This window comes from Mirounga leonina, unplaced genomic scaffold (assembly GCF_011800145.1).
Source record: "Mirounga leonina isolate KUSES-001 unplaced genomic scaffold, KU_Mleo_1.0 Mir_53, whole genome shotgun sequence".
In the NCBI taxonomy this organism is placed as follows: Eukaryota; Metazoa; Chordata; class Mammalia; order Carnivora; family Phocidae; genus Mirounga; species Mirounga leonina.
In genome coordinates, this window is record NW_023270807.1 from 35,170,994 (window position 1) to 35,315,172 (window position 144,179).

The window sequence follows — 144,179 nt, forward strand, 5'->3', positions numbered from 1 at the left end:
AGCTGGGTCAGTGACAAGGAACTGAACCTGTCTTCAGTCTCCTGATACAAAGGTTCTTTATTAAGAAGCATCAGAAACGCAAGTGAATCAGAAAATTAATCAGAATAAATTCATAGAACTGTAAGGGTTGAAAGCTCCTGCCCGGAGAGTACGTATTCCCAGGAGGGGAGAGGGGGGAGTACTTCGTAATAAAACTGGGTTAAGAACCACAAGACCTAGAGTCTTAGTCTTGTTCTGATACTAATTAGCTGAGTTTGTTTCCTTCTCCATAAAGCAAAAAATTGAACTGGGATGGTCTCAGTGGTCTCTTCTAACTTTAAAAATGTAAGTTACAGAAGGGAGGGGGGTGTGGGGTAACTGGGTGATGGGTATTAAGGAGAGCATGTGTGGTGATGAGCACTGGGTGTTATACGCAACTAATGAATCGTTGAACACTACATCAAAAACTAATGATGTACTATATGCTGGCTAATTGAACATAATAACAAAAAAAATTTTTTTAATGTAGGTACTGGGGAATTACAGGTGAATGCTATGACTTTAGCACTATCTGCTGGAAACCTCCTGAACACAATGCATTCATTTATTGTCGTTTCCTTTTGATCTTGATCTCCGGGAAGTATTTAACTCAGATGTTTTGCTCTGAAGCAAATTTTTTATCACTACCTCTCTCCTTCGACTGATGTTGTTTCTTTCAAACCAGCATTTACATTGTTTTCTTTGCTATTTAGAATGAAGTTACTGAATTCACCAAAGTGCAAAAGGAAATTTTTACATTTAGAAAATTTTTAAACTAAATGTAAAATTTCCATTAAGGAATTTTCCTTTTTGCATTAAACATGTTATTGGGTAAAATATGGTATAGGAAGGTGATTAAATCAAAATCATGTGGGTTGTTAAAGATTAGTTGGTTGTTTGTGGTCTCCTAGGATACCTCGTTGTTTTTCCACCAACCCACACATCCTCTAGATTCCCAATAAAGCCTTTGGAATCTGCTGAGCTTTTTAAGGCTCTCAACATTCTCTATGACTTCACTGTATCATTAAAAATCTAAAGTTATTTAGCATAATTTAATAGTATTAGCAAGATTTGTAACCATATCCAAGGATATAAACTTGTTTGTTGTGACAACTGCCTGAACACTCCAAAAGGCCATTCAAAGAAAAAACATACCATGTCAAATTTTCAGTAGTTTTATTGAAAAATGCCTCTTTTGTTTCAGAAATAAATAATATAAGGCAGTGAAATTCACAATCTGCAGTTAAAATATAAAAGCAGCAATTCTATATTCATAGTCTTGCAAACATTTTCCAACTGCTTTTGATAACTAAGAAACATTATGTTCTGAAAAAAAAAAAGTTCATACTAAATATACAACACAAACATGCAATTCCATCTTTGCAGAATAATCTGCAATTTGGCATAAATGTTAGTGTGTCTAAAACAAGGAGGTTTAAGGCAATATGGAACTGTATCCAGTTGATACAATAATTTCAGCTACATGGCTTAAAGTTTGTGGTTGTTAAAGGAGATGTATAAGAGCATTCTATGCCCTAACATATAACAGAAGATAGAAGAGGAAGATAAATAATTGCAATGGAGTTGGGTTTTTTTCCTCCTTTTCCGTTTGAGGAGGGGAATTACTTGAATCGTGGTGTAACTGAATTGCAAACAAGTACTGGAAAAGATGAACTGCCCTCTCGAAATATACAGTCGTCCTGGGTTCCAGGACTCACTGCTTAACCTAAGAGTTTCACTGAGGCTGCCTTTTGTGCTAACTAAAGGCACAAGGCACGTTCTCTCCTTGCAGCTTTTGCGAGCAAAGTATTTTGCAAGCATTTCAAGGGCAAAGGCAAAAATGTCTACAAGACTGCGTGCAGCGAGCTAGGTTTCCTGCAGAAACAAGGTTCTCTACAGTCAGAAAGCATACTCTTGGATGAAGCAACGCCGGAAGAAACATCGCAGATAAGACGTACACGGCTGTCTGACCTGTCAATGAAAATCCCAACACCTCCCCCCAGCGTGGCAGCGCTGCGCGCGCGGTCTCAGGTTCACTGCCCCGGACTGCGGGGCAGGGCGCGCCGCCAGCGCCCGTGGGGAGGCTGCTCGTCGCCAGGCTCATCGGCGCCGTAATCCTCGTACTCATCGGCTGTCCGCTCGGGCTCCACCGGCACGATGAAGGGCTCGCGCTCGGGCAGGTAGGCCCCGCCCTCGGGCACGTACGGCTCTGTCCGATTCAACATTACAGTTATGGCATGATTTGGAAGGCACACACACAGCAAAAGCTAAATCATCACCCGAGGTGATGGCACTCCAGTCTTAATCTCATCACTATAAATAGATAAGTTACAATGTTCTGATTACGTCCATTTGCAGAGAGAATTTGGTGATGATCAAATAATAAAAATGGCACTTTTTTTTTTTAACCTTCAAGGATCCAGCAGCACATACAATCATTGCACAAGCACCTGGGAACGGTCAGAGGCTGCGCCAAAGAACTGTAAACGCAGAAACCTAGGTAGGATTTTCGCGAATCCCCAAGCCACTGTTCATGAGTTCAAACTCCTCAATTCAGAGAACAATTTGGAAAGATGAGGAGATAAAGGGAAGGGTTATTGGCTCCTAGAAACTGAACTGTGGAGGTGAAATTCAACTATCACCAGGTAATATACAGTACAGGACATTTTCTGTGGCTGTCTCTCCCACAGACTGAGTTACAGTTCGGTGGGTAAAGGAACCCCAGTGACTACAGCGAAACAGGAAGCAAAAAAAAAAAAGTGATTGTAAAACTTTGGTTTGAAACTTGCAATTACAAAACCCAAATGAGAGTACATGTACAAAAAATAAGAATAATAAGACACATGCCCTGAATCAGACACATCGCTAACAAGCAAGAGATGAGGAGATTCCATTCGGTGTTATTCCGGCACAGAGCAAGCAGCAGGCTTTGATGCAGAAGCTTACTGTAGAATTGTTAAGTGATTTTAGTGGACAGGATCACATACAAATCATTTACAAGCCACAATTAGTTTATTATTTACATAAGACATTTCTCTTTAACCAGGTTAATTGTTTTTCTCAAAATGGCATGACCTCCGCTGGTTAGTAGTTTTATTATGCGCCTCTTTCACGACTGAGGCTCCTCATGGTTGTGGGTTTGCACTTTTTTTTTTAATAATATTTTTCTACATTATTACTGAAATGCATCAGGCTTATAAACTAACACCACTGCTTTTGTCTCATTCAAGTTAGTATAAAGAGTCTCCACCCTCCTTTATGATGTCCACCCGCTTCTTTAACCATATCTGTGGTGAAATTTCCATACAGACTCATTTCCTAATAAGCACGTGCGCAAACATCTCAGAAACAGGATTTTCATGTATTCAAACTGTAAGCAGCACTGGCGACTTAGAAAATTTGTTAGCCGGAACCTGAAACAGGTCAAAGATGATAGTTTTTAAAAGTTGAATTACTATGCAAAAAATATATATACACATCCATCTAAGTATGTAATGGTTAAAAAATATATATATATATCCATATATTTCCAGTTATTCATACATACCATAAGTAGAGGTAATTAAAATTTATCTTATAAAGAAGTAAATTATAATTTTGTGAACGAGTTGCATGAGAAATTGGCATTAAAATTCATTATTACTTTTGGTCATATATAAGTATGCACATAAATATATAGATATATAGATATTTAGATATTCAACTACTCATGCACTATTTGCTAGTAGCCAACCATATCAAACAGCAGTATCATTTTTAAAACTTGCAAGATGCTTGAGGGTGCGCTGATGAAAAGGTCACCACTGACCACAGCATGAGTTTCTTATTCCCAGATCAACGTATCTCCCCTGTCCCCACATCCCCAAAAGCAGGTATAAGAGACCTGGCCTCAATAATGGTCAAACACTAGATTTGCCCTACAATTCTTTGAAAAAATCAAGTCCCAGATTTTATGACCGTTAATACTATGGACAGTGTGAGACAGTGAATCATTTTCAGTTGTCTGCACCATGTTATCAAGTAGTTTGCCTAAATATTAGATTCTCAAAACAATTTTTTGTATGTACTCTTGACATTCTACAATTATATTCAACAAATCCCTGTTCCCAATCTTTAGGTTTAAAAAAAAAAAAAAGTCATTTGATTGCATTCTCTGAACTTCCAAAAGAAATTAAGGAGAGGTTTACAATGTGATTTGGCAAATGTAGAAATACAGGAAGGAAAAGCAAATAATTATTTAACTCCTAACAATGAAGTAATGTTTTACGCTTTGAGAGAAAACAATGTTACTACATAATCAAAACACGTAACTGAAAGAGTTGATATCTTCAAGAAATCCCCAAATCAACCTTCCTTCAATCCTAGGGAACTTGATTGCCATAAACGTTCTTAATTCAGGTGAATTTGGGTTCCTACACGGGCAACAACATACCTGGATAGCCTTGCCCATTGTATGGGATGCTGGCACACTGGGACGAGTCACAGTATCCAGGAGGACCTGGGGGGCCTTGGATACCTGAGTTTCCAGGACGACCCGGGGGGCCAGGGGGACCTCTTGATCCTGTGGACCCTGGTGGACCCGTTCTGGATTCCCCTTGTGGACCTAATATGGGGTTAAAACAAAGATTTCTCCTTTTGTTAAATACATCTCCTGAGGCAATCAACAATTTTCAAGACTAGATGATGCACTAGGGTACAGAAAAAAAATATTTCCTTAAGAGATCACCAGTATGAACTAAAGTGTGGAACTTTCTTACCAGTGATCCATCGAGAGTTAATGACAGAGATAGAACTACTTTAACGATTTTATCCAAAGAAAACTGACTACCAAGAATTAAGCCAAACTAAAGGTATCAATGAGTTCCCCAAATGGCTCCCACTCTTACAGAGATAAAACTCTCTGAAGAAAATGGCTATATTAGCCACATCAGACTACCAGGAAAACATGGGAGCGCCTGCTTCACACTTCCAGACTATGCAAAGGGATGTTATTTCTGGATCAAGTTATACTTATTTATGGTTAACATAAATGTAAAGATTTAACCACTAGGGCTGACCTTGGTTACAAGGGTCTCGTGGACCTTACAATGAAGAAAAACAAAAATCCATTTTCAGTTTAGGAAATGAAATGCATAAAACAACGAGATGACTATTATTTCTTTCCAAAACATCAATAAAGAAACTGTGAATGAAATCTTGCAATGTGTCAGGCTTTTTAGTGAGAATATTATTTTCTTGGTCTGCTAGCACCATCTTCAAGAATACGAGAAGAAACAGGAAATAACACCATCCTTAAAGGCTATGTGGCCAAACAAAACAAATAGGAATTCCATAAAAACGAAAACAGAAACCCTCTGTGTCACTAAAACTCTTACCCTCTTATATTAAAGTTATAGTAAATGCTTAATGGAACACAGTCAAATAGTTTTTTGAACAAAGAGAACATAAAAGTGAGAAGGTTATACAAGCTGAACTTCTTGCTAAAATATATTCGTGGTGGCAGGCCTGCCTGAAGCTCAGAGGATTAGATGGTGAATCTCGGGGTTGTATGCTCTCCCAGTGTTTCTGCTGTTTACTTATTTGATGTCCGGGCAAACGTACCTGGGGGGCCAGGCAGCCCTCGAGGTCCTGCAGACCCAATACCCCTTTCACCTTTCTCTCCCGGCAACCCTAAGCGAGGACAAAAAGAGAAAGCACAAGGAGAAAATTATCGGGAAACACATAGTTTTCATCTTAACTGATAATGCTTAATTCAAGTAATTCACTTGTTCTAGTGAAAGCAGAACCTAATTTTTCACAGAAGTTCACTCTTGAAGCCAAATTCTTTCTAGACATTTGGGTAATTCCAGATTCATGGCAAAGAAACAAATCTGGCTACAAGTCAGGGGAAAAATTATTTGAAGAAAACAAACATGTCAAATATATTCTTTTTAGAAAGAGTAATTTAGAACAGGAATCTTGAACAAATAGTTACAACTCATTGAGAAACATCTTAAAGGTATCTTATCTTTGGTAGCCCCGTTGCACAACAACCAAACCGTCAGAATTACCGAAGTATCTAAGTCTTCTCCAGAATATTAGCTGCTGCTTTGACCAAAGCGAACACCCAGAGTCCTGAAACATCTGGAATCAAATAATCCTGTTTTTCTTCTTTTCCTTCAATGACACTTATCTACCATGAAATTAAAGCCAAACAAACACGTAAGGCCAGTGCCAGGCCCTGAATAAAGGAACCAAAAGAATTTGGATCTAAAACTGTAGGGCTGCTTAAGTACATTCAGTTGGTGCCCAACTCCTGCCAGTCACAATAATTAATCAGATTTTAGCGTCCCAGTTTGCCAAAATACAGTTTCTCCCATCAACAATGACAACAACCATCAGAATATAGCATTATCTTTACTGAGATCTCCTGACAAAATCTTCCTGTGTTCTTTGATACAGATCTCGATGGCCTGGGGCTGCCTGAATGAAAAGACAGGTTCATGGACACACAGCTCTTCTGGGGCTGTCCAAACAAGAACAGTTAAAGCAGTTGCCAAGTTCAGTCTTCCACGTGCTTTTCAACCTGACCCAGATCCCACACTTGCAAACTTTCTTTATCCCTGCGTAGCAGCCAGAGAAACCCACCTCGTTCACCCGGGGGTCCCTGCATCCCTGGTGTGCCAGGGAAGCCTGGTCGCCCACCAGGTCCTGGTTCTCCTCTGGCCCCTGCGCTGCCAGGGGGGCCTGGGGGACCCGGTGGGCCTGGTTGGTTGCGATTGGAGTGATAGTCATTTGGAATCTGATTCAGCATCTGATTGAATCTGCTCATCTGACCTACAAACAGAAAGAAGACTTGTTAGTAAGAAACCCAGTAGGGAAGGGATGAGATGGTGAAACTCTTTTCTCTTAGTGCCTAGTGCAATCCATCTCTATCCCTCCCCCTCTAGGACACATTCTAATTAGAAGCCTAAAAATAAAACACTCCAGCCATCCAGGATAAAATGATCCCTGATAAACAACTGTCTCCACAAAATACTGACCAGTAAGCCACAGCATTACTATCAACCATAAAAGAGTTGTAAACGTTTAATATGGCTCTGATATAAAGCCTTATGTTTTGCCAGATGATGTCACTCAAAAGAGAACCTTTCTCAAATTAAGAAAGTATACGATTTTTGTGTGTACCTAACTAAGAATGATAATCAGGCTGTAGTACCAATTAGAACCACCTGTGGGATCCTTTGAAAAATACAGATTTCTGGGCCTCATCTCCAAAGACAGGGATTGGCTATGTTTGGGGTGTGGCCCAGGAACCCTCATTTTTAACAAGGTGATTCTAATGCAGGTGTTCCTCAGGATCACACTTGAAGAAACACTGTTAAGACTTCTGAAATAGGGAACCTTGAGTTTAAGGCCATACTCGGTTTGTGGGCACTGAACTTTATTACTTGGTAGACTTCATAGGATAAGAAGAAAGAGTCTGAAAAAAATAAGGAGGCAAATAAAAACGTCCCCACCAAAATGTACTTTCTATGATCAAATTAATCTTGATGGGCCTCCTTCCTTAAAGTCATAGAATAACTTAGAGTTTAAAACTTTAAAAATCCAACATTTGCTGCTTCTACATATACCCAGATGAAGATCACTGAAAATCCTAATAAGGAAATTGAAAAGCCCTTTCAATGATTTTGCATCAGATTAAGTATAGGATAACAAGTTATTATTTTACCTTGGGTTCTTATTTTATGTTAATGACACAGTCATTAAAATATCACTAGTTTTATCTAACCAGATCCAAAACTGAGAATGAATAAAAATACAAGATCATCAAAATGAAATTGAAACATGTATCTTAGAAACTTTATGACTCAAACTCTGCATTTTCCTGCAATAAACTTAAAAACCATTCATACATTCAAAATAAAAGAAGGGGCGCCTGGGTGGCTCAGTTGGTTAAGCAACTGCCTTCAGCTCAGGTCATGATCCTGGAGTCCCGGGATCGAGTCCCGCATCGGGCTCCCTGTTCGGCAGGGAGTCTGCTTCTCCCTCTGACCCTCCCCGCTCTCATGTTCTCTCTATCTCATTCTCTCTCTCAAATAAATAAATAAAAAAAATCTTTAAAAAAAATTTTAAAAAATAAAAAATAAATAAATAAATAAATAAATAAATAAATAAATAAATAAAAATAAAAGAAGTTTTACCACTTATCAATTGTTCACAGACTTGTCTTGCAACTGCTCGCATCATGTTCTGGGAAGCAATGTCTCCCTTGTTAATTAAATCAATGAGAATCATTAGCATATTATTTCTATAGTTTCAGACTTCAATGTTTAACACACAAAATAAACGTAAATCAAATTTTAAGAAATACATACTCTATCGCCTTTCTCTCCTTTCAATCCAGATGGACCCTGAAATACAGGAATTTCATAGATTAGAAACTGACAAACATGATCTAAAATGATTCATGAAGGCACATGATGAAAGACAGCAAGGTCTGCTTTCTAACAGATTAGCAAAATGACACAGCATATTTTTATCCACATTACTCGCATTTGCCTGTCTGTAAAAAGGAATCTTTCTTTCACTGTCTCTCTGTCTGTCTCTCTCAGAAAAACATATCCTCCAAATTAGTGCTGAGATGTGAATTTTATGATCACAGATTTAGAAGTTATGTATTCTGCATACATTCATGATGCTGTTCATGGTATAAGCCTGGAACTAAAATATGGATGAGAAATTGCCCTTGGTACCATTATACTTTCCTTTACACCATGACTGCATAGCTCAGCTTCTTGTTTTAGATGGTCCATGAAGTTAATCCAGGTTCAGTTCTAGTAAGAACCAGTGGGCTCTTGGTCAATTTCCTAACTCAATATATATCTCTAACTTCTTCCAATTATTGTGTGTGTGTGTACATTGAGTATAAAAGGAACCATGTGTCTCTCTTACTAAATAACTCAATCCAAATGGTGGTCCCAAATTGAAACACAGCCACAGAATATTTGTCCCTACTCTACCAAGCCTCTCACTGGCCAGAGGATCTTTAAAAAGTTTTCTAAAGTGCAAGACGTTTTCGTCTTTCCATAATGTGTTTCTAGGCTGCCAACTGCTATCATGGAAGGAGCATCCAAACCATTGACAAACCTGATGCTCAGATAATACCCCACACCAAACCACTTCTTACAGCCTCCAAGAATTTTGCCTGAACAACTCCAATATCTTCTCCACTGGCCTTCCTGTTTTCCCATTTTGCCCCTATAGAGTCTATTTTCCACACAGAAGCCAGGGTGATATTTTTAAAAGGGAAATAAGATTATGTCACTCCTTTGCCTCTAAGGGTTTCCCATCACACTTAGCACAAAATAAGAATTCCGTATCATCAGCTAGATGGTCCACATGATCACCTTGCCCAGCTCTCCGACCTTGCCTGTTATCCCTCTCCCCTTCAACGCCCTTCATCTAGGGTATGCAGGCCTCTCTGCTGTTCTGTCACTTGCCAGACTCATTCCTCACTCGGGGCTTTTGTTTGTACCTGGAATCTCCTTCCCACAGATCTTCAAACAGCTTCCTCCCTCACGTCACAACAGAGTCACCTCCTCAAAGGGGCTCCCTGACTACTATATCTAAAATAGCCACCTTCTCATTATCACAATTACTCCCTGACCCCTTACTCTTTTCCCTTTTTCTTCGTATCACTCAACACCACCAGAAACGATATTGTTTAGTTACACATTTTTGGTCTGTATCCCCCACTAGAAGAATCTCCATGAAGGCCAGGACTTTGTCTTGTTTACACAAACTTTGTTGTATCCCCAGACCCTGGAACACAGGCTAACACATTTAAGCACTAACCAGGTGTTGAGTGAATGACTACAAATATTCCACAAGCAGTTCCTTAAAGTACCCTCTGTACAACATCATGTGTTACAAGTTAGCAAGAAGATACCAACTGGTGACCATAGCTAATGACATGAGCTAACAGTGATTGAGCCAAGCTCTTTGCTCAGACCTTTATACACCCATCTGCTAGTTGTAGTTTAAGAAATTAAAGGTACGTCAGAAAAGAAAAGAAAAGAAGGAGCAATTTGCCACCTTAGAAGGATGAGGAAAATAAAGGGAGAAAAGAGGGTAGGTAAGGTCCAAATAAATGTTACCAAATTATAAGAAACCAGAGTTTGGTGCTCCCTTTGCCAAAAATATTAGACTCTTATGGAAACACTATTATGACTTAGTTTGGAGCCTTCTGTAAATTTCAAGGAATTTTTTATCCTACATTTACTGCTACTTTGAGATTGTTCCTGGTGTGTGTGTGCGCGTGTGTTTTTTAATTTACTGCCACTCTGAGATTGTTCTAGTATATATGATTTGTAAGAATCATCTTTATTGCCAGTATCTAGAGATCACATTTCAAGTAAAGGGAGCAGAAGTTTCTTTTAGGTGTCTAGCTCCAGCCATCAATTACATCAGGTAGATTCTTATGTGAAACTCCATTTCAGTCATAGTCAAATGAAATAGAATTCTGAATGGGTAGAAAAGTTCCATGTGCTTTTAACTGCTCTTGTGAAGTTTCTGCTATGATTCATTGAGGAAAAGAGAGTAATAAATTCATGTGCTAGGGTACACACAGATTGTAAAGTATATCAGGAGTCCTTTCATCTTTATGCTGCTTGCTTAATTTTATGTAAACATGGAAGGCAGGCTCTGTCACATAAAGATTCTACCCTAAGTTTCTTTGACATTAAACAGTTTTTAAGTTGGGGTTTATATAATTTGGACAATACTTTAAAAAAAAAGATTTCTGTCCAGAGAATAGCCCTGATGGACTTGTGTCATTGCTAATAGTTGGACTTCATTATCTTTGACATAAATTTTTATCTTTTAGAATTCAATTGAGACAAATAAACTGTTGAAAATATTTTCACAATTCATATATACAAAGAAGAAAAAGGTTGTAAAGAAGAAGATGATGCTCAACAGTCATTACAAATACTTCTGGATTTGTGATTTTAGGAACTTCAAATTCAGTTTTGGAGGGACTAACTTGAAAATACCAGATCGGCATAATGCCATCGTAACTATTATTTTAATCAAACCATCTGACTGAAAGAAAGATAAACTGTATATAAATTGGAGCAGGGCCGTATAAAAAAGTAAAGTAGTGGATTAGAAAAATCCTTTTAATTCTGGGACTACTGTTCTAGCATCCTCAGTGAGAGAGAAATGAGTGAATGCATGGCTGGATGACTTCATGAAGGGTTAACATCTGCAAAACTCTGGACGGGATGGAGGCGCTGAGAACCACCATCATGTATTTTTCTATCTTAAGCAGCATACCATTCCTAAATAAAAGAATCATTCTGCTGACCCAGCTTTGAGTGTTTATACAGTGCAAAAATATGTCTTGGCTCAAGATCCCATTCTCCTTTTAAAGAAACCCTATGACCACAATTTTCATCCCCAAATGTTATAACTTAGAGAGAAAAATTTTAGAACTGGTACCAAGTGAAATCCATGGGTTTTAGTATAGTTTCAACAAATGCTTTAAACCCATTACGACAGAGATAACATGAATAGGCCAAAGCCTTGTAGCATCCTCGTTATTTATAGCCACAGGGAAAGGCCTCTTGACACACAATCTGTCCACTTACAGGTCTGCCGTGGTCTCCGGGTTTTCCTGGTTTCCCACTCGGTCCTGTGACGCCTGGGGAGCCTGGGCTTCCCTGCAACACATGGGCCAGGCCAAGAAAGGGAAGGACACAATGAAAGAAAAATCCCATCTCAAGTAAACTAGCAAACGTGGCCAGCTTTAAAAGCCCTTCACAGAAGCGGCACGCAATAGGGAAGAGTAAAACCAAATTTTAAGATAGCATGAAGAAAAAAGAAAATCTTGATAATTCTCAGTCTTGTGGAGCATATAGTTCCCAAATACAGTTTAGGACCATTTGAAAAAAATCTGTACCTACACACAGTTTCACAATTCACAGACTGTGATTCTAGTAGATTGGTTACGAAATGAATTGGCAGAAAGCAATCCTGGTGTTTTAGTTTATCTCTGTTGCAAAACCAGAAAACCCATCAAAAGACAAGAGTGAAAACTTTGGTTGGGGAAGAAATTAAGAAAGTAGCTGGGTTTGTGCTAAATTGGGCACCACTGTGGCCTAGTCTTCGCTTGCTGCTGGGAGTCCTGCTCTCTGCCTAGAAATTCATTTTTTTTTTTTTTTGGTGCCTTCTCTACCCTTCCACTTTCTTCTATCATGTGAGCACCCTTCACCCCATAAGAATTTCTCCCTGTTGCTTTTAACACAGTTTTAAAATTCTTAGTCATATTTTTCATAAAATATTTATAATATCTCCTAACCAATACCTTATGTTCTAAAGCCTAAAATTTCCTTAAAATAGAATCATCAAATTTTGTAGGACAGTTAATCCTTTACTTTGTCAATTATGCAAAGCTCTATAGTAAATATTTAAATCTGTAGTAAATATTTAAAATGCAAGTTTACTATACATTTAAATTCTCCTCTACCTGAGGACATACATATTAAACATAAATAATAACATTTTAACACATGCTCTCAAGTCTTCATATCCTACCATCAGACATGAAGAGCATCCATCACCTCACACAAGTTCATTATGATCTCACCCAGATGCAGGTATATAGATGCCACTTTCCAAATCATTGGCTTCAGTATTTTCCCCAAAGATCTTAATTAGAAGACCTCCTTGGGTGAAACTTACTTCCTCAGAATGACTGATAGTCGTCAGTGATAAATATCCCTAAAATTGAAATACTTAGATTCTTAAAATCTTAATAGACCATAGATTCTTAAAATTTTAGAACAGAAAGTAACGAGTAAGGTCTTAAAACCCTACCACTCAGTGTGGGGTTGGAAGGAACAGGAGCACTAACCAGCTAGTGGCCAACTTAGGGGTATTTTTCTATTTTTCAAACATAACTTGTTTAAAAAGAAAGACTCTGTATTTTAATACATCTGTTTTCTGTAGCCCATTTTGATTTAGGAAAATAAAGCCAACAGCTCCCTTGACAGTGTACCCCACAGCACTGACGGGATGTGCCTCAAAGGCCAGGTTCCTGGGCTTTTCCCAAGCAAATGGGGGCAGGGGTTGTGGTGGGGAGACAACAGTGTAATCCGTTCAGTTCTTACCGGTGGCCCAGGGGGGCCCCTGGGTCCCATTGCACCATCTTTTCCCGTAAAGCCCTATTGTAAACATAAAATTAATTTCGGATTAGTGAAATAATGACCAAGAGAAAAGGAAAGGCACTAAAGAGCTCACTAAGAGTGAAGAGTGAAGTACCCAACTGCAAGTAACCTTCCACTATGAAGACAAATATACCCCCCAAAAAAATGCTTTCCAATTTGTTATGCCTTTTACTGAATAGTTAATTTCCATACTTACTCATTTATATAGTTATAAATAAAGTCATTTTAAGAGTCACACTAATCTTCTCCAAAGAAGGTAGACTCCTTTTATAAAGATGCTAGCTTTTGCTTTTGTATGCGTGTTAGGAAGCCTAGAGCAAGGCTAACACTTTCTACTGAAAAGTCAATGTTCACAAACTAGCCCAAAAAGAATCAAAGTGGGAGGAAAGGAAATGTTGCTGCCCAAAACTCATGGTATCGTAAAAGATGAAGGAAAGGCCAACCACCTGAGTAAAAATTCCCTCGCTTCCTAATCAATGGCCAGGCAGCCAAGGGCAGGACCACTGATATCTCCACTCCAGGGGCATTTCTCTCCCCGACCATGGAAAGGTGTGAAGTTGTCTTAACCCTCTTTGACTCGAAAGAAAATCCTCAGATCGTCAGCTAATTGTTTTAGTGATTTGTCTCTCCTCATCTCGCACAGGAGGCCAGATCCGCATGGGTGTCAGGTTGACTGGAAAGACAGATGTGCCCCTGCAATGCCCCACCCTGCCCTGCAGGCCTGCTCTGTGGCTCTCACGACCTGCCTCCATCCAAGTGCCAGATGACCTCTGCCTGGAATGAGTCACTCTGCTACCCAGTTAGCACTCATTCCAACAGCAGGATCTCTGAAATTCAGCAGAGGATTTCTGAGTCAGGTCTTTTTTATAGTTCTTGCATTCCTCTGTCAAAGGAGATTTTTGTCTCATTTTCTGCAGGGAATAAGATTGATAATTTCATCCATATTCTCGGATTCGAGCAAAAATCAAGAGCATTTGGATAACTGCCTGCATTAAGTATCCATGCTTCCATTGATTTTACGACAGAGGAGGTTTAAATTATTTCTTTAAAATTATGTTAGAAATATTCCACCACCACCCATTTTTTTTCCAGAAACTTAAACAGATAAAGATTTCAGACTGTTTTCTGGGAGATCCAGGCCTGCTTAACAAAAAACAGACTCCAAGTTCATCTGATGTAACATCAACATTGCTTCTGAGAGCCACTGAAGAAGCAAAAATGCCCCGGTGGTATTGCTTAGGCAGTTTGAATTGCATTTCTTCCATCTAAATTTCTCCAATGTCAATATAGGACACTCTTTTATTTGTTTGTTTAGGTGAGTATTATGTTTCTGAATAATCCTCTTTCAGTCAGCTTAAGAAATTCCTGATCAACCGTTTTCTTTTTTTTCCTCCAGCTTTATTGAAGTATAATTGACAAAAGTTGTATGTATTGATGGTGTACAACATGATGTTTGGATGTATGTGTACACTGTGGAATGATGACCACAACCAAGATAATTGACAGATACATCACCTCACACAGTTATCATTTTTTGAGTGCGATGAGAACATTTAAAGATCTACTCTATTAGCAAATTCCAAGTATACTGTATAGTATTATTCACTATAGTCACCATGCTGTGCATTAGATCTCCAAAGTTCATCCATCCTAAACTCTATAGCCTTTAACCAACATTTCTCCATATCCCCCTCACCCCTGCCCATGGCAATCACCATGCAACTTTTTGCCTCCATGAGTTCAACTTTTTTTAGATCCCATACATAAGTGAGATCATTTGGTATTTCTTTTTTCTGTGCTTGGCTTATTTCACTTACCATAATGTCCTCCAGGTTCAAATTTAATCCATGTTGTTGCAAATGACAGGGTTTCCTTCTTTTTAAGGCTGAATGTTATATATATATATATATATATCTCAAATGTCCATCCATGAACACTTAGGTCCAACCAACATTTTCTTTTAGAAGAAACATATGTCTAAGTTGGGTTGAAGAGGATCTTATTCTGATGTCTTCAGAAGGTCTGCCCACTGAGCCATCTGCAGAACTTTGTGCTATAATTTTACTTTATTCTCCATTTTCAAAGCTGCAGTGGTTATTGCTGCTTCCCCTTAAGTGAGGCTGGCTGAGAAGACCCATGGTTGTTTTCATGAATACACATGTATTAGATACCTATACATGCAATTCTTTTGTTTCTTTCTAATGGTCCCCAAAGCTATGCCTCATTTTGCAAATCATTTATGCTGAAGACAACACACGCATCCAATTCCTCCCAACTCCATATAGGTAACAAGTCTTCCTTCCTCACTGTGGTCCTTGGGCTTGCTCTCTTGAGCTTTCCTCTCTTCTCTTCCACCACAGAGTTCAAGTTTCTTTCTTTCTTTCTTTCTTTTCAGCCATGATGCCTATACCAAAGTCTATCTAACTTTCCAAAGTTGTTTGTGTTCCATCAGCTGTGCACCCTACTTTCAGCATTAGTGGTAGGAAACTAAGTGGTAGGTAGGTGAACAAGGCTGGGTGGGAAAGAGGGGAATGATTTCCTGAGAAGTTTCCTCACTCTCAGCCTGGGAGATCTGGGTGACCTCACCACAAAGTTGGATTCACAAATTAGAGTTTGAGAATGAAAAAGCAAAAAAGCATAGACCCTTCCCATTCCTTCGTTCAGAGAAGCAGTGATGGTGGCAATGGCTGCCTGACCACCAGTTCGGGGAAGAATCTGTTGATGGGGTATCACTGGCGACCTACTGAATCTGCAGGAAGCCCACACTGGCTGGACGGGATGGGTCCCACAAGACTTCCATAATAACAGCACCAAGTGAGTCAGCCCATCATCACTTAATTGCAGTATCTTTGGTTTTGTTTTCTAATTGAATAGACCAACTTGTCACCTCGGCAATCTTACTACTGTCTTTTATTATAAAATAAGAATTCAAAAAAACTGAAGCGCCAGTCTCAGAAGAGTCAGAAGAATGTATTACATAAGTACCATCTCCAGGTCACAGATTTCCAAAGAACACAGTCTTCCCTCTGACCTCTCTCTCTCTCAAACTCAAAAGTAGGCAAATAAAGTTCACTGGCATATCAGCCACCATTCGGTATTATCTGGGCAAATCTTGGCTCCAACTGAATTACCCTCCTCTTCTGCCTGGTGTCTTAGAGGTATTAAGGTTAGCAAATCAGCTTGTTAGTGACAGCTATTACAGTAAGCTCTCTCAGATCCTGCTGCTAATCACAAGCTTTAACTTGGTTAGTCAGAATACAGACTACTCTGGGCTGTTGTCTGACCCCTAAGATACTGAAAAGTCAACAGTTCCTTGTTTCTGAGTGACACTAAAATCTCTTATTAAGGTATTCGTCATTTCCGATGAAACCAAATGTTTCTGTAACATTGAATAGAATATAGAATTTAAGGGCGCCTGGGTGGCTCAGTCGTTAAGCGTCTGCCTTCGGCTCAGGTCATGATCCCAGGGTCCTGGGATTGAGCCCCATATCGGGCTCCCCATTCCACAGGAAGTCTGCTTCTCCCTCTCCCACTCCCCCTGCTTGTGTTCCCTCTCTTGCTGTCTCTCTCTCTGTCAAATAAATAAAGAAAATCTTTAAAAAAAAAAAAAAAGAACATAGAATTTATGTTCACTGTGCTTCTCATTACTTGTCCTAGAAAAGATGAGGTTTCCTGCACCAATTCCATCATAAATCAAGAGAACTCCAAAAGTTGCCACAAAGGAGCAAAATTCCTATTAAGTACCAGTTGTCTATCCCATCCTCAAGGTGTAAAAGTGGAATTTGAGTTCTACATGTGATAGAAAAGCTGTCCTGACTTCATAGAAAATGCCATGGAAATTAAGACTACTCTCAGAGTTACATAAGAGCTGCCTCATGAAAAGAACTTAATCTTAGGATTTAAAAGAATTTGTTAGGATCCTTGAGTCTCTTTCCAATCAGCTAACACTCCTTTTATGAACTTTTTTTCTGAATAGGATAGTTTTTTAAAATTCCCAAAATGAAAATTTCAAGGACCTGCCCAAAGTCCCGCCATTTTGTTTCATGGGACCTTGAGATTGATCTGGTGTCAGGTAGTCCACTGATACTAGTTCTTCAGCCTCCCACAAGACCTGTGAATCCTGCATCTCCAGCCATGAAGACTGAATTGTGGAGGGTTCTTAATTAATAGGCAACAATGTGATATCCTATCCAACATCATCAGAGCCTGCCCAAGATAACTTACTCTATCTCCTGGAGGTCCCATTGGTCCTGGTGGACCAGGTAATCCTGGGGTTCCCTACACAAAAGGAAACAAACAAGTGAAACGCTGTAATATAGTTCCTACGTGGGAAAAAACACTTTGTATTCTTCAAAATGCTTGAAAACAATTTCAGCGGGGGTGGGGGGGAGCGCCTGGGTGGCCCAGTCGGTTAAGCATCTGCCTTCGGCTCAGATCATGATCTCAGGGTCCTGGGATGGAGCCCTGCACTGGGCTCCCTGCTGAGTGGGGAGTCTGCTTCTCCCTCTCCCCCTGCCCCTCCCCCCACTCATGCGCATTCACTCTCTCTCTCTCTCAAGTAAATAAAATCTCTTAAAAAATATTTCAGGGGACTCTGAAAAGCAATAGAAAACCAGAACTAATCACAGTGCCCGCCATATAGTAGATGATTGTCAAGAAGCCGACACCTGAATTGAACAGCACAAACTTGACAACTAAGACCACAGGATGAAATGGAAATCATGGGAAGCCCATAGCCTGGCTTCTGCTCTGCTGCTTCACCCGGATTCACCTTTTGGGGCACTACAAGGGCAACTTTTCAAATGGCGCTTGACGAGGGAAAGAAAAGGCAACTTGAAGAACAACTCACTGTTCGGCCGGGAAGTCCTGGTTCTCCAGCATCACCTTTCATCCCCTGGCGCCCCTAGAACAGCAATGGGAAAACAGTCCTCAGGCATTTTACAGAGATTAAGTAAAAGGGGAAGACATGAGTCACTTCTGAAATCTCCATCACTTCATAAATCCAATATAAACACATTTTATATTGTGTAGGGGAATAAATCATTTTGGAGATTGATGCTCACTTTTTAAACCGTAAATGTTGTGTTCTGATTTCCACTTATTAGAGGATAATTTTATATAATTACGGGATGATATACCTACTACTTTAAAAGAACATAGTTTAACATATGGGGTTTTCACAGAAATAAAATTTGAAGGGAAAAAGCTATTTTTTATTTAATGTATCTAATTAGGTGCAATATTAATAGAAAGATAGTCAATCAATGAAAATTATGTTGTAACATAATTTTGGTCTTTATAACTACATGCTAGAAAGACATTGTTACAAAGGCCAAGTTGAATTAATTAAAACTGATTAATTTAATAATAGTAATAAGACAGGTAAAGGCCCCAAAACTCCCTTTTGGACAGAAGAAGCTAAAAGTAGATGTAGTCAACACTTTTGAGCGAGAAAGCCCTATCCCTCCACATGTTTCATTTCTAGCTATATCTGATATTGATTATTTTTCCTCTAAGTGCCAAAAAAATTTATCTGTTAAGGCATCTTAACAGGGAGTTTAGACTCAATTTTAAAACTATGCAATTATATCGTATGCTTATTCATCTACTGTATTTTTTTGTTTATTTTAAGGCACAGAAAAAATGGTAGTAGTTAAATAAAATATGAGTCTTAAAGGGTAAAAACCTTTTTGTAATTTCAGATTTGCATTTGGAACAAAAAGTCAACATTTTATTTAAAAGTTTTTTTAAGGAAGTAATGACCTAGATAAACAATGCAAGCTTGCCTTGAAATCATCAATATTAGCCACGAGCTTCCAAGGCTGAAAGTAATTTCAAAGCTTTCAGGATGTTGAAGGATAAATGCATCACCTATTACTTTTTAAAGGTCAAATTAGTGGCAATAATTTTATCTACACATTTATACATTACTACATACGCTATTTACATATCTGAAATTATAGTCATAGGAAGTTATCCCAATGACTAACTTTGTTGAGTTCCCAGAAAACTTTTGAGTTTGGCAAAATACAGTAAAAAATATTCCACTTCAACTTAATGTTAATCTACCATCCTCACTGAAATACAGAAAGCCTTCGTGCTTACTTGTTCTCCCGGAATAGAGAGTCCGTTGGGTCCCTGGGGACCTGGAGGACCCTGGGGGCCTGGAGGACCTGTGTCTCCACGAGGGCCAGGGGGCCCCTAAAACACACAGAGAGAAACAACCACAAAGTCATGTAATGACCTTCCAGGGCTAACATCCAATCAGAAGCTTATCATCATAACTCTAAGATATCAATCATATAATGTTTGTGAACATTTTAGAAACCTACACACCTATAAAAGCATTTATTAATACCATTCCTTTCTTCCCTTTATTACTCATTAAAGATCAGTTGAAAAGCACAATAACACTTTTCACCACAAGAGCACTTAAATTTCCAAAAGTCCCATTAGAAGTAGATTTTTAAAAGAAGTAAAACACACTGAATATGATACATTCATAGATTTATATTCATGAATTCATATGAGATCAAAGCTTGAATTTTGGTGGATTTCATTTAGTTTTAGCTAGTCCTGATTTCTCTTAGACTGGGCTTATTTCTGGGACTAATGTATATATGTAATGTGTATCAAGCAAGGAAATACAGATATCCACTAAGAAGATGCGCTATGCTGGAGCTTCTTTGCAACGTGTCCAGGTGGAAAAGGTGAAAACTTGGAGTCAGGACCCTGGGTTAGCATCCCAGCCTCACCCTTTCCTAACTGGGTTAGATTATCATTAGTAATATTATGACAAAAAGTACACATTATCGTCATAATAGATTGCCCTAATAAGCTTGAGTTGGACCTGGTGGAAAGGGGTTGATGACCCCCAGTGAACGCATGCGTGGCCACTCAGCTCTTTCTCTGAGACAGGTGAAATAAAGAGCAGCACAACTGCTCCCAGCCCTCTCCAGGGTTCCAGCGGGACTCTGCTCCCTGTGGGTCTTCCTACTGATGAATGCGTGACCGGCTCTGTGTCTCCGTGTTGCATGCAGCAGAACCCTTAGGTTCTTGGGCAGATTCCCTATGTGTAGTTCCTATGGGAGTGAGATGCCTTGGACAATTCTTTCTCTGGCTAGTCTAGTTCATCGTCTTGACAATCAGAGACAAGGCCTAAGTATTTATATTGCCTAAAGCACACTACACTTGAACTAACTTGCTCAAGGTCTCATATCCCCTTAGTAGAAATTTGAACAATCAGACTTCAACATATACATGAAAATTTAAATGCGCTCTAAAATATACTTACAACTGCCCCACTGATTCCTCTTTCCCCTCTGGGACCTTTAGCACCAGGTCCTCCCTAAAATACATAGTAAGAACACATTTTAGGGTGACAATAAGGAAAGTAGGGAGAAGTTGATATATAGAAATTACTTCAAGAAGCAGGGCATTCTCTAGGCAATACTTCTATAGCTACCTTCAAAATATTGAAGTGAATATTACATGTCATATAAATATGTGGGGAAAGAGAATTTCAAAACCTTGTACATTTCAAGTGTCTCACTTTTATATTCTGAACTTTTCTTAATCATTAGCAAGTTCTGAAATTTATTTGAAAATTTGAAGTTTAATGGAAAAAAACAAGCATTACTTAAATACAGTAAGGAGAAAATTCTGTTTTGGAATTATATGAATGCATTCTTCAGAGAAATTAATATGCAAAAAGAAGAGTATCTTTAAACTCTCAGAATCTCAGAACATGTACTTTAGTAGCAGGAATTCAGAGTTCACTGAACAAAGAGAAAATAAATATGACAATGACATCCAATAGTATTATCTTATAATTAGAGGATAAAAAAACCCTTACTTCTCAAAAACATCTAAGTTATATCCAGGATATAATTTTATGATTACAAATATAAATCAGATAAGTCACTGTTAATAAAAAATAAATGAATGGTGGTAATTCCAGTGACATTTGATTCTATATGTGAGGAGCTGGTTTGTAATTAACCTAAAATCAATTTACATTATTTGCTATCACCCAAGTATGATAAAATTTGGTGTTCTGAGAATCTCTGAGCTTTTCCTACATTAATTAGCCATTTTCTTAAAAGAAGCCAATAGGCTTTAGAGGTATCCCTTCCATCCCACAAAACCATACCAGGTTAGATGCCGGATTGACAAAATCAAGGTGTTCCACACTGATTAGTGTAATCTGTCACTGCAATCTTCAATGTTGTTCCTTGCACTTTCTTGGCCTCCCCACCCCCATGAGCAGACCTGGTCATAGACTTCTTCCTCCAGTTATTCCAAACCCCTATATTTTCACCTGGAGTTTATAATATCATCACATATGTAAATTTCCCTCCTTACATGTTATTCTCATGATATTTCTGCTACATAAAATATACATATCCTAGGTTCTAAACAAGTTGCTCTGGATCAGCCTTTCAACCATGGCTCCATAACATATATACAGGAAGCTTTTAGGAGATGGAAGAAATTTTCAAACTCATGTGATTATAGATGGAAACCCAGATTCACATCTTTAAGAGAAAAGCTCTTAAATACTAGCCAATATCATTCATTCCTGCATGACTGGAAAAGTGTGTGCAAATGTGTTCAAATTTCCTTCTTGATTTATTCCATTTCAGATCTCAAAACATACCACAAAAAAAATGGTCTACAATTTAGCTTGCTCTGTCCTAGAAAATACAGATGGCTGGAAGCATTTTATCCACTATATATTGGCCAAAAGATGATCACGTCGAAGATTTAGAGGAAAAGCTAGGACTGCTGCAGTTCCCTTACCGCAGGCCCGGGTGGACCTGGAGGTCCAACGCTGTCCTGTGTACATGTGCAAGCATTTGGAAGAGCAGGGCATTTTGCTTCATCTCTCTGAAATTTTGAAAAGCATATTTGCCTGTGAATTGAGATCAAAATGACTTCCAATCCTCCCCCCACCACACACATTTATCTTATATACACAAGGAAATCTGTTTCTCAACGTGAAGAAATAATTTGTATTTAGCATGACAAATAGTCTTATGTTGAATCTTGCTTTGGTCCTTTATGTCTTTATTTTTTGTTTTACTTTAGGAAACCTTAAATAACAAAGAAATGTTTACGAAACCACCACGGGGACCACTGGTAATTTAATACAATTTTCCCTAATCCAGTGTTAGAGAAATGCTGAGTAGCTCAGATATCAATACCATTTTATTTGGGGTAAATCTAAAATCTTTTCCAGGGACTACAGGGCCTTACATGTTCTGCAAACCAGCACCACCTTGCCCATCTCACTGCCTACCCCCGTCCCTCCATTCATGTAGCTCCAGCCCCACTTTAATATTTCTCAGATATTCAGGGCACTTTGTGGCCTTAGGGCCTTTGCATGTACAGTCTACTCTGACTGGAATGCTGTTTCTCCCTTATCCATATTATCCACTCCCTCGCTTCTTCAGGTCTCTGCTTAAACCTCACCTTATCACTGGGGGCTGACAGTACTCACCTGGCTCTCTATCCCTTCACCCTGATTTGCTTTGTATCATAGGACTTTCTACTTTGTAATGTAGTGTATAGCTACTTGTTAATTCTTTCTCTCCGCCTTCCTTCCATTAGAATATTCACTTTTCACTGCTGTAGCCCAAGCACATAGAATTCTGCCTGGCTTATAATAAATAGGTGCTCAATAAGTATTTGCTGAATAAATAACACACATTCATCCTGTGGATGTATGCAGTTCATTGCTTGCCAAAAGAGTCCAATCCATCATTATGTTCAGCTTCGTACCTATTACCACTTACACAGATACAATGAGGGAAAATCATCATCTCACAAAGTAATATTGTTACGTCCACCATAAGCCTTGGATATCCACAGAGATCAGGGTTTATTCTGTAAAATGCTGATATTTTACAAGCAAAAGGAGGGCTTTGTAATAAGTAGATTTATCAAACCCACTGACTCAGCAGGACTTTTCTAACTACACATAACCACTCTGGCCATTAGGGAGAATTTCCAGATGTGGTCTTGTGTATTCCTGGCTTTCAGAGGAGGGGTCATTGGCCTGAGCTGTGGTAGGGATGAGCATGCACATAATGCCTGTCCCTTAGCTCCATCCTGGAGATTCAGTTGCTGAGTGCTACTTTCTCTCCCGGACCATCTGCATCCACATCCCTTATTCCGGGAGGACTATTAAGACACGACACGATTCCATTCCATTTTACTTACCCTAGAGGGAATATCACAGCATCTATCTCGACTGGTCCACACCGGACTGCAGACAATATCAAAATTCTGGATTTGGAACTGCAAACAACCAACAGCAACATCAGCTAAAGATGCACGAAAAACATTTTATATTAACGTTTCCACATTTTAGCCTTTGCCAATTTCTCACAAAGACTCTCTCAAGGGTGAAAACCCTTGAGAGCAACGTGATCCTTACTTCATAAGGAAAGAACATAAAACCTATGCCTGAGAGAAAGAGATATTAAGGCAAAATGCATATGTGAAATTCCCACTTCTGATTCACTTCCATGGCTAAAATAAAATGCTTGATTGAGTTTTGTCTTTTTAAAGAGAACATTAATTGCTTTATTTAGGAATTAAGACTTTAATTAAGAATTTGAAGACTATACACATTTAAATCAACTTTTAAGAGTCCACCCTTGTAGAAAAATAACATTTTTTAAAAAGCCATTCCTCATTTATCCTGAAACTGATGCTTTTCTTTTCATAAATTCTTACCTGGGGGCTGACTAATAACTTTTATGATTACCCTCAGTTTAACTATTTCAATATAGTATATGTTTTCTATCTTTCTACATTTTAAAAATAAAGCTCCTTTGGTGAAAAGGCAAAGATTGCTTGGATATAGCCATCCTTTTATAAACCTGTTATAATTATTCTATGTAAAGAACAAATCCAATATTCAATAAAAAGTCTACGTATAAGCTTGTTGAATCACTGTTGTACACCTAAAAGTAACGTAACATTATGTGTCGCCTATACTTCAATAAAGAAAAATTAAAAAGTACACGCTAAGTGCTTGATAAATCTTAGTAATCATCACTATCATTGCTATTAATTTAGACGGTTAACCATATTAACTATTCTATTAATCTCTAAAAAAATTAAAAATTTAATTAAATTAAAAGTCCAGATGTTAATCACCATATATTAAGTTTGCACTAATTTTTTCTACATCGTGGAATAAAAACTTCACTTGTGAATCTAGGAGAAGGAAATCCAGTCCATGGAAGAAAGCTAAATTAAATAAATGCAATTAAAAAATAATAATAGAAGCCAAAGATGTTAACCTTGCTTTTAGAATAATATTATCATTGATGGACATTTAATATGAACTTAATTAGCCTGAGACAGTGAAAACTCTAAATTTAAAATTTTATTACTAGATAGCACTGTAAATACTTTTGGCATGCTTCTGCCTCAAACTTGAGCCAGTGCAAATTGTGAGTAATGCGGTCGGTCAGCTGGCTGCCCCACTACACCGATCTTCCTTCTGAGACAGACGGATGACTCCTCTGTGATAGAGCGTAGGCTCTATGACAGTGACAGCCCATGTCTGTGTCATTAAGCTACAAATGCTGAATGTCTTGATTGCCAAAATTTGTACTAACCATCGCTATCTTTGAAGAACAAAAAATGAGTTATTTTAGATTTCACTGATTATCCTGGCAACTATTTGTGTTGTACTCTCCAACTTGATCCTATTTCAAGATGACTACATGATGTTCCCTGGTGCCTTGACATCTTATTTTGTTTCTAGCAGTCAAGCACATTATTATGTTCTGTCAGTAGCGTATTTCCTCAATGTAATTTTTCAATGTTTCAGTCTAAGGAATTTGACAACTTAAAACTCATTGAGGGGGTACCTGGGTGGCTCAGTCAGTTAAGCATCTGCCTTCGGCTCAGGTCATGATCCCAGGGTCCTGGGATCGAGCCCCGCATCGGGCTCCCTTGCTCAGAGAGGAGTCTGCTTTTCCCTCTCCCTCTGCCCTTCCCCCCTGCTCATGCTCTCTGCCTCTCTCTCAAATAAATAAATAAAATCTTAAAAAAAACTCACTGAGAAAAACAAAAAACAAAAAAACAACTCATGGATTATTTTTTAAATGTTATTGCAATCTTAACACAAGGTACCAAGAAAAAAAAAAAGGGTTACTTACTGTGGCTGATTTCCTCTCCCCTTTAAGAAGTTTTCCAAGAATTTCATAACCATCAGTTGTGATATTTCCGGCTTCCTTGATGTCTTTTTCTATGATTTCATAGCAGTCGATGTAAATCTTAACACTTTTTGAGGTCACTACAATATGAACCTAAAAGATCATTTGTTTCCATTATAAAATTTCTACCTCAAAAAACTTGGCTGACTTCTGCATTTTTCAGATCACAGGTTAAAAAATATGTTCTTTAAGTTACTCTTAACCCAAATCAAGTCTTGGACTAAAAATCCAAGAACCAGGTTGCAATGTCAATGTCATTTATTAACAACATCAAACTGAATGAGCCCTCATCCACATATACAGCATAATTTCCTATTTTCCCATATGTAACCTTACTGAGATGACCAGAGATGAGTAGTAGATGAAATGATTCCATTAACTATAAAGAACTATTCAAATACAAGTTATGAAATTATTAATATATTATTATATTCAGTAGAAAGGAGCTTCAAATGTCTTCCACTGGCTTTGCTAAATTCAATTTTTAATTTGTTACTCCCTAATCTCAGTCAAAAAGAACTTGCACACCATATAGATGCCTAACATAGTAAAGAATTAGCACATGTAGAAGTACAGAGATTTAGTTCTGGAAATCAACAGATACAAGATTCAATTTCCTTATAAGGAAAGAATCTTATGTTGATTTCTTATCTGATATTGAGGACACTCAGAATTTGAAATCTATTAGTGCAGATAATTAACAAAACATTTGTATTTCAACAATGTATAAAATGGTTGCAGGTAATCTTTTCATTTATAGTTATGCTCATAGTTTCCACTTATCACAGCACATATACTCAAGTAAGTACTTGATGATTACTTTGAAAAGTTTGGCTCCAAGTTAAAAGAAACAGAAATTCTCTTAAATGCTTTGAGTCAATAAGCATTAGGATAATCTCTGGAGATGTCTTTAAACAGTGAATATTTTTCCCATATAGAATCACCAGCAAAACACTAATTTAGTGCATCTATAAGTTTTAAGTGTGAATTACATATTGATTACTTTTATATAAAAGTGATACATAGTTTACTAAAAATAAATTTTAAATGTTCCTAAAACAATCATCTAATATTGAATTCAAGAAGAACATCATATATGCATTCTCAAGATATTTATTATCTAATAAGAACTAAAACTTGAGGTGCCTGGGTGGTTCAGTCAGTTAAGCGCCCAACTCTTGATCTCAGCTCAGATCTTGATCTCAGGGTCTTGAGTTCAAGCCCTGCATTGGGCTCCACACCCAGCTTAAAAAAAATTTATTTGTTGGCTCTTGTATGAACAAACTCAGGGCCAAAAATTCACAAAGTATTTGAAAAATCATAGTACCCCCAAAATTATCTCAAAATCAAAACTTTTAATTTGTAACAAAATTTTTCCAATTGTCAGTCAATACCAACCATTAAGAAACTCATGTTAAAAACATATTTTGCTACAATCTCTTCAGTATGTTTCATTACATTTTAAACACATTCATAGTAACATTTCAGAGTGGGCTCTTCATCTATAGACCACTGTCCCAAGTATTTAGGGACTATTTCCCAGTTGTGAAACATTTTTTGGTCACAGACAAGTAGAAAACAATAGGAACACTCTTATCAAATCATCTCCCTTCCCAAGCTCTGCCATTCCCTAAATCTTTATTTTTCATCTATTCCATTTTTTCTTCTTACTATAAACTTCTCACTTGGAACAGAGACACAAAAACTTGTCAAGAGAATCCTTAAGAAGCCATAGCTGTCTGCCGTTCCTTATTTAAGCTGTTTTAGCCTATCCACCCTCTCTTTCCCAGAGCCCCCTACATGTCATGTTCATTAATTTCTTGCTATCAGAGTACCACCCATTCTCATCCAAAAGACTGAAGAACTTTAGTTCCCAAATTAGATGTAAAATGAAAGAAAAGTGAATCTTTGGATCAGTAAAGAATGTAAATAGACAATAGTGACTGAATTTGGCACTTGAATTGATAAGTGAGAATAGGTTAAAAGAATGGGGTGGAGGAATGGAGGAGGAAAAAGAGCATAGTGAAACAGTAGAGGAGAAACTAAAAAAAAGAAAGGTCTGATGAAAAAAGAAGGTAGAGATTTGAGTAGACAAGAGAACTTGTCAGAAGGAAAAAGAAGAGGCATTACATAAAACCTAAGAACACAAATTCTATCAAGGCAAGCAAAGAAGGAAATGTCAAAAAAATTATCTTAATTTGTAATTAATGACTGTCACTACAGACTTCTGCAAAATACTGCCCTTTTTTCCTTAAGTAAAATGAAGTATTTGATGAAAGTTAGAAATTTAAAAATAATAGTTTTTAAGTTGTTATCAGTTGGCTCATAGAAGACTAAATTTCTAATAACTTCAGTGGTATGGAAGGAAAAATAAAATAGTTCTTTTTAGCAAGTACTCAAATGTAAGTTTAATAGGTGTATCAATGAGCCAAAAAAGTTCATAAGAACTTAGCCAAATTCAACATCTACTATCAGATAAGGAGCAGTTGAAGCTAATAATATCTGTCAAACTAGAATTTGCTTTCCTGGTGAGGCATTTATTTTACTGTACTTCATCATGGAAATCTGTAAACTGTTAAGTAGATATGCCATTATACTCAGAAATCTTTGTTTTTCTTCTTCTTCTTCTTTTTTTTATGTTTCTCACTAATGCGCACATTGAAGCCACTTTGAGCTCCATGAGGAAAGTCCCTTGCCATCCCTGGCAAGAGTGATTCATCAATAAAAAAACATTCTGGGGGGCACCTGGGTGGCTCAGTTGGTTAAGCGACTGCCTTCAGCTCAGGTCATGATCCTGGAGTCCCTGGATCGAGTCCTGCATCGGGCTCCCTGCTCGGCAGGGAGCCTGCTTCTCCCCCTGACCCTCCCCCCTCTCTCTCAAATAAATAAATAAAATCTTTAAAAAAAAAAAACATTCTGGAAAGAAACCAAGATTCTCAGGAGTAGAATCTGCAAGAAATCTAGCTGAACTATTCAAGTACAGGAAAGTTCAATTTTCGCTTGAGAATCAGACTGAACTGGAAATATTTTTCTTCTATGCACAAGGACTAATTTTCTGACTGCCATACTGTTGCCCAAGTGGTATTCCTCCTGTTAACTCAATCCATCGGATGAAGGAATACCATTAAAAAGACCATTCCTAACCTAAACAGTTCTTCTCATTTCTAATGCTCCCAACTTTAGTACTTAATGTGTCAATTAATCATTTTTTGATAGAAAGTCTATATTATCCTCTGATGCTGACATGCAAAAAACTAATGAAGATCAACAAGAATAGACGATCCCCTAAGAAGGCATCTTAGAACTTTTAATATTTTTTAGAGAATTCATAAGTGTGTTTATTGAAAAGTTAATCTCATAAATTTGTATATTAATTATTTTGGTAGATAATCATAACTTTTGGACTAGCATGTTTATAACTTTTCAATAAACAAGCAAGCAGAAGGAGCTTACTGTGTTCTCAAAAAGAATAATTTTATCAATTAAAATACAATCCACAAAAATTAAGCTTTTGAAATAAGATGACATAAAGGTTCACAATAAAATGGTAGGTAGAAAAAATAGGCATCCAATACTATATATACTACATGACTCATATTTTGAAAGGATATTAGCACTGAAAATATATCAAAATGTTAGTACTAGTTATCTCTTTATTAGTAGAATTATTGTTTTATTTTAAATATTCTTGAATTAATCAAATCCTCTAAAATAAGATTTTGTTCTTAAAAGACATAGCTATGTTTCTACCAATTTAACCTGACATTTTAATAAATTATACATTAGTTTTAATTTTTAAGTCATATTATTTTTCTATAACAAAACAGATAATTTTATGTTTTTACCTTGTGAAAACTTCCATAAAATAATGTCTTCACTTCATCTGTGTCAAATGTAACAGTTTGCACCTCACCTCTTGTATCCTTGTTAAAGAATGATAAGGTCTTGCTAGAAGCTGTAACCAACACGTAATTGTTATTAAATCACACACGTATGCTTTATGTTGAAAGTATTAACAAATAACATCTGCTGTAGAGATTTCTAAAATATTCAATCATTTAGGTTGAGATAAAATGTAATTAGAATATTTACTGATATATTTTTAAAACTTTAAACATAAAAGCATATATCAAGTAAATATATATATATTCAGAAGGTTCTTAAAGAGACAGAAAGAGAAAACATAATCAAAAATATGTATGCATGTGCCTTAGTATAAGATAAAAATCCTGGGGCGCCTGGGTGGTTCAGTCATTAAGCGTCTGCCTTCGGCTCAGGTCATGATCCCAGGGTCCTGGGATCGAGCCCGCATCGGGCTCCCTCCTCCGCGGGAAGCCTGCTTCTCCCTCTCCCACTCCCCCTGCTTTCACTATCTCTCTCTCTGTCAAATAAATAAATAAAATCTTTAAAAAAAAATTAAAAAAAAAAAGATAAAAATCCTTACGATCCGCAATCACTCCAACTTGTGGTTTGTAGTCTCTATCTGTGATTTGCCAAATTGCAAAAGGGTCACTGGGAGTTTCTGGGAGAAGTCTGAACAATAATATAATCGTGTAGGAAGAAGGGAGTCCATTTGGATGTAGATCTCTGTTGGATAAAACATAAATGATTAATTAGTTAATAAGGATTTCTCACCAGAAATAGAGGATATTTTAAATATTTGTAGGATAACCCCATTATCGGTAGTATTAGAATCCATTCATAATAATCTGGTTACATATGAGAGGAGGAAAAATTTAGGAAACACATCAAAAGAACACACATTAAAGATCTATTATGTAAATAGATTATTTACAATCTGCTAAGGGCACAAAAGTCTGGGAAATTGCCCAATGGTCTTTCATCCTACTGTTAAAAACTGTTGATATCCTGTTAATTTTTTCTAGACACAAAGATGATTATAAAATTACATAATAATTTTAGAATGATAAACATTATATCTATGGATGTAATTTAAAGAGAATGAATCTTACTTAATTCCCAATGTCAAAGGTATGAGATCATAAGTCATATGGCTTAAGGTTTTAATTTCTCCTTCCCTATCTCTAATCATTTTTACACTTCCAAATTCCTCCCTTGAAATCAAATAAATCACATAATCTCCAGAAGCTCACATGTTCCCAAAAATAAAACCAGTAATAAATGTTAAAGCCATGTACATGTGCAAACGTTTAGTGATGATAAAGGATGTGATTCAATTAAAAGGAAGTGTTTCTTGGCTCTAAGACTATTAGACAAAACATGTGGTCCTGTGTGTTCTTCCAGAGTTGAGTCAGTCATTGTTCTGGGGGAGCCTTTGAAGCAGGATTGATGGGTTTCTGTCTGAGACCATTTAATAATACTTTCTTCCTGAAGGTAGCAAAAAGGCTTTATCAGCTCTTAGACAGAAAAGAAGCTATTCCTCCACAAACTTTGACAGAGGGCACAGAATGTCTCTTGAAGTTTCATGTCCCAGTATCACACCACTCGTGCCTCTGGAATACCATGCTGCCCGGCTTCTTAAAACATGTGTTCTGGGCAAGCTGACACAATGTCTTTTGTATGTGCAAAAACCCACTATCTTCATAATAATCCATATTAAAAATATTATCTTCTCCATATTAATTCATCTCTCTCCCAATCCATTTTTCTCCTTCCTCAGTTAGTGAGTACTTATGAAAAACTTTTAATTGAATTTATGCTTCTTTCTTTCAGCTTCTTTCAGCCACAAGTTCTGACTCTTGAGAACACAGTAGGCTGTCGTAAGTTAAAATGTAGGAATCATATCTTGTGGTGACTGAAAGTTAAACACTGGGTATTAAGGTTCACTGACAAACCTAAAGCTGCGAACCAACATGGTTAACCATAAAAGAGTTAGGAACTTCCAGTGTGGTCAAACTACAACAATATGATCTGTGCTTTCTTAAAAGAAATTAGCTTTGGTTTTAGTCTGAATTTTCCATCAGCTTTCCCAAAGCATTTCAAATTTCAGACATCATTTTCTGGCCCTGCCCTAAGATTCTGAAGGCTTTATTTCTTCTTGTTCTTTTCTCTCCATAAGCTGCCAAACACACATTTTCAACATTAAAGTGTTTTAATTCTAATGAATAAAAAAATACATATTTTAGTTATGATACCCAGGTGCAAACTTTCATGAAGTAAAGTAACAACAGCTAGAGCTAACCCAACAGATTGCCAGAGCCCTGGCCAATAAAAACTAACCACTGCCTGTCTGATCTTGGACAAGCAAAACTGCCACAATATTTCATCTTCTGGAGATCTGAAACACTAAAAAGAACGCCGGCTCACTCGCATTCTGCACTTATTCCATTCAGTCCCTCTGCACCACAGGGAGAAATGTTCAAAATAATTAGTTGCCTTCCTGTTTAAACAGCCTCCCTTCGAAGAAGCCTTAAATCTACAATCCTAGCCTTAAATCCTAAAAGGTCCGTAATCCATAATAATACAGAACCAGATGACATTCTTGGGCCTGCGAATAGCAAGGCTTGAGTCCTAGTCTCCTGTGGGACCTGATGGAAGACACTTAACCCGACTGTATTTAAGGAAACTAAACTAAATCATCCATAAAGAGACTGCTGACAATTCTAAAGCTTCTTGCTTTTAAGAAGTCAGCACAATTCTAAGAACCTCAGGAAAGTGTCAGGCCCATTATAAGAAAAGGAACCTTCTAGTTGTCACACTTACACCGTAGGCTGATTCACAAAGGCATTCTTCTGAAGCTTGTAAGCTGAGTAGCTGGGGAAAGACCCTGACTCCAAAGAGACTCCTGGTACAGAAGCAAAATTCTTTTCCGTCAGGTTGTATGCTTCCAGCATCTTAAAACCTTTACAACAAAAAAAAGAAAAACAAATATTGAAATGAGGTTATTTTAATGATTTTATTGCCTAAATCCTGAAATAAATTAGTTCAAGGGTATAAACGCTTACCTGGTGAGGTGTAGCCATCCAAATAAATGAGAGGACAACCTGCAATGTACAGTGCTCTTTAAGTACGATTCACAAACATGAAATACAAACATTGTATATGCACAGAAGTCAGCTCTGTACATGTACCAAGTAATTGTTCATTCATTTATAAAAAATAACACCAATCTACCCTTTTATATGTTATTTTTTGCACACTTCCTTTGTGTGGTAGAAATTCTCATACCGACTAGTACAATCAATGTTTTCTCCTTTAATTCTCCAGCCCAAGTGGGCATTTTACAGTGTTCTTATGAATAGTAAAACAGAATGAAAGGATTTTAATAGAGAATGCAATAAGTTAAAATAGAAGTAAAAAGAATTAAATTTTCAGATGTTCCTCAGTAGATGAAAGAAGCTTTCTCCCAGGGGATTTTAAATGTATGCAAAGGCAGGAGGAGTTTGCCCCTATTCAGCCATCTTTGACATGCCGCCAAGCCTCATGTTGGCCACCAAACATCACCTAACAGTGACAAGTGTGCCATAGTTTTCACCCTGAACCCCCAGAGCCAGGGTTACCAGGGGATGGCTTTCAGGATCCCCTGCAGTACAAGGGAGACAACAGTACATCCAGACCCACTTCCCCAGCGCAGCTCCATTCCGAGCTTCAGCGTAAGCTCTCACAGTAAACCACGGCCATTTGTTGACTACTGCCACCTTGACCTGGAGTTCTGAGTTTTTAGTAATGCTTAATAGGGGGAAATATAACACTTGTAAAGTATAGCCCTTCCTAGGACTAGGGGTCTATACTAGCCACAGAACTGTCTCCATAATATAATATCCCAAGAATCAGCACTTATAGATGGGGAAGAGGATAAATTGACTTAAATAATTAATCTTTGGTCCTTCACTGTATTTTAAAAACTGAACTTGAAGTCTTGGCAAAAAATAAAAACTCTACACCCAAAAAAACAAATGAGAACCAAGTGCATTTCTATGGAGTGCACATGCAAACGTCAGTGTTTTCATTGCTCCCTTGAAGCACGGATGTTTACAGAACAAATACCAATTGATTACTAACAGGGAAAACCTTCATCTTACAGAAATGCGTTTCTAAGCTGAAGATTAATTTACTCAAATGTCATAGCATCGGGATGGTGGGAAAAGGGTATGTTAAAACATTTCATTTCCATACAAGGAATATTACATCGTCAGGGCTAAAAGTGGACCTCTGACAAACACACATTTAGCACGATCTCAATAGGAACAATGATTCATCAGATTCCCAAGTGATTTCCCTGGGATCTATTTATGCACAGACTTGATCCCATATAGGACAGACAGTTGTCCACTAAGTTGTTATCTTCCAAAACTGGTGAGATTGTGGATCCATTTGGACCAGGACTTACTTGAAGTGGCAGTTTCACAGACAAATGTAATGAGGTTGTCCTCAATCTTCTCAAAAGATTCAAAGTCATCAACAATGAACACGTGCCGTTCGCTTGGTTTGCTGGCGATGTTGGCAAGCTCGTTGTAGTCAACGTCAGCCACGCCAACTACAAAGACACTGAACCCTGCAAAGCAGTGTTTATAGAGTGAATTACAGATCCATTTTTCTGTCCTTTGTTGTTTCAGCAATTCAAAATAAAATCTTTTCAGAAATAATGCTGGATTTTCTCAATAGATGCAGCAAGTCCTTTTAATTGACATAAACTCTCTTTAATAAACAGGTACTTTTTCCAGGTCTTCCTATTTTCTGGCTTAGAAAACTCAACTAATTGGGTTTCCTAAAATAAAATCCTAACAATTAAGAGAAGCACATTTTAACAGCAGCAAGTCTTATTGTGGTGCACGTTTCCTTCCAGAGACCCCCAGTCCTAATATACCCATCTATTCTACAGCTCTCTTAGGCACCGTTAACATTTTAAGCTTATGTGATTCAGAAACCAAGAATGGGCTCATATTATTTTATTTTATTTCTTTAAAGATTTTATTTATTTATTTAACAGAGAGAGAGAGAGACAGCGAGAGAGGGAACACAAGCAAGGGGGAGTGGGAGAGGGAGAAGCAGGCTTCCTGCCGATCAGGAAGCCTGATGCGGGGCCTGATCCTGGGACTCTGGGATCATGACCTGAGCCGAAGGCAGATGCTTAACCGACTGAGCCACCCAGGTGCCCCAAGAATGGGCTCATTTTAAAATTTGAGTTCTTGAAACTGATATTCTCAACAAACTCAGGCTCAAAGGCAGCACTCTAGCCACTTGCAAAATGGAGTTGACAATTCCCACTGGCAATAAACTTTCATTTATGTAGGCTAATACAAATAAACAAAGACTTCACTCCAAAAGCTTAATTTGAAAGTAGAAAAAATAGACTATATAAGAAATTAGTTCTCTAACAAGATATGAATAAGGTAACTTGAGCAAGTATTCATAACCCCAAACTTAAATCAGCCAAAAGCCCAAAATATGTGGATATCTTCTTAAAGTGTGTAACATAAAGGCAAAAATTTATTAAAAAAAAAAGTCAGTGCAAAGAACAATCTGTATTGAAAGAAGACAGTATGCCTTAGCAGTAATCATGACTCATACTTTTAGCCAAAGAATCCTGTATGTCCAGATGACAAATTCCATATAACAAATTGTTTTGTAATTTACTACAATAAGTCATGCACAAAATAGAATTCTCTCCAAAATATGTTAACCTTGGACTCTGCCTGGGGGTTGGGAATCGGGAGTGTGGAGGGTGTGAATGCAAGTACTGGTAAGACCTCATTTCATCTCTAGTAATCCTAAAAAATGAATGCAATGGGCAGTGTTGCCAGGAGGCTCTCAGGGTATTTGATTTTTCAAGGTCGACCCCAAAGATGTCTTCCTGAGGCCTCACTACACCTCTTTTCAGCAATCTGCATCGGGTCTGCATCTGCAAGGACGTGCTAAAGCTAAAGGCTTCCCTATGCTTCTCCTTGCATGGGGACCCAGCACCAAAATTCATGTCCGCTGTGGCATGAAGCCTATTCTAGGAGCATTCTCTTACTGCATTCTGTAGCCTTCTAGCCACTACAGGGAAGGTAGATTTGCTCTTTTACACACCCCAAGTCACATCTTCAACGAAGATATATACCATGTCCTTTTGGAGCAATTACTAAACCATCCATGATTAAATATAAACCAACATTTCAAGGGTACGGAGTCCAGAGTAAAGCAGGAACAATAAAGTAAAAGCAGCAGTTTCATCTTTTGCAATCATTCCTCAACATGCAGAACATGTGAAGATAATGAGTGCAATCACTAGGCATCAAACTGCCCGTGCTTACCTGACTGCTGGATGACCAAAGCCGCCTTCTTGACCTCATCCTGTGACCGACCGTCTGTGACCACAACCAGCACCTTGGGGACATTCTTCCTCATGCCACTCTCCCAGGTCAAGACCTTCTCCTTGATAAATGTGAGAGCCTTGCCTATAGAGTGTGGCATGGAACATTTTAGTGTCAGTTCTGTGAAAACTATCCAAGTGCCATTAGTCACACTCAACTGATAGGAATCTGAATAATGAAATGTGATAGCACACTCAGTTCTACCACTCCCCACACTTTGGAGAGTGAAGGTCTACGTACACTTCGATTAACTGTACCTGTCCTTGTGTTGCCTCCCCGGTACCTAATATTCTGGAGGGCCCCCAGGGCTTGGGCCTTGTCATTGTACGTGTTCAGCTTGAACTCAGACTTGACCTCGTCACTGTACTGCACAAATGAGACCTGAAAGGAAATGTGGTCGGTGATGAGGTTAAGATGCCTCTTTTTATATTTTAATTTTCCAGTGGCCCCTCCTGGTGTCAGTGTCTTAGATCGGACAGAATATTATAAGCTCTTTATAGCTAATGTTATAACACTGACACTATTGTCTCATTAAATTCTCTCATTTTTACTCTGCGATGAAATTGTCGATAATATTAACATTGTAAATATCCTGTATTCACATGGTATCCACAACCTTTCTCTAGGATGTAGGAAGGGATGGGCAAAGCTAGGGAAGAGTGAGGTCCCAGGATTAGAAATGAGAACACACCATCTTGAGCTCAAATGTCAGCGAAGCAATTGGTTCTCAGTCAACTGCTTCTTCTCGTTAACTGCATCCACTCTTCATGGTAATACTAAAATGTTGCCTATGTGATAATAATCAGCACTCACTGCAAGTGTAGTAACAGTATGATTAACTGGACAGAGTACAGGCTTCGTAGTCAGAATTCAAATCCTGGTTCTGCCAATTGGTAGCCATGTGACACAGGGCAAGTTCTCTGCATCTCTGGGCTTTTGTTTCCATATCAGTAAAATGGAGACAATTATACTTACTTTCTAGAGTTGTTTTAAGGACTGATAATCATGTATAGATAGTAGCTGGTACATAGAAGTTAATAAAATACAGTACTTATTTTTTTACTCTTTACTAGAAATCTCAATTTCTAAAAGGATGAAAAAGATGGCTTGGTTGCTAATCCATTAAATTAAGACTATAACTAGCTTGAATTTTTACTCTTCTTGGGTTGGAAAAATGTTCCCAGGATTATTTGGGGATTTGAAATTTAGTATATTCCATAAAAGAAGAAGTGATTTGTTTATGAAATTATTTGTGGCTTATGTCAAAATCTCTTATTTTCATAATCTAAGATGCCACAATGACCAAGTACGAAATGCCGCACACCCACTCCAGTCACTATTCATCACTGAGTCCTCTAACTTCACTGGGTATGACAATCATAATGCATTTAATTTCCAGAACATTAGATGACCTTTTATGGAAATGTATCATCATCAGAAGTCTTAAGCAGGAAGTCAGAATAGGAATGCCCTAAACTCTTCAAAAGGAGAATCATCTAGCCAAGAGAATACCTAGAGGAGGGTTTATTTTTCTATTTGCCATTTATACCCAACTCCTTCCAAAAATTCATGTGTCAAGAAAATAGTAAATAACAAAAGTCAGAACATAGTTTATACTGAAAAGCCTTTCTACTTACAAACAAATATCCAACGAAACAGCAAGACATTACAAACGAATAGCCACCAATGAAACAGTACCCACCTGAATTCCAGCAGGACTGATTTCATCAAAGGCTCCCACAGTATTGAAGATGAATTTTACAACTTTGTTAAAATTATCATCCCCGATACTCCAGGAGGCATCAGTCAAGAATACAATATCTGCCTTGGCCCCTTTGCATACTGGGGAAAAAAAAAAAAAACAGAGAAACCCCAAATCTCATGAATTTTTTCATTCAAATGAAGTTACAAAACCAAGAAATGTAGCCTAAAACCCCACTACTCAAGGTGTAGTTCAGCAGCAGCAGCAGCATCTCCTGGGAGCTTCTTAGAAATGCAGAATCCTTGGCCCTACCCCAGCCTCCTGGGTCCGATTAACAACAACAAGATACCCGGACAAATCACAGGCACAATGAAGTTTGAGAAGCACTAGTCTAACTGGCCCTCAATTTCTGCTCTGGAGTTACTCCATCTGTTGAGATCCATTATGCAAATATATGTTCTTTCCTCGTGGAACTGTTCAAGTGACTTCAAAGAAGAGAAGAGGAGGAAATCAAATGAAAAGCAATGATGTCCAGAATTTGAGAATAGCCATCAGTGGGTATAGAGATTTTGTGTATAATTAGCGAAGATTTGGTGCAAATAAGGTGTCTTTTCATTTTTTTTTTTTTAAGATTTTATTTATTCATTTGAGAGAGAATGAGATAGAGAGAGCATGAGAGGGGGGAGGGTCAGAGAGAGAAGCAGACTCCCTGCCGAGCAGGGAGCCCGATGTGGGACTCGATCCAGGGACTCCAGGATCATGACCTGAGCCGAAGGCAGTCGCTTAACCGACTGAGCCACCCAGGCGCCCTCATGTATTTCTTTTCTTTTCTTTTCTTTCTTTCTTTTTTTTTTTTTTTAAGATTTTATTTATTTATTTGAGAGAGAGAGAATGAGAGACAGAGAGCATGAAAGGGAGGAGGGTCAGAGGGAGAAGCAGACTCCCTGCCGAGCAGGGAGCCCGATGCGGGACTCGATCCTGGGACTCCAGGATCATGACCTGAGCCGAAGGCAGTCGCTTAACCGACTGAACCACCCAGGCGCCCAGGTGTCTTTTCATTTTAAATTAGGCCACTAGAATTATAGGGAGGGAAGAAAGGGAAGGAATAAAACAATGTCTTTGATTTGAATTTTCAGACTTGGAGGGTTAAAAAAAATTAAAATTTTAGTATATAAAAACCTAACATGTAGAATATACAGCACCAGCAGTGAATCCTAATGTAAACTGTGGACTGTGGATGAAAATGATGTGCCAGTGTAGACTCATGGATTGTAACAAATGCACCACTCTGGTGCTGGATGTTGACGCCCGGGGAGCCAGTCTAATTTAAAGAAACCCATTATTATTTTACCTTATAATAACACTATTTGCCCTGTATAATATTATTTTATCCTATAAGAATACACTCTTAATTTTTAGTTTTATTTATTTAATAGGTTTAATAAAGTTGTAGCATTCTAGAACCTTCTAAGACAAAAGAAAAATGTCTTTAAAATCTGAAGCTCTTTCAATTAAATGCTGGAAACAGAATGTGGGAAAAAGAATAAACCAGTACTTAATTAGCTTAACCTTAATCTGATAAAACACTGAGAATTGCCCCAAATTACTGAGAGACCAGTCCTATTAGCTCAGCATGTCTTTTGCCAGTTCACTGCAAGTGACAATTATGTCTCAAACTTCAGTGAATGAACATTTTTTGGCTTTGTGCAATCCAGGGCAGAAGCCAGGAATTCCAAAGCCAAAGGCCCCAGGGGTAGGTTGAAGATACAGCCAAAACCGTTCACAGCGCCTATTGATGCCGGCAGCCGGGAGAAAGAATGTCCATCATGTGACCATGGACTATGCAAAGTATCACTAGACATTAATCCGCAAAATCGAGGAAACAGAGTTCCAACTGAAGCGCTATAGTTCATGACTGATTTCATACACACCAAAATGAGCGGGGGGTGAAGAACAATTACTGATAATCTTTTTTTTTAATCTAAAAATTCTTCAGCAGGAATAGTAGATCAGAAATACCCTATATCAATTGGAAATCATGTATAGGCTACATAATTAAGAAGGCTATAAATCCCTACCAGCTGAATGTACCGCCACTTACCATCCCGGGCCGGTGGAATTGTCGGAGGCGGGGGAGGTGTGGGTGGCTCCGTAGGGGCTTCTGTTGGTTTTACAGCTAGAATTAAAAAAGAGTAATTAGAAGAACAGAACCTGTGCAAATTTCATATCACAGGAAGTCCATTTTATGAGCAATTTAAGTCCTAGATAGCAAATCAAGTCTCATTGGCACTGATAGACTGGAAATTCTATTTTATCCAAATGCGGTGTCATCTGTAGTCATTCGAACGCTGACTACAGCTGTGGAAAGCAAAGCCACGACTCAAAGGACTCATGAAAGACCTTCGAATAGGGTCAGTGAGTAAAAGTCACTACTACGGGTGCATATTCACCTTCTCACTGCCAGCTAGAACCTTATCTCCCTCCTGTAGCCTTTTCCTTAAAATAACACCAACTCTGTAACAGGGAAAACATGGATTTGTTATAGAGAAAGGTCCTGAACCAGCTACAGATTCCTTCTTCATGAATCTGCCATCATTATAATTACTGTGGTCCATAGGAAGAAGTGCCTACACGGGAGTCACTTAAGTCTCCCTCACCTAGAACGTTCTAATCTGAAGCCATACAGAGATTTTCAGATTACTCAAAAACTTACTGGTATGTTCTTTGACAGAGACTCCCGGTCCCTCGAGATTTGGTGTCTGCACAAAAACAGTGACACCATAATCAGCGTCTGGTGAAAGACCAGTGAAGCAGTAACTGGTTTCTGATCCACGCACTGTGATTTCTTGTCCTCTGGTTCCTGATTATGACAAAAGGAAATACCAGTATCACCATCAACCATATTTAAAGACATTTTTATACATCATTTCATCTCTTTCACTCCTTTACTGAAGTTTAAAATGTCGCTACTATGTGCTCCAGTTCTTTATTATTATTTTTTTAATTTTTTATTTTTTTGGTACACGTACCATCTGCGGGGCTTAATTTTAGCCTGTAGGAGGTGGCTGCCCGGTGAGGTGACCATCTAACACAGAATGTATCCCACCCAACCTGGTAAGTTTTCAGATCTGTCACATTTAAATACACTACAAAATAAAAAAAGAAATAGATTTACTTTGCAAATAAAGACAAAAAAGCATACTTTTAATCATAACACAATTTTAAAACTTCTGTGGCTGAAAAAAAAAAAAAGCCTAAATTCTTAGTATGTCTCCCTGTAAGAAACTTACATGAAACATACATGAGACTGTGGTACAGCTAAATCAGACCTCTCTTTCTATCACTAATTTTCAATAGAAAGAAATTCCACATAGTCCCACTGGACACTACATATCGTCTCATGTAAAATAATAAGAAATTTTTCTAAAGGGCTATCTCCTAAGTCTTTAAATAGTTATTCAGTACTTGTTGACAACAAAATCTATCTTTGGGCTGAGTCAGTAATCACAGCATTTCTGTGAAAACTTTCAATTAAATCAATGCATTTAGGTAATATATTTTTAAACATCATATGTCAAAAAAGTACGTAGCATTCCAAATCTCATTTTAGAGATAATTCATGGATAAAATCATAATTTCTATACTTTTTATCTTTTAAAATTCAAAATATATCTTATGAGAAGTAAAAATATCTCATCACATACATCTTTGTATACTCAGTTATATTCCTTATATATTTGTTTGGCTGGACAAGAAAGAGCCACTTACTTAATGCTGAGGAAACAATGCATATGTTAAGAAGAAATAAAATTAAAACAGGCTGACCTTGCAATTTGTGCTACATTTTTCTTACAACCACAGAAAAGATACATGACTCACAGGTAGTGCCTTGATCCGTCAGAGGGACACTGAGTCCAGAATCATACTGAGCGTAAACATTCACATCATAAGTAGTGCTAGGATTGAGATTGTGCAACGTGTATGATGTCATTTCTCCAACAAAAACTTCCATGGGCTCATTGGAACCTTTAATAACAATCACAAAAAGACAAAGAAATATTCCACCCCAGTCTCATATTTTCCTTAAAATCAAATAACTTATACTCAAATGATAGTATGAATACCATTAATTCCACAGCCCATCATGCACTTGCTCACTGTAACACACATTCCATTATATAGTGAATACAAAACTATAAGCAGAGACTCAATTCTTCACCTCTTATTCTCAAAGCATACATATCACAGTACCTAGAATGTAGTAGATATGTCATCAATGTTCCTTTAATGAATAAATTCAATCACACAGTCAACTACTCTAAATCCTAAAGCCTCTTCTCTAAGCCCCACTTTGGCAGCATAGTGCTTTGCATATAGTAGGTGCTCAATTAACATTTTCCAATTTGTTGTAGAGATGATTTAAGAACTTCTGTCTTGGTCCTCGTCCCACAAGTTTGGTTACTAAAGGTCCTCAGTTACCAACACTTCCTCCTCACTTCAGTTATCTCTCTTAAGGCCCACATTTCCTTTCTCTTGTCCTCTCTCCTTAATCTTTTCCTCTCTCCTTAATCTTTTCCTAGCTCACACCCTTTCTGGGGTGTGGAAGAGACCCTGGCAAAATTGAGATGAAGAGTATTTTTCTTCCATTTTGCTAAGCATACAGACAGAACAGGAATAAAGATAGCAAATCAGTCAATCAAGATGATATCCATTTAGGTGCACATGTCAATGGGAAGTTGAAAGCAAGCCCAGCAAGAATAAACTAAAATGCATATGCCCCAAATGGAATAACACCTTGACATAATGGAAAATATATGAGTTTATATTGATTAAATATGCATTATTTCACAATCATAATAACTTATAGAATGTCTGGACACAGATTCCATTTGTGTAATTTTATGAACCAGGCCAAAGTTTTTAATCATGCAATTTAATGAGAGTCTCATCTACACTCATAGTAACAATGACACTTCAGACTATTGGCTTAGAACATTATTTCCAAAAATTTATTGCCTCTAGTGGGAGGGGATGTGACAACTGAACTATCAAGAGAATCTAATGAACTCCCTCATAAACAAACAGCTTTCTGATGCATTTTTATGATAATAAATGTTCTTCCTTACCCATTGGTTTATACACAATTTTATATCCAAGAACCGGAGACGGTGAAGGATCCCAGGACACCCTGAATCTCGTGTACCACTCATCAGAGATGTGTATGTTTTGTGGTGGAAGCAGTCCCACTGCAAGCAAATATTGGCACACATTACTGACCTTTCATTGACACACAAGGAGGGCATAGAACTTTATGAGTACTGAATATGAGTACTGATAGTGCGGTCCCATGGGAATAATTTAATAAAATCCTATAACGCCCTCATCCAGAAAACAATCTAAAAGTTTTGCAATGTTCAACAGAAAGTTTAGTAGTTGTCCAAATTCAAACAGCACTCAAATGGACTCGGGAACTGATGTGTCCCAGAGCTGTTAGGTTATATAATGTAGAATTACAGAAACTATAAGAGATCTCATACCATTTTTAACATGTTATAGATCACAGATTGTTAGAGCCAAAAAACAATTTAGAAACTGTCTAGTCCAACCAACTTATCACATAAATAAGATTCGATTTGCCCAAGACCACACAGCTAGCTAGTGACTAAAATGATGTTCATTCCCAGCACCCTCCTATCCTCCCCCAGCATAACCTAGAGCAAATCCTCAAGCCTCCAGAGGTACTTACTGCCTCCAACTACATACCCTGTAAACCAATGCTGTCAGGCAGCATGCTGAGTCATCCCTGAGTTATTGTTTATCTCATTACACAAATAGAGAATTCAACTTAAAAACTTTTTTTGCAAGAGAAACTAGAAACGGCTTTGGCACATCCTGGAAAATTCAAGTCTGGTAAAGAATTTTTATATATATTGAAAAGCACAAAATTCTAAAACATGCCATTTCCCCCAGAAAAGTACCAAAATATATTCTAAAGCCAAAGGGAATGTGAAAAATGAAAGGTTGTTCAATTTAAATCATCTTGAATCACTAAACTGAGTCTCCATTGACTCAGTTCTGTAGACAATAAGCATCAATAAATATATAAATTTCCTGGCCTTGAGAGACTAAGCTAAAACAACTCTAGTCACGCTTTTCCCTTGGGAGCTTTCAAATGTTACCTCTCCCAAATTCTGTAATGTCAAGATTGTTTAAGCACCAAAAGAGTTGGGGCAACCGAATGTAGCAAGGCACCTGAAATCATTTACTTAAGTGGATTTTTGCAGAATGAAGTGGAAAGAGGAATGCCCATGTTGACCAGTAACAGAACTCAGACCTATAGCCCAGCCTGCCTTTATGCTGAACCAGTGACTTTCAATCTTGGCTGTACACTAGAACATAAGCAGATCCAGGCCACACCTCAGACCAAATCCATTAGTATCTCTGGGGGTGGTACCCAGGCACAAGCATGTTTTAAAACTCCTCAGGTGATTCCAACAAGCAACCAATCTGGAGAACCTTTGCTCTAAAAGTAAGAAATTGACTTCTGTGGGCGCCTGGGTGGCTCAGTCCTTAAGCATCTGCCTTCGGCTCAGGTCATGATCCCAGGGTCCTCGGATTGAGCCCCGCATCAGGCTCTCCGCTCCGCGGAAAGCCTGCTTCTCCCTCTCCCACTCCCCCTGCTTGTATTCCCTCTCTCGCTGTGTCTCTCTCTGTCAAATAAATAAATAAAATCTTTAAAAAAAAAAAAGAAAAGAAATTGATTCCTATGTAAGTTAGAAAGGGGCCCAAATGCAAATAATTTTCTGTAAATTACTTGGTACAATAGAAAAAAATTGTAAAGACAAAAGATGATTGATAATCATCTTGCTTCTTTATGACTTAAGATTCTATCAGGATAGTGTTTTTTGCTGATACTACATTGACTGAGTTAACAGCTACCTCCTTCACTGATCACACACAAATTAAAACATTATTCAGAAAATATGCGATGGGGCGCCTGGGTGGCTCAGTTGGTTAAGTGACTGCCTTCGGCTCAGGTCATGATCCTGGAGTCCTGGCATCGAGTCCCACGTCGGGCTCCCTGCTCAGCAGGGAGTCTGCGTCTCTCTCTGACCCTCCTCCCTCTCATGCTCTCTATCTCATTCTCTCTCTCAAATAAATAAATAAAATCTTTAAAGAAAAAAAAAGAAAATATGCGATGGTTTTCCAAAGCAGAAACAAAACTATCTCAACAAAGCAGAAGATGCAGATTTTTGTCTCCTTTTTCTTCTTTTAGTGGACTTCTAAAAAGTTAACATAAAATTCTGCACCCATATCATTTTTGCCAAAATTCCATGTTTAATGTAAATGTTAATGCAGCATTATGTAGTATTTGGGATGCACTGGTAAAGGCAAAACTTAAAGATTATAAAAGGGATAAGACATTTACCAGTTCTTCCATTTCCTGTTAGATGGCCACCATCTCCATCTTCATAAACAGCAATAACAGTAATTTTATATGGAGTATCAGGTTGCAGCGGCTGCAGCATCACATTATTCCTTCTGCCTGGGACTGTGGTCTGTAGGGAAGTTAAATTACAAATTAATTATCAGCCAGAGGCCTTCCAGATCAAAAGACAACACCGTTTTATTTCTATAAACAGCGACGGTTTCTTCATGTTTTGCTTCTGTTACACAATGCTCATGTCAAGGTCTACACTGTTTCTGTGCAGCATGCAAGAATGGTTTGAGGGTCAGAGAGATCTGAGCTCGAATCCCAGATCAGCCATTTACCAGCCTTGTGACTTCCTGTCTCTGGAGGAAGTTGTGAGGAGGAAAGGTAAGACCACGCATGACACCTCGGTGCATACTACTGACTACTGAGGCACACAGCAGCCCTACGTTTGTCTCCATCTCCCATCTGTGTGTTACATTTTCCTGCATGCCTGCAACAAGGATGCACCATGCAGCCACTGTGGGCCGGGCGCGGTGATCACCGCTGGGAATGCATTGGTGAGCACACATGTGCTCTGAGCCTGCCCTCAGGAGTATCAGCTTGGCTGATACTAATTAGGTGGAAAAGATGAAAAACAGGAAGTGGAAAATACATTCAACTACCTCCATGAAGAGGATGCAAACCAGATAAATCTCTCAATCTCTCTTCCAACACTATGCTTTACTTCTACAAACAACATGCCTCGCTTACGCCAGTGATTCGCAGCACAGAGTCCCCGGGTTACAAAGAGTGAACTGGGGGGGATTATATTTTAATGTTTTCAGAAAGTGGGGAGAAGTCAAGTACTCGTCCGTGGCAATGCTGAATAAACGCTAAAGCACCAGCTTCTATGCTTTGGCAAACTAAGTGTGGTAATACTGTTTATCTCATTTTGATCAGAAACTCTAAATGACAGTTACATGTGTTTCTGATGAATAAAAATGCAGGTTTGAATTAAAGCTTAACATATCAAGTTCAAATAGATGAAACATAACATGGGGAGAACAAAGGTGGAATGATCCAAGAGGGTCTGTGGCAAAATGGTTGCAAACCACAGACCTAACCGCTTTATTATCAGTATTTTGTGAATTTTCTCCTGACCTATGGCTTCTATCAATCAGTACACTTTTTAAAGAGTGGTGAGTTTTTCCATCCATAGCAAATGGATATGCCTGGTGAGGGCAATGAGGAAGCTCCAAGAAACCTAAATCTGGTTCTCGAGAGAGAGTGTGACACACAAAAAGTTTGAAACTAATATGAGAGGATGTATATTCCAAAACCAAAGTGTAATGAAAAATGTTAAATTTAAAGAAAAGAGACATCAGTTAGCACTTGAATACTTAAGTGGTGTCTTGTAGAGAAATGAGATTTAAAGAAAGGATAAGATTTGGATGGTCACATCTTTTGAACATTAAGTAGCTCAGAATATTAGGTATCATGTCTCACTAGACCCAGTTCCATGAATAAAATTTGGTGGCTAGAAATATGCATTTCATGCAATAAGACAATTTTCCGATCTGGCTTTAGGACAGAAATGGGCCCAAAGACATTGATTCTCTGTAATGTGGGAGGCCACATTAGACGCATTTGAGTGTTCCCAATATCATGTCAGAGGAAGTCATATAAAGCATGACTGTCACACAATTACTCAACTGTAATCACAGTACACTCCCAAAGAAAAAAGCTTAATTTCACCTTCCAACCAGGTAAGAGTTTACAAAATGCTCAACTAAGTGAGAAGTGGACTCACATATTCATCAATGGGATCTCCAACAGTGGGAGAATAAATGATCCTGTATTGCTGAACTGGCCCATCGGCATGATCCCAGGACACAGAGAGGCTATTGGTTGTCTCCCCAAAGACTCTCATATTTCTTGGTCCACTTCGTGGTACTAAATAAATAAAAATACAATCAAGTTAGTTGCCTGCCTGTGAGCACAGTGGACATGGGGGCGGCGGGAGGGGTATAAAAGAGTTTTACACGGGTCAGATTAAGGAAGTCATTTGTGGGAGTTTCACACTCATTAGGATGTTTACTCCCTTATGATAAAATATAGACCTCCTCTGGTTTTAATGTGAAACCATAAACAACAGAAAGTGCTACATTTCAGAGCTACAGTTACATGCTGAACTTTCAGTGACATTGAGCTAGGTTTGAGCTTAAATATAGAGACTGGGAGAACAAGGGATTATCTTAAACTACTATAACCACCTCCTGTTTAATGAAACATAGAGGCGGAGCCCTCACATTTCTAAAGTGCCCACTTGGTGACAAGACTCACTGCAGGGCAGAAGAGAAAAGCCTCTCCTTAACTTAAGTCCCAGATGAGAAAATGGCCCACAGCAGTTCACTCAGCCCCGACGGCTGTCACGGGCCCAGAGCCTCAGCCTGGAATTTGAATGTGGGGATGCCCAGGCAGAACGGCATGTCCAGGCCTACCCTCACCTGTGCAGAGGTGGAGAAAGCTCTCACCACCTCTCTCTCACCACCTGCCTCCCTCTTCTCACTCACTCAGAGAAGCCCTGCCAACCGAGTTACAAGGGAATGGGGTGGAGAAAGGATTTCTGCCTCACGCGTTCGGCCCTGGCCAGGGCTGGGATTCCCCTCTCCATCCGAGTAGAGAGCTATAATGTTCACGGAATAGGGTGTGTCGGGAATCAGCCGCTCCAGGTGAACCGTGCGCGTGTTTCCTCGCACCACAATCTGGAGGGGAGGAAATGCCAAATTCTGCTTGACAGCAACTCAAATGCTTATCAGGTCTTCTATTAGTCAACATAGTAACATTTATAATAAAAAGCTGAGCCTAGGCACATCAGAAGCTAACTACTATACTTCCTCTTGAGATCCGACAAAGCCACACTGTGAGATACAATTTCTCCTCAGAAATTCCCCCTCCCAAAAAAAAGTGAGTTCACACTCACTAAGCTAATAAACATACTGAGCTACCCTTACTAGCTTCAATCATCTCTCATTTATGTTTATTGTGAAAATGCCCAAATACCACATCCGGGACTCATGGTAGTTACCTACAGAGCATCCCGAATGTTAGACACACATAAGAGAAGGGGTCCCCCACACACGCTAGTAGGGAAGAGATTTGGTGTTAAAATAGAGAGCCACTCCACAAATGGATAAGGGCAATGTTGTCCTACCATACACAGGGACAGGCAAATCATTTGTTTTTCTTTGTTCACCACCATTGTCCATATTTATAAAGACATAAATTAGTCTGTTGATTTACTTTCCCTTAGGTGTTCTGAGACTACTCTTATTCAAATTAGTAGTTTCTGATTCTTACATTGTCAATCTACTTATAAAACTGAATAGTACTGGGAACAGAAAATAAACTGGACAATTTGTAAGAGCCAGTGAAGGCAAACATTAAGATATTTTCATAACATGGGGCACCTGGGTGGCTCAGTGGGTTAAGCATCTGCCTTCGGCTTAGGTCATAATCCCAGGGTCCTGGGATCGAGCCCCACATCGGGCTCCCTGCTCAGTGGGGAGCCTGCTTCTTCCTCTCCCCATTGCTTGTGCGCTCTCTCTCTCTCTCTGTCACTATCTCTGTCTCTCTCTCTCAAATAAATAAATAAAATCTTTTAAAAAAAAGATTTTCATAACAGAGACATTTCTATGTTACAACAAAAGCCCATATCGACAAGGTCTATCAATGATTTGCATTTACTACTGGACTTTTTAAGTCGTATAGCTAATTTGTATTTTCCCAAAATTCATTTTTGCCAACTAACCCTGTAGTTAGTACACCTGCCTTGAATCATTAGGAGCAACCATCTAAACATTATTCATTATCATGTTTGTGGTTGGCATTCTCACAGGCCAGCAAACAAGGCACAAACACAAGGCTATGTTCATCAGGAAAGGACGTTTCCATGAGACTGGGGGCCACACCAACAGCTGACTTACTGTTCTGGCCCAGCAGCCATGGCAGGAGGCGCAGGGAATCTACACAATTCTTGGAATGAACTCATAGAGGACAAAATACTTACAGATTCCGAGGGTCTCGTGCCAGCCACAGGAGAATACACAATGCGATACTGTTGCACGGGCCCGGGCGCGGGGTCCCAGCGGACATCGAGGCTATTTGGCGTCGGATTGTACACGTGGACATTCCTTGCCAGCCCTCTCACCACTGAGGAAAGAAAAGCCGACACATCTATGCTGAAGTCTGTTTATATATGTTGAGCTTTCACGATCACTGCTCTAGGACTTACGCTCTGTAACAGGATAAAACCTGTCCTCCTTCCATTTCTAATTATCTACCCACAAAAGCAGATTAAAACCCTCCACATCCAAATTTAGTCTTAGTTAGCCAATTATGGCCTTTGTCGATATGGAAGCAAAGTTGTTGCCAATAAAAACAAGCTAGTAAAAGTAGTAGTACTGGACTGGCCATAAAAGGACAGGGAATAAGGGACAAGAATCTGGAAAAGAAGCTTTGGTTTTACAACACAGATAATGGAGAGATAGAGAAAAGGAATTGTAGTGTCTGCCTTCTAAGTACAAACTGACAACAGCTATGAAGCCCATCTAATTCAGTCCGCTGGCTTCAATTATTCATTCTTTCATTCATTCCTTCTTCATTCAAGAAATAGCTACTGATGTGTTCTGTGATTAAAAGAAAAGGCAAGGGCACCTGGGTGGCTCAGTTGGTTAAGCGACTGCCTTCGGCTCAGGTCATGATCCCGGAGACCGGGGATCGAGTCCCGCATCGGGCTCCCTGTTCAGCAGGGAGTCTGCTTCTCCCTCTGACCCTACCCCCTCTTGTGCTCTCTCTCACTCTCTCTCAAATAAATAAATAAAATAAAATCTTTTTAAAAATTTTTTTAAAAAATAAAAGGCAAAAGTAGGGAAAAATAGAACATACATTCAGTTCTCAATTAACTGCCCCAAGTGGGACTTAGAAAAACATACAAATTAAATCCATGTATTAACCCCAAAGTCTACTTGAGTCGACAACATCATCTTTCTAGAGCACTAATCTCTTACCAAAAGAAGCCACCCATACTTGCTTCCTTTTAGCCATCAGCAAGTATATTTTTAAAGCCAAAGAAATTATTTATTAGTATACACAAAAGCCTGTAAGCACTGTTATGAAGAACAGTAAAACTGCTATAAACTGGTTTCTCAAGATGTTAACAGCAAACAAAAGCACACAGAATTTTGATGACCAAAAGCACTTCATGAGCAAACCAGAGAAATGTGCATCAAGTAATGTGATAAACAATTCACACTCTCAAAGCCAATTACAAAGCACTGCTTCACACAAATGTAAAAAGCACAAAGCAAAGCAAAATGAACTTTCGTCAGTGAAAGAGAATGACTGAAATAGCAGACTGATGATCGTATGCACATTCATAAATCCTGATAGTATCATTTCAGTAGAAAAACACCATAATAAATGTGTTATTTCATACATCGAAGTGTTAACAGTTGGTGGTGTTTGGAAGATAAATCATGGGTAATTGGTATATATTTATTTTATCATTCAGAATTTTCAAAATTTTCTTAGTGGGCCTATGTGGCCTTTATAATGAAAAGCAAAATTTATAATGAAAAAGCTAAATTTTTCTTCCTTCTCAACTTACATGTCCTTCCAGTATCTGATGTGCGTCCTCCATCACCTTCAGTATAAACAGGAACTACTGTAATGGTGTATGGGGTATCTGGCTGCAGATTCCTAAGAATGGCGTAATTGGTATTCCCAGGGATTGGTACCTAAACATTTTAATAAACGTAAAGCACTTGATTTGAAAAACTTGTAAAAGAAATAATACCTCAAACAATGTAATACGCAAAATACTAACTCAAGACCAAGAAGCAAGTTCTGTAATATTGGGATATAAGGTGCACCCCTTATAATCTTACAAGAGATTATAAAGACTTCTCTAGACCCCTAAACTCACTCTAGGATCCCCCTTTAGAACTTCCAGAAATAATTACCTCCCCCAGCTCAATCCCCCCCTCTTCCCCATCACCCTGGCACTAAGGCAACAATCTATTACCCTCTGTCAAGTTCTAGTAAATGAATACGAACTTCTTCAACCCTAAAGCAAATCAGTTAACATTTTTAGCTCAGCTTTTAAAGCATTCAGCTATAGTTTAAATAAACATGTAATTTTCACTCCAGGACATAATTACCAGTTCCTCTGGACCACCTGCTGTTGGTGCATAGAAGAGCTTGTACTGACGAGGGTTTCCCTCCGCATGGTCCCAGCGAACATTCAAAGTGCTGGTAGAAGGGTCATACACTCTGAGGTTCCTCACAGTATTCAGAGGTTCTGCAATGCACAGAAATCACATGACACTATGATCCTAACCACCAAGCACACTTGAAATGCAGGTACCTTGATATTTCCAAGGCACCTTGAACATGGCAGGGACCCCACAGTGGGGCCCCTACAAATATTTGTTGAAGTAGTGAATAAATAAAAGAAAGTCTGTGGTAATCTGGTACATATGTCTCCTCTCCACAAGATATTTTTGTCCCAGGGTGGTTTTTTGTTTTAGTTTGTTGCTTTTTAATCCTAGAAAGTAATAAATGTCTTTCTCCATAAACAGAGACCGGTTAACTCCAAGCAAGGATATTAAAAGCAATTAATGTCATTTTTAAAAATGCATTAAAATTTGATTAGCAAAACCGAGTCACCCCACTGTTTCCAGGTAAAGATGGGATTCTGTGGTAGTTATTAAAGAAGCTATAGGAGTCTGGTACTTACTGGTCTTGCCTCTTCCCGTCATCCGACCTCCTTCGCCATCAGGATAGAGGGAGGACACAGTGATGGTGTAGGGAGTATCAGGCTTCAGTTTCTGCAGGACCACACTGTTCTGCCGCCCCCCGATTGTGGTCTGGAGCAAAACAGGGCTAAGTGTTAGCTTTGTTCTCTCCGTCTCACTGATCTGTTAGAGAAAGCTCTTTCTGCAAGGGAGCTGTTTGAGACCCTGGCCAAAATCTGGAAACACATACCACACTGAAGGTTTAAAGTATATCTTATGGTATCATTTTTTAAAATTTTTTTATTAACATATAACGTATTACTTGTTTCAGGGGTACAGGTCTGTGATTCATCAGTCTTACACAATTCACAGTGCTCACCATAGATAGTTATGGTATCATTTTAAATGTAAAATATGCACCTTAAATCATAAAAGGCACTCTAAGCCTTAAACTGGTGACCTCAAAAAGATATTCCAACTTGCTCGCCACCAGCACAGCAAAATTTCATCCAAAACACATTTCATTTCACAGATCTCTTCCCCCAAAAGGCATTAATCATGAGTGAGCTGGAAAGGAGCTTTAAGATAGCAAAGAACTGCCAAATATTAGCGGCTCCACACCGTTTGCTACTATTTTTACTTTTGTACAGGGTTTTTTTTTATTCGCTTTAGAAAACACATTAAAATCATTCAGCAGAAGATCTAAAACTTTGATGTTTCCCCCCACAAAACTGCCATTCTAACAGCATTAGCTGTGCAAACTATGTGATGGACCCTTAGCCAGACCACACTCAGGCCGTGGTTCCCAGCCATCTCTGTGATACCAGCCTAGTGGTATGAAGCTTTTCAATTTCCTCCAATTACAGAGTTTGGAATTTTTTATTCAGTGCTTAAGGCCATCTAGCTATCTTGTTGAGAGAAAATTGGTATGATTTGTTAACAGTCTACCGAATTCAAATACTTATGTGATACTAATTAAAATCGTATGAAAATGGCCCGCTGCCCACAAAGAGTGCACATCTGGAAGGCTGGATGCGCTAGTAACAGTCCAGATGTTTCCAACTTACCACCCATCAACTCTTTGAGTTCCAGAGAAAACCTCAATGAAACACTGCACTTATCCTCAATATGAGGCAAATTGAACAACAGTGGCTAATTTTACTAAATTGAATATTTGATGTTATGAGAGAAAAGTATCAACATCCGTACAAGCCATTTGATATTTAACAAATCTGAAGGCATCCACTTAGTAGAACTAGCCCTATGAGTAAGCTGTCTACCTACTTCTCCTGTCCAAATCTCCAAAATGATTCTAGTATCAGTGATTCATTACTTTATTTCATGGACTAGCAGTAAAAGGCAAATATCCCTAAGAATAACAAACCTCGAGGGATTATCAGCTAATACTTTCCAGAGAATGAGTTTATGAGACTCCTTCAAGTTGTAACAAGCCTCTGCAAGACAGTAAAGAGACTAAGGACAGCAGTTGGAGGGTTGCTACCACCAAGCAAGGAAATGCTGAAGACAAGCCCCCCCTGCTTTATAGTTTTACCTAAATCTGGCCTGGCATAGGAAAAAGAAGTTCTGTTTCTGACATGAAAATATCAGTTCATCCAATGTGTCTTATCTTATTTCCTACAAAAGCCAGTTGACTACAGTTGGTATTTAGTTTATTATTGGTAACCTATTTAATTAGACAAAATTTCTATCCAAAAATACTACCTAAGACCAATTGTATGGAAACCTCAAAAGATCAATTCAAAAGTTACACTGAGGATGGGAGAGTTTCTGGTTCAGCTAAGCTCACTTAATATGCAATATCAGAAACCTTTAACCACTGCCAGCATCCACCCTTGCTAACATCTCTAAACTGGGAAGATGTAGAACCCATTTGCTGGAGCTCAGCAAGTCAGGTGACTAACTGATAATAACTCATCTCTCTCTCTAAGACCATGTGAGGAAATACTATAGCCCAAAGAATGTCAACAAAATACTAGGCCTTACCAAAAGAGGCATTTGAAATAAATCAGGAGGCATCCCCCCCGGCATAAAAAAATCATGATGTTTCCTGACCTCTGATCATATATGTGCAGTTCTAGTCATACATTTCACAAAGCAAATCTGGAGAAGGTTCAAAAACAGACAACTAACATAAGCAAGGTAAATGGACTAGGACTCTGTTAAACAAGGGAAGATCAGAAAGATAAAGAAGATGAAGGCTATTGACAGTCATACCATCTTTCTCAGAAACCTCCATTTGGATAAATATAAAAATGATAAACAGATCTAGATCTGGAAACTCCAGATATAAGAGATACCTTGTGATATGCAAAAACTGGAAAATTACAATAACAGAAATTTGGCAAACTTTAAGTATTTGATTAAGTTAGAGAGATACAGATTAAAAATCTAAAGACCAAAAAAACCTAGAAATCTTCATAGATAATCCACCCTAACAGTTTTTAAGGGAAATGTCTATGCATGAAGTACATGCCTGTTGCTGTGGGGCCACCTACAATGAAAAGCAACTTTCATCCCCCATGAGAATGTCCACTGAGTTCCCATCAGGAATTGAGTCAAATAACTCCATTCATTACGGTAAATTTTGCATCTCTCAAAGTAGTATGACTAATTACACATTTGTGGTGGGGCGGTGGGGGGGAAGGAGTTTGAGGAGAAGAGGTAGAATTTGTCCAAGTTATTATTTTTTTTTCAAAAAAATTACCGTTTGCTCATTGCCTTCTCCTGTTGAAGGCTGGTAAGTGATTCTGTATTTCTGCACACGACCACTGGCAGGATCCCACTTAACAGTCAAGCTGTTAGAGGTTGCGTTGTACACCTGAAGGTTTCGTGGGCCACTTTTTGGAGCTGAAAAAAGATTGTTGAGAAACAGAGTAAGCTCATAGAATGAGGCCTCCTCCCAAAATAAGCACCATTCACAAGAAAATCAGTATACTTTTAGGTGGAGCACTGGGTGTTATACGCAAACAATGAATCATGGAACACTACATCAAAAACTAATGATGCAATGTACAGTGATTAACATAACATAATAAAAAAAAGATTAAATTTGACCTCATGATAAATGATTGTCATGGAATCTTAAATGACTCCTTAACAAATGACAGTAAAGAAACGTTTTTCAAGAAAGGTTTTGAAAAAAGGTTCCAATCAATGCCTTCCAATTTAAAAGCAGAAAATCTATTTATGATGGATTTTGTGGTATTTTCCATTCATTCACTTGTTCATTCATTCATTCATTCATTCATTCATTCATTCATTCATGATTTGGTCATTCATACAGCTCAGCAAATTAAACTCTTACCTTGTGTTGTTAAGGGTATCAAACGTGCTAACATAAAAAAAAAACAGAATTTGGGGAAATATTACTAATATAGCTATAGCTCTATTACCTTAATTAACTTTAAAATAACAATGTCCTACTTGAAAGCTGAACACCTACGTGTGCGCTCACTGCCGGTCAGGTCATCGCTTTCTGACTCATCGGGGTAAATGGCAGTAACAGAGACTTCATAGAGAGTGTTCGGGTTCAGGTTTTCAAACACCAAAGTATTTTCATCTCCATTTAAGATGGTCTTAGTGAAAGAGAAAAAAAAAAAAACACAAAATTAAGTCACCATGTCTCTCATACTCTCAATGACAGTTTGCTGACATTATTTAGTCAGATGTTCTTCCACCTTTGATGCATGCCAGGAGTTCAAATGTCACTAATAGGAAAGGAGGCTTTTCAGGCAACAGGGGTAATACGTATTTCAAACAAGATTCCTTGTCATGAAATAAGATGTTTTTTAAAAAGGGAAGGAAGGGAAGGAAGGAAAATAGGAAGGGAGGAAGGAAGGAAGGAAGGAAGGAAGGAAGGAAGGAAGGAAGGAAGGAAGGAAGGAAGGAAGGAAGGAAGGAAGAGAGGGAGGAAAAGGAAGAAAAAAGGGAGAAAGGAATAGTGGGAGGGAGGGAGGGAGGAAGAAAGGAGGGAGGGAAGAGAATTAACTTTACCTCCATCTTATCAGAGCTTCCAAAAGGTGCCCAGGTTATCCTGTAGAGGGACACATCTGAAGCTCCATGATCCCAAGTCCCTCGGAAGCTCTCTGGTGTTACTTCAGTAATCCTTAGGTTTGTTGGGGCAGGCACGGTGCCTATCATGAGATAAAGCAGGACTAAGTTTCTGAACAAACAATATAATAAAACCACCTTGTTTTATTTTCATGGACATGAGGAAACAGGCTGAAAACATTGTTTAGAACCAAGTATCTTACCAGTTCAGTTCATCTGAAAGGGAAGTATAAGAGAAAGCTCCGAAAATTTCAAACACCATATGGATATAATAGGTTACTATTTGTATTCCATTAAAATGGATTTTTAAAAAAAAGTACCTCTTAGTAAGACTCTTCTAACCCAGTTAACCCAGTTAATCATTCTGCATCGCACACATTTTTTTTCAATGTCATATTTGAAAGCTGAACATCTACATGTCACAACCATGGACTTGATCACAGAGCAGTACACATAAGCACAAACATTGGTATTAATTATCAGAGAGTGCATTGGCTATCATGGTCTATGAAATATTATGATCTAAGTAATCCATGCATGAGGTTTTCCTAATGTTAAACCCAAGTGAAACAGACTGTACTGACCATGTCCAGAGATGGGAATAACCCTACAGTGCAGATGACTACTGAAACCCCAGTTAAAAGCCCCTCCATTACCCGGCACTCTAGTTAGTTCGCAGCACAAAGAATCTGGAAGGTCTGCCCTCAGTTCTGAACTTTCATCATCAATTATTTCTCTACACACTACTGACCAAAGCCGACTACACAAAATCCAGGGCCATCAAAAATGTATTTCTAATAATGACAATGAAAAGGCTCACTGAGATAAAATGAGTGGTACCACTTCCATAAGCACAACTGAAAACAAACCACTGTTAAGGATGCCCTTTGGCTACACTGAAAGTTATTAGGAAATCTTAAGGATTAAAAAACACATATTGAAAGTATTGATTTAGTATACTAAATTACCTGCAATCACTAGTCTTTTTTCCTGACTTTTTTTTTTTTCTCTACTACACCTGTTATGCTTGTGCAAAGCTATCAGGCTACTCATATGTACCAGTTTTCATGTCCAGACACTGCCCTTACCAGGTAAGAACCAACGCCAAGAAGGCAAGTGAGATTGCTAAGAGGGATCACGTGGCAAGAAAGAAGCAGACATAGATACGGTCTGATGTTAAGGAGGAAGCTGTGCCATTTGACAAGAGGCCCGATCATGTATAGACAGCTTGGTATGAAAGGAGAAGCTTTTGAGGCTCTAGTGAGGGAGTTACAGGACAAGGAAGTAAAAGTTCCAGGTTTGGACTGATCCCACCAGTAGCTTACCAGATGAAGCAGGGCAAGTCATTTAAATTCTCTAGACCTGTGCTGTCTACTATCAGAGTCACTAGCCATATACAGCCACTGAGTACTTGAAATGTGGCTAGTCCAAACTGAGATATGCTGTAAGTGTAAAATTAATGCACACTGGATTTCAAAGAATTATTATGGAAAAAAATTATGTGAAATAACTTAATAATTATTCTACTGATACATGTTGAAATGATAATATTTTTGATATATTGGGTTGAATATAATACATTATCAAAATTAGTTTCCCCTCTTTTTACTTCTTCAAATGTGGTTACTAGAAAATTTTGAATTATGTAAGTAACTCTCATTATATTTCTTCAGAGCACTACGGGCTCTAGACCTCAAGTTCTTAACCACTATTCGAGTAAGAAATTATGTGCTGAGCACAGTGCCAGGCACTGGAGATGCAAAGTTGTACAAAGTAGGCAGTGTCTCTGCCTTCACTGGTGGGGGGAGGAAGGGGAAAGCAGAATAGATGGAAAAAACCAACAGGCAATCATAATTGGGTTAAATACTATGGAAGTACCCTGATAGGGAAAGAAAGAGACATCTCCGGAAGCAGCAACAAAATAGAGCAGGTGAAGAGGAGCCTAGGTGGGCTGCCCTGCATCTCCCCTGCCTCTCCACTGTCCAAGCCTCCCCTTCACCTGACATCCAACAGCATGCAATCTGAGCGCCACTTGCCTTGCCTTCCCTACATCATCCCATGTGTTGTCAATTAATTTTTCTTATCTCCACAATGAAATCATGACCTAGTAAGGGCAAAGATACTTGTATTTTGTTACCCCTGATAGCACTTTACCTCCAGTAAGATCGCAAAAAATCTTTGATCACTAACACAACTTTCCCAGAGAAAATGTCCAACATGCATCAAGAATATACTTCCTCCCCATTGCTCCCCTCACCCGCATGCATGTGCACACCCCCACACGCAAAACACACACATACATACACCAGTTAAGTATCTGGAAGATGAATTAATGACAGTGGTTGATAGAATAATAGGAGGATAAAAATTATCATAAAAGGAATGGACATGTTGAATCACCATACTGTATACTGAAAACTAATGTAACACCATATGTTAACTATAGTGAAATTAAAATTAAATTAAATTAAAATTTTAAAACTTAATTGAAAAATAAAAATGAATAAATAAATAAAAAGAATGGACATGAAGGTGGAAGATGGGAAGAAAATAAGTGAAAAGCATTCTGTGAATTCAAATATTAAATACTCAAAAATAATAGCACCAAGCAACAAAATGACCCAATAAGTTCAGTTACACAGTCACGTGATGTCATTTCTTAATTATCAGTGAAGCATGATCACAACTTACGGGTAGTTTCCTGAGCAGTCACTGGGGGAGACTCCCCCTCGTCATACACTGCAGAAACATCTACTGTGTACAGGGTTTGTGAGATGAGGTCTTTGAGAGGGGTGCTGGTCCGTGACCTGTCTACCTCTACCTATAATAGAGCAGTGGAACAATTTTAGGAAGGGTCTAGTTTTAACATGTCTGCTGTTCACTGTACCTCTTAGCACAAGAGCATAAGAATTGTACTACAAAAAATAGCAATGTTTTCCAATATGCATAAGAGTCCAGACCTGGAGACAGTTTAAATGCTTCCAAAGTGGGAAAATGTATGTCCTAGGGCTCTAGCTGAATGCTAGGGTTCAGTAAATAATGACCGTCTACAGATTCAAACAACCTAATCATTTTCACCAGCAGTTTCTCTGTTTCCCTTTGTATCACTGCCTTATTTCTCTCAGAAATGTTCTCCTGTGCATTATCTCATTTGCTGTGCACAAGAGCCCTGTGAGACCCACTGGTCACTGTGCCTCTTTTGAAATTGAAACCTAGAATGAAATGAATGCGCACATATGTATAAATTAGCTTTGGTGTAATCCAACTGACCAGCACAGTCACTAACTAGGGGCTTACAGGAACTATTTCTATCTTCCAAAAATGTCACTGAGATTCTGACATTAATACGCCCCCAAGCACACATAAGTTTTAAACCCATTCTCTAGTGAAAGCCCTCAATTTGCTCCCACTTTGAATTAGGTTGTCATGGAAACAGGTATCTGCCCCAACATCATCTCAAAAATGCTCATGGCCAAAGGGACACTCCTCTAAGAATCTATTTATTTACCCTTTCTCTAGTCCTGCTCCACTGTCCTATCTTCCTATTATCTGACAAACTCCCCTCTTATTTCCTGCACCCCTAACTGGCTTTTATTTTTAGACACATTATCATATGATATTTTTTAGTAATTCACAGAATGCAGAGCACCATAAAAGATATCTGGATGAGAAGGAAGTACCATCTACATTCTATGACTCTTTGTCTACTAAGGGATGATGATTTTGAGAGTAGCATCACAGAAGAAAACATTTCTAAAACAAATACAACACAATCCAATATATTATCGATATTCAAAAATTGCTCTACCACTATAACAAGCTATCAACACTATTTAATAAAGTGACAAATATTCAAAACATGCTATCCTCTGTACTTGTTTGGGTTCTGTTGTTAAACCTACTAGGAAAACGAATATTTCCAAATCCATTCTAATCTTCAACCTACCTCTTTGACATCGTCTTCTGGTGTTTTGTAGCGGACGATATATTTACGGACTTTTCCAGGCGCGGGTTCCCATAAGACATTCATGGTGCTATGAGCCACATCTCTGAGCCTCAGATCTCGAGGTTTGGGTAAAGGCACTGGAGATGCATCAGAAATGAGGTCCACAGGTGGCTCTCAACCACACAGCTCTAAAGCAGTCACACAAGCTTTCAAGGAGTTGTTTAGAGAAAATTAAACTGTGTGCAGCAAAATAACTTCAAACAAATAGCTCTGATGATAAAAGTACTACGATCCTACCAGGTAGAGCTCAAATCCTTTTAAGAAGGATTGTGTTTTAATAAGATAAGCTGAAATTGTTATTGCAATTCTAATTTCTCTTTTTAATGTAAACTTCTACTCTATTTTCATAAGCTCTTACTTACTGCTCAGCTAGAGTAAATCATGATTCACCACAAATGTACCACCACAAAAGCTCATGTTTCTTTCTCAGATATTTAAATCAGTTAAGATAGAAAACAAAATCAAAAGACTTATGCTCTCTTAAGAATAGAAAATGATAGAAAAACAAATGGTTATGAGAGTGAAGAATGAAGACAGGCCAAAATTAAGCACCCGATAAGCTTATAAGAAAATCCACAGGGACCTAAATTGTTACAAGAAAATCCAATTGATAAATTTTTGCCAAGTCAAAGCCTTACCTTAAAAAGAGTAGAGATGAGGATAACTAACAAAGAAATTTTCTTTTGTTATATGAGACAGATCTCACTTTCTAGCTGCCCGTTGACCAATTTCCTTTTGTCTCTCATTTCAACTCTGTACATACATCTCTCCTCCTGAATGTCTCCCTCCACTTCCATGATTCTGCACCTTTGTCCCTTCAATGTTTTTGTCTCTCGGCATCTCTCTGTGGCCTCCCTTCCTCCACTGGTGCAGTCAACTCCATATCAAACCCATGACCACACTTGCCTTTCATCCCACTATGACTTTTGGATCTTCTCTCCCAGCACTTTGAGAATACATGTCTCCATCCCTAGCTGGCTTCCCACTCTTTCCATCTGCCACTACCCCATTTCTACAAAACCACCAGGGTCTAATATATAAAAATTGATTATTTGTAGTCAATGAATTTATACTGTCCCACCCTTCAGGGGCTCTTTCTCTTTTCTGCCTTATCAAGCTTCTCAGTCCCCCTTCTCCCTTGAAGATTTCTTTCATCTTCTTAATTTCCTTAGAAATGTGGGCTGACCCTCAAATTTAAGCCAAGTCATCTATCTCATCATGATGTCAACAAGCATAAAACAAAATGTCCAGCCAGGAAAGGCAAGGGTCCTAAGTGCAATCCTTATCACGCCTCAAGAAAAAGCACCTAAATGCCAGTGAAACAAACCAAAAACACAAAAGGGACTGATCAACAAACACAAGAGAAGTGCAAACCACAAAGGAGTCCACATGCTCTGCGCCGCCTGGTATTACCTAGTGGTACATTCCCAATATCTAGCATAGTGACTGGAGTTAACAGATGATCAATACGTTTTTGGATTGAGTCAACTGATTAACTCACTTAATTGAAACAGACTTTTCCATATGTGCCATAAAGTACCTACTTCAGCAAGAGCTTGGAACATCTTAATCTTAAGTCTAGTATATCTTCCTCCAAAATTACACTCACCCAACATTCCCTTCTCACCAGTGCTATCTACCCAACTTCATGGATCTACAACAGTATCAACTTTAAGATGTACCATCATTTTATGCTCCATGCCCTGACACTCGGCCAAAAGTACACCATCAATTGTAAGAAACATCTCAGTATCAGCTGTGTTTAATGTGAAAAAGAAGGACATCCTAGGGTCAATTTAAGATGCTGTCATAAGTCCAGAGTTAATTTTAATTCTCAAGTTTGATTGCCATAAAGAATAAATAACCCTATGACTTATGCATAAATTATCAAATTATCGATAGCACCATTGGGGGAAAGAAAAATCCTAATGAACATTATGTTTACAGCAATAAGGGAAGAAGGAATGCTGGCAATATCTTACACGTGACTTCCCGAGCAGTAACAGGTTCGCTAGTGAGGTCGTGCAAAGCAGCCTGGACTGTGACTGCGTACTCGGTGTTGGGAAAAAGATCAGTCAGTGGCACGTCATTCACTGTCGGCCCCACACGCATCTGCATATGGACATGCCAAAGGGAGATAAGACATTCAAATCAAATGTTTCCACTTACTGGGGATAGCCCATTACAACCTATTTGTAACCGCTAGATGATAACACAACTTTTCTTTTTCATCTCTCTGAAATGAATTTACTTCTTCATGCCAATGTTTCTTAAAATGTGTCACAGGCCCCAAGTCTAATTTCTATTCTTCTGTTTTGCATATAAAGTTATAAATGCATTCATATGCATATGCAGTTTAATGCGGACTCGAAAACTATAAAGTCTCAGAAAGACCTAATGATAAAGAAACGAATATCTCCCACCTCTTTGGGTTTTCTTGGTTCGGTGGCATTGATGGGTTCGTATGACAAGGTGTAGCCAGTAGCCCCTCCCACTGGCTGCCATTGCACATGCATGGTGGTAGGGCTAACATCATAAATATTCATGCTGACCACAGGGACTGGTACTGTTGGAATGTAAAGGCAGACATCAGTCTAATTCCTGTCATTCTACTCATTTTTAATTGTTGTTTCCTACTTACTAAGTGATATTTATATATGCTAAATAGAGAATGAGTTGCTGTGAGAAGTCAGTGAGTGTCAATAGAATCCTTTCCTCTCTCCTGAAAAACCCAATCTCATTGTTTCATCTCATATTCAGGACTGCAAGTTACAACTACTTCATAGAGGAAGAAAGTTTAAATGTCAACTGGCATTCCAATAAGTCTGTATGGAAGCCAAAATAGATACCAACTTCCTGAGATTTCGATCTCTTTTTCTGGAATATCTTTAAGTTGACTATTTTCAGTCTACAATCATAGAATTTCATACATAAGTAACCAGCACAGTATTTTACTTCAACTTTCATAAAAAATAAATTTAAGTGAGAGTGTCATACATTAATAACTGTAACTTAGGGGATTCATGGGCTCTTTGAAGATAGGTTCATGATGCACGGTAAAAGATTTACAGTCTCCTCTTCATTTAATACCCATATAGCTTGGTATGTATTGTCCAAAGATTGAGTTTAAAATTTAAAGAAATTATCAGATTAATCCTGCCCATTATGAAATACATTATTTTCCACCTCCTAGGGTATAATATGAAGGCTAGTAAGAGAAAACGTGGAGGAGGGGTTCAAGATGGCAGCATAAGAACACTCTGAAATCACTTCCTCCCATGGCTACAGTAAATTTATAGCTACATAAGAAATCAGATCCTATGAAAAGGATCTGAGAACTAGATGAACAGTGCCTCCACAACAAAGATAAAAGAGACATATCAAGCAGGTAGAAGAGGTAGAAACTCAGCCTTGCCCGGGACCCCACCCCAAGCATGGTGACCCTCAATTGGGAAGGAATTCCCAAAATATGGAACTTTCCCTCAAGAAGTGAAAGGAGTGTGCCCCCCATCAAGCACCTTGATCTTTGAGTCCAGCACCTGAAAGAGAAGCCCCTAAAATGCCTCATTTTGAAAAGTCCAGGGAATGAAGTCCAGGGGAACCATAAAACTGTAGGGAATAGAGAACCTGTTCGTAAAGGGCTCACACACAAACCCACTTGCCCTGAGATCCAGCATAAAAGCAAGTTTGGAAAGTGCCTAGATCATAAGTGAGGCAGACGTGCTTACTAATCTTAAAGCAGCTGCCAGAGAGGGAGGAACCTGCAATGAGTTTCTCTAAGGACAGAAGCACTGGCAGGTGTCATTTTTGCAATCTCATTCTAACTTGCTAGTGACAGAACGTGAAGCACCATTTTTGGTGTTCTCCCTCATGTCTGCTAGCACCGGTGTGCATGTTACATGCTCCACCTACCCCAGTAGCAGTCACACCACAACCAGGCTGGGTGAGTGCCCCATATCCCACCTACCCTGCACCACAGCTGTGGCCCCACCACAGCCAGCAGGTGCACACAGTCCACACAAGAGATGTCCCACCCACAAGATGGGTGCCTGGCTCTGGAGGCCAGGGGAGACTGCACTCTGGACCCCATAGATCATCTCCTACATAAGATCACTCCTTCAAGACTGGGAGAGGTAGCAGTTTTGCCTGATACATACACACAGAGAGTCAGGCAAAATGAAGAGAAAGAGGACTATATTCCAAACCAAAGAACCGTACAAATTCCCAGAAAAAGATTTTAATGAAATGAAGATAGCAACCTACTCAATAAAGAGTTCAAAGTAATGGTCATAAAGATGTTCACTGAACACAGGAGAAATATGGATGAACACAGTGAGAACTTCAACAAAGAGATAGAAAATAGAAAAAAAATACCAAACAGAAGTTATAACTGAAATGAAAAATACACTAGAGGGGTTCAACAGCAGAATGGATGAAGTAGAAGCCCAAATCAGTGGGCTGGAAAACAAAGCAATGAATCTCAACCAGACAGAGCAACAAAATGAGAAAGAATTTTAAAAAATAAGGATACCTAAAGGGACCTTTAGGACAACATCAAATGGTATAATACTGGCATTATAGAGGTCCTAGAAGGAGATGAGAGAGAAAGGGCCAGAAAAATTATTCAAAGAAATAGTAACTGAAAACTTCCCTTATCAGGGGACGAAAGCAGACATTTGGGTTCAGGAAGCCCAGAGAACTCCAAATAAGATGAACCCAAAGAAAACCACACCAAGGCACATTATAATTAAAATGGTACAAGTTAAGAATAAAGAGAGAACCTTAAAATAGCTAGAGAAAAACAATTTATTCCATACAAGGGAAACCCCATAAGGCTATCAGATTTTTCAGCAGAAATTTTACGGGCTGGAAGAAAGGGTCATGACATATTCAAAGTGCTGGAAGTTAAAATTTTCCAACAAGAATTCCCTACCCAGCAAGATTATCATTCAGAATTGAAGGAGAGATTAAGAGTTTTCCAGAGAAGCAAAAGCTAAAGGAGTCCATCACCTCTAAACTGACCTTATAAGAAATGTTAAAGGGATTTTTCTACACTGAAAAGAAAAGACAATCATTAATAAGAAGACAATATATGAAAGTAATAATCTCACTGGAAAAGGTAAATAGATAGTAAAAGTAGTAGATCAATCACTGATAAGGCAAGTCTGAAGGTCAAAAAGTATGAAGGTCAAAATGTAGTAAAATTAATTAAAATTACAATAATTGGCTAAAGGACACATAAAATAAAAAGACATAAAATGTGTCATCAAAAATATAAAATATGGGGGATAAAAATGTAAAGCTTTGGAATGTGTTCAAATTTAAGTTGCTATCAATTTAAAAGAGACTGTTAATATACATAGGATGCTACATGTGAACCTCACAGTAACCACAAAGAAAAACTTATACTAAATACATAAAAGAAAATAAGAAAGGATCTAAGCATAACACTAAAGGAAGCCAACAAACAACTAGGGAAGAGAGAAAGAGGGAAAAAAAGGACAAAGAAGAACTTCAAAACCAGCCAGAAAACAACAAAATGGAAATAAGTACATAGCTATTGATAATTACTTCAAATATAAATGAACTAAATTTAGCAATCAAAAGACAAAGAGTGGCTAAATAGATTTAAAAGAAAAAAGAACTGTCTATATGCTACCTACAAAAGTCTCACTTCAGAAGTAAGGACACATACAGACTGTGAAGGAATGGGAAAAATTATTCTATGCAATGGAAATGAAAAGAAAGATGGCATAGCTATATTCATATCAGACAAAATAGACTTAAAAACAAAAACTACTAAAAGACAAAGAGGAGCACCACATTACAATAACGGGATGAATCCAACCAGAAGATATAACATTTATAAATAAGTGTTTATTTACAAACACCCAACAAAAGAGCATGAAACTATAGAAAACAAATATTTGAAAACCTAAAGGGAGAAACTGAAAAGAAAACAACAATAGTAGGGGATTTTGACACCTCACTTATAGCAATGAAAGATCCTAAGACAGAATATCAACAAGGAAATATTGACTTTAATTGACACATTAGATCACATGGACATAATAGAAATGTACATAATAGATATATATATATTATGTATATAGTATGTGTATATATATACATGTATATACAAAATATTTCATCCAAAAGCCACAGAATGCATGTTCTTCTCAAGTGCACATGGAACATTCTCCAAGATAGATTACATGTTGGGCCACAAAGTAAGTCTCAGTAAATTCAAGAAGACTGAAATCACATCAAGCATCTTCTCTGACAACAGTAGTAAGAAACTAGAAATCAATTACAATAACAAAACTGGAAAAAATACAAAAACATGAAAATCAAACAACATACAATGGAACAACCATGAGGTCATCAAGAAAATCAAAGGAGAAATCAAAAAATACCTAGAGAAAACTGAAAGAAATATAACATACCAAAATCTATGATACGCAACAAAAGAAGTTCTTAGACGGAAGTTCATAGCAATATAGGCCTACCTCAAGAAGCAAGAAAAATCTCACATAAACAATCTAAATTTACACCTAAAGAAACTAAGAAAAGAAAAACAAAGGAAGCCCAAAGTTAGTAGAAGGAAGGAAATAATAAAATCAGAGTCAGAAATAGAGAGTAAAATGAAATAGAAAAGATCAATGAAATGAAGAGCTGGAAAAGATAAACAAAATTGACAAACCTAAACAAAGAAAAAAGAAAAAGGACTCAAATAAAATCAGAAATAAAAAAAAAAGTTACAACTGATACCACATAAATACACAGGATCATAAGACACTAATACAAACCATAATATGCCAGCAAACCAGACAACCTAGAAGAAAAGGGTAAATTCTTAGAAATATACAGTCTTCCAAGACTGAATTAGAGAGAAATAGAAAACCTAAGTAGACTGATTACTAGCAAGAAGATTGAATCAGTAATCAAAAACCTCCCAATAAACAAAAGTTCAGGACCAAACAGCTTCACTGGTGAACTCTTCCAAATAGCCAATAAGATTTAATACCTATCCTTCTCAAACTCTTCCAAAAATTAAAGAGAAGGGAATGCTTCCAAACACGTTTTACGAGGCCAACATTACCCTGATACTAAAACCAGACAAGGATGACACAAAAAAAGAAAATTATAGGTCAATATCTTTGACAAACATAGATGTAAAAATCCTCAACAAAATATCAGCAAACCAAATTCAACAATACATTAAAAGCATCATACATTATGATCAAGTGGGATTTATTCCAGGGATGCAAGAATGGCTCAAATTCACAAATCAATCCATGTGATACATAATATTAACAAAATGAAAGATAAAGGTCACCTGATCATCTCAATAGATGCAGAAAAAGCACTTGACAAAATTCAACATCCATTTCTGATAAAAATTCTCAAAAAATGGCTAGAGAGGAAATGTACCTCATATAAAGAGGCCATATATGACAAACTCACAGATAACATCACATTCAGTGGGAAAAAGCTGAGAGTTTTTCTTCCAAGTTCAAGAACAAGACAAGGATGCTCACTCTCACCACATATATTCAACATAGTATTGGAAGTCCTAGACATAGCAACTATGCAAGAAAAATAAAGGTATTCAAATCAGGAAGAAAGAAGTAAAACCGTCACTATTTGCAAATGATGATACTATATATAGAAGACCCTAAAAGACTCCACCAAAAAGCTGTTAGACCTAATAAATGAATTCAGTAAAATCACAGGATATAAAATCAATATACAGAGATCTGTGGTGTTTCCATACACTAATCACAAACTATCAAAGAGACAAATTAAGAATAGCAATTTCATTTATAATTGCATCAAAAAGAATAAAATACCTAGGAATAAATTTAACCAAGGAGATGAAAGACTGAAAACTATAGGATGCTGATGAAATTGAAGATACACAAATACATGGAAAGATATACTGTGCTGATAGATTGGAAGAATTAATATTGCTAAAATGTCCATAGTATCCACAGAAACCTACAGATTCAATGCAATCCTTATCAAAATTACAATGGCATGTTTCACAAAAATAGAACAAATAACGCTAAAATTTGTATGAAACCACAAATGATCCCAAATAGTCAAAGCAATCACAGGAAAAGAAGAATAAAGTTGAAGGTATCACGCTCCCTGCTTTCAAACTATACTACAAAGATACAGTAATCAAAACAGTATGGCACCAGCACAAACACACACATACATGTCAATGGAACAGAATCAGAAGTCCAGAAATAAACCCACACATATATGGATAATTAATTTATGACAGAGGAGCCAAGAATATACAATGCAATCAAAACAGTCTCTTCAATAAGTGGTATTGGAAAACTGGTCAGCCACAGGCAAAAGAATGAAACTAGACCACTACCTTATACCACACACAAAAATTAATACAAAATGGATTAAAGACTTAAATGTAAGACCTGAAACCGTAAAACTCCTAGAATCAAAACATAGATAGTAAGCTCCTTGACATCAGTCTTGGTGATGTTTTTGTGGCTCAGACTCCAAAGGCAAGGAAAACAAAAGTAAAATAGACAAATGAGACCACATCAAACTAAAAAGCTTCTGCACAGCAAAGGAAACCATCATCAAAACAAAAAGTCAATCTACTTAATGGGAGAAGATATTTGTAAATTATAACTCCAATAAGGAGTTAATATCCAAAACGTATAAAAAACTCATAGAATTCAACAGCAACAAGAACAATAAAACAAACAACTCAATTAAAAAATGGGCAGATGATGTAAATAAATATTTTTCCAAAGAAGACACACAGATGGCTAACAGACACAAGCAAAGATGTTCAACATCACTAATTACTACGGAAATGCAAATCAAAACTACAATGAGATATCATCTCATACGTGTTAGAATGATTATTATCAAAAAGACCAGAAATAACAAGTGCTGGCAAGCTCACACACTATTGGTGGGATTGCAAATTGGTGCGGCCACTATAGAAAATGCTATGGAGATTCTGCAAAAAAGATTAAGAATAGCACTATCGTATGATTCAGCTATTCCACAACTGGCTATTTATTCAAAGAATACAAAACCACTAATTCAAAAGATATATGCCCCTCTATGTTCATTGCAGCATTATTTATAATAACCAAGATATGGAAACAACTGACATGTGCTTTGATGGATAAATGGATAAAGAAGAGGTGATAGATATATATATAGAGATATATATATATATATATATACACACACAATATGTATATATATATATATATACAATATGTATATAATGAAATATATATATAATGGAGTACTGCTCAACCATAAAAAAGAATGAAATCTTGCCATTTGTGATGGGCCTTGAGGGTATTATGCTAAGTGAAATAAACCAGGAGAAAGACAAATAGCATCTGATTTCACTCATATGTGGAGCCTATAAACAAACAAACAAAAACCAAACAATCAAACAAAACCAAATTCATAGATACAGAGAACAAATCAGTGGTTACCAGAGGGGATCAGGGTTGGAGGGTGGGTGAAAGGGATAGAGGATCAAGTGTAGAGTGATGGATGGTAATAGACTTTGGGGGGTGATCACTTTTTAGTATATACAACTGTTGACTTACAATGTTCTACACCTACAACTTACATAGTAAAGAGAGAGAGAAGAGATAAAGACTTATGGAACTGAAGATTAAGTAGAGTCAGTTCTCACCTTGGAGAGAGTGATGCCCACTTCTTTGACTTATTAGTGGCCTCCTTCCCCTGGAGTCCAGCCAAGAAGAGGGGAGAAGGAAAGAGTTTTTTCATATGGCCTCAGAAATCCTACCAGGCCTCAGAAACCCTGCCAGGAATAGGAGCAGGAACATCTCTGCCAAAAGTTCTACTCAAAGTCAAAGCCATTAGAGCTTCTCTAGTAAAGACCAGGAGGCAAAGGCCAGAAAAAGGATTGATTTCATTGACAGCAGGAAGATCTGACCACCTGCAAAACTGGAATAGGTCACCTCTGCACAGCTCGCCTTCCTAATCTTAGTCCCACTCCCCACATGATATCTTTCTTAAGAAGTGAGTAACTCTATGAAAGGTAAGTTATCTCTCTAAGTCATCTACGGCCATGACTACTCATTCCACCAGTGGGGTCCCATGATGGCAAGAACAACCAGTAAGAGCAGTTGAGTATTGAGCACCTGTACGAAGAACACACTCAGTAAATATTTGTTGAATGGCTATTGAATAAAAGAATGATTTGGAAGGCTGCCAAAAATCCCAAATGGAATGCCTCCTGTTTATCTTTAAAAAGATAATGAGAAAATTTTTTTTAATCAGACTTACAGGTTTTTTCTGTGCCCTTCAGAGGTTCACTATATTCATCTTCCACCACAGAATACACATTAACAACATACTCAGTTTCAGGCTTCAGATCTTTCAGTACTGTGCTACTTTCCAGTCGGCTCACATAAAACTAGGGGAAAAAATTAAAAAAATAATAATACCTTATGTTGTAATTGCTTCCCTCTTTTCTACTATAATTACAAAGTCGTTAACTGTAATGAACTTAGAAATTATATTTCAATGAGGCCATTGTCTTTTGTTTTTGGAAATTACCAGATTACAATGAGATCTTAGACAATTCATATAATTTATTCTTCCAGCTGTTGTTTCCTTATTTGTAAAAGGAGTGGGTAAAACTAGATCATCTTTTTTTTTTAATTTTTAAAAATTTTTTTATTGTTATGTTAATCACCATACATTACATGAAACTAGATCATCTTTAATGTTTCCTTCCAACTCCATGACTCTAATATAAATTCACAAATAAATCAAGCATCCTTTAATTAAAAACCATATTGACATTCTGCAATTTGTAGAAACCATAGAATTTAAGCAAAGCTCTTTCCCTTTAATTAAGCCCAAATGAAAGCACTATTGCTGACTCAGTTCTGCCCCACTCTGCATCCTCCTTGTTCCACACCCAACATCTTTCTGAACCCTAATGTGAAGGACTCAATCTCACTATCAGGAAGGAGTGGGTTGTAGGTGTTGCCTACTCACTTCTTGACGTTTCCCTCCAGAAACTGGGTAGTATTCCACCTTATACCTATCCACACTGTCAGAAGGAGGTGTCCAGCTCACTCTAAGAGAACGATGGGTTCGCTCAGAAATAACTAGGTTAGAAGGTGCTTCCAAGTCACCTACACATGGAAATAAAATACATACGCTTTTTTCATTATCATAGCAAGGTGATGAAATTTTAAATTAGATTAAAATAGTATTATTCCCATATTTCAAACCTGTACACACATCCTATATACTGATACACAGTATATCAGTCTAGAGTCCTATTGCTCGTAAGACCACCCTGAATGGGTAGGCAAAGGATTCTTCAGCCCCAGAAGAATCAAGCCTGGGCTCTTTGTCTTTCATTAAAACTTGGTCCCACCCTTCCTCATGGCACCACCAGTTTACCACTCGCCTAACTCAAAAACCTCTGAATCATCCTTGAATACGTCCTCCTTTCTCTAATCTTATACATATAATTATTGAAGGAGGATTTGTGTCCTGGCAATTCCATTGTCTCTATCACTGTTGGTACCACCCAAGTTCACCGCCCTCATTATCATTTGATTATTTATATTCATCATGTCTTATCTCCTTAACTATAGGTTATGCTCTGTGAGAAAGGAATTGGTTTCTTATTTATGTTTAGTTCCCCTACAGGACCTAGTTCAGTAGTAAGAGAAGCTAACCACTTTCTTAGTCAAGAAAGAAGAAAAACAACGAAATCTTTTAAAATTTGGGAACACCCTACTGCCTGTGATTGTGCTCTCTGTGGGTCGATAAAGTGAAATGACCAATGAACAACAGAATGACTACAGAAAAATATCTAGAATTAACATCAATGAAAATAGAAATATTAAGCTCACTATGACCATTAGAAAGATGTCCCCAGTCATAATTTAAAGAGAATTAATCCAATGACTTCATTAGCATGTCAATCATTCTCATAAAAACTCTTTCAACTGTCTTTGTAAAGCTGGGGAAAGCTTTTCCATTCTTAGTACTCTAACCTTTATTATAGTTGGGTCATAATCAAGCCTACAAAATTATCAAGCAATTTTACTGTCTGGGAATCTAGAATGAATGCAACTATTACATAGTTGATTAAAAAAAAATAAAGGAAAACAGATAAAAGATGTTTTCATCCCCACTCAAAGTCCTCTCCAACTAAATAAAACTACAACTCTCTCAGCTAATCCAGAGCCAGAAGCCTACAAATTCTGGCTTCCTGGCTGGTTTATTTCTCCAGGGAAAAGGTCAGTCTGTTGTTCAAAATCCAAAAAGAAAATCTGTAAATGTTTGGAGAGAAAAACTCAAGAAGAAAAAGTCAAATAAATGCATCCTCAATACCCAAAGCATATGAACAATTTCTACCACATTATTTGTTTACCTTCAAATAAGCTACAAGCCATTTCTAGTTTGCTGCCATCAGAAACAAATCAGAGAAAGAATTAGGGACTAAACTAATGATTCTAAAATGAGGGCATTATTTTCCCCAGCAGAGATTTGGCAACATTTGAAGATATTTTTAGTTGTCACAACTCAGGGGATGCCACCAACATCCAGTGGGCAGGGCCAAGGGATGCTGCTAAATATCTCCCAATACACAAAAGGGTTCCTTTCCCCCATCCCCAAAATAATTATCTGACCCAAATATCAATAGTGCTAAGGGTAAGAAACCCTGGGCTAATCTTACCTGGACCTTTGACACTGTTACACAAGTTAATGGTGAGGTCATCTACAATCTTAGAGAGTGACTCAAAATCTGCCACGTTGTATGCATGGGTATCATCAGGATCTGTTGCAATCATCTTTAATTCATCTTCATCAGCATTTTTAATACCTTGAAGGAAAAAGGACATACTCAAATTAAAAGCATTTGAATTTTCTTTTTTTTTTAATTTATTTTTATTTTATTTTATTTATTTATTTGAGACAGAGAGAATGAGAGAGAGCGTGCACATGAGAGGGGGGAGGGTCAGAGGGAGAAGCAGGCTCCCCGCCGAGCAGGGAGCCCGATGCAGGACTCGATCCCGGGACTCCAGGATCATGACCTGAGCCGAAGGCAGTCGCTTAACCAACTGAGCCACCCAGGCGCCCAAAAGCATTTGAATTTTCGATGTTAAAGCAGAACATATATGTGATTTTCCTCAATAATAAAATGATTATCTATAGTTACAAAATAGAAACAAAGAAAAAATAATATAAACTAAAGGCTATTCTTAATTAGCTCCTTCTAAATGCTTCTAGCACCAATTTCCCACCAAAAAGTGTCTCTTGAGTGTTTTTTCTGGAAAGTAAAATAATGGCTATCAAAAATAAACATGGTGCCGTGGAAAACCAAACAGGAATTTTCCTGAATCCTATTAATAGTACATTTGTCCTCTTGATCCATTACTTTCTTCCAAGAAGCCATGTAGTTCTGTCCCGTTACGAGGGGCAAAGAAGAAAATGAGTTAACTTCTTGGCATATCATTTTGATAAATTATGTGATAGGGAAAATTGTTTGGGTTTTTTTGTGCTTCAAAAACTATTTTTTAACTACAAAAATATCCTCAGCTTTTGTAACCCCAGGGGCACCGGTAGCCTTTTGAGTGCTTACCAATAGCAAACAGCTCCACGCCTTCATCCTTGAGTTTCTTTGAAGGTGCCTCAACATCATCTTGTGATTTTCCATCGGTGATGAGAACACCAATTTTTCGAGCTCGAGGCCTCATGCCAGCTTGGGTCCTGAAGCTCTGTTGACGAATGAAATTCAAAGCCATGCCTAGTGGGATTTTTAAAAGAGAACCAGTCACATCATTACTCAGCCACAAGTTCTGACCAAAAGCAAGAGCTAAAAGCACACCACATCATCCTTACTCACCTGTGAGAGTATTGCCTCCTTTGTATGGTAAGTTTGCCACAGCTTGCAACAAGCCCTTCTTGTCTCTGTGAGCATTTAGCTGCCACTCTGTTCTGGGGTCCCCACTATATTGAGCAAGGGCTAAAATAACATCACTGGCATTAGCATATATAAAAGAGCATGATGAAAATGTCTGAAGGTCTTCAATATTGCCAGACCTACCAATTTGTACTCTTTTGGGACCAATCTCAAAGACTTCCACAATGCGAGAGATGAAACTCCTCACGGTTCTAAAATTTGCCCGGCCAATGCTCCATGATCCATCCACCAGCAACACAATGTCTGCTTCTGCTCTGGTGAGACACTCCATCCCTGACATGGCAATCGTGAGACAGGACAGAGTCAGGAGTAAATTCTTAGCAGGGTTACTTCCTAGCCATGCCTCTGCCATCCCTGGATGCTTGCCTAGCTGCTTCAGTTCTGTAGCTTAGCTTTGTGATTTGGAGGTCAAGATTCTGCATACATGTCCATATGGTTCGTTAAGCTAAAATAACATTCATGAGAATCACCAGTCCCTCCAATGATTATTTCTATGACAAATCTTTCCTTCATCTTTGACTCTATTTCCTGGCCACAGTTGTAGACCCTGGAGACTTAAATTAAACCATCACTGTAAATGGGAATGGGCTCACAAACCCAAGAGCTGAAATAAAAATGAGAATGTACAGCCATCTTTCTATAAGGCATTAATAATTTTAATAAAATTTTAATGTGCTCTAAAGATTAAATGCTGCAGTTTTCCATAAGATGTAATGGTCATTAGCAGACAAGTATGAAATGAACTGATAAAATGTGTGAGCTAAGAAAGGTTTTAGTGAGCTAAAAACATCTCTTCTAAAATAATTAAGTTTCTGGGTAATCATTCCACATATCATGAAGGATTAGACACATGACTCTTAAAATTAGACCTTTTTGAAATAAAGATACCTTGTTTTAAAACCTGATAGCTATTATATTACTGAGTTGGTAGCTGCTTAACTTTATCATCTACTATGTATAACAGTTAGGTAAATACAGATGGTGAAGTCTGCACATTTAAAAAAACAAGAAAGAAGGAAGACAATTTAGAAGAAGTATGCAAACAAATATACAAATTGAGAGCTGTAGAGACAACAAGCACAAACACTGATACAAAGCTAGGGTGCTTTGGAAAGAGAGAAAAATCCCAATATCCTCAGTGCACAGGCTACAAAATAAAAATATAAGTCAGTTAATATCATCATAACAGAAACAGTAGAACATTCATACAAAACAGCAGGATTTGACACTTCCATTTATTTTATCCACATCCATATTTTTTAAATGCCCTCTTTTCTGGGAGCTTACATTACCAGCTATGACTTTTCCAACTTCTTGCCATCTTAGCATCTGATCTTTATATTGTTTTAAAAAGCTCATCGAGAAAAATTAAATGATGCTCATCGCACTACAAAGGTGTCTTTCACATATAGTACACTCCATCAGGATTGAGGACTCCCAGATACTACTCCAGACACCTAAGCCTTTGCGAGCCTTCCCCTACCCTGCCCAGATCTACTCTTTTTTATCAAATGCTGGAAAATATGTGGAAGTAAATTCTATCCACTACTTCCACCTCTAAGAATGTTCAAAACTAGCCTTCTTGCACCTCGAAGCTGTAATTGTGGCAGGAGCAGGAATATCTAAAGGGTTCATGTTACCGTGTTGCTTCCCAAGTCATGGTTGTCCACCTACTTATATAACCCAACTCTGCTTGCTCGGCCCAAATAAATCATTTCGGCAACTACATTAATAAAATAAAATTGCATTTCAGTCATCAAAAAGAGAGAAAATATATATTACCTACCCACTGCAAAAACTCATCTTTAAATAATACAGTACTATGCAAGCATGGCAATGCTGACAAGACAGACCTTAAAAAAATATTGCCAAAGATATGCTTAGCTGGATATTTGAAGATATGTTTTTAGGCATGTAAATTACTTAAATACATTTTAGTATAAAATGTTTATAGCTGCTTTTCACTGTGTGATTAACCTAACAGTTCACACCTGAAGTAGTTTCATAATATTAAGATTTCCTAGGAGAATGTAACTCAATTTCTTACCAGAAGATAAAATGGGCATTACAGTTGTGTCAGAAAGAGTTGTCATTTCTTGTCCAACAAGTGGCGAACTTTCTCCTCCATCAAACATTCCAAAAACATTTACTTTATAGGTGGTACCTGCCCTGAAATGTTAAAATATATAGTCTGTATGTATACTGGCTCAAGTGGTAGCATATTTGGCTTTATTAAAGACATTCATCTTGATTTACAAACATTCACTTAAAGCAGGTTATAACAAACTGCTTCTAAGCAATGGGCTTCAGGAAAATAATTTAAATGTTGTATCTTACAAAGTAACACAAAGTGCCTGGCACCTAGTGGGCTCAGTAAATTTCATTCTCTCTAATCTGATAAAAGTAAATAGTGAGCGTTTATATAGATTTCAATATTGGCGCAGGAATGATTGAGACAAACAAACTTTCCAAAAGGCAATGCACAGTAGTCCATTCTTCCCACTGTAATGAATGTAGGGTGCTGTTCAAACTCAGACTTCCTTGTTTCCCGCTGCACAGCCTGAAGCGAGACCTTTAATCAGCCCACCCTTCCCCAATCCTGCCAGCTGCCACCAAGCACAAAGTCCTGCTTCTCTCTCCCGTGGCCCACCCTGGAAGGGGATTCATACTCAGCATCTCAGCGTGAGTCACCTGGGCCTTTCCAGAAGGCACAAGAACCCCACATTTCCACGGGCTTGGCTAAGGACAAGCTGCTTTGGGTGAAATCGTGTAATATGGACGTTAATTTTTAAAAAGCAGTATGTTATTGAACAAATGCCATTCCTGATCTCTTAACAACAAAAATCATTAAAACATTACAAAAACTTCTGCTGGCCTCTGAATCCTAACCTCAACTTCAGCAAGTCCAAGAATAAGAGAATAATTTCCACTGATGCTGATTCTAAACCCTCCGCTAGCAAACACATAAGTGATTATCTGTGGAAGGCCTACTAATTTCCATAAATTATTCAATCTTTTAACAAAAACTGAACATAGTTCATTCTTACCTAAGTTCCTCCAGAACAACTGTATTGTCATATGGTCCAACCACTAACTCCCCCAGTCTTCTGTCATCCCCTGTGGGGTGGAATGTGACCTTATAACCCTTTACTTCCCCGGGGGCAGGCTCCCAAGTCACTCGGAAGCTCGACATGGTTGGGTCAGATGTTTTGAGGTTTCTGGGCGACTTAAATCGAGAGGCTGTAAAGATAAAAAATTTTAAAATATTATCCATAAGACTAAGCTTTGGGTTTTTTATTCCCCGCCCTGCAGTAAGAAATTGAATTAGAAATATCTAAGTGATATACATGGGAATCATCACATACATCACACTTCAAATTGTATATTTATCAAAAGGGTTAAGTCAGGCAGCACAGGATATAGTAGCCAATAAAAATCCTGATAACCAAGTGCTACCAAGTGGACATATAAATAATTCTCACAACTGAGAAGATTAGATTAGCATTCAAACATTAATATATAGAATCATTTTACCAGGAACTAGAGTGGTAAAAATAGAATGCTAATTAGGCATCCTATCTAAATATTATAATTTAATTTATTACAGAATTAATTTTAGATATTTACAAATAGATGTATGAAAGCCTTCCTTTAAAATATCATACTCTTCCCCCCCCCAAATTATTATTTTATACCTGTTGTTCCTGATCCTTGCCTAAGCTTTCCTTCTCCTGTCTTATACATTGGGAGAACTGTGATGTCATATGTAGTCTGGGGTTGAAGTCGTTTTAACACTGTTGAGGTGACTGTGGGTGGCACTTTGGCAACCATTTGTCTCCCACCCCCACGGGGGCGATACACAACCCGGTAGTTGATGACTTTCCCAGGTGCTGGTTTCCAGGTAGCTCTCATTGTGTTTTCTGTTTCTTCATCCACTTTCAAGGTTTTTGAATCTTGGGATACTGTGAGATAAAAGGAAGATTACATGTATACTCTGAAAGAAAATACACACGTCTACTTTCCCATTTATGTGAAAAGAAACTGTGGTTTCTTAAATATGTACGCTGTGCTCTTGCTTAGCATTATGATCTCTCATAAATTCATGATGGCGTGTGAGCCTAATCTTGGTGAGATCATGGTAAGATGTTTTCTCTTTATCTAGCTAATAACTAAAAAATGGAAGTTCTTATTGCACGGATTTCCTTTTGCATTCTAGGGACTTTAGTAAAGAAAACATCCATTTCCGGAGATGAGCTTTTAGAATTTTTATTATATTTCCAGCTGTAAATAATTCTTGTGGCAATGATGCTGTGGGGAATACTAAAAATCATGAATTTAGGGTCAGAAATATTATTTGAGTCTCTTCAGAAAAGGGTACAGTCTATAAATGACTAACTAGAGTTCTCTATTATTGTTAACACTATTCTTTCTGACTGCCGTGGACATGTAAAACTGAATACAAAAGAATAGGAAATTCTAACACATAAAAATATCTCAAGGGCTCTAAAGATAAATCAGTATACACTGAGTGTTTTAGGAAACGTTATATGTAAAAAGTGTTTCATAAATATATAATCAATATTATTTATTAAATAATTTTTACTAATATCTCACAATTATCAATAACTGTATCAGAAACAGATCATCCCACATCCACAAATAGCCAACACACATCTCTTTTCTTTTACGTAGTTAGAGTTTATAAGCAAGATCATTTCACTCAATTCAATAATCTTAATATTGGGCGCCTGGGTGGCTCAGTTGGTTAAGCGACTGCCTTCGGCTCAGGTCATGATCCTGGAGTCCCAGGATCGAGTCCCGCATTGGGCTCCCTGCTCGGCAGGGAGTCTGCTTCTCCCTCTGACCCTCCTCCCTCTCATGCGCTCTGTCTCTCATTCTCTCTCTCTCAAATAAATAAATAAAATCTTTAAAAAATAATAATAATAATCTTAATATTGAAAGGTCATAAGCATTTTCTAAACAAAGACACTAAACTGAAGGAAACATTGCAAAGAATCTTTCTTAATCCTATGAGAAATTTTCATGTTCAAATAGGCAAGGACTACATGAAACATCTAAAAAATCTGAATAAACTAAATATATACATTGAACAACATTTTTCAAACATTGGACGTCAGGCAATGTAGGAGAATGATCCCTGAGAGAGAGAAAGAAATAAGAGTGAGATTTATAGTTATCCTGGCTTATTGCTTAGAGAGAATTTCCAGCCTCAGTTCAGGAAGAGAGAAACCAGATGGAGCCTGGTGATCTCACTTAATTGAGGAGATAGTTCTGTGATGCCCAAGGCATCTAGAATTGCAGACCAGAGTATTGAAGAGGAGATGGTGTAACAGAGGGAAAAGCTCCAAAAATCTGCAAGAGGTCCTCCTGGAGTCTTCAGCCCAGTACTAATCAGTGCATATGCGTGAGGAAACTACCCAAAACTAGGGAAAGAACCACCCAAAAGGAGCAGAAGGAACAATTAATTCCTAGAGTTCATGCAGGTCCCCAGTAATGCCCCACTAATGGGACAAAGTTATCCCTAAACTAAAGGATCCTCTGGTCTAGTTCTAACACAACTTAAATGAAAGCTTGAGAAAAATTAAACTACATCCAAGTAACTTGACTGAATCCCAGAGAAAAAAATAAGGATATTTATAAAAATGTAAAAATATCTGACACCCAGCAAAGTAAAATTCGCAAAGTCTGGCATCTAATAAAAATTACCAGGCATGCAAAGAAGGAAAAAAATGTGATTTATATGTTATAGGCTGAATGGTTGTGTCTCCTCAAAATTCACTTGTTAAAGCCTTAACCTCTAATGTGATAGTATTTGGCAATGGGACCTTAGGGAGGTAATCAGGATTACATAAGGTCATAAGAGTACAGTACTAATCTGATGGGATTGAAATCCTTATAAAATGAAGAGGAGACATCAGAGCATGCTCTTGTGACCCCCCCACCCCGCCCACATGCAGAGAGGAGGAAAGGCCATGTGAGGACATAGCAAGAAGATGGCCATCTGCAAGTCAAGAGCAGAGTTCTCACCAGAAATCAAATTCTGCCAGAACTTTGATCTTGGACGTCCAGCCTCCAGAAATGTGGGAAAATAAATTTCTGTTGCTTAAGCCATCAGTTCATGATATTTTGTTATGGCAGTTGGAACTAAGACACCCCATAAGAAGAAGAAAAATCAAACAGAACCAGAAATGACACATAGAACATAATTATTCAAAAGGGACAGTAAAACAGCTATGACAACTGTATTCCAGACATTGATAATGGTAGAAGAAATAGTAGGCATGTTAAGTAAAGACATAGAACATATAAAAGAGACTCAAACTGAACTTCTAGAGATGGAAAATACAATATCTGAGATGAAAGATACATAGGATGGTATTGACAGCTTATTCGAAATTGCAGAAAGAAACATTAGTGAACCTGTTAACAGGATAATGGAAACTATCTGAAATGAAACACAAGAAAAAAAGATTGAAAAACTCAACAGCACTACAGTAAGTTGTGTGATAACTTCAAACAGAAGTTATGTATAATTGGAATACCTAAAGAGAGTGGGGGTGTAATAAATAAAGTATTTGGAAAAAATAATGGTCTAAATATTTTCTAATTTTACAAAACTATAAACTCACAGATCCAAGAAGAACAAGAAGCATAAAAAAAAAAAACCATGAAGCACATCAGAAGCAAATTGCTTCAAATCAGTGATAAAAAGAAAATCTTAAAAGCAGCTATGTGAGCATAAGGTACAACATATCTTACCCTGGCTTTAATGGAAAACTTTGGATATTAGGGAGAAGAAAAAAGCCCCTTTGGCATCCCATGAGTAAAAAGCAAGATTTTTCACTTCACTGACAGGTACGCCACACACTATAAAATGCTGCAACATTCACATTGTAAGTTCTTTTCACATTTTAGAAACTCTCACGAGATGCTTTCCAACATCCAAAGCACCTCTGCTAAACCAGCTGCATTGGACTGGAGAGCCAACAGAAAGGTTCGCATCTGCTGGTTTTCTAGCCACAATGCATGGTTTCATTGTATCAACAGTCTGCATACCATATTGCTGAGTTTTAGGTAAAAGCAATCCTGAAAATATTTCCAAAATGTCCTCTTGGAAGTCTATAAGAAACTCTAAGAGAATGACCTAGTGACTGCCCAGTTATCCATACTTTAGGATTCATCCACCACCAAAATAGCACATCTGACTCAGATTTCTCAAGCACTTTCTAAATTGCTTTACTTCCCACAAAGAGAGCAAAATAAAATATAACAAAATGGTAGTAGCACAAAGAAAGTTTCCTGCCTTCTTTCTTACCTGCTTAGATGTTTGAGCAGTTTGCACAGAAATAAAACTCAAAAAAACCAAAAACAAACAAAAAAAACACATGTTTCATTCCTCCCTAGTCTGCTCCTAGTTCAAAAGAGACCTTTCTGTTCACTTACCTTTAAATCAATCAATTAGCCAAGAAATACTGATAATTTCTTAGAGGCTCAGCTTCTTGGAGAAGAAAGTTTACTTAGGATTTCTGCTAACATATTTGCATTTAGCTAAAATATATCCCTTGTGGAAATTTTCAATCCCAAATAAATATCTGAAGACTCAGTCTTTTTGGAAGAAGACACAATGGAGGATAATTTTTGGAAAAGCTTCCCTCTAAATACATATACTTTCGTAATTGCTCAACCACATGAATTGTATCTTTACTCCTACAGATAAATTTAGTTGTATTTGTCATATCTGACCTAGTTTATATCATGATTTCTCTTTACAACAAATAAATTTCTGCCAGAAATAGGAATGAATTTCTGCCAGATTCTTGAACTAGATGAGCCAATATATTCAGACACAACATTTCATTTACTACCATGGAAACCAATCATGTGAATATCTGAGAAATAAGCCTTTTCACATATTTAAATTTCCAATAAGGAGTCTGATTTTTTTTTAATCTGGTTAATTTTGACACAAATTTAAATTTAGACACATCCTACTGAATTTGCCAGTGATTAAAAAAGAGAGATGAGTTCTTCAGACAACTCAGACCAAAAGACTTTAACTCAAGGACAACTTAAAATCAGGATATGGGGCTTATCTGAAATTGCTCATGGCACCCCCCCTCCCCTCCTTTACCAGAAAAATTCCTCAGTCCCTCCATTTCTTTCTAATAAAAGGAAATGCAAGAATGTGCCATTCTTTCCCCTTTTCCTAAAACCTTCCCAGAACAAAAGGAATACAATTTTCTCCTATAAATTCTTAGAAATGCCTATGCTTAACAAACGGCTTCTTAGGGAAGAGAATTAAGGAAGGTTGGCACATCTTTCACCAACCAGCTGATACTAAATGATGATAAGTCAGTCAAAATCATTCGCCAGAAAGAATATTAATGACATTAAAGTACATCTGAGCCACCAGAAAACTGAGTGGACTTTTGATTTAACCTTACCAAATACAAGAGGGATAAAGTCAAGTCTCTAGGATTGGTCTTGGGCATATAATAATCATAGTCTCCATAGCCACTCTCAGTCAACTCTAAGTGGCTAGGCACTATGCTTGGTGCTTTGCACATCGTTATTTCATTTAATCAAGACAACTCTTGAGACTGCAACCTACAGATAAGGAAACAGAGACTCAAAGAAGGTTAAGTAATTTGCCCAAGGTCATACAGCTATAAATGGGCCTGCATTCTGTCTCCAAGGCTCCTGATCTTTTCACTAGTTGACTTTCTTATCTAGTTGACCATCCTATCAGGAAAAAAAGACAGAGACAAATATAGGTAGTTGGATGGTATTCAATATTTCAAAATATAATTTTTATGCTAAGTGAACTAAACCAACCTGAATTTAAACCAGGCTTTAAAGATCCTAATTTTTCATCCCCATTTATCATATAACGAAAAATAAAGGCAAGTGATTAAACTGTCACTTGAGCTGATAGCTATTAATTAGCACCAACACACACCCAACACACTCATGATGTTACCTACATTCAGTCGTGACTTCTCCATTTAAAGGTTCTCCTTCTCCACTGCTGTAAACTGCAAAGACTGAAACCTTGTATTTGGTCTCTGGCTGCAGATTTTCTATCACAGTATGAATTGCATCTCCGGGAAGACTTTTCTCTCCAGTCTCAATATCATCATAAAGCGATTTCCATGAGACCCTGTAACCTCGAACCATTCCTGGAGCAGATGTCCAATACGCCCCAATTGATGTGTCGGTGATATCTTTAGTAACGAAATCCGTAGGTGAACCACGTTCTAGAATAGAAATTAAAGGGGAATCATTTTTCAATGTCTACTAGATATGTAAATAGTCCTTCATCCTGGTGGACATCCTAACTTGCTGGACTCAAACTCAGTTTGTCTAAAGTTGACCATTTCTTCTTTCTGAGCTGTCTGTCCTGTCCCATTAGTGGAGCAGACTGATGGAATAAAACCCTAGGTTCCTTTCTGATTCCTACCTATCACCCTGCTCCCCTCATGTTCAGTAAGATTGGAAGGCCCTTCAGGACAAGGACGCCACCCAAACATGAAGGAGTACATGCCTAAAAAAATTGTTCTCCAGGGGCGCCTGGGTGGCTCAGTCGTTAAGTGTCTGCCTTCGGCTCAGGTCATGATCCCAGGGTCCTGGGATCTAACCCCGCATTAGGTTCCCTGCTCAGCGGGAAGCCTACTTCTCCCTCTCCCACTCCCCCATTCTTGTGTTCCTGCTCTCGCTCTCTCTCTCTCTGTCAAATAAATAAATAAAATCTTTAAAAAAAATCGTTCTCCAAGGGAAAAAAAGTCATCTAAATCCCAAAATTTTACCTATGTCAGTCTACTTTATGACATAGCCATTGTTCACAAAGATCTTTATTTCTTTACCATCATCTTTTTCTCTCTGATGTAATTTAAATAAGTTCAGTTTCAATGTATGACCTATAATAACTTCAACAATTGCATATCACTTGCAAAAATTAATTCCAGCATCATTTTTTGGTGAAAACTCTATTTGCTCATGCAATTTAAAAGGAGAAGTGCAAACTTGCAATATAGCTTAACTCTAACGAAACTAAAAACCATCATTCTTCTGGAAGACTTCAAAGCGATTAGTCATCAAAATAAAACACACCACTTGTTCTAGCTGATCGAAAATGTCTGCTACTAAATTTTGGCTCTTTCAATTCAAAAAAAAAAAAAAAAATACAACCCAAATGGAAAAATATGGAAACCAAAACTTAATAGGAGGCACAGATGTCTTCCAATAAAACCCTCACTTTCCATAATTTAAATGTAAGATAAATATACAGGTCACTTTATATTGGCTACCTTTACTAGGGTTTATGCCACAGCATGACATAAACATAAAACTATCTGCCTCTACAGCATACATTTCACCAGTAATTGTTGTAAATTCAAGCAAATGATATATAATGCTGTTACAAGATTTTTGAACCATTACTTTACTTGAATCAAAGAGTAAAAATGAATACCTTAAAAATACTCATAATTAAACAGCTAAATTTCAACACAAAGAATAAAGATAACACTAAGTAAAAAAAAAAAAAAAAGAAATCTGGGTAGACAGAAACCTATCATATTGTAGAGTTTAGAGGGGAAAAATAAATAAAACAGGAGCTGGGCATCCTACCAGACCCCAAGCACAAATGGAAAATTCTAACTCCATTATAAATAACTGTAACTGCTGACAGGACATCTCATCTCTGGAGGGAAATTAGTTACATATTTCACTGAAACCAAGAATACTTATTTTCAAGAACGTACTGACTTTGCTCCCTCAGTATTTGAGGCTAATTGTCACTTGAAGGCCTTCTTTCACTGTGTGGGCTACTGAAATGGCCACATAGCTTTATATTTTCTCTACTTACGGGAATATAAACAAACTGTTCCTTTGATCTAGTTTGGTTGTTGTTTTTTATGTCTTATTTTGTTTTGATCATTGATATCCCAGCAACTGGTCTCTAAGTTTTAAAGGCAGAGCACATGTTTCCTTTGCTTGATGTACACCTTTTTTTTTCACATGTGCCCCTTCCAAATTGCCTAAATTGCAGTTAGGTATTGCAGCCATTGCAAAATTGTTGTACTTGAAAGTGACTGAACTTAAATGAGCTAAAAACGGCACTGATGACATTCATAAGATGAATAAGTTGGCTAGACTGTGGGAATTATCCTCCAAATTAACACTGGAGTAGTTTACAATCATTTCAGCTTCTCGTCTGCTCCAGGGTTGTGTGTCTCAGCGCATTCTCCTCCCTACTTTGTATAGCACTGAATTTGTGACATTATTTATTTCCATGACAACAGACATCAATCTCACAAACACAGGCTAATGATTCCACTGTGAGAAAACAATAGGAAAAGAATTGTGGTTGAAGCAAAAATACATTCACAGAGATATTTCTGGGCTGCAAACAAAAGGAGCCTAGTTCGCTAGACATGCATTCCCATGGATTTTAATCAACTGTTTTAACACTCTCAGAAGCTATAAACCTGGAACAAAATACTAGTGAAATTGCAATAAAGACCTTTGCAAGGTATCAGTGTCCCAAAAAGAGTCTGTAAAAGCACTTTTTAAAAAATACAAATGAAATACTAACTAAAAAACATTTTTAAGTTCTAATTAATGGCATGACAATGCTAATTCCAATGAGCACTGAGTAAATTCTCAATTACAGAAAACAATCCTCAAAAAATTATAGAATCTGCCTCTGACACCCAAAGGTGTCATTGCAACATTCCATGTTAGTAACAAAGAAATATGGAATCAAAAGAAAGAAGAAAGGCACCTCCATCCAGAAGCTAGGATTGAAAAGATAAACTGCTTCAATAAGCTTCTTATATGTCAGTCAGTCAGTTTGATAAGAATATTCCTAAATATTAAGTTTATACCATTGTCAAGCACATTGATAATTTTTTTTTTCAAAAAAGCTAGAGGGTTGGGTATCCTAGCTGCTGCATTACACCCAAGAATTTTGAAGAATATGATGTATTCATGACAAGCAAATTTTATCAGACCTATAACCCTTTAAAAAATATTTTTTTTAATGGAATCTTGGCTTGGATAAATATTGGATTACAAAAAAATGAAGCAATTGAATTGTACCCTGTGATACAACTGGCAGGCTGTGAAGAAGCCAAGCTTGGCCTTAAGACCTGGTGTGTAACCAGCTGAGCAGGCTACCAGCAGGCTATGTCACCTCCTGGGGCCCTGGGGCAAAAGAATTGGACCAGATTGGATAGGATACGCAGAATCACCTGGGGTGTCAAAGAGTGGGCCTTGCCCAAATCAATTAAATTGGAATATCTGGAGATATGCCTAAGCACTGAAAAATCTTTTAAATCTCTATTATTCTTGGACGCCTGGGTGGCTCAGTCTGTTAAACGTCTGCTGTCAGCTCAGGTCATGATCCCAGGGTCCTGGGATCGAGCGCCACATCGGGCTCTCTGCTCAGCAGGGAGCCTGCTTCTCCCTCTGCCTGCCACTGTCCCTGCTTGTGTTCTCTCCGACAAATAAATAAATAAAATCTTTTTAAAAAATAAACAAAATAGGGGCGCCTGGGTGGCTCAGTCGTTAAGCGTCTGCCTTCGGCTCAGGTCATGATCCCAGGGTCCTGGGATCGGGCCCCACATCGGGCTCCCTGCTCTGCGGGAGGCCTGCTTCTCCCTCTCCCACTCCCCCTGCTTGTGTTCCCTCTCTGGCTGTCTTTCTCTCTGTCAAATAAATAAAACCTTTAAAAAAATAAAATAAAATAAATAAATAAATAAAATAAAATACTGAACTGTAGGTTTTGTCCTCAATATAAGGAACTTGGACATCCATAACACAGAAGAGATTATTTGGTTTGGTTTGGTTAGATTGGATTTGGGAGTCTCTTTTTAGAGAACCTAGGAAGAGAGAGGAATAAGAAAGGAAAGATGTCAGAAGACAAGCCTATAGCCTTTCTGCAGGAGGCATTACTGTATCTCAACAGGGGAAGCCATAGACAGGTCCAGGGAATAGGAACCAAATCCAGTAGTCTTTTTGCCCCTTTGTCACTATGCTTCCCAGAACCTGAATCCACTTCTGCTCTAGCAAAGGTTCCCAACTTGCTCAAGTTCCTCTTTTTGCTCTGCCCCCAAGACTTATAAATGTTTGTTTTATGATGTTTCAGTTTATTCAGGATTTCACATAAGTGGCATTGTTTTCAATAATATTTAATCTCACAGTACCTGTTTTCTGCTGTTCTGGGGCATATGCCTATGCTTTGTATATTACTTTTATTTCTGGTAATAGAATTTCTGGCAGTCGTTTCAAATAAGTCCTCTTCTATAATGATGGTATGCCTTCAACTTTATCCTTCTCAATAGTTTTCCCAGCTATCCTAGTCTCCCCAGTATAGTACCAGTATAGTTATAAGGAATAACATTCTTTTCTGTCATACGTTTAAACACCCAAAATTTATCAGTTTTTTGAAATTTTGATACTCAGCATTTCTGCTCTGTTTAAACCATATTTAGATATATTCAAAAGGCATTTTTCTCATGCCTGCTCACATGCGTCTCTGAGCTACTACTGTGGGAAGTAATTTAGACAGGTGTATTTCTCATGATCTGAACATCCACAAGGGGTTGATTTCTACTTTTTTCCACATACAAGGCCAGAGAACTAATGCCTCATTTATGTAACTTTCCTACGTTTCCTTAGCCCTTTTCCATTTGCTTTCTGAAAAGCAAATCATCATCCAATTCAAATATAATTATTATAACACAAATTAGCCAATGATGATAACTGAAAAATTAATCATAATGCAATGAAACTGTATAAATTGTTCCAGTCGGCTTTTATTGAGTTTCACATATCACTTTCAAAAATAGAAGTTAAATTGAAAATGTAATGTAAATCCTCTTCTAAATCAATTTGTCTTTTCCGTTAGAGCTCAGCTCAAAAGTCATCCAACTTTCCACAGCAGAATACAGAAAACCTGCTTCCACGTTTATGTGGAAACACACTTGATTTACAACCCCAGTGAATTAGAGCCATCATCCCAAAGTACAAAGTTCCCTATTGATAAGCTAACAACTACATTAAGCAATACATAGTTCTTGAAAACCTCTTAACAATTAAATCACCCTTCAACCGCAAAGCCTATGTGAGATTTCTTCCATAATTGTTATGTCTCCGATGTGATCTAGATATTTCTCTGATGAGCCATTAATGCGCAGGAAATGAAATACGAATTGTTCTTTGGGAATTGTGCTAAAGTTCCCTGGAAACCTCAGCGTTGCTATACCCAGAATGTATGATTTTTCAAATTATGAGATAGCAGTAAATCTAGGGAAACAGAGACCTTATTTAGTCCGTCTTGGAGAGGCCCCATGTTACTCAACATCATGCAGAGGAATTCCTATGATGTGCTAAAAACCTCATTGTAACAAAATGTCAGCTGAGTGAGCTTGGTTTGATGTACAGGAAGCTGTCTGTGTCTAGGACATTGGCAGGTTGCTATAGCAACTGAAACAAAGGAAATTTTGAAAAGTCATCTTTTCCATAGCCAAAAACCAACAGTCAAAAACAAAAAGAACCGTATTATTCCCAAACTGAAGTTTTCATTCATTTGTGGTAAATCTCGGAATTAAAATGGGCATTATTCATTTCAAGGTTTGTAAGAGCAGGTTTTCCTCTCTCTACACACTAACGGTGACAACTAAAAGTTCTACCACAACCTGAAGGACACTTACATGTACAACAGTCTTTTTAGTAATTACGTTAAATCTATTTTAACAACAACAACCGGGGGGGGGGGGGAACAACATAAATCAAACCTAATAGTTTGTGCTCAGATTCCTCTAAAGTTTGGATCTGAAATAGTAATAAACACTGCCTGTGTAATTCTGTTTCATACAGTACTAGAGCAAACCATGAACTTCCCCGATGCCAATGCTATAAATGTCTCTTCCAGGGACAGGGGCATTTTCTGATCATTGGCTACATTTCAACAAACTAGGAAACAGATTCAAGTTAGGGACGGTTGTAGACCACACTAAATTTTTTTTTTTTACATTTTTTGATTTGAATAGAATGCACTTGAGGCGATCTATAAAATTTTCAACCTACAGAAGGCTCCTGCCGGCTGAGCCATGCCTCTGGATGGAAGAAACATTCCTTCAAGGTCTGCTCTTACCACCTTCTCTCCCAAGAGAAAAACAGATTAGAAAAACAGCGGCCCTCAAAAGCAGTTGCCTGGCTCTGTTTCGGGCTTTCCATTCCCTGCATTTACCATCATATCCTATTCTTGTATATGGTATGTGGATTTGGCTGAGTTAATACAATAAAATGAAATGGAATAACCAGGGGCAAAAATCTTCTACTATTTTAATTTAGTTACAACTATGCTTTCACATATTTGTCAAGTTTACCACACATAATGCAATGGGATAAATATGTTCATAAAATCAGGCTGTCAGCATTTTATGTAATCCTTCACTGTAGTAAAGAGCTTTGGTGTAAATAGAAAAAAATGTATTATTACAACTTAGTTATCAATCAACTATAGTTAATCATCTTGCTTCCCTCCTTCTCAGGAAATGGAAAACAGTAATTTTTAAGATTTATTTTGCTACACATGTATTTCCCTTAGACATAATTTCTGATCAAATACGTGTGTGTGTGTGTGTGTGTGTGCATGCACGCATGGGCACATACTCACACATGCATACAACTTGGTAGATTTTCTATACTACTTGTACAAAGCTATAAAATTATAAACAGTTCAGCTGTTCACCTGGCCCAGAAAAATCAAAGCCTGATAGAATGTGTTTGCTGTTAAATTAAAATGTGTATTTTGTTTTCTAAAGATTAATATATCATTCTCAGTAAAAATGCCTAATTTTTAACCCCAAGAAAATTCTATGTATGAATATATTTTTTTAAGGTAAGAAAATGCAGAAGAATATCAGAAGGTTAAAAGGTACAAGAAGAAGGAAAACTATTAAAGTATTTCCAAGATATTCCCTATAAGGGAGAAATTTTCACAAACATGAATAATCTACAATTATTCTGGAAAAAACAAAAGCTCAAAAGTTTATCCTTAAAAAACATCCTATAAACAATCTATGTTGAAAGCCTTTGGGAAGCACAAGAAAAGGAGAACCTCAAAAGGTCAAAACAGAAGAACAAACTTGTCAGAAATTCTGGATGTTGCTCCAGATACAAGGATGACATGTTTTATTGTTCGGATTAGGTGTCTGTAATTAAGGCAATTTCTATTTCTACCTCTTCTTACTTTCAAAACTTTAGTGCAGCTAATCAATATCTCTGAAATACTTACAAAAGCCATATTTTTAGATACCAATTCTAAAGTGAATGTCATTTCCTCCTGATGAATTTTATATACATATAGTATTTTACAGTTCCCAAAACGTTTCACGTACAGTCTCCCCATTTGATCTCCACAGTAAATCTGGGATGCAGGGGAAGCAATGATCATCCCTTCTTTATAGATGGGTATACTGAGGCTCAGAGGGGTTAAGGAACCATCTCAAGGTCGCATGGCTAAGTAGTCAAACCAGGACTCTTGTAGTAATCAGTATTTTACATGCTGGTATTTAATCTTTCATTTAAATCCTCTTTTAAAAATAAATTTCATGGACTATTAGAATTAAACTCTCGATTAATATTAGAGATAGGATTGATTAGAATATTTTTTGGCTATTTGTGGGTTTTTTTTAAAGATTTTATTTATTTATTTGTCAGAGAGAGAGTGTGCAAGCAGGGGGAGCAGCAGAGGGAGAAGCAGGCTCCCTGCTGAGCAAGGTGCCCAATGTGGGACTCAATCCCAGGACCCTGGGATCATGACCTGAGCTGAAGGCAGATGCTTAACTGACTGAGCCACCCAGGCATCCCGGCTGTTTGTTTTTAATTCTTGACTAAATCTTGTAGTTTTAATGAAAACTGCCTACTGTGGGCCTTGTCCCTGTTAACTACAACATCTACAAACCTCCAAACTCCTGGATCCTCCAAATTTGACAGATATTTTACCTAAAGTCACTGTGATTTCGCATCACAAAAGATACTTCAGATTCATTTTCTTCCTATACTTACATTAAATAGGTCATATAAAAGATGATGATAACAAGAAGAAATCAATGCCTGATTTCTCATTTAGGCCCCAGACTATGGTACTGACTCATTATCATAACCATCCACTGATACTTCTTTTTAACATCACAACGTTCTTACTGTGGCTAGGCTAAATTTGTATTTTCTCTCTCTTACACAACTTACTTTGTAGTTGCAATGAGTTAAATGGAAGCTGCCATTATATTTCAAAAGATTCGAAGAAATATGAAGCCCTCTGACAATTAAGTCTGGAGAACCAAGCACACAGCTCCAGTCTTGTTGGTGGTTCTTGCTAAATACTGCATTAACTTCAACCTTCTAACACAGAACTGAACTTTAGAGGTCGTTTAGAAAACAAACAAAGCAGAAACCTGGATCCTCATATTTCTCAAGCTAAATGCTTTTATGCATGGTGAATGAGAAGAGACTCGGAGTCAGAAAGGGTTCCTGTCTGCTCCTAGCGATGGAAGCAGCTTTGTTACTGTGGGCAACCCAAATCCTTTTCATCCACAGATGTTTCCCAAGGTCGCTTCTCACTATGAAATGTCACACACTTACCTATTCTCCACTTACCCAGCCCATGGCTTTAAGAACATATTTCTATGGCCTTCTTATGCACTCAGCTCCCAGTATGCCTTTTCCTGATTAAATTTAATTTTTTACAGTTGCTTACATTCTACATCTCTGAATAAGAGGCAGTTTTGTAGTTACTTACTTTTCAATACAAATTCCTTTTAAGAGAAAGGAAAGCACGTTTCTAGACTTGATTCTCTGCAAACAATTGCAACTTCCTAAATGCAATCCCGAATAAACTCAGGGATTTCTACAAAACATGACAGTGATTACCTTCCAGTGTCGTTCCTTCACCATGAAGGGCATCTCCAGCCCCGGATGCATACAAAGCCGTCACAGACAAGGAGTATTGTGTCCCTTCGTTTAATCCTCTCAGCACAGTACTGGTCGTATGTCCTCTCACAGTGACCTCTTGAGTTTCACCCCCTGCCGCTGGGACGTATGTGATGAGATACTGTTTCACTTTCCCTGGTGCCCCAGTCCAAGATAGTTTCATAGTTGACGTTGTAGGGTCAGAAACTCTTAAGTCTCTTGGGTTCCCTCTAACTTCATTAAAAAAAACAACAACATTGAAATTCATTATTTAATAAAATGACTTGAAAGACATTTCGTTGCTTTAAGTGTGTGTGTGTGTGTGTGTGTGTGTGCGCGCGCACGTGCGCACGTGCATCAAATTTATATCCTGAGAGCTATCACAGCAACTGTTAACTGTTGACAAGCAAACAGAGCTTCAGCACTTCTAAACTGGGCCTTATGTGTTAGTAGCAACAAAGCAAAATGCATCCAATTCCTCTTCTGTGTTTACACAGGTTAGAATCTTTGACATTAAAAACTACAGTCTTTTCTCTGAAAGTGGAACAAAGCATTACAAATTGTAAATACACTGATTAGTATCACAATGTAGGTATCAACGCCCCCAAGAAAGCCTCAAAAAAAGGATTTATTGGCTATGAACTAAATGTAATGGCCAGAAAATACACTGATGTGATAAAAATGATAAATGATCAAAGGCTATCCCCAGAAAAAAACTTAAGAGAGGAAACAGCCCAAGTGAGACCTTGCCTTAGGTAAAACTCAAAGGCTGCCTATCCCTTTACAACTATGATGTTTGGCATTTCATGACTTTTCTGGTAGAGTGGTCATGTCATCCCCAAAGGGTCCCAAGTCACCCAACCCTGTGACACTCTCCACCAGGCACACAACAGCTAGCCACTTTACTCTAGAAAACAGAAAGATGAAGAGTCAGTGTCTTTTTTATGGTCCCCAGCACAAAGGCCCCTAGATCCCCAACTAGAAAGAGAAAAAGGAAGGTAATGATTTCCCAAAGGGCAGAGAGGAGGAAGAAAGCAGATGGAAAGAGAAAGGGTCTCGGCAGAAAAGGCTATTTAGCTAGGTTCCCCAGGGAGGGAAGTAGGGATGCAGACTGAGCTGAGAATGGATATTCCTTATGAATGTCTGCCTCAGATTCACTGCTTATCAGCAGCATGACTCAATTACTATTTAGTATCTTCAGCCTTGATTTCCTTATAAAAAGGGATAATAATATTAACAATTCCATTGACTCTGTGCATGGATCAAATGAGATAATATATGAAAAGCTCTTTGCACAGAACCTGATACAAATAAGTCCTTAATAACTGTTCATTATTGCTAATGTGTTGTTGTTGTTGTTGTTGTTATTTTTAACTTTAAAGATAGGGAATAAAATGAAAATTAGAAATGCCTTAATTTTTCTCAATGAAATAAATATTAAACATTAATAATTTGCAACAAATATCAGAATCTATCCTGGGAGTCTAACCATCCCATTTAAATAAAAACAGGTTAATATTTTAAAATCTTCCTGAAGAAGTAATAGCTAATTTGTTTCAATGGTGCATAGCAGTTTGATTTTTAATCCCTAGTCATCCTTCAATTTATATTAGAATATTTAATAATATTATTTTTTAAAGAATATTTAGGCCATATGATAGCATTTGAGTTCTATCGACACAAAAAATCACTGTCACAAGTAAGTGAAAAATTTGAGTAACCCAAGTCTGAAAGGACTACAGTCTAAGATACTCAGATAATTGAGATAATGTCTCATGTGCTGTAGTGTCTGGATAGCTGCCTACAGGATCCCTTGAGGTCTAAGATTTGGGTTGTTACCATAAAGTCAGCATATTTCCTCTACCTTCTTCAGTGGCTGCATTTCCAGCCAACGGAGAGCCAGGTCCTGAGAAATATTCAGGAATTACAGATACTTCATATTTTGTGTCTGGAGTCAGGTTCTCGAGTGTTATCCTCCTCTGATTGGCAGGGGTCGTAACTTCTTTGCTTTCTCCATCAGCAACTGGTTTATATATAATTCGGTACCTTAAAACTCTCCCTGGAGCTTGAGTCCAGGTGATTTTAAAGCTGTCTGTAGTTTCATCTGTCACCTTTAGGTTTCGAGGTGCTCCTTTTACTGAAATTGGTTTTAAAAAAAAAAAAGTTTATTTTACATAAAAAATGCAAACTAAGCTTTTGATCACCAAATTATAACATTTTTCTAAGCAAATTCAAAAGCAGTTTATTGTCAAACATTCTGGTTACAGCATTCATTTAGCCAGACATTAACTAGATGCTGAAACAACTAATACTCTGCAATACACAGAAAGAAACAAAGTACTGTTAATTTTTTTAATCAAATAAAGAGGTATCTAATAGTAAACTTTTAAAATCATAAATACTCTGTTAAATGGTAAATTCATGTTGACGTAAAATTCAAGAATAAAAATACTTTATTTCTTGAAACAGGTAGCCAAGGCTTTCCCTCTAACTAGATTTTCTCAGAAAAGTAGAAAAATAATACCAAACACCCAGTTCTACCATATTTATCCAACTGAATGAAGTGTCTTGTCCAGTCAGTTCCACAGCTAACTTTTTTATCTATATAGTCATTTGACTTGGATAATTAGATTATACATGTGTTGGACCAAACACACTGTACTTAATGAATGCTAGTTGGATCTAAATCTTGAGGTCAAATTGCAATGGGGGTAATGTACATAGACTCACAATCTTAAATGGGATTTTCATTGAGCCTAAAGGAGAACATCATTTGGCTGTAGTTGGCAAACATGTTTAAATTACTTATTCATTTAAGGGGTAAATTGTCCATTTGGACCACACGTTCTTCTCAATCTGCTGGAGTGAAAGCACAGTGCAATACATCTGCATTTATCCCACATATAATTAGTTTATCTAAATAGCCAACACAGCAGTAGATCACTTCAGGGAGAAAGAAAGTGTATCCCTTAAGAAAAGCAATGGCAGCTGGCAGACTTACACCCATGACTCATTTTACATGGCAAGGAAAAAGACTAAATTAGCCAGAACAAATGAGGCAGATAAACTGATGAATTTGAATAGTTCCCCACCCCCACTTATCTGCACGGGTTACATTCCAAGATCTCCAGAGGCTGCCTGAAACCATCAATAGTACTGAACCTTATATATACTATGTTTTTCTTATACATACCTATGATGAAGCTTAATTTATAAATTAGGCACAGTAAGAGATTAACAACAATACCTAATAATAAAATAGAATAACTATAACAATATACTGTAACAAAAATTATGTGAATATGGTCTCTCTCTCAAAATATCTTACTGTACTCAGCCCTCTTGAGATGATGTGAAATGATAAAATGCCTACGTGATGGGATAAAGTGAGGTGAATGACACAGGCATCATGACACAGCATGAGGCGACTATTGACCTTCTAACAATAGTCAGAAGGAAAATCATCTGCTTCTGGACTGTGGTTGACCATGGGCAACTGAAACCACAGAAAGTGAAGCTGAGGATCAAGAGGAACTACTTTACTAGTTTTGAAGCTGAATGTGTAATTTTGAGCCTTAGATTACCCAATAGTAAAAAAAAAAAAAAAAATGACTGTTTATAGGATTATTGATGTGGTTAAATGAGATAATCCATGGAAAGCAATTATCATAGTACCTGACACATAAGCTGGAGCTCAATAATTGGCCTAACAAAGGTACTGAAATCAGAAACTTCCTTATTGACTAAAGAAAGTTTAAATTCCAGATTTCACTCAGACAATGGAATTGGAAATGTATTACCAAATGCTTTTGTTGGAGCCCAATGAGGGAAAACTAGAGCATATATGAATGCAGTTGGCTCTACTCAAAGACCCTCTAGACTTAAATTTCTTCTTGAGACATATTTCCATCCCCATCCTAAAGTGCTGAAGGAAAAGGGCCAGGCTCTTCAAGCAACAATATGGGCATTACAGAGAAATCATCAGAAAATCAGAAATATTGGGGTGCCTGGATGGCTCAGTCAGTTAAGGGTCCAACTCTTGATTTCAGCTCAGGTCATGATCTCATGGGTCTTGAGATCAAGTTGCACATTGGGCTCTGCGCTCAGCGGGGAGTCTGCTTGAAGATTCTCTACCTCTGCCCCACCCTCCACTCATGTGCGCATTTTCTCTCTCTCTCAAATAAATAAATCTTAAAAAAAAAAAAAAAAAAACAGGAAATCAGAAATATCTAAGTATGGACTTCTAGGTTATTCAATACAAAAATCATAAGAAAAGTAGTCAACTTAGGCCATTATTTTATTTGCTGGCCTTCAGGTAGAAATATACCTAAACTATGCATAAAAAGGAAAGATGAATCTTATTTTAAAAATCTTTCAGAGAAAAAAGATTCTCTAGCTTTTATCAGCAAGATATGCCAATATATGTTTTCCCTGTTAGCAAATACTTCTTTGTAACTATCTTAATTTCCTCATGCATCTGTTTCAGCTTCTTCACCTATCCCCAGTAAAAATAGAGAACAATTGACATGTCTTTTACTATTTGCGATATTTATCTTAAAGAGTAATTGCCTAGTCTTAGCCTTCTCGTAACCAGGTTCCTTGGTATCCTTTAAATGTCCAATGTAGTGAAATATATCAGAAAGTACTCAATTCTATCCAGTAAAGAGGATATATCTAAACAAATAATCCTTAAAACATTTGGTAAAATTTGTACACTCATGTTCTCAGCTGCATTTTTTACAATAGCTGAAAAGTGGCAGCAACCTAAGTATCTGTCTGTGGGTGAGTGGATAATCAAAATGTGATATAAACATATAATGGAATATCTTTCAGCCATAAGAAGAAAGGAAATTCTGATGCATGCTATAACATGGATGAACCTTGAGGACCTTATGCTAAGTGAAATAAGTCAGAAAAAAAGGTTGAATACTGTATAATTCCACTCCTATGAAGTACCTAGAGTAGTCAAATTCATAGAAACAGAAAATAGAATAGTGATTGCCAGGGTCAGTGGGGCAGGGGGGGGTTGGAAATGAAGAGTTATTTTTTAATTAGTACAGAGATTCAGTTTTGCAAGATGAAAAAAGTTCTGGAGACGGATGGTGGTAATGGTAGCATAATAATATGAATGAACTAAATACCACTGAAATGTATACTTAAAATGGTTAAAATGGTAATTTTATGTTATATGTATTTTACCACAATTTTTAAAAAGAAAAAACATTTGGTAATATATTTGCCATCACATCCATAGATAAAGTAAACAAAATTCAGAAGTATTTGCACGTAACATGCTGAAATACGGGACAGAAAAATCTGGCCTTAAGCAGTATTTCAAGAGTCAATTCCATAGTTATTAACAGTTCTCTATACCTCTTAACTTCAAATTCATCAAAATAAATCTAGGGGTTTTTTTATATAAAAGTTTTTCGCTTTTTAAACAGATGTATGAAGAGCTGTACTTTATAGATGCTGAATCTTACAGAGGCATTCACCATCTCTATAGAGGAGACGGTTATTTCAAACTGTAACTTGGTTCCACAATAAATTGCTAGTTTTTGGAAAATAGGGTCAGAAACCTCATCTCACCTTCCACAGTGGTCTCCTCTCCAGTTAAGGGAACACTGAAGCCATCCTCATACTCTGCAGTCACGTTGACTAAGTACAGCGTCTCTGGCTTCAGGTTGTTGAGAATGACGCTGGTGCTTGACGCTGGCTCCACCACTGTGACCTCAGCATCCCCAGTAGCTTCCTTGTAGGTGATGTGGTATGAAAAAACATTTCCTCCAGCAGGAGACCAGTTAGTTTTGAAACTGTAAGAAGTCGTCTCAGAAAAACTAAGATCCTTTGGAGGCACATAAGCTATTTAAAAAAAAAAAAAAAGGACACAGTTAAAATGTTTAAATCTATAAAGCAAATATGGACCTGATGACTGTTTCTGAAATGGCTTATGTTCATTGGGGGAACAGTCATTGAGACAAACGTACTGAGTAAATATTCCACACCTGACCTCTGAGAGAAGGCCTCTCATTTACAGCCCTACCAGGCGGTCTTGATCATTTGTCTTGACCATTCACAATACTAAGTTACACTGTTTAAATGCTTAATTAAAATTTAACTGAATGGGGTTTCTAAACACAAAGCAGTAATGGAATGGTCCTGCCCACAACTGGAATATTCAAACAGTAACAGACCTAAAATGAACCCAGCAATATTTTCCCATTAATCCTCGGCAATCAGATATTAACTTTTGGTGGTAGACAGACATTTCAAAGTAATGATTAAGGAATTCTTCCTAACCAAAGAATATTCATTAAGCTAAATAATAGGAAGAGCCAATGTTTAAGGCTCACTGCTGGTCTCAAGGAACGTACAATCAAATTGAAAAGACAGGAGAGTGTCACATTATTAATAAAACAGAGCAGTACCTATGAACCCGGATGACTGGAAGTGGTAGTAAGTGTTACAGCACTAGAACAGCTAAGGAAGACTTAATGAAAGAGTTGGGACTTTTTACTGAATGCTGACAAATAGAATTTGAACAAATGAAGAAAAGAGGATAAGGAATTCCAGCTGTGAGGAACGGTGCCCAAAATTGGTCCAGGGAAGGGAATGCATAAGAAGAATTCAAAGTTCTAGGACTATGTTCTCGTCACCTTTAATTCAAAGGACTTGGCTCACCATCTAGCACATAGTAGACACTCAACTACAGGTTGTTGAATTGAATATGACAAATAGGTGTGATAAAGCTGGTGCCCAGCTCAGCTTAAGGATCTAGGATCAAAAACATCTCATGGCTCATGGTAAATAGCTTTTTCACCAATAAATACATGATCCATACCCAGGAGAAAGTCATATCTCAGCTAAATAAACTAAGCTCAATAGGTTTCTATAAGACAGGGAAGTTGCTTTTTCCTATATGTAGAAAGAATCGGAGAAGCGTATTATCCACAATTTTAGAACCAAAAAATGCTTTGTTCATGAAGGGATAATTTTGGCTCTACAAAGCCTACTAACCTTTTTTCTTTATAGCTGCCAATTCTTGCTCAATTCTAAGGCAGATAGACTGTGTGAGTTCAAAAGATATTCTCTGAAAAGCATCAAAATCTTCCACTGTGAACACATGGGTGTCAGCAGGAGGAGAGGCAATAGCTTCTAATTCTGAGCGAACAGCATCCTTCACACCAACTGCAAAGATTTCCACGTCCGAATTCCTTAGTTTTATAGCAGGATCTCTGAAAGCATCTGAAGATTTCCCATCAGTGATAAGAATCATGACCTTTGGTACGTTGCCTCTTGAACCCTTGCTAGGAACAAATATTTTCTCTCTGACGTAAGTCATTGCTTTCCCAGTGTTTGTAGATCCTCCTCTGTAGGGGAAGGTGTTTATTGCTTCAATTATATCTTCAACTTTGGTGAATTTTTTCAAAGTGAACTCAGTATGAGGATCCCGGCTGTACTGGACAAGACTTATCTGTACCCTGTTTGGTGAAATCTCAAAACTTTTTACAAGAACTTCCAGAAAAGCTCTTACTTTAACAAAGTTTGCAATCCCGATGCTATAGGAACCATCAACCAAAAACACGATATCGGCTTTTATATCCACACCACGTGAGCATTCTGTAAAAAGGAAAAAAAAGCCCATTACAGTTCAACAAATATAAATTAATCATGAAATATAGATATCTGGTTTTCTTAGTAAGCACACTTATTTAAAAGAAAACCATTGCAAATATTTTGAAACTAAACCTGAACCAGTAAGACATACTGTCAAACAGACCATCACATATACCAAACCCAATGATAGACCTATTCACTTACCCACTTGAACTTTCATTGGCTGAGTCTTCTCCATTATTGAAATGGGTTCGCTGGATGTCAGTCCCTTCAGGGCTGAAACACTGATCTGGTATTCTGTGTCTGCTGAAAGGTCACGAACACTGAGCATGGTGGTCTGAGGCCCCACACTGAGAGCGTGCTGTCGGCTTCCAGCGGTCATTGGTGTAAGAAGGACTTTATAGCCAGTCACTGGGCTAGGAGATGGACTCCAACTTAGCTTAATGTATTTTGATGAGACTTCCATGGCAACCAAATTTGAAGGAGGTTCAATAACTACAAAGTAACAAGCAGAACAGTGATTAAAAACAGTGAAATGTAGGGGTGCCTGGCTGGCTCAATTGGAGGAGCCTATGACTCTTGATCTCGGGGTCATGAGTTCAAGCCCCACGTTGGGTGTTTAGATCACTTAAATAAATAAATAAACTATTAAAAAAAAAACAACAGTGAGATACAACCCTTAGGTTTGGACATTCAATTCTCCTTATCCAAATTAATCATGAATTAGTCAAGAAGAGTTGCCTAATCCCAACTCTCCACTTCCACCTATACCTATCCAAAACCAAAAGAGACTCAGTGCCTGATTTTTAGTCAGGGAGCTGAGAAAATTAGGGGAAAAGGAAGTCATTGGAAGAAATTAATGATAAGATGTCTGAAGCCTAATTCTCTGGGACCAAGATTTCCACTCTGGTTTTGATATTTTACTCATTGTCTTTATTCTTAGGTACCAAAGTAGGCACTTGATAAATGTTTGTTAAATCAATGACTTACTCAATTCTTCTTCTCTTTTAATGATATTATAAAGACTAAAATATAATCTTTAAAAGACACTTTATAATACATAAAGATGAAGGGTTCAGCAGCTCTTAAATAACAGTTCTTATAATGTTAGACAATTTTATTCTCACTTATTTTAAGCCAAGAAAAAATGTTCAACTATGTTCATAATGCCACCAAGAGGGACTCAATGTTTTATAACACGTATACTAACAAGGAAATATTGATCCCCTAAAACATTTCTATCCTTACACAACATAGAAACATAATCATGTACTTAACAGATAACATAAAATATTTTAAGATATTTCAGATCAAATTTTCACACTTTTACATTTATCAGTGGAACCAACTTCCCAGAATTTATACTTCAATTTTTTTTTATCTCATCCTGCAAGAAGTGGATGATCAAACAGGCACAAGTCTCCTCACAGCCTCCTCGAAAAGGCATTCATACGGAGTGCCTAAAAACGATGCCTAAAACATGACAAGTAGTGGGGCAAGGGGGAGAAACAGATGTGCCAACTGGATGTTTGGCCAAAACTTTTGTGGGATGCAGAGACAGTACAGGGAAAACAAGTCACAGGCTAAGCCAGGAAGAAAGAGAGGCCCCGAGGAACAGCATGAACACCTGCAATGCAGCCACGCACCTCATACAAGCAGATTTCAAACAGTGGCAGGACGGACGTTTGGTCTACCCTCACACATGCACCCCAGGGAAAATAGGTCAGCATTAGAATGTTTAAAAGACTAAATAAAGAGAGGTTAATCAGGGGAAAGTGGGATGAAGGGGTCAATTTTGTAATCACACAGAGCAAAAAAATCAGACATTAGGCAGTAAAACAAAGAAAAAGGCTTGGAGCCCATGAAGTAATGAGAAGGGGTTCTGAACTAGAATCAGAGCCAGCGAACATTGCCAAAATACTTGGGGTTTGGAGATTAAAGAGTTTATATGACTGAAGATGTAGCTATTTAGAACTTATCTTTAATCACTTGTCAATTCTCAGGCTAAGAGGAGAACAATCATGGAAACTGTGACTTTTTAATGCCCAAAAGGATGTTGATGAAATGTCTTCTGAAATGTCTTTTCTTTCTCCCATGTATTTAGAAGCAATAACTGATAGAAATGGGAAGATTTTCCAGATGTGGAAGGATCAAACTGATCTTTGAAATATTCTTAAAAGTTTTGAAAACATGGAGAGAATGATGATAGAAAATCTTTTTGTTTCACCATTTAATAGAAACAGTGTTCTCATTAGTTGATGTTGCTGTATGCTAAAATACATGTCTTCCCAGCCTGTCAGTGTTTACATCGGAGTGTAAGATCATTAAAGCAAGTACCTGGATAGCGTAATTATGGACACTCAATATGCACAAAATGGTCTCAGGGAAAAAGAGCAAGTCAAACTTCTCCAAAAAAGATTTTTAAGGATTTTACTTCATGCTCTACTGGGGGAGGGGGAACAATGGAAATGATATCAACAAGTTGAGTTACTGAAAAACCATATAATCGAGTATACAATTGGAGAATCACCGAAGATGTATTTGAGTAAATGTGTCTACTTTTAGACTACCTGTAAATCTATAAAAGCTATCCAATAATGGAAAAGGTTAACACAGGGGAACACTGAACAATTCACTCACCTTCTTCTCCACTAACCAATTCACCAAGTTGTTCATCAACACCAGAGCACACCTGGGAGATGATCTCATTCTGAATATCCACAATTGCATCAAAGTTGGCCACGTTGAAAACATGGTTTAATGAAGGTGTGGAGGCGATTTGTTTGAGTTCTTTTGCATCTGCAGCTTTAATGCCTTCAAAAACAAAAGGACAAGGATATATTGAAAAGAAAAATGTGCTGAATTAGGGAAGTTCTTTGCTTTCTCAGTCCTTCAAAAGTAAAGACATTTGTAAGTCCTTATTTAGTCATAAACCAGAATTGCTTTGCTTCATAACGAATATGCGACTGTTCAAATGACAAAGGCATTTTATAATTTCACAGAAAGTGGCCAGCCAAAAAGGAAAATGAATGGTTAATAAAACAGAGCAGGCTCTCATCCTAAGCATGCCATCATTTGTCCCTGCCATCTGTAAAGATAATACTTTTTTCTTCCAGAGTCCTGAATGAGCTGGAACCCTCCAAATTCTTCAAGTATTACATAATATAGGAAACACATTTTAAAAAGCACTTAATGATAATACAAGGAGGATCTTTCTTAGAATCACTGGCCCAGCATTCTTTGAAAAGTAGAGAGGGCTGGCAAAAATATGAATACCACCTCACAATGCATAGGCTAAGGGAGTTATAGGAGAGAAATACATAAGCAGAATTTTTACTCAAAGATGACATGGTTTAACACTACACTGTAAAATGCACTAAATACTTCTAATAGCATCCTTCCTTAAGGAATCCACCTTTCCTCTTCATAAGCATTAGGTATTGAGGGAGGTCTAAAGAGAAAATACTTAACCAAATGTGGCCTACCCAAAGAGAAAACTTCAACCCCTATATTTCGAAGCTCTCTTGCTGGAATTTCCACTTCATCTTGCGATTTGCCATCCGTAATAATAATTGCCACTTTAGGAAAGCCAACTCTTGCTCCAGCAGATTCCGTGAAAGTATTTTTAATTAAGTAATCAATGGCATCCCCTGAAGTGAAAAAGAAACATATTCATTCACTCCTTACCACACAGTTTTGCCAAAGTAAAAAACCATGTGATTAATTTCAAGATTATTTAAGATATGAAAATTGTGCAATGTTTGATTTCTTCCCCAAACAGGTATTTCATTTATTTTCAACAATAATAAAATTTGTAAAACATACCTGTCATTGTGTTGCCACCTTTGTATGGAATTGTTTTAATTGCAGCAAGAAGGTCATCCCTTTGGTAGTACTGATTTAAGTTGAATTCAGTCCTGGTATCAGAGCTGTACTGAACAACACCAACCCTTGTCTTCTCTTCTCCGATGTCAAAAGCAGACACAAGAGCACCAATAAAATCTAAAATGTACTTAAAATTATTTCTTCCCACACTCCATGAGCCATCCACGAGGAACACTAGATCAGTCCAGGCACTGACAGAGCATTCTGAAATACATTTGATATATTTTTAATTGATGTATTCTTAATTTTATCCACCTTTAATGAATACAAACTAACGTTGAAAAACTGTTGTATCCTTAAGTCATTTTGTTCATTAGAACATATTCACATTGTTCTTCACCCACAACTGACATGCACAAAAGAATATAATATTTTATTAACAAACACAGAAGCATTTTCAGTGCCTTCATTGAGATGCATTTATGGAACTACATGGCTCTAAATTACTATATAAGACATTGTGCAAGAAGAGAGAAATAGATACATGACCTACTCTCCAAGAGCATGTGACCAAAGTATTCATGCTGTCAACCTATTTTTATAAACAACATCCTTTTCCTCTTCTCTCCGAGTACAAATTACACAAAACATCTGGGAGATACATAAAATGAGCAGTGTCTTCAATCCTTGGTATTTAGCAATAAATACAAAACAATTGCTGGCCTATTCAAGGAGATGTATTTAAGTGGAAGAAAAGAGAAAATCTTTTAAAATTCTCCTGCATTTTAGAATATAATTGTCTAAAGTTTGCAGTGGGTTAGTCTAGAGGGTTAATAGAGTCTAACAGAAGTAAAAAAAAAAGCATAAGGGGGCCTGGGTTGCTCAGTCAGTTAAGTGTCTGCCTTCGGCTCAGGTCATGATCCCAGCGTCATAGGATCGAGCTCTGCATCGAGCTCTGCATTGGGGCTCCCTGCTCAGCAGGGAGTCTGCTTCTCCCTCTCTCTCTTTCTGCCCCTCCCCAACCCCCCCAGCTCATGCTCTCTCACTCTCTCTCTCAAATAAATAAATAAAATCTTTAAAAAAAAAGATGTAAAAAGAAGTATAAATATGATGCAAGATAGTCAAAAATATCTTACTGTCCTAATTATCGGTGTATTTAAATTTGACATCTAAAACCTACTTTTACAAAACAAAGAGTAGAAAAATATTTCCATTCAAAAGTAAAAAAGGCATATTATATCTTTAAATGCAATGATTGGCTTTTATAAATGAACACCATATCTTTCTTTTTCTCCGCAGTCAGAAGGAAAACAAGCTGATTTTCATGAAAATGTGTATTGAAAGGCAACACTAAGTGAATTTTCTGAAGATGTTTTCATCTTTGTAATCAGTTGGTAGATAATAAAAGAAATACTTGGCTACGAAGAGAAGGAAATGGTCTTGGAAAATTTTGCAAGCTAAATCACAAGTTGCATGCCTAAATAATTTTTGCATACCATTTAATGGGCCCATTTAAGTCTATTAAATAGTCAATATTTGGTATAATGCTTTGATTTAGAATAAATATCAATGGTTCAGGGAAAATATTAGCATTATAACTGCATACTACAAAGTTCATTTCAGATTATTAGACATCAGAAAGAATGATAAACAGGCATTTGTAGGGAAAAATTTCAGATAAAGGGGACTTTGTATTCAAATCCTTTTATTGTCCTCCTGGGTTATAAATCCAACCTTTATAAGGTGGCAAATTAGAAGTCCAAGAAACCCCTTAAGGGTCCATCCTGGTAAGTCAGACGAAGCAATAGAAGACAAAGGAGGCAGGAGGCTACAAATTGCCAAACCTCGATTGAATAAAATCCCTTTTATTTGGTTACAAGTGCACATTGTGTATCTTGTTTTGTTTGGGGTTGGGCTCCCATTTGTATATTATAAAGAACATAATATAAATAAATAAATAAATAACACTGTAAACAGCGTTTCTCGTGCCTTTTTCTTTTCTAATTTGCCTCCATGATTCTTTGTGGAGGTGAAATAATAATAGAGGTGGGGCCAGAATGTATCAGAATGACCAGGAAAGTTGTTTCAAACTGCATAAGACTCCACTTCCATCTCTCACCCCAACATCATCTCTGGAAAATGTGTACTATTCTTTAGATATGTTAAGACCCACGTGTTACCAGAGATGTCTTACAGACACTGGAAATGGTGACACTGCCATCAATGAAAGGCATGTAATACCATAGAGGTGAGCATAACACATCCAGAGATTTAGAAATATATTTTCATGGCAAGAAACTCTTCAAACACAAGGAGGGCATCTCTCTGGTGTTCTGGCTTTATATTCCTCATATATCCCTATTTCTATTGATTTGTCTTTGAGAAATGAGTTAAGTCTAGTGGTAAGCTTTGTTTTTCACCTACTGCCAAAGTCCTGCAAAAAAAAAAAAAAATGTAGCTACACACCAATTCAGTTTACTCTCAGTAAAATGAATATTTAGTAAGTAGAATGAAATATTGACTAGAAACTCAGAGTGTAAGTAGTATAATTGTTTAGTCATATATTACTATTATATTGTCCATATTTCTCCTAGATAACACCTATAGAAATTAAGTGAATAAATTCAAAGTATGGATATAGTTGGAACATCTCCTTTATATTACATTTGTAACTTCTATAAATCTGAGCAAAAATATTAAGGGAAATACTTACTTTGTATCACTGGTTTTCCAGGTTTCTTCTCTCCTGGCTTTGCCGGACCACCTGTTTGAACTGAGTCAAAACTTGATTATTACAAAAAGAAATGAACCCGTACAAATACTTCCTAAAAAAATACATATTGTTTTCCACCACTGTCTTTCAAATACATGATCCGTGCCCAGCTGCTCAGAAAATACTGCCAAATAAGCAATGCCTTGCAAATAAATTATCTTTAGTGAGATTTTAGATATATTTCAAAAAGACATTGACATTGTTGCCTGGCAAAGTTTGCTGTTTTTAATAGTTTTCACTCATAACATTCCTGCTGCTTCCAAAGACCAGGGTTATAAATCAAGAATGAATTATTAACATCCATAAATGAGTAGGATCATAGAAAGAATAGTTAATACTGATACAAAGTAACTCTGCATAACAGATTAAACCTGAAAGTTGGAGAAATCTTCTGCAAAACAAAAGGCACAAGGGTACTTTATATGTGTGCTTACTTGTTAATTGTCCTATAACGGGTACACTTTCTTCTACTTCATCATATGAAGTGATTGTCACCACATACTCTATTTCAGGTATAAGGTCTGATAATAAAGTTTCAGTGGTACTAGCTGCAAGGGTAAATTCTTTAGTGGGCCCATCTGGAAATACAGGAAGGAAAATATGAATGCAATAAAATATCTTTCACATATAACATGACACAATATAATGTAATTCCCAGATATACTCAAAATTTAAAAAATTAAATATATATACATTTTTTCAGAACATCCAAACATTATCTTCTTCTATCTTCTGAAACCAAAACTTTGAAATTCTACAAATGGACTGGCATAGCATTTACTTATGATAATCATATTCAATATTTGTTTGAGGACTCAAGGATTCCTCTGGAATAAAGATATACCAGAATATCAAACCAAAATCTCCCATTTTTCTGAAGGTGAATGGTAGTAACAAAATTATTTCATAAATGAGACATAAAACAGAAAATAATTTAATTTTAAATTATGTGCTGGAGGAGAGTGAAGGAAGGCAAATAGGGGATGAAAATCAACTCAAGAACAACAAACACATAGGTTAAAATTAAGCTTTGGTGGGAAGCAGTCTGTGTGGAAGCAATGCATTCTCCATCCTCAAATGGTTGCATACATTAATGGGTAGCCACAGTCCTCTGAATTGACTTAACTAGATATCAAACATTTCAAAATACAGTATATTAGGTATATACTTATATACTGACAGATATGTACTCCCTTCTAGATTATGTTCATTCTTAATTCAATCAGGAAACAGTAGTTCCTAGGGACTTAGTGCCTGCTAGGATTTTTAATTATATTAAATTTTCATCAAAACAGAAATAATCAAGGGGCGCCCAGGTGGCTCAGTCGTTACTCATCTGCCTTCAGCTCAGGTCATGATCCCAGGGTTCTGGGATCGAGCCCCACATCGGGCTCCTCCTCAGCAGGAAGCCTGCTACTCCCTCTCCCACTCCCCCTGCTTGTGTTCCTGTTCTTGCGATCTCTCTCTCTCTGTCAATTAAATAAATAAATAAATAATCTTAAAAAAAAAAAAAAAAAAAGAAAGAATCAAGAAAAGTAACAGGTAGTATAATAGAACCCTGAGAAACATTCCTGGTTTAAGTGTGGAGCATGCAGAACCAACCCGGGCCCCCGCAGGACAAGACACCAGGTCTCTGCCGGGTTGGGGGGTGTCAGTGCCAGTTTGGGGAGTATAGGAGTCAGTAATTTCCAACACATGGAAACTGGATAGAATTGTTTTTCAACAGCTTTTTTGCTTTGGAATGAATGAATGTGTTAACTGCCAGTACATTTGGGGAGAAAAGATTCAAAGAAGAAAAAGTAAATTCTTGACCCCTTAAGTTCCCAGATCCTATCAAAAAAATTTTTTCCCAATTCCTTGAGAAATTAGCATTTTAAATCATTAGTATTTTTAAAGGGCATTAATATTTAAACACAGCTGTAGTGATAAATTATATTAATACCATCCCTCTCTACCATCGGCCAGATAAGACTTCTTCCTACCACCTGGCCAGTTCTAGTAGAAATGGTTGTTTTTCCATTCCAAGTTAAAACTGAAAGTTAATCAACAGAGATTAGTTCTCCACCCTTGGGCAACATCATAAACACTAAAGATAACTCCTGAGAACAACCAAAACAAGGTGCTTTTTTATTTTGTTTTGTTTTGTTTTTCAAAGACTCTTAGCCTAGGATCTGTGGAATCCACCTAGCCAAAGTAAATTCTTCTCTTCCATCATGGCAGCTCACCATTATTCCAGAATAATGTTTCCTGAGTACTGAAATGTGTAGGACACTGGGTAAGGCATAACAACTCACTTCAACACCTGACACTTTAAATATTGAAAAGATTAATTCAAGAAGAATATCAAGAAGTGAGAACTCTATTTTATAAAATCAAATATTACCAGCAATATTCTGATCAAGCAAAAAAAAAAAAACTCCACTTTTAATAACAGCAGCTTAGCACAGTGAACCATTTTAATAAAGCTCAACACTACAAAAATATAATAGTGAGTACTAGGCTGGAAATCTGGAGACCTGAGTTCACCAAATATCTGGTGACATTGGCTAAATTCCTAAAGTTTTCTAAACTTCAGCTTTCTCATAATGAAATGGAAGGAGGAGAGATGACTGAATTATATCATCTTTGATGTCTCTGTTTTAAAACCCCAATATCTCAAAACTTACCTGTTGTAGGGTCCACTGTTATTCTGTAACCCACAATTGGATCAGCTGGTCTTGCCCATGACATATGAACGGTATTTTCATCTATTATTTTAAAATTCAAGTCTGAAGGTGGGTCAACTGCAAAAGAGAGAGTTGATATCAATTACATTTTCCAATGTCACAAAGTGGTTAAATTAATCAATAAAGAATTGTGTCGAGCAAAGCTTACTAAAATTGTCTTTGCATAAATTTGTTTCCAACAAATATAGAAGATATCTTGTTGGATAAGAATAAAATTAAAAGCTGACAAGATATGACAAAACATCAGAGAGTATACATATTACAGAAGACAGCACAAAACACTCTTGATTCTTGAGTTGCTAGGTCATCCAAGAATGGCCAGCAAAATCAAGCATAATAGAAACATATTTGGATACAAGTACATACAAATACAATGAAATCACAGATAATAACCACATATGCAAACAATTCACATAACAATTAAAGGGATCTCAATACATGCGGAGAGCATTTTGAATAAGCATGCCAAATCACAACCTGCTTATAACCATAGAAGTTAATTTAGAACATTGACATAGTACTTTTTTCCCATAATGTGGAAAAGAATCACTGACGTTTTTGATTCTCTGCATCATTGTCTTGTTATAATTTTTGTTTGATAAATCTCAGTCTGTGCAGAGATGAAATTTAATGAAAGGGAGAAGTCATGGGAAATTTAGCATTCTGCTAAACAACATTCTGCTGTTCCTTGTGCAACATAACAGTTGCACAAGGAAATATACATTTAAATGTATATTCACATTCACATGGACAAATATTCAAAAATAGTAATAAAAGATGTCAATAATTTATAAATATATAAAAAGTATATATACAGATGTTTATAAAACTAATATTCTGCCTGTTTACACCAATACGCTGTATGTTTGCAAGGTGTAAACCAACACTGTTATTTTCCTTTGCAGCAGGTATACTCCATACTAGAAGTGGCATTTTAGATTAAAATGCCAGTATGGTCCTTTACAAAATGATGGTTAATTATGAAAAGACAACATCAAACCATATATTTATGGACATTTATTTACAGAACTTAAAGGAAACAGTGAAGAAGGATCAGCGATCTGAAGACATGACTGTGCATAAAAACTTGGAGAAGTCAATGACAGGAATAATTGAAAAGTACAGAAAGAAATAGTTTACATACAAAACTATACAGCTTCATGCATGTGTCAATGAAATGTTGACTTGTTTTTAGTTTCCCACAATGAACGAAAGCCTCCATGTACAATAGTCATTACACAAAGACGTTTCAGAAATATTTTATAATGATATTCTCTCTGCAATGTTCATGCCTCATCATGCAGCATTGTACTGACTCACTGTCAGTGCATGGTCAATGCATTATAAATTACTACTCTTGAAGTAGGTCAACAAAGTAAGATGACTTTCAGCCATCCTTTTCTTAAGGTATTTAAGTCTGAAAGTATTCCTTGTGAGTCAGATTCTTTGCATCTCTTTTGAGGGATTACAATCCCTTTTTAGGTTTTCATAGAGGTCAATTGAAATACAGTAGTAGCTTTGAGACATGAGTCACAGAATTTAACTGGGGTTAGGGATTTATGTAATATTAATAGCATGTTTTAATGGAAATAAAACGAATTAAGCAAACATTTGCTTTGATGAACTGCTGCTTCCAACTGTAGGAGATGGCTTTTTATTTTCATTGGATATACTAGCAATGGAATGAATGTTATTTTCTTACTATCCATACACAGGCAGTGAGATTAGACTATTAATCTACATGCATAGTTTAATTCTGCTGTCTGTAGTCATATTGCAAGGTTTAGCTGGAGTCATCTCTTAGTATAACAAGCATGCAACAAATGTTAATAGAACAAGAGGTATTAAGAATATCATTATAAAATATTGTTCCAGTAGCAATGGCTCAGGACAAATTTAATGCAAAGGCAGACACAACTGGCCTGAGCATGCTTTTTAAAAAAAATCAGTACATGGAAAAACAGTACCACCAACCTTGCAGGGAAATTGACCTGAAGCAGCAGACATTAGGTTAAAACTGCTGAAGGGCAGCAGCGGCCCACCTTGTTGGTTTCCAAATGACCAGGATTCCAGAAAAACTGAAAAATTGACTGTTGGGAAAAGTCTTTAACATTTCAGAGGATTTTAAGGTGTTCATAGAAACTCAGATGTGGTACTTGGGAATCAGAAGCAGGAAAGAATGGCCAACTAGCATGTGTGCACCAGAGAGCCCACTCCACTTTCCTTCCTGCCACTTGTATCACGTGTAAAACCCTCCAGGCTTGCCACTCCATTTATACGTTTTTCCTTGTTCATTTCATGAAAAAAGATAACAAGGCAGGTGTGAGTATGGACCCATGTCAACTTGAATCAATGCAAAACGTATTTTCGTTAAATTTGAAAATCTTTTCTTTTGCATAAAAATAATTCACACCTGCCATTGCATTGTCACAAGCTGTGTCTATGTTCCCCAAGACAATGCAGATGCCAGAATATTTCCAATATGAGCTATCTACAATGGATTATGATTGCAGAGAGCCATAGTTGCATAGAATGAGAATCCAAACCAAGAGAAATAGAACTCAAATTATAAATAAATAATATTGCAATCAGACATATATTCAAAAACCTGAATACCAATAATGAAAAGACTAAAATTTTAAGTACTCATAACTCCAGTAGTTTTAATCTCCCATTTAGGAACAATGCTTTTCCTTATCAATAAACTATGCTATAAAAACTGCATTCTGGTATTATTTTTGTTACCTACATTGGCAGGATGTGGGGCTTTTTAGGAATGATAATTATAGTTAGCATTTTCTGAGTGTCTACTATACAATAGGCAGAGTACAAGTCACTTTATATATTGTCTCTTTTTCTTCTCATAACAATCCCTCATAATGTGCCCTGTTTTCCCTGTTTCACAGATGAGTCAGTGAAATTCAGAGAGATTAACACAGCTAATAAGCAGCAAAACTTTGATCCCATAGTCAGACTCCAAAGCATACAATGTAAAGAAGAAGAAATATTTGAATGAATGACTAACTTTAGAAAGCAATATTTGTATATAGGTGCCTATTAATATATACCTATATATTTTCTATTCTATAAAAAAAATTAGTTGATGCCTGTTCAATAATAAATATGTAGTATTCAGATATCTCCAGTTCAGATATAGATAGAATTTGACAAATTAACTTTACACACTTTGTTTAAATCTAAAGTATCTATCTTGATATATATTTTACAAAACAGTTTTTTTCATTATGTCAACCAAAAGGAAATTTACCAACCGTGCAGAGATGAATGGATGGATGGAAAGATGGACAGATAGGAGAATTGTCTAATAAGTTTTGGTAACATACAAAATATGTTAAAGATAAAGCAAAACATAATACCAAAATATTATCTTGATGGACTGGCAAGACCTAGCAAGTGAGGGATCATTCTGTACACATTACAAAATGTGTTCTTTCATGGTTGACCAGTTTTCCAGCAAGAAGCACAGTGTAGGCAAACTAGCACTAAAGTAAGACAAGAAAACCTAGGTCTCATCTGTACCTTGTCCTGAAGTAACTACATTAGTTATTTAGCCTCTCGTCCTCATTTCCCATTTGCAAATGAGAAAATTAGAATAGATGATCTGTAAGTTGCCCTATAGTCCAAAATTTCTGTTATGACACAGTATTATCAGATAAACATAGACACAGAACTATAGAAATATATATTAACTAGCCTTTTAACCTAGACACAAGACAATTAAAGCTTGTCTTTAATGGCCTCAACTCACTGGTCAATTGATAATATCCAGTTATTTCTCATAAATTATAAATACAAGTCAAACTTACTAAAATTAAAACCCTGTTTTTCACAAGACATGTGCATCTTGAATTCTAGATTAATTAGAAAGGTGTCTAATTCTCAGGTAACACTGGCCATTAAACTTTAAATGCAAAGTGTTAGGTTTTCTAAACGACAATTAACATACTATATGATACATGAACCAAAAATGATTCATCCATTCTAGGTCATACAGAACACTGGCCAAGTTACAAGGCCAATAAAGTCTATGCTATGGCTAAGAATTACAAATACTAAAGGCCAGAAAAAATTCATTTCACTCTTATTTCCATAAGACAAAATACTATATTATGAAAAATAAAGTTCCTTGTATAAGCAGATAGAAGGAAAACAGCAGGAAGAGAGTGGTACCACAATAAAAAAGAGGAGATAAAAAAGTGTATGCCAAAACCTTTTAATTAATATCAAAAAAAGTATTGTTTTCAACATATAAAAAGTTAAGTAAATAGAAATTGGTTGGAAAATAGTATGAATTCAAGAGTTCAAGCATGACATTGTAAAAGGGAAAGAAAAGTAACTATGGTCAATTTACAACTCAGTTCAAAATGACATAGTAGGAAACAGGGGTGCCTGAAATTTTGAAATGCCCCCCAATGTGTCCAAGAAATTTTCTTTCCAGCCATTGTCCCCAGAAAGGCCTTGGCCACAAATTTTGTTAGCCCTTCAAAAGCTCATGAGACCACTTAGTTGGTAGTGAACACCCAAGCTGTGCTGTCCAATATGGGAGCCACCAGCCACATGGGGCTATCAAGCACTTGAAAGGTGGCCAGTTCAAAATGAAACACACTGCAAGTGTAAAATACATATCCAATTTCAAAGACTTAGTACAAAACTGTAAAATATCACACTAAAAATTTTTATATTACATGTTGAAGTGATAACACGGTAGATATAGTGGGTTAAGTTAAATATACTATAAAGAGTAATGTCTCTTGGTTCTTTTTCCTTTTTTAATGTGGCAACCAGAAAATTTTAAGTTACACATGTGGCTTGCTACTGTGGCTTACAATATATTTCTTTTTGACAGTAGCAAACTAGAGAATAAGGCCAAAAAAATGAATCACATTAAAATATAATTATTAAATGCTGACCCTAAGGAGGTGGGAGACAAGAAAGACACAGCTTAAGAAAGCAAGATTGAAAAGATAAAATGTGAGAAATGCAGAAATAATCAGTAATGTAGACAGTAAAATGTTCTCTTCTTTTTGTTCTTGCTGTATAGTTGACACACAATGTTAAAATGTTCTCTTTAACTGCACTTTGCTAACCAGCCATTATCCAATTGAGAATGGATTTTTTTCCACTTACATCATTTCCAACCTAATTCTTTTCCTAAGAATTCTCAAATCTTTCTGATTTTCAAATAAGTATTTTCTTAATGAGCGATAAATAGGTCACTTCAGTGAATTATCTAAAAATATCTTTAGTAGGGCTTCCAGAAGCTCCTCAAATAAAATTCCTTCCTAACAACGACATAGAGAGGAACATTAAAGGCAACCTCATCTGAGTATTACTTCACGGAAGCCACTCTGAAAAGCCTCTACATTCACAGAGTGGTCAGATAAGAAGAGCACCAAGTTTCTGTCACTTTTCTAAGCAGGCCACAAATGTTGGAACCTCTCTGTTTTTCCTAATCTTCTTTTTTTTTTTTTTTTTTGGTACCTGCCCTCCTGAAGTGGAAAATTAAACAATAGAAAGTTTTTTAAAATCGCAGTGTTGTGATGAGCCAGCTCTCCTTTCCCATAACCTCTAAAAAAGTGCCATCCACCCTAGAATTCCCACAGCTGCCCCACGCTTTTCTTTCCTCCCTTAACTCCATCAGGGGCATTTTATTGGGAAAAAAAAAAAATTAAGATGTCTATTATGGTATTACCCGATTTACCTTGCAAAACAATAACTCTATAGTTTGTCAGGTCTTGAATGATAACTTGAGGGAACAGAAGCTCTCACTACGTTAATATACAGAAATAACTTTTTAAATAAATACTGAGAAATGAGGGTATCGAGGGCACACAATGAAAAGAATAAAGTGAGGTTGAAAAATCTCGCAAAGGTCCTTCGTTTTCTACAGGGCGGAGCCGTTTTGCAGACCTGGGGACCACGACACCCATGTCCCAGCCCCTGACCAACTCCACTCAGGTCTGATGCGGGAGGGAAGAAGGGAGGGACAGAGAGCCTGGCTTGCCTGGCGCCCGCTTGCTTCCTGGGTTGGAAACCTTGACGCAGACCCAAGCTGTCTGCGCGGGGCTGGGCCTGAGCCACGTTCCTCCGAGCCCCGCAAACCAAACAGGGACAGCAGTGACCCTGGGCCACGAGAACACATTCTGGGTCCGGATCTCTGCTTGCCACCCATCCTCTAGGCTGTTTGGCTGCCACCTCGTTCGCCTGCACCGCCCGCCTCAACGACTGAGCTCCCCACAAAACACACAGAGGCGCAGAGCCGGCACTGTTGGAGTCCTTTATTTCATGCTGTCCCCGAGGTCGCAGCCCCGAGCCAGGTGGTGAACAGCCACGCGAGCGAGCGCGCCCGCGCTCCGGGGCTCCCGGGTAGCACCAGGAGGCGTCCTGTTCGTAGAGCTGGGTGCAGCTGTCGCCCCCTCCCGGACGGCTGGTCCTCTCGGAAGGCAGCAGTGTAGCTGGCAGTGTGGACAGCACACCGCAGGGACAAGCGCAAGGAGACCACACAGCACTGTACGGAATGGATTAAGCAGAATGCGAAAGAGCTGGACCTGAGAGCTGGAACATGGACAGACCTCAGGAGAAGGGGGCGTTTCTCTTAGAGGAGAGAAACATCCCGAGAAAACACGCAGTACAGGGAAAACAGAGCAAGCAATAGTGGCAAGATCGTTTGCTTTGTCCTTTCTAGAATTCTACATTGTCACCGAGGGAGGGGGAAGGAAGAGCAATTTACCTTCCGCCTCAATGGAAGACAGGAGCAGGGCCGCGCCCAGGGCGGCAAGCGCTGGGGGAAGCCGGGTCCGCATGCTCGTCCTCCGAGCTCACAGCCGCATGAAGGGATCTGCGGGAGGAAGCAGTGACCTTTATCAGGACCGGGTCCGGGCAGGCCTGGAACCAGGTTAGAACTGGAGCCTGCAACCAGGCCAGGACCCGACCAGATCTGCCTTAATAACCGCAGGGCCCAACCCAGCACATAATGGGCCTATTGTGTAGCAGTGGAAGTCAAGGTCATCCACTGCAGTTTAATCATGGCACTAAGAGGGATTTCTAGTTTAAAGAGGGTCCTGTTTTCCTGGAGGTTGGTCCTGCTTAGCATCCCCTACCAGGCCCCACATGACTTCATCCTGCCTTGGTGATGGCTAATTCAGAGGTCATTTTACCCCTGACTCAACTAAATGTCTCTTCCAGCTGGGGATTTTATTTGGCCCTCAGCTTTTTCCTAGCTGCTGAACTCTTTAGGTAACTGTACTTTAGTGATCTCAGGGTAATTTGGAAAAGTATAATAAACCTCTTCTACTCTTTTTTTCTTCATTTTGTTCTGCCTACAAATATGCAGCTCTTTAAGGTCTGAAATGGATTACACAGAAATATGTAAGGCCCAGCTGAAACCTGACCCTACTGCTAGCTGCTTTGTCTTCACAACTGATAAATCCTTTACCCAAGATGAGGGGAAAACAACTCTAAGATACATAATTAGAAAAGGACAAGCCATAGAAGAGACAAAAAAACACTCTTGTCTGTTTTCCCAAGATATTTTTTATAAAAATTCTCAGTAATAATATTTTCATTTGACATATTTTCACTTCACTTATTACAGAAGATTACAGATTCCAAAAGATTACAGGTATATACACTCCACAGGAGAATATGTTCTATTCTGATTTTTCCTGATTCTGTAACTAGGTTATTAATTCCTTAAAGACAAAGAGTCTTATTCATCTTTTGTGACTCCCAGCACACAGTAGGTGCTTAATCTATGTTGGCAGAAGGGAATTTTCTAAAATATTCTAAGGTCTAATCCAGACACAAAAGCTACTAGCAATGAACTGAACTGGGAAGCTGCCAGAGGCAAAACATAAAAAGAGATTTGACGGTGAAGTACATAAATTATTGTAAGGCAACAGACGAGGACGCTTGAAAAACGAAGTCCTGCTTGGGAATCCAAATATGAGCCAAAGGTCCAGCCCTCTTTGAGAAAAGAAACTAACAAGCTCCAACCATGCCCTTCCAAATTATTGGCACAATGTATTAGGGCATCTTTCCTCAGCCTGAGTGTAAATTGCATTTTAAACGTCTGATGGGCAGGCGTGCCAAATTGCCCAGAGCTCCTTTTTATGAAGCCAAGATTAAAATGTTGGCGCTGCTCTGAAGATTCAAGGGCTCCGGCGATTTCTTTCTTCCTAATTAACAGCTGTTTGACATTTCTAACCCTTTTCTACCATCAGTGAAAAGCAGGAGGTGAGACTGGCCCATTGTTCCCATCAGCTGGCCTTAACTTTGCTACAGTAATTTCCAACTCAGTTGGCAGTCATGCTCGCGAAAAGTTAAAGGCTGACAATCGACCCATCAAAAAGCTCTGTGCAGCTTTTTTTTTTTTTAACGCTGAACTCCACAAAAACCTTAATCGTGGAAGTTCTTTTGTCTGGGTCTAGAGCGCCACCTATTGGCTGCCTGACTCAGCGGCAAGAATGAATCATGTTGCGTTGGGATATCGGAACCTACAGTCAGTTCTACCAGCCCACCAGTCACTCCGTCCATATGTTAAAAAAAAAAAAAAAGTTTTCTCTCCTTTTAGCCAAAACATTTATGTGAATACTTAGCGCAGTGCTTCACTGAACATTCTCAGACATAAATGTATGAAAACGGCCGCCCCTACGTGTCAGGAAGGATTCCCTCACTTCACTCTCATGAATGAAAATGAGTCAGTTGCGGAGGAGCGGGTGGGGGTAGAGGTCTTAAGGGATTGGTCTCCTTCCACCAACTTGCCCCCTCCCCCACCCCGCTGGAAAAGACCAATTCTTGAACTCCCGCGTCCAGTTAAAAAAGAAAATTACACTTCCCCCCCGCCACCCCGCGGGGTTCCTCCAGATCCTTTGCAAGTCACCTACCTCCTCTTTTACCCGCTGCGACCTTGACATTAGTTAGCCAAGGGCGAGTTTAGCGCTCATTTCCTTCCTTGCTCCATCCTTCCCCAGTGCTCCCGCATACTTTAGGTTACATAGTCCAGGCTGAGGCGGGAGGAGGACGGGGGAAGGGGTCCTGGAACGCCCTGAATGGGTCACCTTTCCCTAAGGACACTCGACTTGGGGTACCTCTTTTGCTCCCTGGCTTCGCGTCTCCGCTCCATAAATGAACCCGGCGCCCCAAACTCTCTGATCTCTCTCCCACTATGTGGGATTTTGGATGGAAACTACTTCAAAGGTTGCACGGACCCCGAGTAGGGCCTCGACCAATGCACTCGGGAAGAGGTCGGGAGGGGGAGCTTTCTCCAGAAGTTGAGAAAGTCGGCCCAGGATGAGTCCCCTAGAGCTGGATTAACCCACCATCTCAGATGCTTTGAAAAGCAAAGGAGCCAGAACACTCGACTAGGAATCTGTCTCGAGATGCCACACACACCCGCGCAGCTTCGACGAGCTGCAGAGCACTCAGCCGGCCCTCCAAAGAATTCCGCACCGTGCGTCACTAAAATACCTTCCCAGCGCCGGGGCTGCACCACCGCACCCCCGGGAAAGCTACCGCCAAGAGATAACGAGGTGGCCACAGAACCTGGGGCGCCCTTCATCGAAATCGACAGCATTTATAGATGAAATTTCTCTACAAACACAAACATTGAACAGGGTGCATTACGCACACACCGCCGCCCTGCACAGCTCTTAAGAAAAGCTACAATTCGGGGCGCCTGGGTGGCTCAGTTGGTTAAGCGACTGCCTTCGGCTCAGGTCATGATCCCGGAGTCCAGGGATCGAGTCCCACGTCAGGCTCCCTGCTCAGCAAGGAGTCTGCTTCTCCCTCTGACCCTCCTCCCTCTCATGCACTCTGTCTCTCATTCTCTCTGTCTCAAATAAATAAATAAAATCTTAAAAAAAAAAAAAAAAAAGAAAGAAAGAAAAGAAAAGAAATACATGAGGGCGCCTGGGTGGCTCAGTCGTTAAGCGACTGCCTTCGGCTCAGGTCATGATCCTGGAGTCCCGGAATAGAGTCCCGCATCGGGCTCCCTGCTCGGCAGGGAGTCTGCTTCTCCCTCTGACCCTTCCCCTCTCATGCTCTCTGTCTCTCATTCTCTCGCGCGCAAATAAATAAAATCTTTAAAAAAAAAAAAAAGAAAGAAAGAAAAGAAAAGCTACAATTCTTTCTCCCTCAAAGATAAAATGAATCACAGAACCCCAGGATACCCGGCAAATCTCGGGCACAGCTCCACTCTTAGGAGTCCAAACGGTTCTTGCCTGCGACCCTTAAGGGCTTAGGGAACAGGCTAGAAGCAAGTGTCCCTAGTTACCTCTGTGAGGTACGGGGTAAGGGGAAATGGTTAGAAGCCGGACCGACCTGAGGCGGTGGTGACCGAGGTAGCGGCGGCGACAGCGGCTTCCCGGCGTCGTAGAAGCCGGGGCTCGGTGTGACCCCCGCACGCCCAGGCAATTGGCGCTGCGCTCGAGGAGCACCTGGCGGCTGCCGGGAGGTGGGCAGCGGCAGGGCCACCGAGGAGGCAAAGAGGATGAGGATCCCGGGAGGGGCGGCAGACGCGGCGGAGCCCGCGGAGACTGCCCGGGACCGCAGCTGCCCGCGCGCGGACGCGTCTGCGATGGCTCGCCTTCGTCGAGTGGGAAGAGGCTCCGCGCCGCGGGCTACTTAATAGAGGGCTGTTCCCAGCTCTCAGTTTACTCGGTTACGAAACGCCTGAGAAGGTGGACGGCTGCCACGGGGTGATGTATGCTCCTCCGGCGGTGAAGGAGGTCTACTTTTGGGAACGTGTGCATACTTCCAGCATTCCTTCGGCGTGAGGTGGCGATCCCCGTAGTAGCAGTGCCCCGCCGGGGAGGGGGAGGGATGCAGGGAGGAGGAGGAGGAAGCGAGGAGGGGGACAGCCGCAGTCGGGTTCGCTGCCAAGGGAAGCCGCGCACTCTCCGCTTGGGGCGGGCTGGAGAGCTCGGGTTTCCCTATCCTTGCGATTTTCTTTAATGAATTTATTTTTCTAAATTAAGAACAATGGGAGGGAGGGGAGCGACTGCCTTATATTCAGAACTGCAAGAATGTGCGACCGACCCCACTCCACCCTCGCCCCATCCCCCATCATCACCACCTACACTCTCCTCCCCCTCCGTCCTGGGTGCACTTAAAACCGATTTACAGGGTTTCCATTAACTAACTGTCTGTGCACGCAGCGCGCCTTCTGTCTTTTTCAACCTCGGAGCGGCGATTGGAAGCCCGTACAGCAGCCCGCGCGGGGCTCACCGACGGGATGGCTTTCCCAGTCCTGTCTTGCTTCCCTGATGCTTTGGGACGGAACTGAGAGGCTTAGTTTGAGCCAAGAGAGAGGGCGAGGGACTCAATGAAACCTAGGGATTCGCAGAACAAGAAGCCGCCAGAGAACCAGTTGCAATCACAGGAGAGACCGTGAGCATAAGCTGACCCCGGGGCGGAGGCTTTGGACCAAAAACTTTGCCCTTAAAACCCCGCGGGGTCAAGGAGACGAATGAAATTATGTTTCCCCCAACTGCCAAAGAGATGGAGGCCAAATGGGGGCTGACATTCTGCCAGCATCTTCTCCTTTCTACCGCCCCCTGCCCCCTCGGCTCCACCCCCTTGGCCTGAGCAGGGAGCCTGGCACTCAGGGTTGCCAAACGGTGCCAGGCGCACGGGAGGAAGCGCGGGGCTCGTAAACGGTGGCATCAGAAAAACGCTCCAGGAGAGGTTCAGATTACCCACGTCTGTGCCTTCGGCACAAGCTCTGCACTTTTGGCCTCTTGACGTCGGGAGGTTAACCCCGCAAGGTTGAACAACCCGGTTGGGGGAGAGGGCTCGGCGGCGAACGCAGGAGCTGTGCTCCTGGAATTGACCGCCCTCAATAGTGAAAGCGGAGTTTTTGTCGCTAATGTAAACCTCTCTTTCCCTATTTGATCTGACGTCTGCAAATTTGGCCTTCCCTCCAACAGGCGCGATGTCCTCTGAACTTGCCTTTAGAATTACAAGAACTTGCTGAGCGCCCTCCCCCGCCCCCACTCCACTCTGCCCCACTCACAGCTGCCTCCAGCGAAAGCCAGAGAGAAAATTGGAGGGAAAGAACGGGAAAAAAATGGGAATCACCACCTCTGCACATTCCCTGAGTACACACGGCCCACTCGAAGTCCAGCTGCGCAGCTCTCACAAAGAGCCCACACACGCGCACAGTGCAGAGCCTCCCCCGCTCTCAAACTCTCACAACCCGGGTGTTCGGCACAAACCCCCAAGGCCGGAGCGCATCCTGGGCGTGAATAACCCGACGTGCACAACGCAGAAAGAGGTCATCAGCCGGGTACCATTGAGCTCTTATCCCCAGCCAGTGGAGAGCCAGCCTTCGCACGCGGGCCAGCCCCCCACCCGCACCCTCACTCAAATTCCTTATTACAGACGCACGTGGGCTGGTGGCGGAGTCAAGGACAGAGCCGAGAGGCAGATAAGTCCCAGCAGCCGCCGGCCGGACACCCAGTCGCGCTGCGCCGCGCCCTGCAGACGCCCTGGCCCGCGCAGCGGCCTGGAACGGCCAGGGACGCCCCTTGGGAAACCGACACCCACCGTCTAGAAAAGGAAAACTGTTGCCTTGCACGCCAGCCAAGGGTGGCTGGGGTTTGCATTTCGTCCAGGTGTGTGTGTATGTGTGCATGTGTGCGCGCGCGTGTTTTTCTTTACGTACTTTTTGTTGTTTTTTAATTTGTGATGGCGAAGTTGTTGACTGGGGAGCAGTGTAACTCTGGGTGTTGATATTACTGGTTTGAAAAGAGTTCTCTGCTGTTGCTTTGACTCAGAGCTGCACATGTATCAGTCAGCCCCGGAGTTGAGCGGCCAGTCACCCGCCGGGGAGCTGAGGGGTGCCTCTTCCTGGGGCGGGAGGCCCCCAAGAGCGCTCACTTAATGCCGCTCTCCAACGCAGAGTGGCGTCCTGGGGACCCCCGTAGCCATCCTCTCTTAAGGCATTGTCGCTCACAGACAGGTTTAATGCATTTGAAATGCATTTGCTGCAAAGGTCTGTAACAAAGCCACCGGCCTCAAAACACCCTTTGTCCCTCGAAAAGATCTCTCTGCAATGCTTCCAAAGTAGGATGAGAGGAAGAGGAAGGAAGGGACACTGGTTCGGGGAGTACACAAATATCGACAAGCTAATGCAAACACACCCATTCCCAGGGGACAGGAGTGCAACTCAAGGATATCCGAAGGAGCTCCTCAGGGGCCTTCCAGCACGACATCTGCAAGATTTGGCCTCCGGGGGCTCTTACGCAAGCTAGACTTCTAGCACGGTAAGTGAACAAACGGGTAAAAAACAAAACAAAAACAAAACAAAACAAAACAAAAAAACAAACAAAAAACGCGTAAATCCTCTTCCAATCTGCCCTTTTGTAGTGCGTCCTGTTCTTACACCCTTGGAATCCATTAATGTTTGCAACAAATTGATATTTATCGACTGAGGCACAGCTGGTTGAATTTTCAGTTTGGTTGCTTTCTGTGGCTTTTCGTCCTCAGGTTATACCCCGGGATCTCCCTCTTCTCACTCTCCCTGTCGTCTGCTCTCACCTCTTCTCCCTCCGACTCCGGGGTTCCCGGCGGTTCCGGAGCTTCGGATTCCTTGTCCGACGGCGCGATCTAGCGGTCAGCGCGAGCACTGGCGCCGGAGGTCAAAGTTACACAATGTAGAGCCAGAGGTTGAGAATTTTCAGAGTTTTTGAAAAATGTGTCATTCATCTGTCTGATTCCCAGGAATGACTAAGAGCCGACAAGATGGCAGAACAAGTGAGGAGGTGGCATAAGCTTTCTTTGTGTCCGTTAACTAACCGCCTATGGAAATTCTTGCCCCAAAGCTGGAGCAAGCTTCCTGGTCAGGGGTAAACAAAGGAAGAGGTGCTACTTTCAGGAAGGAGTTCAGATTACAGGGGCGTCCCTAATTCATAAAAAGGCAAAAGCGGCTTCCTCACTGGTTTGCTTGTGGTTAACCTAGCCAGCGTTCCTGGTACGGGTGCGGGTGCTTGCTGAGGTACCTGGTGAGGAGGGGAAGAGGAACCCGAGCTGAACATGCACTGTTTGTCCAGTTCTGGGGGCTGTGTGTAGGCTGTATCCAGAGTGGATTTAAGGGTCTTGGGTGAAGAAAGCCCTCACAAGCCCTCTAGTAAGGGTGTGAAGAGAGGAGGCGGTCCTCTAGCTACACTAATTCTCAGGAGCAGAGAGGCAGTGTATCTGAGGAGTCAAGAAGTCGCATCAGAAACGGTGTATCTGAATCCTCTCCTTTAGAACCCAAGAAGTCGAAATGCACTTAATGAGCACCTTCCATGTGCCTGTATAGTGACAAGCTCAGAGCACTGGATATGAAGATAATTAAGATGAGGCCTTGCCCTGGAAACTCTGTCAAGGAAGAGCTGGGTCACCTGAGGCAACTTCACTGGCCCCCTCACATCTCTGAAGAGTTTATGGCTTCGAAATGTTTTAACATTAAAAATGAGAAGCAGTGAGGGATGCCTGGGTGGCTCAGTCGGTTAAGCGGCTGCCTTCAGCTCAGGTCCTGGGATCGAGTCCCACATTGGGCTCCCTGCTCAGCGGGGAGCCTGCTTCTCCTTCTGGCTGCCACTCTCCCTACTTGTCTGTGCTCGCTCTCTCTCTCTCTCTCTGTCTCTCTAACACACACACAAAAATAAATAAATAAAATCTTTTAAAAAAATAAAATAAAAATGAGAAGCAGTGGACAACTGCCCTGTCTGTACTAGCAAAGCTGAAGAATCCAGAGGCCAAAGCCATCACTAAAGGAAGGAAAAGGGGACATTCTGCACTCCTGCCTTCTCGACAGTCTCTGCTTCTTCACAAAGAATACTTTCATGAAGTCTACAGGCTTTGCGTGTACCTCCTCCACACCTCTCACTTGTCCTGAAACAATCTCTCCCTGTCAGAATGGGAGCAATTTGGAGTAGAAAACAGTAAGTGCATCATATTTATCCTCCTCCCCAAGGTGGCTAGCTCAGGCCGCATGTGACCTCAAAAAGTTGTGGTTGCGTGGAGCGCTATGAAGCTTAAAAACAAAACAAAACAAAAAAAAACCCTGCATCTTAATTCAGTATCTTCTTAGGATGAACCCTCCAAATTTAATAAAAGTCCAATGCTGGTGGGAGTTGATTATTCAGTTAGCTCTGACCTCCTTGAGAAACTGTGAAAGATACAAGGAAGTAAGTTCACTTCCAAGTTAAGAAAGCAACCCTTTGTCACTTCACTTCTATCATATTCAATACTGGTCAAGTCATCCTTACGACCTCGGGACTTGATATCTATTTATTTTATAACCCTCAAAGTAGCATAAGGTCCAGAATTTCTAGTCAGACCACTGCTCTGTGGGTGGACAGTTGGTATTTGTGCACTGACATAAACTTTCAGGTTGCAGGAAAATGTGAAAAATCACAGGAACCCATTTTTCAGGATTTGGTCTTGGCCTTCAAACTCACTACCTAGTAGACTGAAATGAAACAGTGATGAAATCATAGTAGGTTTCATTGGCCCCAGTTGGAGCTCCAGTGTAAGTTAAAGTGTAACCAGACTAAGGCTTCACTTAAGAAAGCATTTTTATACACTTGCCACTTCATTCAGTTACATTTATGAAGCACAGATACCCAGGTATTCAAAGCAGACCAAATCCCAGACTTTGAAATGTTCCTAAATCTAAGGTGAAATGGAATGCGGCCTCTGGTGGAAAAGAGGGAAAGGATGGCCATTATCTGACTAGACTCCTCCTTTAATCGTTTCTATCTTGAGCATTCATTCAGCAAACGCTGTTGCTCTCATCATGATATTCACTAGAAACTGTGGGGGAATTTTTTTTTTAAAGACAAATCAAAAGACATCCTATCCATAAAAAAACATAAATGTAGTAACAAAGGCCAGAAATAAACATGAACAAAAGTCAAATGATTCAAGAGAGGTCTGGAGACAGTGTGTAACATGAAAAATAATTTGGGGGGAAATCATGGTATACAGAACCAAGACAAATGACATCGTAGGAAGCAATCAACTCAACCCATGATTCAGAACATTCTGCAGGAAAAAAAAAAAAAGCAATTTCCCCACAAACCAGTTGCTCTATATATCAGTCTCTCCACGGACCCATGACAAGAAAAAAGCGGGGGGAAAGAGGAGATTGTTATGAAAAAATATTTCGGAGCCATAGCAACCAAATAATAACAATAACAGTAATAGTTGTCAAGAACTATTCTAGGATCTGAAATGGTATCCTACTTGCAAGCTAACAAGTTAACAATACTACAGATTCCGGATGCTGGCAGGAACCCAAAGGACTGGGACCGACCACAAGGAACCAGACCCAAAGGACTGGGACCGACCACAAGGAACTGGGACCAACCTCAAGGAACCAGACCCAAAGGACTGGGACCGACAGCAAGCACAGCAGCAGGAGGATCATCATTTGCACCCGACCCCCAGGCTAATGCAAAGAAGACCCAGTGACCCTTCCGTACACAGCTGGTTGCATTACAGGAAGAGAACCGAGCTTGGGGAACCCATGTCTTTTCCGAGGGCAGTGAGCCTGCCTGACTTCTGCCCTGAAAGGAGGCATTCTCTTTGTTACACTCAACAGTAAACAAACTTGCCCTTTGCCCCACAGGGAGAAATTACCTCTGTATTCTCAGGCCAGGAATATACAAACACCCTAGAAGGATCCTCTGAAGCAAAAGCAATAAGTGCCCCTGCTCACAAGACATGAGAAGCATGAGGGACCCATGAAGACATGTCTCCCCACACTAGGAATTGCTGCAAGTTCATGGAAAGGAGAAGGCAGCATATGCTGAAGCGGTTCCTGAAGAATTTCTGGAGGAGGAAGACGTTAAAGGACTAGCAGTTAACATTCTAAGCCCAAGATTCAAAATGAGAAGTTGAAAAAATAGCAAAGGGACAGGAAATGTCGGACAATAAATAAAGCAGAGTTGTTTTAGCAGAAAGTTTGTAAACACAATGGAATAGTATTAGAGCTTGGAAGTGGCTGAGATTCTGGAGTTTACTCCTTTAAATATAATAATTACTGAGCAAATAATTGACAGGTTGTATTCCAGACACTGCACGAAGCATTTTACATATGTCAGTCCACGATATTTAATTCTTATCTCTAGGCTAATAGATAAGGAATTGAGGCTCAGAGGAGTCAAGTGATTTACTAGTTAATTTTGGAACTCAGATCTGAACTCAGCTCTCTGATATCTGAGTTCACAGTCTTTCATGGTATATTAAAATGAATGCTTGTTACACAAAAGAATGATAAAAATCTTGTTGTAAAAAAACTAATCTGGCAATGGGGCTCACAGTAACTTGCTAAGAAGACAGCCTGCAAGCAAGGAGACAGGGAGAGGGGGGCCAGAGTCCAGGTGAGAGACTCAGAGGGTCTGTCTTGTGGCGCTCACAACAGTGGCATGAGAAGAGGAAGATGAATGGTGTTAGGAAGTCAGGATGGGAAAATATCTTAAAGTGACTGAGCAAAATCAGATGACTGAAAGAATGATGTGCCGTGGGGAAAATTAGGGAAGTGGGACAGGCAAGCTGGTTTTAAGAGAACGTGACAAGGGGCGCCTGGATGGCTCAGTCAGTTAAGTGTCTGCCTTTGGCTCAGGTCATGATCCCAGGATCCTGGGATGGAGCGCCTCCTGGGATGGAGCCCTGAGCCCTGCCCCCCACATCGGGCGGTGGGGGGAGCCCTCCCTGCTCAGCGGGGAGTCTGCTTCTCCCTCTCCTTCTGCCGCTCCCCCTGCTTGTGCTCTCTCTCTCTCAAATAAATAAATACAATCTTAAAAAAAGAGAGAGAGAACATGACAAAATGGCCTTACATATGACCAAAATCCCTGGGGGGGTTATTTTTTCCTAAGAAGGAAAGTTTGGAGGAACTTTCCACTACATTTTATTAATATGTGTATATATATATATATATATATATATATATATATATATAGCCATATATAAAATATAAATAATAGCTCAGATTTCATTACAGATATTTTTAAGAGAGAGAAATGCATCCTTCCCTTTTTTGCCAGAATTTTGCAAAGTGTGAAGAACTACTGAAGAGTCACAGTTGCACTCCATGTGACAGGCAGCTAGTTATTCAAAGGGAAACCGATGGCACTGTTGTTCCTTGGCCCTCCTGCAAGCTTGTTCATGGGTGGCTGAATACATAACCTTGCATGTATTACAAAAAGCATCTGGGAAATGCTTAAACAATTTTCTCCATCCTCCCCCTGTCTATGCTGCCCAAGTGCTGGACTCATCAGACTGAAAGTACATAAAGTCCTCGCTCATTGTTTAAACTGAGAAAATCATTTCAAACTTTCACACATGGTCTAGGTTTGTTTTTTGTTTTTTTTAAGTGTAGTTTTATTTATTGAATGGCTTCTTTTCTTATATTTTTGGGTTTTTTCTTGGTAGCAATAGCTTTGAACAGAACCACTAACTGCCGCCAAAATAAAAGATTCTGATCTCTGACATTAGGAACACTTAGGGCCATGCTCACAACACAGAGGTAGGGAACCAAGTGTTGAGGTTATGCTTTTATTAACACTCTTTTGAAATGAAGTCTTGTGACTTTACTCTTTTTATTGCTACCTATGAAGATGAAGTTGAGAGGTCTGGTCTTGCGTTTTCTACCAGTGTGTGATGCTCATTCCCATGTCTACACTGGAGCTAAGGTGAGGATTTCAGTAAATAAATAATGGGCTTTCCCAATATGGCTTGTGTGGGCTCTGTGATTGGCTCGGGATATTCCTCCCACTTCTGCCCTACTGCCCTACCATGGGGCTTAAGGTGACTATAGGAGATCTAAGCCAATGGGTCTCGAGCCTACCTGCATAAAATAATCACTTAATGAGTCCGAAAAAGTCCTGTACCACCTGTAAAAAGGTGGCTGAGCACCACCTTTAAACTAATCAAATCTGTTCTCCATAGTGGGGCATGGGCATCTGTACATTTTTGAAGATGCCTGGAAAATTCTGATGGCATGTGAGGGTTGACACCTGCTGTTCTAAGCCAAGCCCCTTGGCTATTCACGAAGTCTGTGCTAAGGCAGGCTGAGAACCCAACTACTACCTGAGACTAAGGGGGTCATCTAGTACTGGCAGGTTAGGAGGGCCAATCACCTGTAGGGCTGGTTCCCAAATCAGCGCTCCAAGGAAGTGTTTAAATGTGGGTTCTGTGTTGCCAGCAGTAGTTGGAAAATTATTTGGAGGAAACCAGCAAACTTAGGGAAAGTTGATTGGCCAGGGCCATAGAGTCTGTAGTGGGGCTGCCAGAATCAAACCCATCCCCACCTGCTTCCCAAGTTTCCACAACTCCACCTTCCAGGTGACACCTGGAGACAATCAGCTTCATTGTCGTCATTGGCTTTAAAGATGAAATCAGACGAAAACATGGTCCAGTTTCATTTGCCAAAAGACACTCAAAAATGCTCTTTATTTCTTATTCTTACTAATGTAAGACCAAAGATAAGGACAAATTTGCTATATTTCTTCCATTTCCAACGAAAGATTGTAATATGTTTTACTATACGTATATTACACAGGTGAGTTGAATACTTTCAGAGATAGAAATAGAATTGTATGGTAGGCCTCAACTATCTAATGGTGATAGAAATTATCGGAATGATAACAGAACTCAGATGTTCTATTCCTATGGAAGAAAGAGAGAAAGGATAATGAGGGACAACCAGCAGGCTGTAAGACCAAAAGGGGTCTTAGAAATTATGTAACCCTTGGAGCGCCTGGGTGGCTCAGTCGGTTAAGCATCTGCCTTCGGCTCAGGTCATGATCCCAGGGTCCTGGGATCAAGCCCTGCATCAGGCTCCCTGCTCAGTGAGAAGCCTGCTTCTCCCTTTGCCTCTGCCTCTCCCCCTGCTTGTGCATGTTCTCTCTCTCAAATAAATAAATAAAATCTTCAAAAAAAGAAAGAAAGAAAGAAAGAAATCACATGACCCAGTGTGCCATTTCACATTTACAAAACCTGAGAACCAGAGCCACTCAGGAGCCTGCTCAATGTCTTGTTTCTATCATTGGTGCCAGGACTAGGATCCAGGTGCCAGCACCTGGTTGGTCTTATTTCCATTATTCTTGGGCAAGTCATTCATTTTGCAAAACATGTTGGAACTCATTGCCGCACCCCCTCAAGAACGGGATTGGAAGTGGAAGCCTGCCACCATTACAGGATATCTGCATCCGAATTCTTTGAAAGTTAAAGCAACACAAAACTGCCACCAATAGGCAGTGATGGATGCATCTAGATGTGCCTGGCCCACCTAGCTCTTACCAGCACAGCTGACAGAGCTGCTAATAAGGAGACCAGGTGCCTCAGAACCATTAGTTCCTGCTGCAGAGCAGGCAAGAAGGGGGGCAGCCTCGAGGACTGCCTGCTGCAGATGCTGAAGCAACAGCAGGGCAGTTGCCATGTGGTCTGAGTGCAGGTGGAAGGACCGACCCGTCCCACTGGCCTCACATCCTACCACAGGCAGTGTCTCCTTCCTTCCTGAGACCACTTTTGGGAATCAATGAGAACATCGCCACCCCCACTTCCAATCTCACCTCTCCTCAAAGCATCCACAGCTGGTGCTCTGTTGCCTCAGAAGGGTTCTGCTGCTAGGAACAGGGGACAGAACTAACAGGGACGAAAACACTCCTGGAAGTCAAGAGGTGGACAGTCCACAGGTAAGACAGTGACAGTTCCATGATGTCCTCAGACATGCAGGCTCCCATCATCTTAGTGTTCCACCAGTGAGGCCTCTCTCTGAAGGTACCACATGGCCCAAGATGGCTGTTCTGACCTAAGTTATGACACACAAATTTTAGCCAAAAGGAAAAAAGCAAAGGACCACAAAAAAAGTGGGGAACGGTGGTCACACAGGAATCTTTGTTGTCTTCAGAGGAAGAGTCCCACAAGCTGCTTTTGGATGACTGTGATTATATTTCTTTGGTCAGAACTTAGTCACGTGGCCACATCTAGCTGCAAAGGAGGCTTGACAACATAGTTTATTCTGGCCACCCAGGTGCCCATCTAAAACTCTGAGGTTTCATTATTATGGAAGAAAGAGAGAAGAGAAGATAGGGAATGAGCATCAGACTATCACTGATAAATAGCAATGCAGTGGTAAATATCCACCTTCTGTGGACATCTGGGCTGAGCTGAGCTGAGCTGAGCTGGGCTGGGCAGTTGGTAGCTAAAAAGTAAGCTCAGCCAGTCCCTATTCAAGGTGCCAAATAATCCTGGTTACTGACATCAGATTTAATAAGACCTTAATAAGAATTTTGACTCACTCCGTTCAGTCTAGAGAACTAGCTGCCAAGAAGAGAGGAAACTTCGTTGCACTATTGTCTTCAGAAATTCCTTAACCCCTATTAACTTCTGGCCCTTGCACTTAGCATAATTTTGAGGTTGGCTTTACTTGAAAGCAAAACCATCCTGTGAGCTAGACTGCCTATGGAAACAGCAGGTCCCCAGAGAACAAAGGGGCCATGGACTCATCAATGATGACATCATGGCATAGACATGTGTTTTCCCTAGCGAGTCATTTACTCCCCTAAAACTTCATGTCATCTTTCCTATCATGGAGGGCATTGCAAGGATTACATGACATCTTTTTTATAAACAAACATTATGCTGGAACACAAAAAAGGCAAAACAAATGCAGTTTATAAATAGAAAGGGAATATAGGTGGGCGCCTGGGTGGCTCAGTCGGTTAAGCGACTGCCTTCGGCTCAGGTCATGATCCTGGGGTCCCAGGATCGAGTCCCGCATCGAGCTCCCTGCTCAGCAGGGAGTCTGCTTCTCCCTCTGACCCTCCCCCCTCTCGTGCTCTCTCTCCCATTCTCTCTCTCAAATGAATAAATAAAATCTTTTAAAAAAAAAAAAAAAAAAGAAAGGGAATATAGGAAAATGTCCAGGAAAATGTAGGCGTTTTATAAATGACTATGTCTGAACTTCTGTGAAACGATGCTTGTGTTGGAGAGACAGGGGAAGAGTCACAGAAGGATCTCTACACCCCCTCAGGAATTAAGAAGACTCCTAGCATCTCAGATTGATGAGCTGTTTGTCACAATGTAATTTGAGTAGTCTTGGACATGTCACACAACCCCAAACTGAAGGCACATCTCAGTCACATCTAAAACCTCACAATTTTGTTCTCTGGGTCTGAGATGGACTGTGGTAGGAAGAAATTTTATGAAAGTATCACAGACTACTACTCTAAAGCACATAGGATGTTCTAAAGGGGCAGGAAAAGAGATTAAATGGATCTGAGAGAGGGGACCATTGACATGGTAGTTATAGAGCAAAAGTCAAAAGAAGGTTCAACAGAAGAGAATTTAGGGCGGAAAGCAGCTTTTAAAATTGACCAATTAAAAGATACTCCTGGGGGCATCTGGGTGGCTCAGTCGGTTAAGCATCTGCCTTCGGCTCAGGTCATGATCCCTGGGTCCTGCTTGGCAGCAGTCTGCTTCTCCCTCTCCTGCTCCTCAGCCCCTCCTCCGCTGCTTGTGCTCTCTCTCCCTCTCTCTCAAATAAATAAATAAAATCTTTTAAAAATTAAAAAAATAAAAGACACTCATGCAGTATATATTGTACTTACCAGTACGTCTCAGTGCAATGCCCACAGCAATCATTTGAGCAGATGGAGCTACTATTATTTCCTCAGCATCTCAGATGGAGGGGCGAAAAAATCTGACGTTTAAATAAAAAGTTACAGGATTTGCTTAAAGCCGTGTGCCTAGAAAGTGGTACAGCTGGTTCTCAAACCCCGATCGGCTGCTAGTGCTGGCAGAGGAATACAACGGCCGGCCGGCTCCAGTCTCCTTCCAGCCGGCTTGTTGGCTCTTTGCTGTGTGTGTCCCTCATCCCGGACCTCTGCTCTTCCCGTCTTTGGCTCGTCCCCAGACTCAGACTCTCCGTACCCGGAATGGCCCTCCCACTCGACTCACAGCTAGGGCTTTGGAAACTGGTCCTCATAAATCTTGACGAAGTGATCCTATCAGATCAGCTTCCCGAGGACTTGGAGTTCCAACAAAGTATTGGGGGGACAATGACACTGCAAGGAAGGAATTTCAAATATTGATAATTAAAACAGTGGAGGAATTATTTGGGAGGAATGGGTCTTATTCAATTTCTTTCTACTCTGGCAACCAAAAAAAAGCTAGACCTCAGTACATCCATCCATTTATTTTTACACATTTTTTAAAGCAACTTAGCAATATCTGACAACTAAAGAATCAGAAATCTAGTATACATATGATACTCGTTTTAAAAGCATTTATGAACTACTGGTAGAAGTATAAATTGGCACGATTACTCTGCAAAATGCTAATGTTTTATTATAAAGTTAAACACAGGCTTACCATGCAACCCAGAAATCCCAATCCTATACATTTACCCAAGAGAAATGAAAATATATGCCCATATAAAGATCTACATGTGAATGTTTTTAGCAGTGTTATCCCTATAATAAAACTGGAAACAACTATAACGTCCATCAAGTAGTTAAACATATTTAGACCACACATAAGATGGGTACTGCTTAGACATGGAGAGGAATAAACTGCTGATATGTGTAATGTGGGTGGGTCTCAAACACATTCTGTCCAGTGAAAAAAGTGAAACACAAAGGAATACAGACAGACACACCTTAGAGATGTTGTGGGTTTGGTTCCAGACCACCACAGTCAAGTGAATATTGCAATAAAGGGAGTCAAATGAATTTTTTGGTTTCCCAGCATGTATAAAAGTTATCTTTACACTAAACTGTAGTCTGTTAAGTGTACCATAGTAATATGTCTAAAACAGCAATGTACGTACACTAATTTAAAAATATTATATTGCTAAAAATGCTAACCATCATCTGAGCTTTCAGCAAGTCATAATCCTTTTGCTGGTGGAGGGTCTTGCCTCAGTGTTGACGGCTGCTGACTGATCAGGGTGGTGGCTGCTGAAGGCTGGGGTGACTGTGGCAATTTCCTAAAATAAGACAACAATGAAGGTTTCCACATCAATTGGCTCTTCCTTTCATTTGAACACTTTCAGGCCATTATAAGGTTATTAATTGGCCTAATTTCAATATTGTTGTGTCTCAGGGAGTAGGAGGCCCGAGGAGAGGTAGAGATGGGAAACAGGCAGGACACACCCAATATTTACCAAGTATGTTCGCTGTCCTATATGGGCACAATTTGTAGCACCCCAAAACAAATACAATAGTAACATCAAAGATCATCCACCACAGAGCACCATAACAAATATAATAATAACAGTAAAGTTTGAAATATTACGGGAATTACCAAAATGTGACACAGAGCCCGGACGTGAGCAAATGCTGTGGAAAAATGGTGCCAATAGACTTGTTCAATGCAGGGTTGCCACCAACTTTCAATTTGTAAAAGCACAATATTTGTGAAGTGCAATAAACCAAAGTGCAAGAAAATGTATGCCCACACATGCTACACGTGATTCCATTTTATATGACAGTATAGCACTAGCAAAACTGTGGGGACAGGGCGCCTGGGTGGCTCAGTTGGTTAAGCGACTGCCTTCGGCTCAGGTCATGATCCTGGAGTCCCGGGATCGAGTTCCGCATCGGGCTCCCTGCTCGGCAGGGAGTCTGCTTCTCCCTCTGACCCCCTCCCCTCTCATGTGCTCTCTCTCATTCTCTCTCAAATAAATAAATAAAATCTTTAAAAAAAAAAACAAAAACTGTGGGGACAGAAATTGGAGCAGTGGTTTCCAGGGGCCAGATGAGGTAGGGGATTGACTACGGAGGAGCAAATGGAACTTTTAGAGGGGATGGAAATGTTCTATACCACAGCTGCAGTGTGGTTATAAGACTGTATACATTTGGCAAAGCTCATCAATCTGTACAATTTTAAATGTTAATTTTATTGTATTTTGTAAATGTAATTTACTCAATAAATTTTTTTTTAAAAGATATTATTTGGGGCACCTGGGTGGCTCTGTCAGTTAAGCGGCTGCCCTCAGCTCAGGTCATGATCCTAGGGTCCTGGGATCGAGCCCTGCATCAGGCTCCCTGCTCAGCATGGGAGCTCTCTCTCTCTCTCTCTCTCTGACAAATAAATAAATAAAAATCTTTTAAATAAATAAATAATTTTATTTATTTGACACAGAGAGAGAGCATGAGCAGTGGGGAGAAGTAGAGGGAGAGGGAGAAGCAGGCTCCTCGCTGAGCAAGGAGCCCAATGAGAGGCTCGATCCCAGGACCCTGGGATCATGACCTGAGCCAAAAACAGATGCTTAACTAAATGAGCCACCCAGGCACCCCACTCCTTGATAAATTTAACTTTAAAAATGTATTAAAGAAAAATGTGTTTGAGATATTTGGAATCTCAGATCTGAGAAAAAAAATTTTTAAAGAAGAATTTATTGTAGATTTGCTATAAGACAGGCACTTTGCTGGTATCTAGGAACAAAGAGATGAAAGATAGTGACTTTAAGGAGCTTATAGTCCAGGGGAGAAGAAGAGAGGAGCAAACAGAGCTACAACATTGAGTAATAAGTGCATTGGTAGAGATAGGCTCAGTGGGCTGGAGCACACAATGGGGTACCTAAACCAGGTTTCTAGAAACAATGGACTCCCTAAGGAGAGAGAATGCTTGAGCTTGAGCCAAGGTGCTGTAGGAGTTAGTCAGCCAGATAAGAAAAGGACATCCTTAACTAAGGAAGTATAAAGTACAAAAGTTTTTATGGATCAGCTCTAGTCTTGCAAATTTCCAAAATGAATAAGGTAATGAATGAATAGGAGAAAAGTTAGATGCATCAGAAAGTATGTTCCATGGCAGTGAGATTTATTAAAATGTGAGCTGTTATTTTCCCAAGAAAGTAGCAGATGATCTTGAGAATCCAGAGAACCAAGTTCATAAAATAAATGAGACTGTTACATGTTAAAAACAAGCACTCTGCTTTAGCATAGTGACCTATTAATTCTTCAGTGATTCAAGGATCAACACAGACTTTACTGATCTGTTCCATTTCTAATATTTACTATTTTCCTACTTTATGTTCTATCTACTTACTTCAATTCCTTAATGTAGTAGCTTGACTTCAACTTTCCTCTTTGTACATTTTCACCTTTTAAAAAAAAAAGCTAAGCACACAAAAAACTGGCTGGCTGTTGTGCTGTGTCCTTGCAAGAGACATATAGAAATCATTTAGCCTGATGTGTTACTTCATGGGACAAAAGTCCCTTCCCAAAGAGGCAACAAAAAGAGTACAATCTGATGATCCACCTAAAGCATATACATAGTCTCAGAAAGCAGGTTCCTACATGTTACCTCATAATACTTCTGTTTCTGTTCTGTTGGCCAGAACTTAGTCACATGGCCCTACCTAACTGGGAGGGAGGAAGAAACACATAGGCTTTATTCTAGGCACTCACAGGCCAGCTGCTAGAAATGGGAAGAATGGGTAGTGTAGGATAAGCAGGAATCGCTGAATCAAAGATGAGATTTCCCTATCCCTCAAAATACTGGGGCCATAGAGATAATGTGTTTTCTTGTTAAACCAAAACCTCTAGAATAATGGTCAAAATTTGCCTCTGATTTGGAGCTATTTGTTTTTTCATTCCATATAACCCTGGAGCCTCAGAGATGACTTAAAAAGCACTAAGAACAGTGCCTAGCATAGGGGAAGTGCTAGATAAATACTGGCTATCACGCTCATTGCTTCTTTGTCCTGAAGCCACAGACTCTTATAGGTTACAAAAGAGATAATTTAGTCTAATCTCTGCCCCCTCTACCACTCCTGACTCAGATGTTCATTTATCTTGGTAATCTCATGAAACATAAGGAGATGAATTTGGTAGAATAGTGCTGTAGCATTTAATAATATATTTATAAAATGAGAAAAATGTCTTTTGCAGAGTTGTGTCTCCTTTTAACAATATTTTTTACTGCAATGAAGCCAAGAATACTTTATCCAGCTAGGCTGTCATTGAAAATAGGAGTGATAAAAAGCTTCCAGGACAAACAGAAACTAAAAGAATTTGTGATCACCAAACCAGCCCTACAAGAAATATTGAAAGGGGTCCTCTAAGCAAGCAGAGAGCCCAAAAGTAACATAAACCAGAAAGGAACAGAGACAATATACAGTAACAGTCACCTTACAATGGCACTAAATTCGTATCTTTCAATAGTTACCCTGAATGTAAATGGGGTAAATGCCCCAATCCAAAGACACAGAGTATCATGTAGGATAAAAAAGCAAACCCATTGATATGCTGTCTGCAAATGACTCATTTTAGACCCAAAGATACCTCCAGATTGAAAGTGAGGGGGTGGAAAACCATTTATCATGCCAATGGACATCAAAAGAAAGCTGGGGTGGTAATCCTTATATCAGACAAGCTAGATTTTAAACCAAAGACTGTAATAAGAGATGAGGAAGGACACTATATCCTACTTAAAGGGTCTATCCAACGAGAAGATCTAACAATTGTAAATATTTATGCCCCTAGCATGGGAGCAGCCAATTATATAAGCCAATTAATAACAAAATCAAAGAAACACATTGACAATAATATAACAATAGTAGGAAATTTTAACACCCCCTCACTGCAATGGACAGATCATCTAAGCAAAAGATCAACAAGGAAATAAGGGCTTTGAATGACACACTGGACCAGATGGACTTCACTGATATATTCAGAACATTCTATCCCAAAGCAACAAAATATACATTCTTCTTTAGTGCACATGGAACATTCTCCAGAATAGGTCACATCTTGGGTCACAAATCAGGTCTCGGCGAGTACCAAAAGATTGGGATCATTCCCTGCATATTTTCAGACCACAGTGCTTTGAGATTGAAACTCAATCACAAGAGGAAGGTTGGAAAGAACTCAAATACATGGAGGCTAAAGAGCATGCTACTAAAAAATGAATGGGTCAACCAGGAAATTAAAGAAGAATTTTAAAAAATTCATGGAAACAAATGAAAATGAAACACAACCATTCAAAATCTTTGGGATGCAGCAAAGGCAGTCCTAAGAGGGAAGTATATAGCACTACAAGCCTTTCTCAAGAAACAAGAAAGGTCCCAAATACATAACCTAACCCTACACCTAAAGGAGCTGGAGAAAGAACAACAAATAAAGCCTAAACCCAGCAGGAGAAGAGAAATAATAAAGATCAGAGCAGAAATCAATGAAATAGAAACCAAAAGAACATTATAGAACAGATCAACGAAACTAGGAGCTGGTTCTTTGAAAGAATTAATAAAATTGACAAACCCCTGATCAAATTTATCAAAAAGAAAAGAAAAAGGACCTAAATAAATAAAATCATGAATGAAAGAGATCACAACCAACATTGAAGAAATACAAACAATCATAAGAACAGATTATAAGCAACTATATGCCAACAAATTAGACAATCTGGAAGAAATGGATGCATTCCTAGAGACCTATAAACTACCAAAACTAAATCAGGAAGAAAGAGAAAACCTGAACAGACCCATAACCAGCAAGGAAATTGAAGCAGTAAACAAAAATCTCCCAACAAACAAGAGCCCCGGGCCAGATGGCTTCCCAGGGGAATTCTACCAAACATTTAAAGAAGAATTAATACCTATCCTTCTGAAACTGTTCCAAAAAATAGAAATGGAAGGAAAACCTCCAAACTCTTTTTATGAGGCCAGCATTACCTTGATCCCAAAACCAGACAAAGATCCCACCAAAAAGAATTACAGACCAATATCCCTGATGAACATGGATGCAAAAATTCTCACCAACATACTAGTTAATAGGATCCAACAGTACATTAAAAGGGTTATTCACCACGACCAAGTGGGATTTATTCCTGGGCTGCAAGGTTGGTTCAACATCCACAAATCAATCAATATGATACAATACATTAATAAAAGAAAGGACAAGAACCATATGATCCTCTCAATAGATGCAGAAAAAGCATTTGACAAAGTACAGCATCCTTTCTTGATTAAAACTCTTCAGAGGGTAGGGATAGAGGGTACATACCTCAATATCATAAAAGCCATCTATGAAAAACCCACAGCGAATATCATTCTCAATGGGGAAAAACTGAGAGCTTTCCCCCTAAGGGCAGGAACATGACAGGGATGTCCACTATCACCACTGCTATTCAACATAGTATTAGAAGTCCTAGCCACAGCAATCAGACAACAAAAAGAAATAAAAGGCATCCGAATCAGCAAAGAAGAAGCCAAACTCTCAGTTTTTGCAGATGATATGATACTTTATGTGGAAAACCCAAAAGACTGCACCCCAAAACTGCTAGAATTCATACAGGAATTCAGCAAAGTGGCAGGATATAAAATCAAGGTACAGAAATCAGTGGCATTCCTATACACCAACAACAAGACAGAAGTAAGAGAAATTAAGGAGTTGATCCCATTTACAATTGCACCCAAAACCATAAGATACCTAGGAATAAATCTAACCAAAGAGGCAAAGGATCTGTACTCAGAAAACTATAGGATATTCATGAAAGAAATTGAGAAAGAATTGAAAGAATGGAAAAACATTCCATGCTCATGGATTGGAAAAACAAATATTGTTAAAATGTCTATGCTACCTAGAGCAATCTACACATTCAATGCAATCCTTATCAAAATACCATCAACTTTTTTCAAAGAAATGGAACAAATAATCCTAAAATTTGTATGGAACCAGAAAAGACCCGAAATAGCTAGGGGAATTTTGAAAAAGAAAAGCAAAGCTGGTGGCATCCCAATTCTGGACTTCAAGCTCTATTACAAAGCTGTAATCATCAAGACAGTATGGTACTGGCACAAAAACAGACACACAGATCAGTGGAACAGAATAGAGAGCCCAGAAATGGATCCTCAACTCTATGGTCAACTAGTCTTCAACAAAAGAGGAAAGAATATCCAATGGAAAAAAGACAGTCTCTTCATCAAATGGTGCTGGGAAAATTGGACAGCCACATGCAGAAGAATAAAACGGGACCATTTCCTTACACCACACACAAAAATAGACTCAAAATGGATGAAAGACTTCAATGTGAGACAGGAATCCATCAAAATCCTTGAGGAGAACACAGGCAGCAACCTCTTCAACCTTGGCCACAGCAACTTCTTCCTAGACACATTGCCAAAGGCAAGGGAAGCAAGGGCAAAAATGAACTACTGGGACTTCATCAAGATAAAAAGCTTTAGCGTCTGCCTTCAGCTCAGATCATGATCCCAGGGTCCTGGTATCGAGCCCTGTATCGGGATCCTTGCTTGATGAGCCTGCTTCTCCCTCTGCCTGCCGCTCCCCCTGCTTGTGCTCTCTCTCTGTCAAATAAATAAATAAAATCTTAAAAAATAAAATAAAATAAATTTTAAAAAAAGATAAAAAGCTTTAGTTAGTCACCATACAGTACAACATTAGTTTTTGATGTAGTATTTCATGATTCATTGTTTGCATATAACATAACATAATAAAATAAAATTTAAAAAAAAAGATAAAAAGTTTTTGCACAGCAAAGGAAACAGTCAACAAAACCAGAAGACAACCGACAAAATGGGAGAAGATATTTGCAAATGACATATCAGATAAAGGGCTAGTATCCAAAATCTATAAAGAACTTATCAAACTCAACACCCAGAGAACAACTAATCCAATCAAGAAATGGGCAGAAGACATGGACAGACATTTCTGCAAAGAAGACATCTAAATGGCCAACAGACACATGAAAAAGTGCTCAACATCACTTGGCATCAGGGAAATCCAAATCAAAACCTCAATGAGATACCATCTCACACCAGTCAGAATGGATAAAATTAACAAGTCAGAAAACGACAGATGTTGGCGAGGATGCGGAAAAAGGGGAATCCTCCTACACTGTTGGTGGGAATGCAAGCTGGTGCAGCCACTCTGGAAAACAGTATGGAATTTCTTCAAAAAGTTGAAAATAGAGCTACCCTATGACCCAGCAATTCACTACTGGGTATTTACCCCAAAGATACAAATGTAGGGATCTGAAGGGGCACATGCACCCCAATGTTTATAGTAGCAATGTCCACAATAGCCAAACTATGGGAAGAGCCTAGATGTCCATTGACAAATGACTGGATAAAGAAGATGTGATATATATATAATGAAATATTACGCACCATCAAAAAAATGAAATCTTGCCATTTGTAACAACATGGATGGAACTAAAGGTTATTACACTATGCAAAATAAGTCAATCAGAGAAAGACAATTATCATATGATCTGACCGATATGTGGAATTTAAGAAACAAGGCAGAGTATCATAGGGGAAGAGAGGAAAAAATGAAACAAGATGAAACCAGATAGGGAGACAAACCATAAGAGAGTCAATCTCAGGAAACAAACTGAGGGTTGCTGGAGTGGTGGGGGGTGGGAGGGATGGGGTGGCTGGGTGATAGACACTGGGGAGGGTATGTGTTGTGGTGGGTGTTGTGTGTTGTGTAAGAGTGATGAATCACAGACCTGAACCCCTGAAACAAATAATACATTATATGTTAATAATAAATAAGTGAATAATAAATAATAAAACTAAATATATATATATATATATATTTTTTTTTTTACCGTATTAAATTTCATCTCTGTAGGCCTTCCTTAAAGCTTCCACAGCAGGTGGCTCGTCAAATATGCCTAGTTGGTCCTGCTTCTATTAAGTGCAACTGTGTGAATTCTTTCCTCACTTGGGAAGAGCAAAATTTGTGTTCCTGTAGATGATAGTGGCAAATTTTTTCTAATAAAAGGTTCCACACATATATGCTTATTTTTTAACTATTGATTATTGACTTATTAGAAGCAGGCACCTTTTCTAACAAATCGACTACATTCTTGTTAACAAAATTGAACAAAATTACAGTTGCCGTTTCCAGTTTTTATTCCATAGCCATTGAGGACCTTTCCTAAATTTACATATCAACATATCAAAGAGAATTGGCTTTCTTTTTATAAGTCAGGCTTTTATTTCCAAGAATGTCACTGAAAACTGAGCAAGAAAATACTAAAAATGTTCAGCTCCCTGTGTATCTTTTTTTGTGTGAGCCACAGTTCAAGAAATACCATTTTGTTGTATATGCTAGTGCTATATTTTGGTAGATAAAATATTTCCTGATGGCCAGTTTTGCAAGACAGGCCTGAGAAAACCTAGATAAGATTGTTGAGCTATTATTTTTATTTTATTAGAAAGCATCCCGGGTAATTTCCATAGCATCAAAATGACCTGGGAGGAAAAAGAGTAATAACTACGTATTTCCATTAATTGCAGTATAATAACAAATAAATACTAGTGAGGACATCTCCATTAGATTTTCTTTTTTTAGAAAATCAAATAGAAAACAGCACTGCGATTTACTTAGGGACAAACTGTTTTGAGAACTGAATTTATAATTAGGCCAAAAGACTAATCACATGAAGTATTATACAAAGGAAACAAATTTGCCTCCAAACAACCTTACATAAAGGAGTTAGTCCAACAGATCTTGAATCATATTCTTCAGGAAACTAATTCATCTTTTGGGAACTCTGAACAAAAATAAAATCAAGTGTTTCCTTATCTACTAATAAATGTAAAATATTAACAAGCTCTAACATCATTGTCTCATAGCCATCCACTGCGTCAAACCAAGGAGTCAAATTTTATTCCCTGTCTTCTCCTTCACAAACACCTCATTATCACAAGTAGCTCCAAGTCCCTTATTCTTTCTGAGGTTGGATTGAGACCTGTGAGCAAACTTGACAGCCTGATGATGTAATGTCACCTTCAAACCAGAATCCGTAAACATTTATTTAACATACAGTGCAGGTGGGATGAAGCTGATTACCTATTCATAAAAATTGTATGCCCCTTCCAGAGAAGTGGCATGGGATATAATTCTGTATTTTGACTTATTGGCAAATGTCTCTTAACTTGCAGTTTTTTCATCCCTTCCCTTATGAGTGATGAAATGAAGGGACGAAAAACTGTACTTTACATCACCATAAGTCAATGGGCAGATGTCTGTCACATTGGTTCGCTAGGACTTCCATAACAAAATACCACAGACTGGGCGGCTTAAATAACAGAAATTCATTTTCTCATTGTTCTAGAGGCTGGAAGTCCAAGATCAAAGTATCAACGGGCTTGATTTCTCCTGAGGCCTCTCTTCTTGGCTGCAGACAGCTGCCTTCTCCCTGTGTGTTCACACGTCTGTCCGTCCATCCGTCCGCTTTCCCCAGTACCGGGTGTGGCTGCTCCCTCTGCATCCTAATCTCTTCTTATAAGGACATCAGGCGTAGTGGGTTAGGACTCAGCCTGACAATCCTGCTTTAACTTAATTACCTCTTTAAGGCCCTATTTCCAAAATAAGGTCACATTCTGAGATACTAGGAGGCTTTTAACAGATGAATTTGGGGAAGATGTAATTCAGCCCATAAGAGCTGACCATTCTAGAATGTTAAAATCAAACAGGGAAGGACTTTACTTCAACCCCTGACAGCCTTTGATTACAAAATCCTAAAATGTAACTATCTTCCATGGCATTTCATATTTCACTTTGGGATTCCAAATCATTTTCTACACAAGAATATTTGCAGAAACAGAAGGAACAAAAACAGATCCGTTTCCTAACTTACTTCTACTTGCTGAAGTAGGCTTAGTATCCTGAGGGGGGGGGGGGAGACAGTAAAATAGTACCTGTTTTTATCAAATGCAAGTTCTATCTTCAGCTTCCCTTTGTGACTTTTGAAACCAGGAAACCTCTTGGAAGATGCACTAAAGGATTTAAAATTTAGAATTTTTTTTAAAAATCATGCATTCCTTGGAAGCCACATCATATCAAATATACATTGTGTCAAACCACAAATAATAGGATACCTTCCTATCAAAAGGGCAATTATTATCCAACATGAAGCCCAGTGACCAGAAATTCCAGGTTGGTGAGTTCAGCACCAAAATGAAGATGGAACTGGGGGGTTCTTGTTTCCCCCCCTCCCCACCCCCAGGCTTGGGGCCTGGAAGGTAAGCCTTCATCCTCTTGAATCTCTTTTTATCAAGGAAGAAAGCTTTGCCCAGAAGGGTAGCAGAATATGCCACCCCAAAATATAACTGTAGGAGTTCAGGACATGCCACCCCCAAATATGCCACCTTGGTACATTGTCTTGAGCTGTAGGCACTTGGAAAATAGCAAATGCGGGGAGAGACTTTCTCTGAACTCCCCTTTTCGACTTAAAGACACATGGTCCAAAAGGAACTCAATTGTCATAAATCTCCTCCTTGGGAGTTTCAACAACCAGGGAAGATTGATAAAATTGGACACCACACCCAGACAGACTTTGTCACAAACTATCATACCTCCCATCTACTCTTCGAAGTGCCCATTCGTCTTTCCTAAAAATGATTTCCTCTCCCCTAAGAGGCTTACATTCCTCCTCTTTCCCTATTAAAATGGTATTTAAGCCTGAATCCTAAGGCACCTCAGGGAGTTACTCATTTTTCCCTAGGTAGCTTCCATGTGCACAGGAGATACACATGGTAATCAACTTCTATTTGTTTTCCTCTGTTGTTTACTCCAGGGGTCTCAGCCAAGAACTTAGAAGGGTGGAAGGAAATTATTTTTCCTCCCCTTTAGTCCCAACCTCCCCTAAGCCATCCCTGGTACAGAGATGTGGAATTTACTCCATTGCTTTTCACACAAATACACAACAGAGATGGGCTCGAGCCCGAGCGAAGTGCTTTTTAACTAATTTTGCTCACAAGAGCAACACCCACTTCAGCAGGCATGGGATTTATTTGCATTTCACCAGAATTTTTGAGAGAACTTGAGTTTATCAGCATTGTTCTATTTTAATGCCTTGCTTCAATTACCTACTGCTGCATTAAGAGTTACCCCCAAACGTGTTAAAAATAGTATTAATTTATTTACTGATCCTGGGCTGAGTGGACCCAGCTAAGCAGTTCTCATTCCGTTCTCTGTGCAGGTGTGGTCAGGCAGTGGGGGCTTAGGATCATCCTAAAGGCTTCTTCACACCTATCTGGCATCTGGGCCAAAGCCACTCAAACAGCTACAGGCTAGAACAGCTGGGGCTCCTCCCCACATCATGGTCTCAGGTGGACATTTTACTTGGCTATGCAGGCTCCATAAGCGAGCATCCCAAGAGAAACTATCAGAAGCTGCCTGGCCTTTTCTAATTTAGCTTTGGAAGTCACACACTATCGCTTCAGCCACATTTATTCATCAAGGCAGCCGTAAGACCACCCAGGTTCAAGGGGAGGAAATAGAGACTCCACATCTTGAAAGGAGAAGTCTCAAAGAATTGGTGGACATATTTTATTTAATTTTATTTTTTAAATTTTATTATGTTATGTTAGTCACCATACAATACATCATTGGTTTTTGATGTGGTGATCCACGATCCATTGTTTTCATATAACACCCAGTGCTCCATGCAGTACGTGCCCTCCTTAATACCCATCACCGGGCTAACCAATCCCCCCTCCGCCCTCCCCT

At 38.8% G+C, this 144,179-nt stretch overlaps 1 protein-coding gene across 1 annotated transcript; it reads right to left on the reverse strand.

Moving 5' to 3' along the window:
- Nucleotides 1-1,177: 1,177 nt before the first annotated feature.
- COL12A1 (collagen type XII alpha 1 chain) lies at nt 1,178-119,280 on the reverse strand. Its single transcript, XM_034991264.1, has 66 exons — nt 119,014-119,280; nt 115,424-115,531; nt 108,613-108,729; nt 106,381-106,524; nt 105,887-105,946; nt 103,174-103,437; nt 102,834-102,998; nt 101,989-102,162; nt 99,553-99,843; nt 98,749-99,351; nt 97,321-97,593; nt 93,596-93,868; nt 91,693-91,965; nt 82,734-83,006; nt 77,424-77,690; nt 76,776-76,968; nt 75,776-75,897; nt 73,852-74,001; nt 73,651-73,770; nt 73,387-73,551; nt 72,481-72,627; nt 70,779-70,918; nt 70,059-70,188; nt 62,159-62,301; nt 61,718-61,847; nt 59,676-59,812; nt 58,421-58,550; nt 55,673-55,812; nt 55,122-55,254; nt 54,984-55,010; nt 54,384-54,526; nt 51,661-51,790; nt 51,083-51,222; nt 50,530-50,659; nt 48,931-49,073; nt 47,497-47,626; nt 46,672-46,814; nt 44,877-45,006; nt 42,574-42,693; nt 41,327-41,473; nt 40,477-40,593; nt 40,161-40,307; nt 39,549-39,623; nt 37,448-37,587; nt 36,003-36,126; nt 35,686-35,829; nt 33,780-33,944; nt 32,395-32,433; nt 32,153-32,291; nt 29,913-30,055; nt 29,314-29,423; nt 25,412-25,561; nt 23,454-23,531; nt 22,032-22,118; nt 20,524-20,577; nt 19,335-19,430; nt 18,079-18,132; nt 17,454-17,507; nt 13,173-13,226; nt 11,652-11,723; nt 8,376-8,411; nt 8,202-8,268; nt 6,646-6,834; nt 5,620-5,688; nt 4,451-4,621; nt 1,178-2,227 (listed from the first exon to the last, which is right to left on the reverse strand). Exons 2-66 carry the CDS (start codon nt 115,494-115,496, stop codon nt 2,052-2,054), a joined length of 9,363 nt encoding a protein of 3,120 aa, XP_034847155.1. The 5' UTR covers nt 115,497-115,531; nt 119,014-119,280; the 3' UTR covers nt 1,178-2,051.
- Nucleotides 119,281-144,179: the final 24,899 nt, after the last annotated feature.

Bases quoted from the DNA above. Each gene is read 5' to 3' on its own strand.
- COL12A1 (XM_034991264.1), bottom strand. From the start codon at position 115,496: ATGCGGACCCGGCTTCCCCCAGCGCTTGCCGCCCTGGGCGCGGCCCTG. The intron at 103,438-105,886 runs GTAAGTATTTCC...AATGTATTTCAG, and splicing joins TGGAAAACCAGTGATACAAA to AATGCTCTGTCAGTGCCTGG. The intron at 13,227-17,453 runs GTAAGTTATCTT...TGTTTACAATAG, and splicing joins TGGGACCTCCAGGAGATAGA to GGCTTTACGGGAAAAGATGG.